Here is a 144,179-nt window from a genome sequence, read left to right as displayed (position 1 = left end):
CTAGTAGTAGCACCAGCAGCCCAGCACCACCCCTAGTAGTACCACCAGCAGCCCCCCACCACACTTAGTAGTACCACCAGCAGCCCCCAACACCCCAAGTAGTACCAACAGCTGGCCCCACCAACCCTAGTTATACACCTCAGCCCCCACCACCCCCTTGTAGTACCACCAGCAGCCTCCCACCAACCCTAGTAGTACAACCAGCAGCCCCCTACCACCCCTAGTAGTAGCACCAGCAGCCCAGCACCACCCCTAGTAGTACCACCAGCAGCCCCCCACCACACTTAGTAGTACCACCAGCAGCCCCCAACACCCCAAGTAGTACCAACAGCTGGCCCCACCAACCCTAGTTATACACCTCAGCCCCCACCACCCCCTTGTAGTACCACCAGCAGCCTCCCACCAACCCTAGTAGTACCACCAGCAGCCCCACACCACCTCTGGTAGTACCACCAGCGACCTCCACCGCCACTAGTAGTACCACCAGCAGCCCCACACCACCCCTAGTAGTACCACCAGCAGTCCCCCACCACCCCTAGTAGTACCACCAGCAGCCCACCACCACCCCTAGTAGTACCACCAGCGGCCCCCACCACCCCTAGTAGTACCACCAGCGGCCACCACCGCCCCTAGTAGTACAACCAGCAGCTCTCCACCACCCCTAGTAGTACCACCAGCAGCCCCCCACCACCCCTTGTAGTACAACCAGCAGCCCCCTACCAACCCTAGTAGTACCACCAGCAGCCCCCCATCACCCCTAGTAGTACCACCAGCAGCCCCCCACCACCCCTTGTAGTACCACCAGCAGCCCCCCACCGCCCCTAGTAGTACCACCAGCACCCTCCTACCACCCCTAGTAGTAGCACCAGCAGCCCAGCACCACCCCTAGTAGTACCACCAGCAGCCCCCCACCACACTTAGTAGTACCACCAGCAGCCCCCAACACCCCAAGTAGTACCAACAGCTGGCCCCACCAACCCTAGTTATACACCTCAGCCCCCACCACCCCCTTGTAGTACCACCAGCAGCCTCCCACCAACCCTAGTAGTACAACCAGCAGCCCCCTACCACCCCTAGTAGTACCACCAGCAGCCCCCCATCACCCCTAGTAGTACCACCAGCAGCCCCCCACCACCCCTTGTAGTACCACCAGCAGCCCCCCACCGCCCCTAGTAGTACCACCAGCACCCTCCTACCACCCCTAGTAGTAGCACCAGCAGCCCAGCACCACCCCTAGTAGTACCACCAGCAGCCCCCACCACCCTGAGTAGTACCACCAGCAGCCCCCCACCACACTTAGTAGTACCACCAGCAGCCCCCAACACCCCAAGTAGTACCAACAGCTGGCCCCACCAACCCTAGTTATACACCTCAGCCCCCACCACCCCCTTGTAGTACCACCAGCAGCCTCCCACCAACCCTAGTAGTACCACCAGCACCCCCCCAACGCCCCTAGTAGTACCACCAGCGACCTCCACCACCCCTAGTAGTACCACCAGCAGCCCCACACCACCCCTAGTAGTACCACCAGCAGCCCCCCACCACCCCTAGTAGTACCACCAGCAGCCCCCACCACCTCTGGTAGTACCACCAGCAGCCCCCCACCACAGCTAGTAGTACCACCGGCAGCTCCCCACCAACCCTAGTAGTACCACCAGCAGTCCCCCACCAACCCTTGTAGTACCACCAGCGACCTCCACCACCACTAGTAGTACCACCAGCAGCCCCATACCACCCCTAGTAGTACCACCAGCGGCCACCACCGCCCCTAGTAGTACAACCAGCAGCTCTCCACCACCCCTAGTAGTACCACCAGCAGCCCTCCACCATCCCTTGTAGTACCACCAGCAGCCCCCCACCACCCCGTGTAGTACAACCAGCAGCCCCCTACCACCCCTAGTAGTACCACCAGCAGCCCCCCATCACCCCTAGTAGTACCAACGGCAGCTCCCCACCACCCCTAGTAGTACCACCAGCAGCCAACCACCACCCCTATTAGTACCACCAGCAGCCCCCCACCACCCCCTAGTAGTACCACCAGCGACCTCCACCACCCCTAGTAGTACCACCAGCAGCCCCACACCACCCCTAATAGTACCAGCAGCAGCCCCCACCACAGCTGGTAGTACCACCGGCAGCTCACCATCAACCCTAGTAGTACCACCAGCAGTCCCCCACCAACTCTTGTAGTACCACCAGCGACCTCCACCACCCCTAGTAGTACCACCAGCAGCCCCATACCACCCCTAGTAGTACCACCAGCAGCCCCCCATCACCCCTAGTAGTACCACCAGCAGCCCCCACCACCTCTGGTAGTACCACCAGCGACCTCCACCGCCACTAGTAGTACCACCAGCAGCCCCACACCACCCCTAGTAGTACCACCAGCAGCCCCCCACCACCCCTAGTAGTACCACCAGCAGCCCCCACCACCTCTGGTAGTACCACCAGCAGCCCACCACCACCCCTAGTAGTACCACCAGCGGCCCCCACCACCCCTAGTAGTACCACCAGCGGCCACCACCGCCCCTAGTAGTACAACCAGCAGCTCTCCACCACCCCTAGTAGTACCACCAGCAGCCCTCCAGCATCCCTTGTAGTACCACCAGCAGCCCCCCACCACCCCTTGTAGTACAACCAGCAGCCCCCTACCACCCCTAGTAGTACCACCAGCAGCCCCCCATCACCCCTAGTAGTACCACCAGCAGCCCCCCACCACCCCTTGTAGTACCACCAGCAGCCCCCCACCGCCCCTAGTAGTACCACCAGCACCCTCCTACCACCCCTAGTAGTAGCACCAGCAGCCCAGCGCCACCCCTAGTAGTACCACCAGCAGCCCCCACCACCCATGAGTAGTACCACCAGCAGCCCCCACCACACCTAGTAGTACCACCAGCAGCCCCCCAACACCCCAAGTAGTACCAACAGCTGGCCCCACCAACCCTAGTTATACACCTCAGCCCCCACCACCCCCTTGTAGTACCACCAGCAGCCTCCCACCAACCCTATTAGTACAACCAGCAGCCCCCCACCATCCCTAGTAGTACCACCAGCGACCTCCACCACCCCTAGTAGTACCACCAGCAGCCCCCCACCAACCCTAGAACTACCACCAGCAGCCCCCCACCACCCCTAATTAGACCACCGGCAGACCCCCACCGCCCCTAGTAGTACTACCAGCAGCCCCCACCACCCCTAGTAGTACCACCATCAGCCCCCCACCAACACTATTAGTACCACCAGCAGCCCCCCACCACCCCCCAGTAGTACCACCAGCGACCTCCACCACCCCTAGTAGTACCACCAGCAGCCCCACACCACCCCTAATAGTACCACCAGCAGCCCCCCACCACCCCTAGTAGTACCTCCACCAGCCCCCACCAACCCGAGTATACCACCAGCAGCCCCCCACCACCCCTAGTAGTACCACCAGCAGCCACCCGCCGCCCCTAATAGTACCACCAGCAGCCCCCCACCACCCCTAGTAGTACCACCAGCAGCCCCCCACCACCTCTGGTAGTACCACCCGCAGCTCCCCACCACCCCTAGTAGTACCACCAGCAGTCCCCCACCACCCCTTGTAGTACCACCAGCGACCTCCACCACCCCTAGTAGTACCACCAACAGCCCCCACCACCTCTGGTAGTGCCACCAGCATTCCCCCACCACCCCTAGTAGTACCACCAGCAGCCCACCACCACCCCTAGTAGTACCACCAGCAGCCACCCACCACCCCTAGTAGTACCACCAGCAGCCCCCCAAGGCCCCTAGTAGTACCACCAGCGACCTCCACCACCCCTAGTAGTACCACTAGCAGCCCCACACCACCCCTAGTAGTACCACCAGCGGCCCCCCACCACCCCTAGTAGTACCACCAGCAGCCCCCACCACCTCTGGTAGTACCACCAGCAGCCCCCCACCACAGCTAGTAGTACCACCGCCAGCTCACCACCACCCCTAGTAGTACCAACAGCAGTCCCCCACCACCCCTAGTAGTACCACCAGCAGCCCACCACCACCCCTAGTAGTACCACCAGCGGCCCCCACCACCCCTAGTAAGACCACCAGCGGCCACCACCGCCCCTAGTAGTACAACCAGCAGCCCTCCACCACCCCTAGTAGAACCACCAGCAGCCCTCCAGCATCCCTTGTAGTACCACCAGCAGCCCCCCGCCACCCCTTGTAGTACAACCAGCAGCCCCCCACCACCCCTAGTAGTACCACCAGCAGCCCCCACCACCCTAGTGGTACCACCAGCAGCCCGCCACCACCGGTAGTAGTACCAACAGCAGCCCCCACCACCCCTAGTAGTACCACCAGCAGACCCCCACCACCCCTAGTAGTACCACCAGCAGCCCCCACCACCCTGAGTAGTACCACCAGCAGCTCCCCACCACCCCTAGTAGTACCACCAGCAGCCCCCACCACCTCTGGTAGTACCACCAGCAGCCCCCCACCACAGCTAGTAGTACCACCGGCAGCTCCCCACCAGCCCTAGTAGTACCACCAGCGACCTCCACCACCCCTAGCAGTTCCACCAGCAGCCCCACAACACCCCTAGTAGTACCACCAACAGCCCCACCACCTCTGGTAGTACCACCAGCAGCCCCCCCCACCACAGCTAGTAGTACCACCTGCAGCTCCCCACCACCCCTAGTAGTACCACCAGTAGTCCCCCACCACCCCTAGTAGTACCACCAGCAGCCCACCACCACCCCTAATAGTACCACCAGCAGCCACCCACCACCCCTAGTAGTACCACCAGCAGCCCCCCAAGGCTCCTAGTAGTACCACCAGCGACCTCCACCACCCCTAGTAGTACCACCAGCAGCCCCACACCACCCCTAGTAGTACCACCAGCAGCCCCCCACCACCCCTAGTAGTACCACCAGCAGCCCCCACCACCTCTGGTAGTACCACCAGCAGCCCCCCACCACAGCTAGTAGTACCACCGGCAGCTCCCCACCACCCCTAGTAGTACCAACAGCAGTCCCCCACAACCCCTAGTAGTACCACCAGCAGCCCACCACCACCCCTAGTAGTACCACCAGCGGCCCCCACCACCCCTAGTAAGACCACCAGCGGCCACCAAAGCCCCTAGTAGTACAACCAGCAGCCCTCCACCACCCCTAGTAGTACCACCAGCAGCCCTCCACCGTCCCTTGTAGTACCACCAGCAGCCCCCCACCACCCCTTGTAGAACAACCAGCAGCTCCCCACTACCCCTAGTAGTACCACCAGCAGCCCCCCACCACCCCTAGTAGTACCACCAGCAGCCCCCCACCACCCCTTGTAGTACCACCAGCAGCCCCCCACCGCCCCTAGTAGTACCACCAGCACCCTCCTACCACCCTAGTAGTAGCACCAGCAGCCCAGCACCACCCCTAGTAGTACCACCAGCAGCCCCCACCACCCTGAGTAGTACCACCAGCAGCCCCCCACCACACCTAGTAGTACCACCAGCAGTCCCCCAACACCCCTAGTAGTACCAACAGCTGGCCCCCACCAACCCTAGTTATACACCAGCAGCCCCCACCACCCCCTTGTAGTACCACCAGCAGCCTCCCACCACCCCTAGTAATACAACCAGCAGCCCCCCACCACCCCTAGTAGTACCACCAGCGACCTCCACCACCCCTAGTAGTACCACCAGCAGCCCACCACCACCCCTAGTAGTACCACCAGCAGTTCCCACCACCCCTAGTACTACCACCAGCAGCCCCCCACCCTCTCTGTTAGTAGCAGCAGCCCCCCACCACACCTAGTAGTACCACCAGCAGTCCCCCAACACCCCTAGTAGTACCAACAGCTGGCCCCCACCAACCCTAATTATACACCAGCAGCCCCCCACCACCCCCTTGTAGTACCACCAGCAGCCTCCCACCACCCCTTATAATACAACCAGCAGCTCCCCACCACCCCTAGTAGTACCACCAGCGACCTCCACCACCCCTAGTAGTACCACCAGCAGCCCACCACCACCCCTAGTAGTAACACCAGCAGTCCCCCACCACCCCTAGTAGTACCACCAGCAGCCCCCCACCACCCCTAGTAGTTCCACCAGCGGCCCCCACCACCACTAGTAGTACCACCAGCAGCCCCCCACCACCCCTTGTAGAACAACCAGCAGCTCCCCACTACCCCTAGTAGTACCACCAGCAGCCCCCCACCACCCCTAGTAGTACCACCAGCGACCTCCACCACCCCTAGTAGTACCACCAGCAGCCCACCACCACCCCTAGTAGTAACACCAGCAGTCCCCCACCACCCCTAGTAGTACCACCAGCAGCCCCCCACCACCCCTAGTAGTTCCACCAGCGGCCCCCACCACCACTAGTAGTACCACCAGCAGCCCCCCACCACCCCTTGTAGAACAACCAGCAGCTCCCCACTACCCCTAGTAGTACCACCAGCAGCCCCCCACCACCCCTAGTAGTACCACCAGCAGCCCCCCACCACCCCTTGTAGTACCACCAGCAGCCCCCCACCGCCCCTAGTAGTACCACCAGCACCCTCCTACCACCCTAGTAGTAGCACCAGCAGCCCAGCACCACCCCTAGTAGTACCACCAGCAGCCCCCACCACCCTGAGTAGTACCACCAGCAGCCCCCCACCACACCTAGTAGTACCACCAGCAGTCCCCCAACACCCCTAGTAGTACCAACAGCTGGCCCCCACCAACCCTAGTTATACACCAGCAGCCCCCACCACCCCCTTGTAGTACCACCAGCAGCCTCCCACCACCCCTAGTAATACAACCAGCAGCCCCCCACCACCCCTAGTACTACCACCAGCGACCTCCACCACCCCTAGTAGTACCACCAGCAGCCCACCACCACCCCTAGTAGTACCACCAGCAGTTCCCACCACCCCTAGTTCTACCACCAGCAGCCCCCCACCCTCTCTGTTAGTAGCAGCAGCCCCCCACCACACCTAGTAGTACCACCAGCAGTCCCCCAACACCCCTAGTAGTACCAACAGCTGGCCCCCACCAACCCTAGTTATACACCAGCAGCCCCCCACCACCCCCTTGTAGTACCACCAGCAGCCTCCCACCACCCCTTATAATACAACCAGCAGCTCCCCACCACCCCTAGTAGTACCACCAGCGACCTCCACCACCCCTAGTAGTACAACCAGCAGCCCACCACCACCCCTAGTAGTAACACCAGCAGTCCCCCACCACCCCTAGTAGTACCACCAGCAGCCCCCCACCACCCCTAGTAGTTCCACCAGCGGCCCCCACCACCACTAGTAGTACCACCAGCAGCCCCCCACCACCCCTTGTAGAACAACCAGCAGCTCCCCACTACCCCTAGTAGTACCACCAGCAGCCCCCCACCACCCCTAGTAGTACCACCAGCGACCTCCACCACCCCTAGTAGTACCACCAGCAGCCCACCACCACCCCTAGTAGTAACACCAGCAGTCCCCCACCACCCCTAGTAGTACCACCAGCAGCCCCCCACCACCCCTAGTAGTTCCACCAGCGGCCCCCACCACCACTAGTAGTACCACCAGCAGCCCCCCACCAGCCCTTGTAGAACAACCAGCAGCTCCCCACTACCCCTAGTAGTACCACCAGCAGCCCCCCACCACCCCTAGTAGTACCACCAGCAGCCCCCCACCACCCCTTGTAGTACCACCAGCAGCCCCCCACCGCCCCTAGTAGTACCACCAGCAGCCCCCCACCACCCCTTGTAGTACCACCAGCAGCCCCCCACCACCCCTTGTAGAACAACCAGCAGCTCCCCACTACCCCTAGTAGTACCACCAGCAGCCCCCCACCACCCCTAGTAGTACCACCAGCAGCCCCCCACCACCCCTTGTAGTACCACCAGCAGCCCCCCACCGCCCCTAGTAGTACCACCAGCACCCTCCTACCACCCTAGTAGTAGCACCAGCAGCCCAGCACCACCCCTAGTAGTACCACCAGCAGCCCCCACCACCCTGAGTAGTACCACCAGCAGCCCCCCACCACACCTAGTAGTACCACCAGCAGTCCCCCAACACCCCTAGTAGTACCAACAGCTGGCCCCCACCAACCCTAGTTATACACCAGCAGCCCCCACCACCCCCTTGTAGTACCACCAGCAGCCTCCCACCACCCCTAGTAATACAACCAGCAGCCCCCCACCACCCCTAGTAGTACCACCAGCGACCTCCACCACCCCTAGTAGTACCACCAGCAGCCCACCACCACCCCTAGTAGTACCACCAGCAGTTCCAACCACCCCTAGTACTACCACCAGCAGCCCCCCACCCTCTCTGTTAGTAGCAGCAGCCCCCCACCACACCTAGTAGTACCACCAGCAGTCCCCCAACACCCCTAGTAGTACCAACAGCTGGCCCCCACCAACCCTAGTTATACACCAGCAGCCCCCCACCACCCCCTTGTAGTACCACCAGCAGCCTCCCACCACCCCTTAAAATACAACCAGCAGCTCCCCACCACCCCTAGTAGTACCACCAGCGACCTCCACCACCCCTAGTAGTACCACCAGCAGCCCACCACCACCCCTAGTAGTAACACCAGCAGTCCCCCACCACCCCTAGTAGTACCACCAGCAGCCCCCCACCACCCCTAGTAGTTCCACCAGCGGCCCCCACCACCACTAGTAGTACCACCAGCAGCCCCCCACCACCCCTTGTAGAACAACCAGCAGCTCCCCACTACCCCTAGTAGTACCACCAGCAGCCCCCCACCACCCCTAGTAGTACCACCAGCGACCTCCACCACCCCTAGTAGTACCACCAGCAGCCCACCACCACCCCTAGTAGTACCACCAGCAGTTCCCACCACCCCTAGTACTACCACCAGCAGCCCCCCACCCTCTCTGTTAGTAGCAGCAGCCCCCCACCACACCTAGTAGTACCACCAGCAGTCCCCCAACACCCCTAGTAGTACCAACAGCTGGCCCCCACCAACCCTAGTTATACACCAGCAGCCCCCCACCACCCCCTTGTAGTACCACCAGCAGCCTCCCACCACCCCTTATAATACAACCAGCAGCTCCCCACCACCCCTAGTAGTACCACCAGCGACCTCCACCACCCCTAGTAGTACCACCAGCAGCCCACCACCACCCCTAGTAGTAACACCAGCAGTCCCCCACCACCCCTAGTAGTACCACCAGCAGCCCCCCACCACCCCTAGTAGTTCCACCAGCGGCCCCCACCACCACTAGTAGTACCACCAGCAGCCCCCCACCACCCCTTGTAGAACAACCAGCAGCTCCCCACTACCCCTAGTAGTACCACCAGCAGCCCCCCACCACCCCTAGTAGTACCACCAGCGACCTCCACCACCCCTAGTAGTACCACCAGCAGCCCACCACCACCCCTAGTAGTACCACCAGCAGTTCCCACCACCCCTAGTACTACCACCAGCAGCCCCCCACCCTCTCTGTTAGTAGCAGCAGCCCCCCACCACACCTAGTAGTACCACCAGCAGTCCCCCAACACCCCTAGTAGTACCAACAGCTGGCCCCCACCAACCCTAGTTATACACCAGCAGCCCCCCACCACCCCCTTGTAGTACCACCAGCAGCCTCCCACCACCCCTTATAATACAACCAGCAGCTCCCCACCACCCCTAGTAGTACCACCAGCGACCTCCACCACCCCTAGTAGTACCACCAGCAGCCCACCACCACCCCTAGTAGTAACACCAGCAATCCCCCACCACCCCTAGTAGTACCACTAGCAGCCCCCCACCACCCCTAGTAGTTCCACCAGCGGCCCCCACCACCACTAGTAGTACCACCAGCAGCCCCCACCACACCGAGTAGTACCACCAGCAGCCCCCCACCACCCCTTGTAGTACCACCAGCAGCCCCCCACCACCACTTGTAGTACCACCAGCAGCCCTCCATCACCCCTAGTAGTACCACCAGCAGCCCCCCACCACACCTAGTAGTACCACCAGCAGCCCCCCACCACCGGTAGTAGTACCACCAGCAGCCCCCCACCACTCCTAGTAGTACCACCAGCAGACCCCCACCACCCCGAGTAGTACCACCAGCAGCCCCCCACCACCCCTAGTAGTACCACCAGCAGCCTCCCACCACCCCTAGTTGTACCACCAGCAGCCCCCCACCACCCCTAGCAGTACTACCAGCAGCCCCCTACCACCCCTAGTAGTACCACCAGCAACATCCCACCACCCCTAATAGTATCACCAGCAGACCCCACCACCCCTAGTAATACCACCAGCAGCCTCCCACCAACCCTAATAGTACCACAAGCAGCCCCCCACCACCCCTAGTAGTACCACCAGCAGCCCCCCACCACCCCTAGTAGTACCACCAGCGGCCCCCACCACCCCTAGTAGTACCACCAGCGGCCCCCACCACCACCAGTAGTACAACCAGCAGCCCCCACCACCGCTTGTAGTACCATCAGCAGCCCCCCACCACCCCTTGTAGTAACAACAGCAGCCCCCCACCACCCCTATTAGTACCACCAGCAGCGCCCCACCACCCCTAGTAGTACCGCCAGCAGCCCCCCACCACCCCTAGTAGTACCACCAGCGGCCCCCACCACCCCTATTAGTACAACCAGCGGCCCCCGCCAACCCTAGTAGTACCACCAGCAGCCCCCACCACCCCTCGTACTAGCACCAGCAGCCCCCCACCCTCTCTGTTAGTAGCAGCAGCCCCCCACCACACCTAGTAGTACCACCAGCAGTCCCCCAACACCCCTAGTAGTACCAACAGCTGGCCCCCACCAACCCTAGTTATACACCAGCAGCCCCCCACCACCCCCTTGTAGTACCACCAGCAGCCTCCCACCACCCCTAATAATACAACCAGCAGCCCCCCCCCCCACCCCTAGTAGTACCACCAGCGACCTCCACCACCCCTAGTAGTACCACCAGCAGCCCACCACCACCCTTAGTAGTAACACCAGCAGTCCCCCACCACCCCTAGTAGTACCACCAGCAGCCCCCCACCACCCCTAGTAGTTCCAACAGCGGCCCCCACCACCCCTAGTAGTACCACCAGCAGCCCCCACCACACCGAGTAGTACCACCAGCAGCCCCCCACCACCCCTTGTAGTACCACCAGCAGCCCCCCACCACCGGTAGTAGTACCACCAGCAGCCCCCCACCACTCCTAGTAGTACCACCAGCAGACCCCCACCACCCCGAGTAGTACCACCAGCAGCCCCCCACCACCCCTAGTAGTACCACCAGCAGCCTCCCACCACCCCTAGTTGTACCACCAGCAGCCCCCCACCACCCCTAGCAGTACTACCAGCAGCCCCCTACCACCCCTAGTAGTACCACCAGCAACATCCCACCACCCCTAATAGTATCACCAGCAGACCCCACCACCCCTAGTAATACCACCAGCAGCCCCCCACCACCCCTAGTAGTACCACCAGCAGCCCCCCACCACACCTAGTAGTACCACCAGCGGCCCCCACCACACCTAGTAGTACCACCAGCGGCCCCCACCACCACCAGTAGTACAACCAGCAGCCCCCACCACCGCTTGTAGTACCACCAGCAGCCCCCCACCACCCCTTGTAGTAACAACAGCAGCCCCCCACCACACCTATTAGTACCACCAGCAGCGCCCCACCACCCCTAGTAGTACCGCCAGCAGCCCCCCACCACCCCTAGTAGTACCACCAGCGGCCACCACCACCCCTATTAGTACAACCAGCGGCCCCCGCCAACCCTAGTAGTACCACCAGCAGCCCCCACCACCCCTAGTAGTACAACCAGCAGCCCCCCACCACCCCTTGTAGTACCACCAGCAGCCACCCTCACCCCTTGTAGCACCACCAGCAGCCCCCACCACCCCTAGAAGTACCACCAGCAGCCCCCCACCACCGCTAGTAGTATTATCAGCAGCCTTCACCACCCCTTGTAGTACCACCAGCAGCCCCCCACCGCCCCTAGCAGTACCACCAGCAGCCTCCTACCACACCTAGTGGTACCACCAGCAGCCCAGCACCACCCCTAGTAGTACCACCAGCAGCCCCCACCACCCTTAGTAGTACCACCAGCAGCCCCTCACCGCCCCTAGCAGTACCACCAGCGGCCTCCTACCACACCTAGTGGTACCACCAGCAGCCCAGCACCACCCCTAGTAGTACCGCCAGCAGCCCCCACCAACCCTAGTAGTACCACCAGCGGTCCCCACCACCCCTAGTAGCACAACCATCGGCCCCCACCAACCCTTGTAGTACCACAAGCAGCCCCCCTCACCCCTTGTAGCACCACCAGCAGCCCCCCACCACCCCTAGTAATACCGCCAGCAGCCCACCACTACCCCTAGTAGTACCACCAGCAGCCTCCCACCACCCCTAGTTGTACCACCAGCAGCCCCCCACCACCCCTAGTAGTACTACCAGCAGCCCCCTACCACCCCTAGTAGTACCACCAGCAACATCCCACCACCCCTAATAGTATCACCAGCAGACCCCACCACCCCTAGTATTACCACCAGCAGCCTCCCACCAATCCTAATAGTACCACCAGCAGCCCCCCCCACCACCCCTAGTAGTACCACCAGCGGCCCCCACCACCCCTAGTAGTACCACCAGCGGCCCCCACCACCACCAGTAGTACAACCAGCAGCCCTCACCACCGCTTGTAGTACCACCAGCAGCCCCCCACCACCCCTTGTAGTAACAACAGCAGCCCCCCACCACCCCTAGTAGTACCACCAGCGGCCCCCACCACCACCAGTAGTACAACCAGCAGCCCCCACCACCGCTTGTAGTACCACCAGCAGCCCCCCACCACCCCTTGTAGTAACAACAGCAGCCCCCCACCACCCCTTTTAGTACCACCAGCAGCGCCCCAACACCCCTAGTAGTACCGCCAGCAGCCCCCCACCACCCCTAGTAGTACCACCAGCGGCCCCCGCCAACCCTAGTAGTACCACCAGCAGCCCCCCACCACCCCTAGTAGTACAACCAGCAGCCCCCCACCACCCCTTGTAGTACCACCAGCAGCCCCCCTCACCCCTTGTAGCACCACCAGCAGCCCCCCACCACCCCTAGAAGTACCACCAGCAGCCCCCCACCACCGCTAGTAGTACTATCAGCAGCCTTCACCACCCCTTGTAGTACCACCAGCAGCCCCCCACCGCCCCTAGCAGTACCACCAGCAGCCTCCTACCACACCTAGTGGTACCACCAGCAGCCCAGCACCACCCCTAGTAGTACCACCAGCAGCCCCCACCACCCTTAGTAGTACCACCAGCAGCCCCCACCGCCCCTAGCAGTACCACCAGCAGCCTCCTACCACACCTAGTGGTACCACCAGCAGCCCAGCACCACCCCTAGTAGTACCGCCAGCAGCCCCCACCACCCCTAGTAGTACCACCAGCGGCCCCCACCACCCCTAGTAGTACAACCATCGGCCCCCACCAACCCTTGTAGTACCACAAGCAGCCCCCCTCACCCCTTGTAGCACCACCAGCAGCCCCCCACCACCCCTAGTGGTACCGCCAGCAGCCCCCACTACCCCTAGTAGTACCACCAGCAGCCTCCCACCACCCCTAGTTGTACCACCAGCAGCCCCCCACCACCCCTAGTAGTACTACCAGCAGCCCCCTACCACCCCTAGTAGTACCACCAGCAACATCCCACCACCCCTAATAGTATCACCAGCAGACCCCACCACCCCTAGTATTACCACCAGCAGCCTCCCACCAACCCTAATAGTACCACCAGCAGCCCCCCCCCACCACCCCTAGTAGTACCACCAGCGGCCCCCACCACCCCTAGTAGTACCACCAGCGGCCCCCACCACCACCAGTAGTACAACCAGCAGCCCTCACCACCGCTTGTAGTACCACCAGCAGCCCCCCACCACCCCTTGTAGTAACAACAGCAGCCCCCCACCACCCCTATTAGTACCACCAGCAGCGCCCCACCATCCCTAGTAGTACCGCCAGCAGCCCCCCACCACCCCTAATAGTACCACCAGCGGCCCCCACCACCCCTAGTAGTACAACCAGCGGCCCCCACCAACCCTAGTAGTACGACCAGCAGCCCCCCACCACCCCTAGTAGTACCACCAGCAGCCCCCCACCACCCCTTGTAGTACCACCAGCAGCCCCCCTCACCCCTTGTAGCACCACCAGCAGCGCCCCACCACCCCTAGTAGTACCACCAGCAGCCCCCCACCACCCCTAGTAGTACCATCAGCAGCCCTCACCACCCCTTGTAGTACCACCAGCAGCCCCCCACCGCCCCTAGCAGTACCACCAGCAGCCTCCTACCACACCTGGTGGTACCACCAGCAGCCCAGCACCACCTCTAGTAGTACCACCAGCAGCCCCCACCACCCTTAGTAGTACCACCAGCAGCCCCCCACCACACCTAGTAGTACCACCAGCAGCCCCCCACCACCGGTAGTAGTACCACCAGCAGCCCCCCACCACTCCAAGTAGTACCACCAGCAGACCCCCACCACCCCGAGTAGTACCACCAGCAGCCCCCCACCACCCCTAGTAGTACCACCAGCAGCCTCCCACCACCCCTTGTTGTACCACCAGCAGCCCCCCACCACCCCTAGTAGTACCACCAGCAGCCCCCCACCACCCCTAGTAGTACTACCAGCAGCATCCAACCACACCTAATAGTATCACCAGCAGACCCCACCACCCCTAGTAGTACCACCAGCAGCCTCCCCCAACCCTAATAGTACCACAAGCAGCGCCCCACCACCCCTAGTAGTACCACCAGCGGCCACAACCACCCCTAGTAGTACCACCAGCGGCCCCCACCACCACTAGTAGTACAACCAGCAGCCCCCACCACCGCTTGTAGTACCACCAGCAGCGCCCCACCACCCCTAGTAGTACCACCAGCAGCTCTCACCACACCTTGTCGTACCACCAGCAGCCCCCCACCGCCCCTAGCAGTACCACCAGTAGCCTCCTACCACCACTAGTAGTACCACCAGCAGCCCAGCACCACCCCTATTAGTACCACCCCAGCCCCCACCACCCTTAGTAGTACCACCAGCAGCCCCCACCACACTTAGTAGTACCACCAGTAGCCCCCCACTACCACTAGTTGTACACCAGCAGCCCCCCACCACCCCTAGTAGTACCACCAGCAGCCCCACGCCACCCCTAGTAGTACCACCAGCAGCCCCCCACCACCCCTAGTAGTGCCACCAGCAGCCTACCACCACCCCTAGTAGTACCACCAGCAGCCCGCCACCACCGGTAGTAGTACCAACAGCAGCCCCCACCACCCCTAGTAGTACCACCAGCAGACCCCCATCACCCCGAGTAGTACCACCAGCAGCCCGCACCACCCCTAGTAGTACCACCAGCAGCCCCACGCCACCCCTAGTAGTACCACCAGCAGCCCCCCACCAGCCCTAGTAGTACCACCAGCAGCCTACCACCACCCCTAGTAGTACCACCACCAGCCCCCCACCACCGGTAGTAGTACCACCAGCAGCCCCCACCACCCCTATTAGTACCACCCCAGCCCCCACCACCCTTAGTAGTACCACCAGCAGCCCCCCACCACACTTAGTAGTACCACTAGCAGCCCCCCACACCCCTAGTAGTACCACCAGCAGCCCCACACCACCCCTAGTAGTACCACCAGCAGCCCCCCACCACCCCTAGTAGTACCACCAGCAGCCTACCACCACCCCTAGTAGTACCACCAGCAGCCCCCCACCACCGGTAGTAGTACCACCAGTAGCCCCCCAACACCCCTAGTAGTACCACCAGCAGCCTCCCACCACACCTAATAGTACCACCAGTAGCCCCCAACACCCGTAGTAGTACCACCAGCAGCCCCCACCACCCTTAGTAGTACCAACAGCAGCCCCCCACCACCCCTAGTAGTACCAACAGCTGATCGCCAACACCCCTAGTTGTACACAAGCAGCCCCCCACCACCCCTAGTAGTACCACCAGCAGCCCCCCACCACCCCTAGTAGTACCACCAGCAGCCCCCCACCACCCTTAGTAGTACTACCAGCAGCATCCAACCACACCTAATAGTATCACCAGCAGACCCCACCACCCGTAGTAGTACCACCAGCAGCCTCCCCCAACCCTAATAGTACCACAAGCAGCCCCCCACCACCCCTAGTAGTACCACCAGCGGCCACAACCACCCATAGTAGTACCACCAGCGGCCCCCACCACCACTAGTAGTACAACCAGCAGCCCCCACCACCGCTTGTAGTACCACCAGCAGCGCCCCACCACCCCTAGTAGTACCACCAGCAGCTCTCACCACCCCTTGTCGTACCACCAGCAGCCCCCCACCGCCCCTAGCAGTACCACCAGTAGCCTCCTACCACCACTAGCAGTACCACCAGCAGCCCAGCACCACCCCTATTAGTACCACCCCAGCCCCCACCACCCTTAGTAGTACCACCAGCAGCCCCCACCACACTTAATAGTACCACCAGTAGCCCCCCAACACCACTAGTTGTACACCAGCAGCCCCCCACCACCCCTAGTAGTACTACCAGCAGCATCCAACCACACCTAATAGTATCACCAGCAGACCCCACCACCCCTAGTAGTACCACCAGCAGCCTCCCCCAACCCTAATAGTACCACAAGCAGCCCCCCACCACCCCTAGTAGTACCACCAGGGGCCACAACCACCCCTAGTAGTACCACCAGCGGCCCCCACCACCACTAGTAGTACAACCAGCAGCCCCCACCACCGCTTGTAGTACCACCAGCAGCGCCCCACCACCCCTAGTAGTACCACCAGCAGCTCTCACCACACCTTGTCGTACCACCAGCAGCCCCCCACCGCCCCTAGCAGTACCACCAGTAGCCTGCTACCACCACTAGTAGTACCACCAGCAGCCCAGCACCACCCCTATTAGTACCACCCCAGCCCCCACCACCCTTAGTAGTACCACCAGCAGCCCCCACCACACTTAGTAGTACCACCAGTAGCCCCCCACCACCACTAGTTGTACACCAGCAGCCCCCCACCACCCCTAGTAGTACCACCAGCAGCCCCACGCCACCCCTAGTAGTACCACCAGCAGCCCCCCACCACCCCTAGTAGTGCCACCAGCAGCCTACCACCACCCCTAGTAGTACCACCAGCAGCCCGCCACCACCGGTAGTAGTACCAACAGCAGCCCCCACCACCCCTAGTAGTACCACCAGCAGACCCCCACCACCCCGAGTAGTACCACCAGCAGCCCCCACCACCCCTAGTAGTACCACCAGCAGCCCCACGCCACCCCTAGTAGTACCACCAGCAGCCCCCGACCAGCCCTAGTAGTACCACCAGCAGCCTACCACCACCCCTAGTAGTACCACCACCAGCCCCCCACCACCGGTAGTAGTACCAACAGCAGCCCCCACCACCCCTATTAGTACCACCCCAGCCCCCACCACCCTTAGTAGTACCACCAGCAGCCCCCCACCACACTTAGTAGTACAACTAGCAGCCCCCCACACCCCTAGTAGTACCACCAGCAGCCCCACACCACCCCTAGCAGTACCACCAGCAGCCCCCCACCACCCCTAGTAGTACCACCAGCAGCCTACCACCACCCCTAGTAGTACCACCAGCAGTCCCCCACCACCGGTAGTAGTACCACCAGTAGCCCCCCAACACCCCTAGTAGTACCACCAGCAGCCTCCCACCACACCTAATAGTACCACCAGTAGCCCCAAACACCCGTAGTAGTACCACCAGCAGCCCCCACCACCCTTAGTAGTACCAACAGCAGCCCCCCACCACCCCTAGTAGTACCAACAGCTGATCCCCAACACCCCTAGTTGTACACAAGCAGCCCCCCACCACCCCTAGTAGTACCACCAGCAGCCCCCCACCACCCCTAGTAGTACCACCAGCAGCCCCCCACCACCCTTAGTAGTACTACCAGCAGCATCCAACCACACCTAATAGTATCACCAGCAGACCCCACCACCCGTAGTAGTACCACCAGCACCCTCCCCCAACCCTAATAGTACCACAAGCAGCCCCCCACCACCCCTAGTAGTACCACCAGCGGCCACAACCACCCATAGTAGTACCACCAGCGGCCCCCACCACCACTAGTAGTACAACCAGCAGCCCCCACCACCGCTTGTAGTACCACCAGCAGCGCCCCACCACCCCTAGTAGTACCACCAGCAGCTCTCACCACCCCTTGTCGTACCACCAGCAGCCCCCCACCGCCCCTAGCAGTACCACCAGTAGCCTCCTACCACCACTAGCAGTACCACCAGCAGCCCAGCACCACCCCTATTAGTACCACCCCAGCCCCCACCACCCTTAGTAGTACCACCAGCAGCCCCCACCACACTTAGTAGTACCACCAGTAGCCCCCCACCACCACTAGTTGTACACCAGCAGCCCCCCACCACCCCTAGTAGTACCACCAGCAGCCCCACGCCACCCCTAGTAGTACCACCAGCAGCCCCCCACCAACCCTAGTAGTGCCACCAGCAGCCTACCACCACCCCTAGTAGTACCACCAGCAGCCCGCCACCACCGGTAGTAGTACCAACAGCAGCCCCCACCACCCCTAGTAGTACCACCAGCAGACCCCCACCTCTCCGAGTAGTACCACCAGCAGCCCCCACCACCCCTAGTAGTACCACCAGCAGCCCCACGCCACCCCTAGTAGTACCACCAGCAGCCCCCCACCACCCCTAGTAGTACCACCAGCAGCCTACCACCACCCCTAGTAGTACCCCCACCAGCCCCCCACCACCGGTAGTAGTACCAACAGCAGCCCCCACCACCCCTATTAGTACCACCCTAGCCCCCACCACCCTTAGTAGTACCACCAGCAGCCCCCCACCACACTTAGTAGTACCACCAGCAGCCCCCCACACCCCTAGTAGTACCACCAGCAGCCCCACGCCACCCCTAGTAGTACCACCAGCAGCCCCCCACCACCCCTAGTAGTACCACCAGCAGCCTACCACCACCCCTAGTAGTACCACCAGCAGCCCCCCACCACCGGTAGTAGTACCACCAGTAGCCCCCCAACACCCCTAGTAGTACCACCAGCAGCCTCCCACCACACCTAATAGTACCACCAGTAGCCCCCAACACCCGTAGTAGTACCACCAGCAGCCCCCACCACCCTTAGTAGTACCAAAAACAGCCCCCCACCACCCCTAGTAGTACCAACAGCTGATCCCCAACACCCCTAGTTGTACACAAGCAGCCCCCCACCACCCCTAGTAGTACCACCAGCAGCCCCCCACCACCCCTTGTAGTACCACCAGCAGCCCCCCACCACCCCTAGTTGTACCACCAAAAGCCCCCCACCACCCCTAGTAGTACCACCAGCAGACCCCCACCACCCCTAGTACTACCAACAGCAGACCTCCACCACCCCCTAGTAGTGCCACCAGCAGCCCCCCACCCCTAGTAGTACCACCAGCAGCCCCCAGCACCCCTAGTAGTACCACCAGCAGCCCCCAGCACCCCCCTAGTAGTACCAGCAGCAGCCCCACACCACCCCTAGTAGTACCACCAGCTGCCCCCCACCAACCCTATTAGTACCATCAGCAGCCTACCACCACCCCTAGTAGTACCACCAGCAGCCCGCCACCACCGGTAGTAGTACCAACAGCAGCCCCCACCACCCCTAGTAGTACCACCAGCAGAACCCCACCACCCCGAGTAGTACCACCAGCAGCCCCCACCACCCCTAGTAGTACCACCAGCAGCCCCACGCCACCCCTAGTAGTACCAACAGCAGCCCCCCCCCACCACCCCTAGTAGTGCAACCAGCAGCCTACCACCACCCCTAGTAGTACCACCAGTAGCCCCCCACCATCCCTAGTAGTACCACCAGCAGCCCCACGCCACCCCTAGTAGTACCACCAGCAGCCCCCCACCACCCCTAGTAGTGCCACCAGCAGCCTACCACCACCCCTATTAGTACCACCAGCAGCCCGCCACCACCGGTAGTAGTACCAACAGCAGCCCCCACCACCCCTAGTAGTACGACCAGCAGACCCCCACCACCCCGAGTAGTACCACCAGCAGCCCCCACCACCCCTAGTAGTACCACCACCAGCCCCACGCCACCCCTAGTAGTACCACCAGCAGCCCCCCACCACCCCTAGTAGTACCACCAGCAGCCTACCACCACCCCTAGTAGTACCACCAGCAGCACCCCACCACCGGTAGTAGTACCAACAGCAGCCCCCACCACCCCTATTACTACCACCCCAGCCCCCACCACCCTTAGTAGTACCACCAGCAGCCCCCCACCACACTTAGTAGTACCACCAGCAGCCCCCCACACCCCTAGTAGTACCACCAGCAGCCCCACGCCACCCCTAGTAGTACCACCAGCAGCCCCCCACCACCCCTAGTAGTACCACCAGCAGCCCCCCACCGCCCCTAGCAGTACCACCAGTAGCCTCCTACCACCACTAGGAGTACCACCAGCAGCCCAGCACCACCCCTATTAGTACCACCCCAGCCCCCACCACCCTTAGTAGTACCACCAGCAGCCCCCACCACACTTAGTAGTACCACCAGTAGCCCCCCACCACCACTAGTTGTACACCAGCAGCCCCCCACCACCCCCTAGTAGTACCACCAGCAGCCCCACGCCACCCCTAGTAGTACCACCAGCAGCCCCCAACCACCCCTAGTAGTGCCACCAGCAGCCTACCACCACCCCTAGTCGTACCACCAGCAGCCCGCCACCACCGGTAGTAGTACCAACAGCAGCCCCCACCACCCCTAGTAGTACCACCAGCAGACCCCCACCACTCCGAGTAGTACCACCAGCAGCCCCCACCACCCCTAGTAGTACCACCAGCAGCCCCACACCACCCCTAGTAGTACCACCAGCAGCCCCCCACCACCCCTAGTAGTACCACCAGCAGCCTACCACCACCCCTAGTAGTACCACCAGCAGCCCCCCACCACCGGTAGTAGTACCACCAGTAGCCCCCCAACACCCCTAGTAGTATCACCAGCAGCCTCCCACCACACCTAATAGTACCACCAGTAGCCCCCAACACCCGTAGTAGTACCACCAGCAGCCCTCCACCACCCCTAGTAGTACCACCAGCAGCCCCCCACCACCCCTTGTAGTACCACCAGCAGCCCCCACCACCCCTAGTTGTACCACCAAAAGCCCCCCACCACCCCTAGTAGTACCACCAGCAGACCCCCACCACCCCTAGTACTACCAACAGCAGACCTCCACCACCCCCTAGTAGTGCCACCAGCAGCCCCCCACCCCTAGTAGTACCACCAGCAGCCCCCCACCACCGGTAGTAGTACCACCAGCAGCCCCCAGCACCCCTAGTAGTACCACCAGCAGCCCCCAGCACCCCCTAGTAGTACCAGCAGCAGCCTACCACCACCCCTAGTAGTACCACCAGCAGCCTACCACCACCCCTATTAGTACCACCAGCAGCCCGCCACCACCGGTAGTAGTACCAACAGCAGCCCCCACCACCCCTAGTAGTACGACCAGCAGACCCCCACCACCCCGAGTAGTACCACCAGCAGCCCCCACCACCCCTAGTAGTACCACCACCAGCCCCACGCCACCCCTAGTAGTACCACCAGCAGCCCCCCACCACCCCTAGTAGTACCAGCAGCAGCCTACCACCACCCCTAGTAGTACCACCAGCAGCCTACCACCACCCCTATTAGTACCACCAGCAGCCCGCCACCACCGGTAGTAGTACCAACAGCAGCCCCCACCACCCCTAGTAGTACGACCAGCAGACCCCCACCACCCCGAGTAGTACCACCAGCAGCCCCCACCACCCCTAGTAGTACCACCACCAGCCCCACGCCACCCCTAGTAGTACCACCAGCAGCCCCCCACCACCCCTAGTAGTACCACCAGCAGCCTACCACCACCCCTAGTAGTACCACCAGCAGCCCCCCACCACCGGTAGTAGTACCAACAGCAGCCCCCACCACCCCTATTACTACCACCCCAGCCCCCCACCGCCCCTAGCAGTACCACCAGTAGCCTCCTACCACCACTAGGAGTACCACCAGCAGCCCAGCACCACCCCTATTAGTACCACCCCAGCCCCCACCACCCTTAGTAGTACCACCAGCAGCCCCCACCACACTTAGTAGTACCACCAGTAGCCCCCCACCACCACTAGTTGTACACCAGCAGCCCCCCACCACCCCCTAGTAGTACCACCAGCAGCCCCACGCCACCCCTAGTAGTACCACCAGCAGCCCCCAACCACCCCTAGTAGTGCCACCAGCAGCCTACCACCACCCCTAGTCGTACCACCAGCAGCCCGCCACCACCGGTAGTAGTACCAACAGCAGCCCCCACCACCCCTAGTAGTACCACCAGCAGACCCCCACCACTCCGAGTAGTACCACCAGCAGCCCCCACCACCCCTAGTAGTACCACCAGCAGCCCCACACCACCCCTAGTAGTACCACCAGCAGCCCCCCACCACCCCTAGTAGTACCACCAGCAGCCTACCACCACCCCTAGTAGTACCACCAGCAGCCCCCCACCACCGGTAGTAGTACCACCAGTAGCCCCCCAACACCCCTAGTAGTATCACCAGCAGCCTCCCACCACACCTAATAGTACCACCAGTAGCCCCCAACACCCGTAGTAGTACCACCAGCAGCCCTCCACCACCCCTAGTAGTACCACCAGCAGCCCCCCACCACCCCTTGTAGTACCACCAGCAGCCCCCACCACCCCTAGTTGTACCACCAAAAGCCCCCCACCACCCCTAGTAGTACCACCAGCAGACCCCCACCACCCCTAGTACTACCAACAGCAGACCTCCACCACCCCCTAGTAGTGCCACCAGCAGCCCCCCACCCCTAGTAGTACCACCAGCAGCCCCCCACCACCGGTAGTAGTACCACCAGCAGCCCCCAGCACCCCCTAGTAGTACCAGCAGCAGCCTACCACCACCCCTAGTAGTACCACCAGCAGCCTACCACCACCCCTATTAGTACCACCAGCAGCCCGCCACCACCGGTAGTAGTACCAACAGCAGCCCCCACCACCCCTAGTAGTACGACCAGCAGACCCCCACCACCCCGAGTAGTACCACCAGCAGCCCCCACCACCCCTAGTAGTACCACCACCAGCCCCACGCCACCCCTAGTAGTACCACCAGCAGCCCCCCACCACCCCTAGTAGTACCACCAGCAGCCTACCACCACCCCTAGTAGTACCACCAGCAGCCCCCCACCACCGGTAGTAGTACCAACAGCAGCCCCCACCACCCCTATTACTACCACCCCAGCCCCCACCACCCTTAGTAGTACCACCAGCAGCACCCCACCACACTTAGTAGTACCACCAGCAGCCCCCCACACCCCTAGTAGTACCACCAGCAGCCCCACGCCACCCCTAGTAGTACCACCAGCAGCCCCCCACCACCCCTAGTAGTACCACCAGCAGCCCCCCACCGCCCCTAGCAGTACCACCAGTAGCCTCCTACCACCACTAGGAGTACCACCAGCAGCCCAGCACCACCCCTATTAGTACCACCCCAGCCCCCACCACCCTTAGTAGTACCACCAGCAGCCCCCACCACACTTAGTAGTACCACCAGTAGCCCCCCACCACCACTAGTTGTACACCAGCAGCCCCCCACCACCCCCTAGTAGTACCACCAGCAGCCCCACGCCACCCCTAGTAGTACCACCAGCAGCCCCCAACCACCCCTAGTAGTGCCACCAGCAGCCTACCACCACCCCTAGTAGTACCACCAGCAGCCCGCCACCACCGGTAGTAGTACCAACAGCAGCCCCCACCACCCCGAGTAGTACCACCAGCAGACCCCCACCACTCCGAGTAGTACCACCAGCAGCCCCCACCACCCCTAGTAGTACCACCAGCAGCCCCACGCCACCCCTAGTAGTACCACCAGCAGCCCCCCACCACCCCTAGTAGTACCACCAGCAGCCTACCACCACCCCTAGTAGTACCACCAGCAGCCCCCCACCACCGGTAGTAGTACCACCAGTAGCCCCCCAACACCCCTAGTAGTATCACCATCAGCCTCCCACCACACCTAATAGTACCACCAGTAGCCCCCAACACCCGTAGTAGTACCACCAGCAGCCCTCCACCACCCCTAGTAGTACCACCAGCAGCCCCCCACCACCCCTTGTAGAACCACCAGCAGCCCCCACCACCCCTAGTTGTACCACCAAAAGCCCCCCACCACCCCTAGTAGTACCACCAGCAGACCCCCACCACCCCTAGTACTACCAACAGCAGACCTCCACCACCCCCTAGTAGTGCCACCAGCAGCCCCCCACCCCTAGTAGTACCACCAGCAGCCCCCCAACACCGGTAGTAGTACCACCAGCAGCCCCCAGCACCCCTAGTAGTACCACCAGCAGCCCCCAGCACCCCCTAGTAGTACCAGCAGCAGCCTACCACCACCCCTAGTAGTACCACCAGCAGCCCGCCACCACCGGTAGTAGTACCAACAGCAGCCCCCACCACCCCTAGTAGTACCACCAGCAGACCCCCACCACCCCGAGTAGTACCACCAGCAGCCCCCACCACCCCTAGTAGTACCACCAGCAGCCCCACGCCACCCCTAGTAGTACCAACAGCAGCCCCCCCACCACCCCTAGAAGTGCCACCAGCAGCCTACCACCACCCCTAGTAGTACCACCAGCAGCCCCACGCCACCCCTAGTAGTACCACCAGCAGCCCCCCACCACCGCTAGTAGTGCCACCAGCAGCCTACCACCACCCCTATTAGTACCACCAGCAGCCCGCCACCACCGGTAGTAGTACCAACAGCAGCCCCCACCACCCCTAGTAGTACCACCAGCAGACCCCCACCACCCCGAGTAGTACCACCAGCAGCCCCCACCACCCCTAGTAGTACCACCACCAGCCCCACGCCACCCCTAGTAGTACCACCAGCAGCCCCCCACCACCCCTAGTAGTACCACCAGCAGACTACCACCACCCCTAGTAGTACCACCAGCAGCCCCCCACCACCGGTAGTAGTACCAACAGCAGCCCCCACCACCCCTATTACTACCACCCCAGCCCCCACCACCCTTAGTAGTACCACCAGCAGCCCCCCACCACACTTAGTAGTACCACCAGCAGCCCCCCACACCCCTAGTAGTACCACCAGCAGCCCCACGCCACCCCTAGTAGTACCACCAGCAGCCCCCACCACCCCTAGTAGTACCACCAGAAGCCTACCACCACCCCTAGTAGTACCACCAGCAGCCCCCCACCACCGGTAGTAGTACCACCAGTAGCCCCCCAACACCCCTAGTAGTACCACCAGCAGCCTCCCACCACAACTAATAGTACCACCAGTAGCCCCCCAACACCCGTAGTAGTACCACCAGCAGCCCCACCACCCTTAGTAGTACCACCAGCAGACCCCCACCACCCCTAGTAGTACCAACAGCTGATCCCCAACACCCCTAGTTGTACACAAGCAGCCCCCCACCACCCCTAGTAGTACCACCAGCAGCCCCCCACCACCCCTAGTAGTACCACCAGCAGCCCCCCACCACCCCTTGTAGTACCACCAGCAGTCCCCCACCACCCCTAGTTGTACCACCAAAAGCCCCCCACCACCCCTAGTAGTACCACCATTAGACCCCCAGCACCCCTAGTACTACCAACAGCAGACCCCCACCACCCCCTAGTAGTGCCACCAGCAGCCCCCCACCCCTAGTAGTACCACCAGCAGCCCCCAGCACCCCTAGTAGTACCACCAGCTGATCCCCAACACCCCTAGTTGTACACAAGCAGCCCCCACCACCCCTAGTAGTACCACCAGCAGCCCCTCACCCCTATTAGGTACCACCAGCAGCCCCCACCACCCCATGTTGTACCACCAGCAGCCCCCACCACCCCTAGTAGTACCACCAGCATACCCCCACCACCCCTAGTAGTACCACCAGATGCCCCCCACCACCCCTAGTTGTACCACCAAAAGCCCCCCACCACCCCTAGTAGTACCACCAGCAGCCCCCAGCACCCCTAGTAGTACCACCAGCAGCCCCCAGCACCCCCTAGTAGTACCAGCAGCAGCCCCACACCACCCCTAGTAGTACCACCAGCTGCCCCCCACCAACCCTATTAGTACCACCAGCAGCCCCCCACCACCCCTAGTAATACCACCAGCAGCCCCCCACCACCCCTAGTAGTACCACTAGCAGCCCCCACCACCCCTAGTAAAACAACTAGCAGCCCCCCACCGCCCCTAGTAGTACTACCAACAGCAGACCCCACCACCCCCTAGTAGTGCCACCAGCAGCCCCCCACCCCTAGTAGTACCACCAGCAGCCCCCAGCACCCCTAGTAGTACCACCAGCTGATCCCCAACACCCCTAGTTGTACACAAGCAGCCCCCCACCACCCCTAGTAGTACCACCAGCAGCCCCTCACCCCTATTAGCAGCCCTCACCACCAGCAGCCCCCACCACTAGTAGTACCAACAGCAGCCCCCCACCACCCCTTGTAGTACCACCAGCAGCCCCCACCACCCCTAGTAGTACCACCAGCAGCCCCCACCGCCCCTTGTAGTACCACCAGCATCCCCCCACAAACCCTAGTAGTACCTCCAGCAGTCCCCACTACCCCTAGTAGTACCACCAGCAGCCCCCACCACCCCTAGTAGTACCACCAGCAGCCCCCCACCCCTTGTTGTACCACCAGCAGCCCCCCACCACCCCTAGTAGTGCCACCAGCAGCCCCCACCACCCCTAGTAGTACCACCAGCAGCCCCCACCACCCCTGCCATTCCCAACTGCTGAACAAAACAGCTGTCATATAATAATTTTATATAATATCACCTGAACCTATTCTATCAATATTCTATACAATCGTGTCCACCGACATGATCAACAAGCGCAAAAAATTTGTTGCGCATAGCCATGTCCACCAACATGATCGTCCCAGAAATAAAGATTTCACTAGCTCGCCATAATTAGCACGATCAAGAAACTTTTTACGTCCAATTATCTGGCTGCATCCTTTTACTTGTGGCATTTAAAGAAAAATCATGCTCAACAATTTACTTTGAAAAGTATTATCAACAAAATTGGAGCAAGGAAAGAAAGCACGTAGAACTGCTGGCCAGGAAAAAGCTCTAAAACATTATTGTCAACATTTGACTATTAAAACTAAAAGAAAAGGTTTTCAAGCTTTGGCAACAACGTTTTAGAGCAATTTCAGCCTACCAATATTTTGCAAACTCCTTTAGAACAGATAGAACAAGCATAGACATGTGGCGGTATCCTTCGCCTTGCCGATTAAAATGATAACGAACACAATTGTGAAAGTCCATGTTTTTTACCAGTCGAGGACTTTTGTATTTTCTTCCAAGTTTCTTATAGTAGAACAAGTTATTGCTTTCAACTGTACGTCAGAGAAGGTCCTTTCTTTTAAAGTGTCCGCAGAAACAAACTGCCTCCTTAAACTGTCTATAGTTTTCACATATGTTTTGTGCTGATTGCTCTCTAACGTCATTGTCTCCCACCATCACAAACACATGGGAGAACGTGGCCGCTTTCCTTACTAAGCTCTTTAAGTCACAACTCCATCTGCCGCCGACTGCAACGTATTGCGGCCTAATACAAAACCAACTTAACGCAAAACTAAGTGACAATCAAACCTAAAAGGTTGCCAGTTGATTTTTACCTGTAACTTTGCACTAGGATATCAGATTCCAGCTCACTCAATGAGTCACGTAGGTTTGAATCGCCAATAACCAGGAACCTCATCTTAAACACAAGTAATTATTTCTCCAATTAGCTATCAAACTTTTCTATTGCTGCTTCTCTGAAGCAGATAGCTCATGCCCACCGACATGAAACAGAAGTTAAGGAATCTGAAATTAAACAGAAAAAATGTTACGTCTGCTAATATGGAGATTTTACGCAATGAAACCACGACGGAAACAGTAAAGCTGAACTAAAACGGATGAGTTTTATTGAAAACCCATAATTACTGACATTTTAAAATAATAACTATAGTGCGCACATTGATTACGCAAAGCAATCACTATAATAATTATTATTACAATTCTTTACTATTATTAATTTTTACTATTTTGTTTTCAGGTAGCTATTTTTATAATAAATATTTTTATTTTGATTGTTATTGCTTTTACTATTCGCTATTACCATTTCTATTATTAACATTATTTGTTATTATTATTATTTTTATTATTATATTATTTTTCTTATTAATACTATTAACATTTATATTATTTTTGTTGTTTTTATGTTTAAGTATTATTGGCATAAGTACAAATAATGAAAACATGAAATTTTTGTTAACACGAAAACTAAAGTAATTGTTGTTCCAACTAAACAGTGATTTTGGCTAACGGGTTTCTAGTAAGTAGTTATTTTAATTGCTTTTTTTCACTCGAATAAATTCAAAGTGAAAATAGAGTAAAGGAAACAGTATAATGTTATCTGGTTTTAAAAATATCACATTTCATTACGATTGAAGTCGTTAAGAATGCTCAAAGTTAGAGCAGAGTTTAACCATGATCAGTACGTTCCCTGAGGAAGTTTTCTTGATTTCGCCTTCACTATAGCAAAATACCTTCTTCAATTGGCTAACTGGAATTAAATCTTCATTAGAAATTCTACAGACTTTAAAAAAAAGCCTTTTGCCAAGCCTATGTCTTCTACTTTTGAGTGAATCCGAATATTTGCATGAATTCCGCAGTCAGATTTGGAACCACAGAAGACGATGAAGTCTTGTATTTCCCCAAAAGCTTCCAGACCATCGTAAGAAAAATTTACGAAACAATTGCCCAATTTAGAGCTGCCGTAGGCTGTAGAATCAAAATAAACGCTGTCTTTAGAACAACGATTGTATATTGTAGCGTTTGGATAATCAATCCGAGCTGCTCTAATTGCCTCTGTTTCCAAACGATTATCACCAAAAACCACTTTCATGGAAGCTTCGTTTCTCTGCATGTGATTGAAAAATGTTTTTAACTTTTCGTTGTGTATTTGCAAGTTGGCAAGTTGCTGACGTTTCAATAATCTGCGACAAATAACTTCGCATTCAGAGTTGGCACCACTGAAAAGATTGCCAAGTGACCTGTTGACTGCCTCAAAACTCATGTCCGAGTAACAAAAAAGAGGCCAAAATCTTCTCGTCTGATCAGCAAAATGCCGTAGAGAATGTACATTGATTGTCTCAATTTTTTCAGCGCCGTGAATTCTAACTATCTCCGCGAAGAAGGCATTGAAAAATCTTTCAGCCGCACAAATATATGTTTCAAAACTGGATTCGAAAAGAAGCCTAACACCAAAAACAAGCTTTAATAGATGGTCGTAAAGTTGTTCCGGTAAACGATTAAGAAAAATTAGGGGGCTTATGTAAAAGAGATAAGTGAAAAATTCCTTCGCTTTAAATTGACTTATAGCATCGATTGGCCTTATTTTTCGTGAATAGGAAATCACTTCACGAGGACAGGCTAACTGTGAGATAACTGTTTTGATTACAGTTTTATCGACACTGGAAACATTTTTGTAACACAGTTTTAGGACCTCCGGAAAAACCCCAATGAGAACACAATGCATATAATCAATGGGTGCTGCTAATGGTAGACCATCAATCAATGAGGCCAAAGCACCCTTTCCCTTAACTCCGACAACGTTTGGCACTTTCTGAGAAACTTCGTTTTCAGCTCCATTGATACAAAAGTTGTTAAGAACAGGTTCGCGTATTCTTCCTTTCTGTGCAAATGGGTAGTACGAATGACTTTTTCCAATAGTTTTGCTTTCTGCTGTACAATAGTGGCACCCAAGGGAACCGTTGAACTTATACATGTTCAGGATATTTGACTTTGCACCTAGGTCTGCTAACAAAATGTGTACTTTAAAGGTTAAGCTCAACGCAAGGTTTTCATCAACATGGAGTTCTATAGGTGACAGAAGTTCTGCCAGCAATTGAGGTACTATTATGGACCAGTCAAGCACACCCGATCCAACGAATAGAGCGGCAAGAACAATGTTCTTTCGAGACATTCTTAGAATGAGGGGTAGATCAGTTACCTGCACCCAAACAGGCCAAATGGCCTTCTTGAAAGTTGACTTTTTGATGTGAACTCCATCCGTAAAAATGCTAAGGTTGAAAACTAATGACTGATTTTCCTTAACTACAACAGGGGGTGCAACAAAGAAATTAAGATCAAAATTTGGATTCTGGTTTCTAAACTTGGCATAATTAAAAATTTGGTTTAATTGACGTTTTATAACGTCAAGAAGCTGCCAGCGATATTTCAAAATACACAAAGAATGGGTAGGAGTTTTTGTCAAAGAGCGAACATTTCCTGCAAAATCTCGCTTAATGTGTTGAACATAGGCAACACCTGATGGAAAGGCATTATCAGAAGGTAGTATTGCTTTTATGAGAGAATGCAGAGAAGTGGAGCCCTCTTCTGACAAAGTAACACGTGAGCAGAATAACTCTGTAAGTGCCACCGCATCATGCATGCTGAGATCGCTTCCCTCATATAATTTTACGTTGTCAGTGGTGCTGATTTTTTCCTGACAAATCGCAACGTTGTCCTGAAGGTCAGCAAAAGATGACAATGAAAAAGCAGGATCAATGTTGCCAGGCTTTGGCGAAGAAACACGCATCATAGCTGGTGGAAGTTTCATTCATCACAAGTATTTAATTTGCAAACTCTTCAATTTCAAAGTTTTCACCTGCATGAAACTCTTCGCTTTCGTTAGAGCTGTGATCGCAATCACCAGAGTCGAGGTCAGAATCAAAAATTGTCGTTTGGAAAAAATTAGTATTTTTGCTTTTGACAGCCGCTGGTGTAGACTGCTCAAAAAACAAATCAATTGGATTTTGGCTGAGAATTTCGACTTCCTCCAACAACTCTCTTTTTTAGCCTTTGGTCTGTTAGCTGAAGCTGTTGGAGACGATACTTCTCCCTTAACGTCGTCAATTGCTTCTAACACAATATCGTTGATTTCTTCTCCTAGATCTTCAATTAAAATCCAAGTCATATCCAGTTATTCTGCACCCCCCCCCCCCAAGTAATATCCCAGATCTCGGATCTTACTGCAATAGTAAATTATATCATTGAACAGTGGTTCAACCAATTTTAGCTGGTTCGCCAAAGTCACTTTAGTTGTTAACATTGAAGGTCTCGTCAACTCCGACATTACTACATTACTACATTACTACATATCCAGGATCTTACTGCCATAGTAAAAGAGTGCTGAAAGATTGGATTCCAGTTGTATATTGTCGGCTCAGATTTGTTGTTTTCGTCGAAGCTAAAACTAAGACATTGCTACAAAAATCCATTACAATCTGAAATAAAAACCATAAAAATCTGCAATATCTGTCCAAATTTGTCAGGTTCCAGGCCAGGCACTCGGCGTGTATTTACGGGTTTTTGCGTGTATTTTTTGGTTTTGGCGGGGTTTTTTTTACTAATCTCAATACATTTCTTGCAACGTTTTAAGATTATAAGGCATCATCATGCTCAAAACGAGCATCGCCCAAAATTTCAAAATTTTTTTCGAAATTTACACAATTTATCATGATTTTGCTATGAACATCATGGGAATCAAAACCAAGCATACTCAGTCTATTTTCAGAAAAAAAAGTATTTATGGGAGTTACACTGCACATCATGAGTAGCAAGATACTCTTAGGATGCACTGATACAGTACTGGGCCGACGATATACAATTGGAATACAATGTTTCAGCACTGTTTTACTATGGCACTAGGGTCCGGGTATGTAGATATGCAACACCTACCGGAAACACCAAACTACCGTTGCAATAGGCACTCCACCTTCGAAAAACATGTGCAATTTCGCCAAAAAATTTTAAGGAATATTGAATTCTTAAGATGTATAAGTTTGAAAAACAAAGATGATCTGAAAAAGTCGATAAATATGTTAATAAAGATAGGCACTCAACTCCCTCCCCAGGCCTCATTAATATGAATGTTCCATCCTACCAAACAATTTTTACAATTAACATACCCAATTTAAAGTCATTATTACCCAATTCAGACATACCATGGCAAATAAACATTAAACGCATCAAAAAACATCCATCCAACATTTAACACCATCCACTATAAATTTGCATATACTTAAAACAGAGTCATATAAGCACCTAAATCACAATAACAAGTAATGCCAATTAGGCTAAGCCAACAGCACAGAGCCGTAAAAAATAGTAAGCAGCAGCTTGCTTAAACAACACTCCCGAAAACAGTCCTAGAAAATGAAAGAATTTTCATAACGGAGAAAGATAAATGGGGCATTTCTAGTCGCATTTCCTCTTGAATTTCCTCTTTGAACACAGAAATGTTTTCTGAAAAATTTCCCGAAAATTATGAACAAAAAAATTGATAAATTTATTGTCGATTGGATTAACGCCGAAATACTCAACAATACAATTGAAGCAGAAAAAGAAGTTGCTAAACTTCTTAACGATATTTCAAAAGTTTCTGACAGGACTTGATGAAGATGACAATAACCATAAAACGAAAGGAACCCCACTTGCAGTTGCCGCAGTCGCAGCCAGAATTGGACTTTTCCAACCCGAGTTAGCGATGGCCATTGCTGATTGCGGCGAACTTCATGAAATTTTAGATGTGGTCAATGAACCTCAGAAAGCATCAAACGTCTTGGTACTAGTCTTAAATAATCTCAGATAAAGTAGTCGAAGTAAAAACCCAAATAGAAGAAAAGTTTTTTCTTGCAGCCCATGAACTTGTAAGATATTACAAAAGCACGGAAAAAAACCAATGAGAACTGGCAATAAGTCGAAGAGTAGTTTTCGATCGTTGAAAAGAGCCTGTTGGAACTGTAAACGGATGTTTATTTTAATATTTTTCAACAGCAACTAAAGTTCAACTGTGACACAGCAGCCGCATTTTTGTTAAAACCCTATTCTGATATTAAAAATTATCGCGGTGTGTTAATGCCCAGAATTAACTTCTCCATTAATTTGTGTAAAGTGCCCTGTTATTGTTGATTCTGAATCACTTTGTAATGTTATAAGGTTTTGAAAGTCACGTAAAAAGGGAAATGAGTTGTAACTTTTGATGTCATGTAAGGAAACCATACAGTAAACCAAATAATTGAAACTTGAAATAATGGGAACAAAAGAGACATGATACGACAAAGAAGGAATGGTAGGCAACATCGTGATCATATTGGCGCTTCGATGATTTCACCAACAAACGAAGCAAGGTTACCTCCAGGAGACGACACAACAAGGAAGTGGTCCTTCAGCAATGTGTAGAAGGAGATTATGTCACTGAATGCTACACCTGACGGCAACACGTCAATTTGTTTGGTCAACGTCAATTATGTGACTAAAAAACATTGAAAATAACAGTCGGGAAGTAGTCAAATGGTTTGCTAATATTCAAGGTCGGGAGGAAGCATCATTTTGAGTGTTGAAAGTGTTTAAGCCGTTCACGCTGAACTATAAAATAAGCTTCGGGGCCAATTTTAAGTTGATATTGGGTTAAAAAACGCATTGACAGATAGCCAATTCGAATATTGGGTTGAGGAACTATATACCCAAATTGAAGAACTATATGCCAAATTGAAGGCCATATGCCAAATTGAAGACAAATTGCCAAAACAAAATTTTCGAGAAAAAGCAAGAATACAAAAACAAAGTCTTATTGGTGACATTATTTTGTAGTTGTTGTCTTTAAAAAAAATAGTAATTTTTGAATTAGCCGGGTCCTTTGAAGTTTCTCAGTGACTACAATACCAGGACAAGCATGATGTATGTTTTGGAACCAGCCATGCACCGCAAACCCCAGCTCCAGTAGGCGCCTCATACTGACTTCATTGACACTTGGACTTTTCAGTGCTCCAACTAAAGAGCGCCAAAGCACTCCATCACCCCAGCTGCCATCGCCAGCTCCAGTAGGCGCCTCCTACTGACTTCATTGACATTTGGACATGTCAGTACCTCAACAGCCGTGCGCCAACGCACTCCACCTCCCCAGCTGCCATCGCCAGCTCCAGTAGGTACCACCTACCATACTCTTTGACACTTAGACGAGTCAAAGCTCCACCAGCCGTGCGCCACTGCACTCCCACAACATAGCTGCCCTCACCAGCTCCAGTTGCTACCACCAACGATACTCCTTGACGCTTAGGCATGTGATAGCTCCACCAGCCGTGCGCCAAAGCGCTCCCACAACACAGCAGCCCTCGCCAGCTCCATAAGGTACACTTATGATACTCCCTGACACTTAGACGTGTCATAGCCCAACAGCCGATAGCAAACCCACTCCCACACACCACAGCTGTCCTCGCCAGCTCCCACAGGTATCACCTACGATACTCCTTGACACTTAGACCTGTCATAGCCCTGCCAGTCGTGCGCCAACGCACTCCCACACCACAGCTGCCCTCGCCAGCTGCAGTAGGTACTTCCTACCATACGCCTCGACACTTAGACGCGTTATAGCTCCACCAGCCTTGCGCCAACGCACACCCGCACCACAGCTGCCCTCGCCAACTCCAGTAGGTACCACTTACGATACTCCTTGACGCTTAGGCGTGAGATAGCTGCACCAGCCGTGCGCCAACACACTCCCTCACCACAGCTGCCCTCGCCCTCTCCATTAGTTACCACCTACGATACTCCTTGACACTTAGACGTGTCATAGCCCCACCAGTCGTGCGTCAACGCACTCCCACACCACAGCTGTCCTCATAAGCTTCAGTAGGTACTTCCTACCATACGTCTTGACACTTAGTCGTGTCATAGCTCCACCAGCCGTGCGCCAACGCACTCCCACAACACAGCTGTCCTCATTAGCTTCAGTAGGTACTTCATACCATACGTCTTGACACTTAGTCGTGTCATAGCTCCACCAGGCGTGCACCAACGCAATCCCACAACACAGCTGTCCTCATTAGCTTCAGTAGGTACTTCCTACCATACGTCTTGACACTTAGTCGTGTCATAGCTCCACCAGCTGTGCGCCAACGCACTCCCACAACACAGCTGTCCTCATTAGCTTCAGTAGGTACTTCCTACCATACGTCTTGACACTTAGGCATGTCATAGCTCCACCAGCCATGCGCAAACGCACTCTCAAACCACAGCTGTCATCGCCAGTTCCAACAGGTACCACCTACGATACTCCTTGACACTTAGACGTGTCATAGCCCCACAAGTCGTGCGCCAACGCACTGCCACACCACAGCTGCCCCACCAGCTTCAGTAGGTACTTCCTACCATAATCCTCGACACTTAAACGTGTCATAGCTCCACCAGCCGTGCGCAAAAGCACTCCCACACCACAGCGGTCCTCATTAGCTTCAGTAGGTACTTCCTACCAAACGTCTTGACACTTAGTCGTGTCATAGCTCCACCAGCCGTGCGCCAACGCACTCCCACAACACAGCTGTCATCGCAAGTTCCAACAGGTACCACATACGATACTCCTTGACACTTAGACGTGTCATAGCCACACAAGTCGTGCGCCAACGCACTCCCACACCACAGCTGCCTCCACCAGCTTCAGTAGGTACTTCCTAACACACACTCCTCGACACTTAAACGTGTCAGAGCTCCGCCAGCCGTGCGCAAAAGCACTCCCACACCACAGCTGTCCTCATTAGCTTCAGTAGGTACTTCCTACCATACGTCTTGACACTTAGTCGTGTCATAGCTCCACCAGCCGTGCGCCAAAGCACCCCCACACCACAGATAACCTCGCCAGCTCCAGTAGGCTTTTCTTACCATACGCCTCAACACTTAGACGTGTCATAGCTCCATCAGCCATGCGCCAACGCACTCCCACACCACAGCTGCCCTCGTCAGCTCCAGTATGTACTTCCTATCATACTCCCTGACACCTAGACGTGCCATAGCCCAATAGCCGTGCGCAAACCCACTCGCACACACGACAGCTGTCCTCGCCAGCTCCAATAGGTAACACCTACGATACTCCGTAAAACTTAGACCTGGCATGGCCCTACCAGTCGTGCGCCAACGCACTCCCACACCACAGCTGTCCTCATTAGCTTCAGTAGGTACTTCCTACCATACGTCTTGACACTTAGTCGTGTCATAGCTCCACCAGCCGTGCGCCAAAGCACCCCCACACCACAGATAACCTCGCCAGCTCCAGTAGGCTTTTCTTACCATACGCCTCGACACTTAGACGTGTCATAGCTCCATCAGCCATGCGCCAACGCACTCCCACACCACAGCTGCCCTCGTCAGCTCCAGTATGTACTTCCTATCATACTCCCTGACACCTAGACAAGCCATAGCCCAATAGCCGTGCGCAAACCCACTCGCACACACGACAGCTGTCCTCGCCAGCTCCAATAGGTAACACCTACGATACTCCGTAAAACTTAGACCTGTCATGGCCCTACCAGTCGTGCGCCAACGCACTCCCACACCACAGCTGTCCTCATTAGCTTCAGTAGGTACTTCCTACCATACGTCTTGACACTTAGTCGTGTCATAGCTCCACCAGCCGTGCGCCAACGCACTCCCACAACAGAGCTGTCCTCATTAGCTTCAGTAGGTATTTCCTACCATACGTCTTGACACTTAGTCGTGTCATAGCTCCACCAGCCGTGCGCCAACGCACTCCCACAACACAGCTGTCATCGCAAGTTCCAACAGGTACCACATACGATACTCCTTGACACTTAGACGTGTCATAGCCACACAAGTCGTGCGCCAACGCAACCCACACCACAGCTGCCCCCACCAGCTTCAGTAGGTACTTCCTACCACACTCCTCGACACTTAAACGTGTCATAGCTCCGCCAGCCGTGCGCGAAAGCACTCCCACACCACAGCTGTCCTCATTAGCTTCAGTAGGTACTTCCTACCATACGTCTTGACACTTAGTCGTGTCATAGCTCCACCAGCCGTGCACCAAAGCACCCCCACACCACAGCTAACCTCGCCAGCTCCAGTAGGTTTTTCTTACCATAAGCCTCGACACTTAGACGTGTCATAGCTCCATCAGCCATGCGCCAACGCACTCCCACACCACAGCTGCCCTCGCCAGCTCCAGTATGTACTTCCTATCATACTCCCTGACACCTAGACTTGCCATAGCCCAATAGCCGTGCGCAAACCCACTCGCACACACGACAGCTGTCCTCGCCAGCTCCAATAGGTAACACCTACGATACTCCGTAAACCTTAGACCTGTCATGGTCCTACCAGTCGTGCGCCAACGCACTCCCACACCACAGCTGTCCTCATTAGCTTCAGTAGGTACTTCCTACCATACGTCTTGACACTTAGTCGTGTCATAGCTCCACCAGCGGTGCGCCAACGCACTCCCACAACAGAGCTGTCCTCATTAGCTTCAGTAGGTACTTCCTACCATACGTCTTGACACTTAGTCGTGTCATAGCTCCACCAGCCGTGCGCCAACGCATTCCCACAACACAGCTGTCATCGCAAGTTCCAACAGGTACCACATACGATACTCCTTGACACTTAGACGTGTCATAGCCACACAAGTCGTGCGCCAACGCACTCCCACACCACAGCTGCCTCCACCAGCTTCAGTAGGTACTTCCTAACACACACTCCTCGACACTTAAACGTGTCATAGCTCCGCTAGCCGTGCGCGAAAGCACTCCCACACCACAGCTGTCCTCATTAGCTTCAGTAGGTACTTCCTACCATACGTCTTGACACTTAGTCGTGTCATAGCTCCACCAGCCGTGCACCAAAGCACCCCCACACCACAGCTAACCTCGCCAGCTCCAGTAGGTTTTTCTTACCATACGCCTCGACACTTAGACGTGTCATAGCTCGATCAGCCATGCGCCAACGCACTCCCACACCACAGCTGCCCTCGCCAGCTCCAGTATGTACTTCCTATCATACTCCTTGACACCTAGACGTGCCATAGCCCAATAGCCGTGCGCAAACCAACTCGCACACACGACAGCTGTCCTCGCCAGCTCCAATAGGTAACACCTACGATACTCCGTAACACTTAGACCTGTCACGGCCCTACCAGTCGTGCGCCAACGCACTCCTACGCCACAGCTGCCTTGGCCGGCTCCAGTAGGTACTTCCGACCATACACCTCGACACTTAGAAGTGTCATAGCTCCATAAGCCGTGCGCGAACGCATTCCCACACAACAATTTCCCTCGCCAGCTCCGGTAGGTACTTCCTACATTACGCCTCGACACTTAGACGTGTCATAGCTCCACCAACCTTGCGCCAACACACTCCCGCACCACAGCTGTCCTCGCCAACACCAGTAGTACCACTTACGAAACTCCTTGACAGTTAGGCGTGAGATTGCTCCACCAGCCGTGCGCCAACGCTTTCCCACACCACAGCTGCCCTCGCCAGCTCCGGTAGGTACTTCCTACATTACGCTTCGGCAATTACACGTGTCATAGCTCCACCAGCCGTGCGCAAACGCACTCCCACACCACAGTTGTCCTCGCCAGGAGTACCACCTACGATACTCCTTGACACTTAGACGTGTCATAGCCCCACCAGTCGTGCGTCAACGCACTCCCACACCACAGCTGCCCTGGCCAGCTCCAGTAGGTACTACCTATCATAACACTCGACACTTAGACCTGTCATAGCTCCACCAGCCGTGCGCCAACGCACCCCCATACCACAGCTGCCCTCGCCAGCGTCAGTAGATTTTTTCTAGCATACGCCTCGACACTTAGACGTCTTATAGCTCCACCAGCCGTGCGCCAACGCACTCTCACACCACAGCTGCCCTCGCCAGCTCCAGTAGGCACTACTTACCATAATACTCGACACTTAGTCATGTCATAGCTCCATCAGCCATGCGCCAACGCACTCCCACACCACAGCTGCCCTCGCCAGCTCCAGTATGTACTTCCTATCATACTCCTTGACACCTAGACGTGCCATAGCCCAATAGCCGTGCGCAAACCCACTCGCACACACGACAGCTGTCCTCGCCAGCTCCAATAGGTAACACCTACGATACTCCGTAACACTTAGACCTGTCATGGCCCTACCAGTCGTGCGCCAATGCACTCCTACGCCACAGCTGCCTTGGCCAGCTCCAGTAGGTACTTCCTACCATACACCTCGACACTTAGAAGTGTCATAGCTCCATAAGCCGTGCGCGAACGCATTCCCACACATCAGTTGCCCTCGCCAGCTCCGGTAGGTACTTTCTACATTACGCCTCGACACTTAGACGTTTCATAGCTCCACCAGCCTTGCGCCAACACACTGCCGCACCACAGTTGTCCTCGCCAACACTAGTAGTACCACTTACGAAACTCCTTGACAGTTAGGCGTGAGATAGCTCCACCAGCCGTGCGCCAACGCTTTCCCACACCACAGGTGCACTCGCCAGCTCCATTAGATACCACCTACGATACTCCTTGACACTTACACGTGTCATAGCTCCACCAGCCGTGCGCAAACGCATTCCCACACCACAGCTGCCCTCGCCAGCTCCGGTAGGTACTTCCTACATTACGCCTCGGCAATTACACGTGCAATAGCTCCATCAGCCGTGCGCAAACGCACTCCCACACCACACTTGTCCTCGCCAGGAGTACCACCTACGTTACTCCTTGACACTTAGACGTGTCATAGCCCCACCAGTCGTGCGTCAACGCACTCCCACACCACAGCTGCCCTGGCCAGCTCCAGTAGGTACTACCTATCATAACACTCGACACTTAGACCTGTCATAGCTCCACCAGCCGTGCGCCAACGCACTCTCACACCACAGCTGCCCTCGCCAGCTCCAGTAGGCACTACTTACCATAATACTTGACACTTAGTCATGTCATAGCTCCACCAGCCGTGTGCCGACGCCCTCCCACACCACAGCTGCCCTCGCCAGCGTCAGTAGGTTTTTCCTACCATACGCCTCGACACTTAGACGTCTTATAGCTCCACCAGCCGTGCGCCAACGCACTCTCACACCACAGCTGCCCTCGCCAGCTCCAGTAGGCACTACTTACCATAATACTCGACACTTAGTCATGTCATAGCTCCATCAGCCATGCGCCAACGCACTCCCACACCACAGCTGCCCTCGCCAGCTCCAGTATGTACTTCCTATCATACTCCTTGACACCTAGACGTGCCATAGCCCAATAGCCGTGCGCAAACCCACTCGCACACACGACAGCTGTCCTCGCCAGCTCCAATAGGTAACACCTACGATACTCCGTAACACTTAGACCTGTCATGGCCCTACCAGTCGTGCGCCAATGCACTCCTACGCCACAGCTGCCTTGGCCAGCTCCAGTAGGTACTTCCTACCATACACCTCGACACTTAGAAGTGTCATAGCTCCATAAGCCGTGCGCGAACGCATTCCCACACATCAGTTGCCCTCGCCAGCTCCGGTAGGTACTTTCTACATTACGCCTCGACACTTAGACGTTTCATAGCTCCACCAGCCTTGCGCCAACACACTGCCGCACCACAGTTGTCCTCGCCAACACTAGTAGTACCACTTACGAAACTCCTTGACAGTTAGGCGTGAGATAGCTCCACCAGCCGTGCGCCAACGCTTTCCCACACCACAGGTGCACTCGCCAGCTCCATTAGATACCACCTACGATACTCCTTGACACTTACACGTGTCATAGCTCCACCAGCCGTGCGCAAACGCATTCCCACACCACAGCTGCCCTCGCCAGCTCCGGTAGGTACTTCCTACATTACGCCTCGGCAATTACACGTGCAATAGCTCCATCAGCCGTGCGCAAACGCACTCCCACACCACACTTGTCCTCGCCAGGAGTACCACCTACGTTACTCCTTGACACTTAGACGTGTCATAGCCCCACCAGTCGTGCGTCAACGCACTCCCACACCACAGCTGCCCTGGCCAGCTCCAGTAGGTACTACCTATCATAACACTCGACACTTAGACCTGTCATAGCTCCACCAGCCGTGCGCCAACGCACTCTCACACCACAGCTGCCCTCGCCAGCTCCAGTAGGCACTACTTACCATAATACTTGACACTTAGTCATGTCATAGCTCCACCAGCCGTGTGCCGACGCCCTCCCACACCACAGCTGCCCTCGCCAGCGTCAGTAGGTTTTTCCTACCATACGCCTCGACACTTAGACGTGTCATAGCTCCACCAGCCGTGCGCCAACGCACTCCCACGCCACAGCTGCCCTCGCCAGCTCCATTAGGTACCACCTACGATACTCCTTGACACTTAGACGTGTCATAGCTCCACCAGCCGTGCGCAAACGCACTTCCACACCGCTGTTGTCCTCGCCAGCTCCAACAGGTACCGCCTACGATACTCCTTGACACTTAGACGTGTCATAGCCCCACCAGTCGTGCGTCAACGCACTCCCACACCACAGCTGCCCTCGCCAGGAGTACCACCTACGATACTCCTTGACACTTAGACGTGTCATAGCCCCACCAGTCGTGCGTCAACGCACTCCCACACCACAGCTGCCCTGACCAGCTCCAGTAGGTACTACCTATCATAACACTCGACACTTAGACCTGTCACAGCTCCACCAGCCGTGCGCCAACGCACCCCCATACCACAGTTGTCCTCGCCAGGAGTACCACCTACGATACTCCTTGACACTTAGACGTGTCATAGCCCCACCAGTCGTGCGTCAACGCATTCCCACACATCAGTAGCCCTCGCCAGCTCCGGTAGGTACTTTCTACATTACGCCTCGACACTTAGACGTTTCATAGCTCCACCAGCCTTGCGCCAACACACTGCCGCACCACAGTTGTCCTCGCCAACACTAGTAGTACCACTTACGAAACTCCTTGACAGTTAGGCGTGAGATAGCTCCACCAGCCGTGCGCCAACGCTTTCCCACACCACAGGTGCACTCGCCAGCTCCATTAGATACCACCTACGATACTCCTTGACACTTACACGTGTCATAGCTCCACCAGCCGTGCGCAAACGCACTCCCACACCACACTTGTCCTCGCCAGGAGTACCACCTACGTTACTCCTTGACACTTAGACGTGTCATAGCCCCACCAGTCGTGCGTCAACGCACTCCCACACCACAGCTGCCCTGGCCAGCTCCAGTAGGTACTACCTATCATAACACTCGACACTTAGACCTGTCATAGCTCCACCAGCCGTGCGCCAACGCACTCTCACACCACAGCTGCCCTCGCCAGCTCCAGTAGGCACTACTTACCATAATACTTGACACTTAGTCATGTCATAGCTCCACCAGCCGTGTGCCGACGCCCTCCCACACCACAGCTGCCCTCGCCAGCGTCAGTAGGTTTTTCCTACCATACGCCTCGACACTTAGACGTGTCATAGCTCCACCAGCCGTGCGCCAACGCACTCCCACGCCACAGCTGCCCTCGCCAGCTCCATTAGGTACCACCTACGATACTCCTTGACACTTAGACGTGTCATAGCTCCACCAGCCGTGCGCAAACGCACTTCCACACCGCTGTTGTCCTCGCCAGCTCCAACAGGTACCGCCTACGATACTCCTTGACACTTAGACGTGTCATAGCCCCACCAGTCGTGCGTCAACGCACTCCCACACCACAGCTGCCCTCGCCAGGAGTACCACCTACGATACTCCTTGACACTTAGACGTGTCATAGCCCCACCAGTCGTGCGTCAACGCACTCCCACACCACAGCTGCCCTGACCAGCTCCAGTAGGTACTACCTATCATAACACTCGACACTTAGACCTGTCACAGCTCCACCAGCCGTGCGCCAACGCACCCCCATACCACAGCTGCCCTCGCTACCTCCAGTAGGTTTTTCCTACCATACGCCTCGACACTTAGATGTGTCATAGCTCCACCAGCCGTGCGCCAACGCACTCCCACACCACAGCTGCCCTCGCCAGCTCCATTAGGTACCACCTACGATACTCCTTGACACTTAGACGTGTCATAGCTCCACCAGCCGTGCGCAAACGCACTTCCACACCGCAGTTGTCCTCGCCAGCTCCAACAGGTACCGCCTACGATACTCCTTGACACTTAGACGTTTTATAGCCCCACCAGTCGTCCGTCAACGCACTCCCACACCACAGCTGCCCTCGCCAGCTCCGGTAGGTACTTCCTACATTACGCCTCGGCAATTACACGTGTAATAGCTCCACCAGCCGTGCGCAAACGCTCTCCCACACCACAGTTGTCCTCGCCAGGAGTACCACCTACGATACTCCTTGACACTTAGACGTGTCATAGTCCCACCAGTCGTCCGTCAACGCACTCCCACACCACAGCTGCCCTCGCTACCTCCAGTAGGTTTTTCCTACCATACGCCTCGACACTTAGATGTGTCATAGCTCCACCAGCCGTGCGCCAACGCACTCCCACACCACAGCTGCCCTCGCCAGCTCCATTAGGTACCACCTACGATACTCCTTGACACTTAGACGTGTCATAGCCCCACCAGTCGTGCGTCAACGCACTCCCACACCACAGCTGCCCTCGCCAGGAGTACCACCTACGATACTCCTTGACACTTAGACGTGTCATAGCCCCACCAGTCGTGCGTCAACGCACTCCCACACCACAGCTGCCCTGACCAGCTCCAGTAGGTACTACCTATCATAACACTCGACACTTAGACCTGTCACAGCTCCACCAGCCGTGCGCCAACGCACCCCCATACCACAGTTGTCCTCGCCAGGAGTACCACCTACGATACTCCTTGACACTTAGACGTGTCATAGCCCCACCAGTCGTGCGTCAACGCACTCCCACACCCCAGCTGCCCTGGCCAGCTCCAGTAGGTACTACCTATCATAACACTCGACACTTAGACCTGTCGTAGCTCCACCAGCCGTGCGCCAACGCACCCCCATACCACAGCTGCCCTCGCTACCTCCAGTAGGTTTTTCCTACCATACGCCTCGACACTTAGATGTGTCATAGCTCCACCAGCCGTGCGCCAACGCACTCCCACACCACAGCTGCCCTCGCCAGCTCCATTAGGTACCACCTACGATACTCCTTGACACTTAGACGTGTCATAGCTCCACCAGCCGTGCGCCAACGCACTCCCACACCGCAGTTGTCCTCGCCAGCTCCAACAGGTACCGCCTACGATACTCCTTGACACTTAGACGTTTTATAGCCCCACCAGTCGTCCGTCAACGCACTCCCACACCACAGCTGCCCTCGCCAGCTCCGGTAGGTACTTCCTACATTACGCCTCGGCAATTACACGTGTAATAGCTCCACCAGCCGTGCGCAAACGCACTCCCACACCACAGTTGTCCTCGCCAGGAGTACCACCTACGATACTCCTTGACACTTAGACGTGTCATAGTCCCACCAGTCGTGCGTCAACGCACTCCCACACCACAGCTGCCCTGGCCAGCTCCAGTAGGTACTACCTATCATAACACTCGAAACTTAGACCTGTCATAGCTCCACCAGCCGTGCGCCAACGCACCCCCATACCACAGCTGCCCTCGCCAGCGTCAGTAGATTTTTTCTAGCATACGCCTCGACACTTAGACGTCTTATAGCTCCACCAGCCGTGCGCCAACGCACTCTCACACCACAGCTGCCCTCGCCAGCTCCAGTAGGCACTACTCACCATAATACTCGACACTTAGTCATGTCATAGCTCCACCAGCCGTGTGCCGACGCCCTCCCACACCCCAGCTGCCCTCGCCAGCTCCAGTAGGTTTTTCCTACCATACGCCTCGACACTTAGATGTGTCATAGCTCCACCAGCCGTGCGCCAACGCACTCCCACACCACAGCTGCCCTCGCCAGCTCCATTAGGTACCACCTAACATACTCCTTGACACTTAGACGTGTCATAGCTCCACCAGCCGTGCGCAAACGCACTTCCACACCGCAGTTGTCCTCGCCAGCTCCAACAGGCACCGCCTATGATACTCCTTGACACTTAGACGTGTCATAGCCCCACCAGTCGTGCGTCAACGCACTCCCACACCACAGCTGCCCTCGCCAGCTCCGGTAGGTACTTCCTACATTACGCCTCGGCAATTACACGTGTAATAGCTCCACCAGCCGTGCGCAAACGCACTCCCACACCACAGTTGTCCTCGCCAGGAGTACCACCTACGATACTCCTTGACACTTAGACGTGTCATAGCCCCACCAGTCGTGCGTCAACGCACTCCCACACCACAGCTGCCCTGGCCAGCTCCAGTAGGTACTACCTATCACAACACTCGACACTTAGACCTGTCATAGCTCCACCAGCCGTGCGCCAACGCACTCCCATACCACAGCTGCCCTCGCCAGCGTCAGTAGATTTTTTCTAGCATACGCCTCGACACTTAGACGTCTTATAGCTCCACCAGCAGTGCGCCAACGCACTCTCACACCACAGCTGCCCTCGCCAGCTCCAGTAGGCACTACTTACCATAGTACTCGACACTTAGTCATGTCATAGCTCCACCAGCCGTGTGCAGACGCCCTCCCACACTACAGCTGCCCTCGCCAGCTCCAGTAGGTTTTTCCTACCATACGCCTCGACATTTAGACGTGTCATAGCTCCACAAGCCGTGCGCCATCGCACTCCCACGCCACAGCTGCCCTCGCCAGCTCCATTAGGTACCACCTACAATACTCCTTGACACTTAGACGTGTCATAGCTCCACCAGCCGTGCGCAAACGCACTTCCAAACCGCAGCTGCCCTGGCCAGCTCCAGTAGGTACTGCCTACCATAATACTCGACATTTAGACTTGTCATAGCTCCACCAGCCGTGCGCCAATGCACTCCCACAGCACAGCTGTCATCGCAAGTTCCAACAGGTACCACCTACGATAATCCTTGACACTCAGACATGTCATAGCTCCACCAGTCATGCGCAAACGCTCTCCCACAGCACAGCTGTTATCGCCAGTTCCAGCAGGTAAGACCTACGATACTCCTTGACACTTAGGCGTGTCATAGTTCCACAAGTCGTGAGCCAACGCACTCCCACGCCACAGCTGCCCCCACCAGCTTCATTAGGTACTTCCTACCATACTCCTCGACACATAAACGTGTCATAGCTCCGCCAGCCGTGCGCGAAAGCACTCCCACACCACAGCTGTCCTCACTAGCTTCAGTAGGTACTTCCTACCATACGTCTCGACACTTCGTCTCGTGTCATAGCTCCAACAGCCGTGCGCCAACGCATTCCCACACCACAGCTGCCCTCGCCAGCTCCAGTAGGTTTTTCTTACCATACGCCTCGACACTTAGACGTCTCATAGCTCCACCAAACATGCGGAAACGCACTCCCACACCACAGCTGCCCTCGCCAGCTCCAATAGGTAACACCTACGATACTCCTTGACACTTAGACCTGTCATAGCCCTATCAGTCGTGCGCCAACGCACTGCTACTTCACAGCTGCCCTGGCCAGCTCCAGTAGGTGTTTCCTACCATACGCCTCGACACTTAGACGTGTCATAGCTCCACCAGCCTTGCGCCAACGCACTCCCGCACCACAGCTGCCCTCGCCAACTCCAGTAGGTACCACTTACGATACTCTTTGACGCTTAGGCGTCAGATAGCTTCACCAGTCGTGCGCCAACGCACTCCCACACCACAGCTGCCCCGGCCAGCTCCAATAGGTACTACCTACCATAATACTCGACACTTAGTCGTGTCATAGCCCCGCCAGCCGCGTGCCAACGCCCTCCCACGCCACAGCTGCCCTCGCCAGCTCCAGTAGGTACTACTCACCATAATACTCGACACTTAGTCGTGTCACAGCCCCACCAGCCGTGTGCCAACTCCCTCCCACGCCACAATTGCCCTCGCCAGCTCCAGTAGGTTTTTCCTACCATACGCCTAGACACATAGACGTGTCATAGCTCCACCAGCCGTGCGCAAACGCACTCTCACACCACAGCTGCCCTCGCCAGCTGCAGTAGGTACTACCTACCATAACACTCGACACTTAGACCTGCCTTAGCTACACCAGCCGTGCGCCAACGCACTCTCACACCATAGCTGCCCTCGCCAGCTCCAGTAGGTACTACTCACCATAATACTCGACACTTAGTCGTGTCACAGCCCCACCAGCCGTGTGCCAACGCCCTCCCACGCCACAATTGCCCTCGCCAGCTCCCCTAGGTTTTTCCTACCATACGCCTAGACACTTAGACGTTTTATAGCCCCACCAGTCGTCCGTCAACGCACTCCCACACCACAGCTGCCCTCGCCAGCTCCGGTAGGTACTTCCTACATTACGCCTCGGCAATTACACGTGTAATAGCTCCACCAGCCGTGCGCAAACGCACTCCCACACCACAGTTGTCCTCGCCAGGAGTACCACCTACGATACTCCTTGACACTTAGACGTGTCATAGTCCCACCAGTCGTGCGTCAACGCACTCCCACACCACAGCTGCCCTGGCCAGCTCCAGTAGGTACTACCTATCATAACACTCGACACTTAGACCTGTCATAGCTCCACCAGCCGTGCGCCAACGCACCCCAATACCACAGCTGCCCTCGCCAGCGTCAGTAGATTTTTTCTAGCATACGCCTCGACACTTAGACGTCTTATAGCTCCACCAGCCGTGCGCCAACGCACTCTCACACCACAGCTGCCCTCGCCAGCTCCAGTAGGCACTACTCACCATAATACTCGACACTTAGTCATGTCATAGCTCCACCAGCCGTGTGCCGACGCCCTCCCACACCCCAGCTGCCCTCGCCAGCTCCAGTAGGTTTTTCCTACCATACGCCTCGACACTTAGATGTGTCATAGCTCCACCAGCCGTGCGCCAACGCACTCCCACACCACAGCTGCCCTCGCCAGCTCCATTAGGTACCACCTACGATACTCCTTGACACTTAGACGTGTCATAGCTCCACCAGCCGTGCGCAAACGCACTTCCACACCGCAGTTGTCCTCGCCAGCTCCAACAGGCACCGCCTATGATACTCCTTGACACTTAGACGTGTCATAGCCCCACCAGTCGTGCGTCAACGCACTCCCACACCACAGCTGCCCTCGCCAGCTCCGGTAGGTACTTCCTACATTACGCCTCGGCAATTACACGTGTAATAGCTCCACCAGCCGTGCGCAAACGCACTCCCACACCACAGTTGTCCTCGCCAGGAGTACCACCTACGATACTCCTTGACACTTAGACGTGTCAAAGCCCCACCAGTCGTGCGTCAACGCACTCCCACACCACAGCTGCCCTGGCCAGCTCCAGTAGGTACTACCTATCATAACACTCGACACTTAGACCTGTCATAGCTCCACCAGCCGTGCGCCAACGCACTCCCATACCACAGCTGCCCTCGCCAGCGTCAGTAGATTTTTTCTAGCATACGCCTCGACACTTAGACGTCTTATAGCTCCACCAGCCGTGCGCCAACGCACTCTCACACCACAGCTGCCCTCGCCAGCTCCAGTAGGCACTACTTACCATAGTACTCGACAATTAGTCATGTCATAGCTCCACCAGCCGTGTGCAGACGCCCTCCCACACTACAGCTGCCCTCGCCAGCTCCAGTAGGTTTTTCCTACCATACGCCTCGACACTTAGACGTGTCATAGCTCCACAAGCCGTGCGCCATCGCACTCCCACGCCACAGCTGCCCTCGCCAGCTCCATTAGGTACCACCTACAATACTCCTTGACACTTAGACGTGTCATAGCTCCACCAGCCGTGCGCAAACGCACTTCCAAACCGCAGCTGCCCTGGCCAGCTCCAGTAGGTACTGCCTACCATAATACTCGACATTTAGACTTGTCATAGCTCCACCAGCCGTGCGCCAATGCACTCCCACAGCACAGCTGTCATCGCAAGTTCCAACAGGTACCACCTACGATACTCCTTGACACTCAGACATGTCATAGCTCCACCAGTCATGCGCAAACGCTCTCCCACAGCACAGCTGTTATCGCCAGTTCCAGCAGGTAAGACCTACGATACTCCTTGACACTTAGGCGTGTCATAGTTCCACAAGTCGTGAGCCAACGCACTCCCACGCCACAGCTGCCCCCACCAGCTTCATTAGGTACTTCCTACCATACTCCTCGACACTTAAACGTGTCATAGCTCCGCCAGCCGTGCGCGAAAGCACTCCCACACCACAGCTGTCCTCACTAGCTTCAGTAGGTACTTCCTACCATACGTCTCGACACTTCGTCTCGTGTCATAGCTCCAACAGCCGTGCGCCAACGCATTCCCACACCACAGCTGCCCTCGCCAGCTCCAGTAGGTTTTTCTTACCATACGCCTCGACACTTAGACGTCTCATAGCTCCACCAAACATGCGGAAACGCACTCCCACACCACAGCTGCCCTCGCCAGCTCCAGCATGTACTTCCTATCATACTTCTTGACAATTAGACGTGCCATAGCCCACTAGCCGTGCGCAAAAGCACTCGCACACACCACAGCTGTCCTCGTCAGCTCCAATAGGTAACACCTACGATACTCCTTGACACTTAGACCTGTCATAGCCCTATCAGTCGTGCGCCAACGCACTGCTACTTCACAGCTGCCCTGGCCAGCTCCAGTAGGTGTTTCCTACCATACGCCTCGACACTTAGACGTGTCATAGCTCCACCAGCCTTGCGCCAACGCACTCCCGCACCACAGCTGCCCTCGCCAACTCCAGTAGGTACCACTTACGATACTCTTTGACGCTTAGGCGTCAGATAGCTTCACCAGTCGTGCGCCAACGCACTCCCACACCACAGCTGCCCCGGCCAGCTCCAATAGGTACTACCTACCATAATACTCGACACTTAGTCGTGTCATAGCCCCGCCAGCCGCGTGCCAACGCCCTCCCACGCCACAGCTGCCCTCGCCAGCTCCAGTAGGTACTACTCACCATAATACTCGACACTTAGTCGTGTCACAGCCCCACCAGCCGTGTGCCAACGCCCTCCCACGCCACAATTGCCCTCGCCAGCTCCAGTAGGTTTTTCCTACCATACGCCTAGACACATAGACGTGTCATAGCTCCACCAGCCGTGCGCAAACGCACTCTCACACCACAGCTGCCCTCGCCAGCTGCAGTAGGTACTACCTACCATAACACTCGACACTTAGACCTGCCATAGCTACACCAGCCGTGCGCCAACGCACTCTCACACCATAGCTGCCCTCGCCAGCTCCAGTAGGTACTACTCACCATAATACTCGACACTTAGTCGTGTCACAGCCCCACCAGCCGTGTGCCAACGCCCTCCCACGCCACAATTGCCCTCGCCAGCTCCCCTAGTTTTTTCCTACCATACGCCTAGACACTTAGACGTGTCATAGCTCCACCAGCCGTGCGCAAACGCACTCTCACACCACAGCTGCCCTCGCCAGCTGCAGTAGGTACTACCTACCATAACACTCGACACTTAGACCTGCCATAGCTACACCAGCCGTGCGCCAACGCACTCTCACACCATAGCTGCCCTCGCCAGCTCCAGTAGGTACTACTCACCATAATACTCGACACTTAGTCGTGTCACAGCCCCACCAGCCGTGTGCCAACGCCCTCCCACGCCACAATTGCCCTCGCCAGCTCCAGTAGGTTTTTCCTACCATACGCCTAGACACATAGACGTGTCATAGCTCCACCAGCCGTGCGCAAACGCACTCCCACACCACAGCTGCCCTCGCCAGCTCCATTAGGTACCACCTCCGATACTCCTTGACAATTAGACGTGTCATAGCTCCACCAGTCGTGCGCCAACGCACTCCCACACCACAGCTGCCCTCGCCAGCTCCAGTAGGTACTACCTACCATATTACTCGACACTTAGAATTGTCATAGCTCCATCAGCCGTGCTTCAACGCACTCCCACGCCACAGCTGTCCTCACCAGCTCCAGTATGTACCTCCTATCATACTCCATGACACTTAGACGTGTCATAGCCCGCCAGCTGTGCGCAAACCCTCTCGCACACCACAGCTGCCCTCGCCAGCTTCAGTAGGTACCTCCTACCATACTCCTCGAAAGTTAAACGTGTCATAGCTCCACAAGACGTGCGCGAAAGCACTCTCACACCACAGCTGTCTCGCCAACTCCAGTAGGTCCACTTACGATACTGCTTGTTAGCCATCGCTACAACACCAGAGCTACACTCGCCAGCTCCATTAGGTACCACCTACGACATTCTTTGACACTTAGACGTGTCATAGCTCCACCAGCCGTGCGCAAACGCACTCCCACACAACAGCTGTCCTTGCCAGCTCCAACAGGTACCACCTACGATACTCCTTGACACTTAGACGTCTCATAGCTCCAGCAGCCGCGCGCCAATGCACTCCCACACCACAGCTGCTCTCGCCAGCTCCAGTAGGTACTACTTACAATAATACTCGACACTTAGTCGTGTCGTAGCTCCACCAGCCGTGCGCCAACGCACTCCCACACCACAGATGCCCTCGCTATTTCCAGTAGGTTTTTCCTACCATACGCCTCGAAACTTAGACGTGTCATAGCTTCACCAGCCTTGCGCCAACGCACTCCCGAACCACAGCTGCCCTCGCCAACTCCAGTAGGTACTTCCTACCTTACGCCTCGACACTTAGACGTGTCATAGGTTCACCAGCCTTGCGCCAACGCACTCCCGAACCACAGCTGCCCTCGCCAACTCCAGTAGGTACCACTTACGATACTCCTTGACGCTTAGGCGTGAGATATCTCCACCAGCCGTGCGCAAACGCACTCCCACTCCACAGCTGCCCTCGCCAGCTCCATCAGGTACCACCTACGATACTCCTTGACACTTAGACGTGTCATAGCTCCACCAGTCGAGCGCCAACGCACGCCCACACCACAGCTGCCCTGGCCAGCTCCAGTAGGTACTACCTACCATATTACTCGACACTTAGAATTGTCATAGCTCCACTAGCCGTGCACCAACGCACTCCCAAACCACAGCTGCCCTCGCCAAATTCAGTAGGTACCACTTACGATACTCCTTGACACTTAGACGTGTCATAGCTCCACCAGTCGAGCGCCAACGCACGCCCACACCACAGCTGCCCTGGCCAGCTCCAGTAGGTACTACCTACCATATTACTCGACACTTAGAATTGTCATAGCTCCACTAGCCGTGCGCAAACGCACTCCCACTCCACAGCTGCCCTCGCCAGCTCCATCAGGTACCACCTACGATACTCCTTGACACTTAGACGTGTCATAGCTCCACCAGTCGAGCGCCAAAGCACGCCCACACCACAGCTGCCCTGGCCAGCTCCAGTAGGTACTACCTACCATATTACTCGACACTTAGAATTGTCATAGCTCCATCAGCCGTGCTTCAACGCACTCCCACGCCACAGCTGTCCTCACCAGCTCCAGTATGTACCTCCTATCATACTCCATGACACTTAGACGTGTCATAGCCCGCCAGCTGTGCGCAAACCCTCTCGCACACCACAGCTGCCCTCGCCAGCTTCAGTAGGTACCTCCTACCATACTCCTCGAAAGTTAAACGTGTCATAGCTCCACAAGACGTGCGCGAAAGCACTCTCACACCACAGCTGTCTCGCCAACTCCAGTAGGTCCACTTACGATACTGCTTGTTAGCCATCGCTACAACACCAGAGCTACACTCGCCAGCTCCATTAGGTACCACCTACGACATTCTTTGACACTTAGACGTGTCATAGCTCCACCAGCCGTGCGCAAACGCACTCCCACACAACAGCTGTCCTTGCCAGCTCCAACAGGTACCACCTACGATACTCCTTGACACTTAGACGTCTCATAGCTCCAGCAGCCGCGCGCCAATGCACTCCCACACCACAGCTGCTCTCGCCAGCTCCAGTAGGTACTACTTACAATAATACTCGACACTTAGTCGTGTCGTAGCTCCACCAGCCGTGCGCCAACGCACTCCCACACCACAGATGCCCTCGCTATTTCCAGTAGGTTTTTCCTACCATACGCCTCGAAACTTAGACGTGTCATAGCTTCACCAGCCTTGCGCCAACGCACTCCCGAACCACAGCTGCCCTCGCCAACTCCAGTAGGTACTTCCTACCTTACGCCTCGACACTTAGACGTGTCATAGGTTCACCAGCCTTGCGCCAACGCACTCCCGAACCACAGCTGCCCTCGCCAACTCCAGTAGGTACCACTTACGATACTCCTTGACGCTTAGGCGTGAGATATCTCCACCAGCCGTGCGCAAACGCACTCCCACTCCACAGCTGCCCTCGCCAGCTCCATCAGGTACCACCTACGATACTCCTTGACACTTAGACGTGTCATAGCTCCACCAGTCGAGCGCCAACGCACGCCCACACCACAGCTGCCCTGGCCAGCTCCAGTAGGTACTACCTACCATATTACTCGACACTTAGAATTGTCATAGCTCCACTAGCCGTGCACCAACGCACTCCCAAACCACAGCTGCCCTCGCCAAATTCAGTAGGTACCACTTACGATACTCCTTGACGCTTAAGCGTGAGATATCTCCACCAGCCGTGCGCAAACGCACTCCCACTCCACAGCTGCCCTCGCCAGCTCCATTAGGTACCACCTACGATACCCTTCGACACTTAAACGTGTCATAGCTCCGCCAGCCGTGCGCGAAAGCACTCCCACACCACAGCTGTCCTCGTCAGCTCCAGTAGGTACTTTCTGCTATACGCGTCGACACTTAGAAGTGTCATAGCTCCATAAGCCGTGCTCGAATGCATTCCCACACAACAGTTGCCTTCGCCAGCTCCAGTAGGTACTTCCTACCTTACGCCTCGACACTTAGACGTGTCATAGCTCAACCAAACTTGCGCCAACGCACTCCCGCGCCACAGCTGCCCCCGCCAACTCCAGTAGGTACCAGGTACGATACTTCTTGACGCTTAGGCGTGAGATATCTCCACCAGCCGTGCGGCAACGCACTCCCGCACCGCAGCTGCCCTCGCCAGCTCAATTAGGTACGACCTACGATACTCCTTGACACTTAGACGTGTCATAGCTCCACCAGCGGTGCGCAAACGCACTTCCACGCCACAGCTGTCATCGCCAGATCCAACAAGTACCACCTACGATACTCCTTGACACTTAGACGTGTCATAGCCCACCAGTCGTGCGCCAAAGCACTCCCACACCACAGCTGCCATGGCCAGTTCCAGTAGGTACTGCCCACCATAATACTCGACACTTAGACGTGTCATAGCTCCATAAGCCGTGCTCGAATGCATTCCCACACAACAGTTGCCTTCGCCAGCTCCAGTAGGTACTTCCTACCTTACGCCTCGACACTTAGACGTGTCATAGCTCCACCAGCCTTGCGCCAACGCACACTCGAGCCACAGCTGCCCTCGCCAACTCCAGTAGGTACCACTTACGATACTCCTTGACGCTTAGGCGTGAGATAGATCCACCAGCCGTGCGGCAACGCACTCCCACACCGCAGCTGCCCTCGCCAGCTCAATTAGGTACGACCTACGATACTCCTTGACACTTAGACGTGTCATAGCTCCACCAGCTGTGCGCAAACGCACTTCCACGCCACAGCTGTCATCGCCAGATCCAACAGGTACCACCTACGATACTCCCTGACACTTAGACGTGTCATAGTCCCACCAGTCGTGCGTCAACGCACTCCCACACCACAGCTGCCCTGGCCAGCTCCAGTAGGTACTACCTATCATAACACTCGACACTTAGACCTGTCATAGCTCCACCAGCCGTGCGCCAACGCACCCCCATACCACAGCTGCCCTCGCCAGCGTCAGTAGATTTTTTCTAGCATACGCCTCGACACTTAGACGTGTCATAGCTCCACCAGCCTTGCGCCAACGCACACTCGAGCCACAGCTGCCCTCGCCAACTCCAGTAGGTACCACTTACGATACTCCTTGACGCTTAGGCGTGAGATAGATCCACCAGCCGTGCGCCAACGCACTCCCACACCACAGCTGCCCTCGCCAGCTCCATTAGGTACCACCTACGATAATCCTTGACACTTAGACGTGTCATAGCTCCACCAGCCGAACGCAAACGCACTTCCACACCACAGCTGTCATCGCCAGATCCAACAGGTACCACCTACGATACTCCTTGACACTTAGACGTTGCATAGCCCCACCAGTCGTGCGCCAACGCACTCCCACACCACAGCTGCCCTGGCCAGCTCCAGTAGGTACTGCCCACCATAATACTCGACACTTAGACGTGTCAGAGCTCCATAAGCCGTGCTCGAATGCATTCCCACACAACAGTTGCCTTCGCCAGCTCCAGTAGGTACTTCCTACCTTACGCCTCGACACTTAGTCGTGTCAAAGCTCCACCAGCCTTGCGCCAACGCACACTCGAGCCACAGCTGCCCTCGCCAACTCCAGTAGGTACCACTTACGATACTCCTTGACGCTTAGGCGTGAGAGAGCTCCACCAGCCGTGCGCCAACGCACTCCCACACCACAGCTGCCCTCGCCAGCTCCATTAGGTACCACCTACGATACTCCTTGACACTTAGACGTGTCTTAGCTCCACCAGCTGTGCGCAAACGCACTTCCACGCCACAGCTGTCATCGCCAGATCCAACAGGTACCACGTACGATAATCCTTGACACTTAGACGTGTCATAGCCCACCAGTCGAGCGCCAAAGCACTCCCACACCACAGCTGCCATGGCCAGTTCCAGTAGGTGCTGCCCACCATAATACTCGACACTTAGAGGTGTCATAGCTCCATAAGCCGTGCTCGAATGCATTCCCACACAACAGTTGCCTTCGCCAGCTCCAGTAGGTACTTCCTACCATACGCCTCAACACTTAGACGTGTCATAGCTCCACCAGCCTTGCGCCAACGCACAATCGAGCCACAGCTGCCCTCGCCAACTCCAGTAGGTACCACTTACGATACTCCTTGACGCTTAGGCGTGAGATAGATCCACCAGCCGTGCGCCAACGCACTCCCACACCACAACCGCCCTCGCCAGCTCCATTAGGTACCACCTACGATAATCCTTGACACTTAGACATGTCGTAGCTCCACCAGCCGAACGCAAACGCACTTCCACACCACAGCTGTCATCGCCAGATCCAACAGGTACCACCTACGATACTCCTTGACACTTAGACGTTGCATAGCTCCACAAGCCGTGCGCCAACGCACTCCCACAACACAGCTGTCATCGCCAGCTCCAGGAGGTGCTTATTTTCATGCACTTCGACACTTAAACGTGTCATAGCTCCATCAGACGTACGCCAACGCACTCCCACACCACAGCTGTCCTCGCCAGCTCCAGGAGGTGCTTCCTTCCATACTCTTGGACACTACTTAAACGTGTCATAGCTCCATCAGAAGTACGCCAACGCACTCCCACACTACAAATGTCCTCATCAGCACCAGGAGGTGCTTCCTTCTATACTGTTCGACACTTAAACGTGTCATAGCTACGCCAGCCGGGCGTGAAAGCACTCCCACATCACAGCTGTCCTTTTCAGCTCCAATAGGTACTTCCTAGCATACGCCTCGACACTTAGTCGTGTCATAGCTCCACCAGCCGTGAGTCAACGCACTCCCACACCACAGCTGCCATCGCCAGCTCGAGAAGGTCTTTCCTACCATAACCCTCGACAGTTAGACGAGTCATTGCTCCAACAGCCGTGCCTCAACACACTCCCACACCACAGCTGCCCTCGCCAGCTCCAGTAGGTACTTCCTACCATACGCCTCGACACTTAGTCGTGTCATAGCTCCACCAGCCGTGAGTCAACGCACTCCCACACCACAGCTGTCATCGCCAGATCCAACAGGTACCACCTACGATACTCCTTAACACTTAGACGTTGCATAGCCCCACCAGTCGTGCGCCAACGCACTCCCACACCACAGCTGCCCTGGCCAGCTCCAGTAGGTACTGCCCACCATAATACTCGACACTTAGACGTGTCATAGCTACGCCAGCCGGGCGTGAAAGCACTCCCACATCACAGCTGTCCTCGTCAGCTCCAATAGGTACTTCCTAGCATACGCCTCGACACTTAGTCGTGTCATAGCTCCACCAGCCGTGAGTCAACGCACTTCCACGCCACAGCTGTCATCGCCAGATCCAACAGGTACCACCTACGATACTCCTTAACACTTAGACGTTGCATAGCCCCACCAGTCGTGCGCCAACGCACTCCCACACCACAGCTGCCCTGGCCAGCTCCAGTAGGTACTGCCCACCATAATACTCGACACTTAGACGTGTCATAGCTCCATAAGCCGTGCTCGAATGCATTCCCACACAACAGTTGCCTTCGCCAGCTCCAGTAGGTACCACCTACGATAATCCTTGACACTTAGACGTGTCGTAGCTCCACCAGCCGAACGCAAACGCACTTCCACACCACAGCTGTCATCGCCAGATCCAACAGGTACCACCTACGATACTCCTTGACACTTAGACGTTGCATAGCTCCACAAGCCGTGCGCCAACGCACTCCCACAACACAGCTGTCATCGCCAGCTCCAGGAGGTGCTTATTTTCATGCACTTCGACACTTAAACGTGTCATAGCTCCATCAGACGTACGCCAACGCACTCCCACACCACAGCTGTCCTCGCCAGCTCCAGGAGGTGCTTCCTTCCATACTCTTGGACACTACTTAAACGTGTCATAGCTACATCAGAAGTACGCCAACGCACTCCCACACTACAAATGTCCTCATCAGCACCAGGAGGTGCTTCCTTCTATACTGTTCGACACTTAAACGTGTCATAGCTACGCCAGCCGGGCGTGAAAGCACTCCCACATCACAGCTGTCCTCGTCAGCTCCAATAGGTACTTCCTAGCATACGCCTCGACACTTAGTCGTGTCATAGCTCCACCAGCCGTGAGTCAACGCACTCCCAAACCACAGCTGCCATCGCCAGCTCGAGAAGGTCTTTCCTACCATAACCCTCGACAGTTAGACGAGTCATTGCTCCAACAGCCGTGCCTCAACACACTCCCACACCACAGCTGCCCTCGCCAGCTCCAGTAGGTACTTCCTACCATACGCCTCGACACTTAGTCGTGTCATAGCTCCACCAGCCGTGAGTCAACGCACTCCCACACCACACCTGCCATCGCCAGCTCGAGAAGGTCTTTCCTACCATAACCCTCGACAGTTAGACGAGTCATTGCTCCAACAGCCGTGCGCCAACGCACTCCCACACCACAGCTGCCCTCGCCAGCTCCAGTAGGTACTTCCTACCATACTTCTCGACACATAGTCGTGTCATAGCTCCACCAGCCGTGAGCCAACGCACTCCCACACCACAGCTGCCCTCGCCAGCTCGAGTAGGTATTTCCTACCATACGCCTCGACACTTAGACGTGTCATAGCTCCAACAGCCTTGCGCCAACGCACTCCCCCACCACAGCTTCCCTCGCCAGCAAAAGTAGGTACTTCCTACCACACCCTTCGACACGTAGACGTGTCACAGCTCCAACAGCCGTGAGCCAACGCACTCCCATACCACAGCCGACCTCGCAAGCTCCAGTAGGTACTTCCTACTATACGCCTTGACACTTAGACATGTCAGAGCGCCACCAGCCTTGCACCAACGCACTCCCTCACCACAACTGCCCTCGTCAGCTCCTGTAGGTACTCCCTACCATACACCTCGACACTTAGACTTGTCATAGCTCCAACAGCCGTGCGTCAACGCACTCCCACACCAGAGCTGCCCTCGCCAGCTTCATTAGGTACTTCCTATCATACTCCTCGACACTTAGACGTATCAAAGTTCCATCAGCCGTGCGCGAAAGCACTCCCACACCACAGCTGTCCCCATTAGCTCCAGTACGTACTTCCTACCATACGTCTCGACACATAGTCGTGTCACAGCTCCACCAGCCGTGAGCCATCGCACTCCCACACCACAGCTGCTCTCGCCAGCTCGAGTAGGTATTTCCTACCATACGCCTCGACACTTAGACGTGTCATAGCTCCAACAGCCTTGCGCCAACGCACTCCCCCACCACAGCTGCCCTCGCCAGCAAAAGTAGGTACTTCCTACCACACCCTTCGACACGTAGACGTGTCACAGCTCCAAGAGCCGTGCGTCAGCGCACTCCCACACAACAGCTGCCATCGCCAGCTCCATTAGATACTTTTTATCATACTCCTCTACACTTAAACGTGTCTTAGCTCCACCAGCCGTGCGCCAACGCACTCCCATACCACAGCTGCCCTCGCAAGCTTCAGTAGGTACTTCCTACTATACGCCTTGACACTTAGACATGTCAGAGCGCCACCAGCCTTGCGCCAACGCACTCCCTCACCACAACTGCCCTCGTCAGCTCCAGTAGGTACTCCCTACCATACACCTCGACACTTACACTTGTCACAGCTCCAACAGCCGTGCGTCAGCGCACTCCCACACAACAGCTGCCCTCGCCAGCTCCATTAGATACTTCTTATCATACTCCTCTACACTTAAACGTGTCTTAGCTCCACCAGCCGTGCGCCAACGCACTCCCATACCACAGCTGCCCTCGCAAGCTCCAGTAGGTACTTCCTACTATACGCCTTGACACTTAGACATGTCAGAGCGCCACCAGCCTTGCGCCAACGCACTCCCTCACCACAGCTGCCCTCGCCAGCTTCATTAGGTACTTCCTATCATACTCCTCGACACTTAGACGTGTCATAGCTCCATCAGTTGTGCACTAAAACACAACCACACCACAGTGGCACTCGGCAGTTCCAGTAGTTACTTCCTAACATACTCCTCGACACTTAGACGTGTCATAGCTTCACCAGTCGTGCGCAAACGCACTCTCACTTCACATCTGCCCTGGCCAGCACCAGTAGGTACTTCCAACCAAACGCCTCGACACTTAAACGTGTCATAGCTCCACCAGCCATGCGCCAACGCAATCCCATACCACAGCTGCCCTCGCAAGCTCCAGTAGGTACTTCCTACCATACGCCTCGACAATTAGTCGTGTCATAGCTCCACCAGCCGTGAGTCAACGCACTCCCACACCACACCTGCCATCGCCAGCTCGAGAAGGTCTTTCCTACCATAACCCTCGACAGTTAGACGAGTCATTGCTCCAACAGCCGTGCGCCAACGCACTCCCACACCACAGCTGCCCTCGCCAGCTCCAGTAGGTACTTCCTACCATACTTCTCGACACATAGTCGTGTCATAGCTCCACCAGCCGTGAGCCAACGCACTCCCACACCACAGCTGCCCTCGCCAGCTCGAGTAGGTATTTCCTACCATACGCCTCGACACTTAGACGTGTCATAGCTCCAACAGCCTTGCGCCAACGCACTCCCCCACCACAGCTTCCCTCGCCAGCAAAAGTAGGTACTTCCTACCACACCCTTCGACACGTAGACGTGTCACAGCTCCAACAGCCGTGAGCCAACGCACTCCCATACCACAGCCGACCTCGCAAGCTCCAGTAGGTACTTCCTACTATACGCCTTGACACTTAGACATGTCAGAGCGCCACCAGCCTTGCACCAACGCACTCCCTCACCACAACTGCCCTCGTCAGCTCCTGTAGGTACTCCCTACCATACACCTCGACACTTAGACTTGTCATAGCTCCAACAGCCGTGCGTCAACGCACTCCCACACCAGAGCTGCCCTCGCCAGCTTCATTAGGTACTTCCTATCATACTCCTCGACACTTAGACGTATCAAAGTTCCATCAGCCGTGCGCGAAAGCACTCCCACACCACAGCTGTCCCCATTAGCTCCAGTACGTACTTCCTACCATACGTCTCGACACATAGTCGTGTCACAGCTCCACCAGCCGTGAGCCATCGCACTCCCACACCACAGCTGCTCTCGCCAGCTCGAGTAGGTATTTCCTACCATACGCCTCGACACTTAGACGTGTCATAGCTCCAACAGCCTTGCGCCAACGCACTCCCCCACCACAGCTGCCCTCGCCAGCAAAAGTAGGTACTTCCTACCACACCCTTCGACACGTAGACGTGTCACAGCTCCAAGAGCCGTGCGTCAGCGCACTCCCACACAACAGCTGCCATCGCCAGCTCCATTAGATACTTTTTATCATACTCCTCTACACTTAAACGTGTCTTAGCTCCACCAGCCGTGCGCCAACGCACTCCCATACCACAGCTGCCCTCGCAAGCTCCAGTAGGTACTTCCTACTATACGCCTTGACACTTAGACATGTCAGAGCGCCACCAGCCTTGCGCCAACGCACTCCCTCACCACAACTGCCCTCGTCAGCTCCAGTAGGTACTCCCTACCATACACCTCGACACTTAGACTTGTCACAGCTCCAACAGCCGTGCGTCAGCGCACTCCCACACAACAGCTGCCCTCGCCAGCTCCATTAGATACTTCTTATCATACTCCTCTACACTTAAACGTGTCTTAGCTCCACCAGCCGTGCGCCAACGCACTCCCATACCACAGCTGCCCTCGCAAGCTCCAGTAGGTACTTCCTACTATACGCCTTGACACTTAGACATGTCAGAGCGCCACCAGCCTTGCGCCAACGCACTCCCTCACCACAGCTGCCCTCGCCAGCTTCATTAGGTACTTCCTATCATACTCCTCGACACTTAGACGTGTCATAGCTCCATCAGTTGTGCACTAAAACACAACCACACCACAGTGGCACTCGGCAGTTCCAGTAGTTACTTCCTAACATACTCCTCGACACTTAGACGTGTCATAGCTTCACCAGTCGTGCGCAAACGCACTCTCACTTCACATCTGCCCTGGCCAGCACCAGTAGGTACTTCCAACCAAACGCCTCGACACTTAAACGTGTCATAGCTCCACCAGCCATGCGCCAACGCAATCCCATACCACAGCTGCCCTCGCAAGCTCCAGTAGGTACTTCCTACTATACGCCTTGACACTTAGACATGTCAGAGCGCCACCAGCCTTGCACCAACGCATTCCCTCACCACAACTGCCCTCGCCAGCTCCAGTAGGTACTCCCTACCATACACCTCGACACTTAGACTTGTCACAGCTCCAACAGCCGTGCGTCAGCGCACTCCCACACAACAGCTGCCCTCGCTAGCTCAATTAGATACTTCTTATCATACTCCTCTACACTTAAACGTGTCTTAGCTCCACCAGCCTTGCGCCAACGCACTCCCTCGCCACAGCTGCCCTCGCCAGCTTCATTAGGTACTTCCTATCATACTCCTCGACACTTAGACGTGTCATAGCTCCATCAGTTGTGCACTAAAACACAACCACACCACAGTGGCACTCGCCAGCTCCAGTAGTTACTTCCTAACAAATTCCTCGACACTTAAACGTGTCATAGCTCCACCAGCCATGCGCCAACGCAATCCCATACCACAGCTGCCCTCGCAAGCTCCAGTAGGTACTTCCTACTATACGCCTCGACACTTAGACATGTCAGAGCAGCACCAGCCTTGCACCAACGCATTCCTTCACCACAACTGCCCTCGCCAGCTCCAGTAGGTACTTCCTATCATACTCCTCGACACGTAGACGTGTCATAGCTTCACCAGTCGTGCGCCAACGCACTCTCACTTCACATCTGCCCTGGCCAGCACCAGTAGGTACTTTCTACAAAACGCCTCGACACTTAGACATGTCAGAGCTCCACCAGCCGTGCGCCAACATTTCCCACACCACAGCTGCTCTCGCCAGCACCAGCAGGTTTTTCCTACCATACGCCTCGACACTTAGATGTGTCATAGCTCCACCAGCCGTGCGCCAACGCACTCCCACACCACAGCTGCACTCGCCAGCTCCATCATTAGGTACTTCCTACTATACGCCTTGACACTTAGACATGTCAGAGCACCACCAGCCTTGCACCAACGCATTCCCTCACCACAACTGCCCTCGCCAGCTCCAGTAGGTACTCCCTACCATACACCTCGACACTTAGACTTGTCACAGCTCCAACAGCCGTGCGTCAGCGCACTCCCACACAACAGCTGCCCTCGCCAGCTCAATTAGATACTTCTTATCATACTCCTCTACACTTAAACGTGTCTTAGCTCCACCAGCCGTGCGCCAACGCACTCTCATACCACAGCTGCCCTCGCAAGCTCCAGTAGGTACTTCCTACTATACGCCTTGACACTTAGACATGTCAGAGCGCCACCAGCCTTGCGCCAACGCACTCCCTCGCCACAGCTGCCCTCGCCAGCTTCATTAGGTACTTCCTATCATACTCCTCGACACTTAGACGTGTCATAGCTCCATCAGTTGTGCACTAAAACACAACCACACCACAGTGGCACTCGCCAGCTCCAGTAGTTACTTCCTAACATACTCCTCGACACTTAGACGTGTCATAGCTTCACCAGTCGTGCGCCAACGCACTCTCACTTCACATCTGCCCTGGCCAGCACCAGTAGGTACTTCCAACCAAACGCCTCGACACTTAAACGTGTCATAGCTCCACCAGCCATGCGCCAACGCAATCCCATACCACAGCTGCCCTCGCAAGCTCCAGTAGGTACTTCCTACTATACGCCTCGACACTTAGACATGTCAGAGCACCACCAGCCTTGCACCAACGCATTCCCTCACCACAACTGCCCTCGCCAGCTCCAGTAGGTACTTCCTATCATACTCCTCGACACGTAGACGTGTCATAGCTTCACCAGTCGTGCGCCAACGCACTCTCACTTCACATCTGCCCTGGCCAGCACCAGTAGGTACTTTCTACAAAACGCCTCGACACTTAGACATGTCAGAGCTCCACCAGCCGTGCGCCAACATTTCCCACACCACAGCTGCTCTCGCCAGCACCAGCAGGTTTTTCCTACCATACGCCTCGACACTTAGATGTGTCATAGCTCCACCAGCCGTGCGCCAACGCACTCCCACACCACAGCTGCCCTCGCCAGCTCCATCATTAGGTACTTCCTACTATACGCCTTGACACTTAGACATGTCAGAGCGCCACCAGCCTTGCACCAACGCACTCCCTCACCTTAACTGCCCTCGTCAGCTCCAGTAGGTACTCCCTACCATACAACTCGACACTTAGACTTGTCATAGCTCCAACAGCCGTGCGTCAACGCACTCCCACACCACAGCTGCCCTCGCCAGCTTCATTAGGTACTTCCTATCATACTCCTCGACACTTAGACGTATCAAAGTTCCATCAGCCGTGCGCGAAAGCACTCCCACACCACAGCTGTCCCCATTAGCTCCAGTACGTACTTCCTACCATACGTCTCGACACATAGTCGTGTCATAGCTCCACCAGCCGTGAGCCATCGCACTCCCACACCACAGCTGCTCTCGCCAGCTCGAGTAGGTATTTCCTACCATACGCCTCGACACTTAGACGTGTCATAGCTCCAACAGCCTTGCGCCAACGCACTCCCCCACCACAGCTGCCCTCGCCAGCAAAAGTAGGTACTTCCTACCACACCCTTCGACACGTAGACGTGTCACAGCTCCAACAGCCGTGCGTCAGCGCACTCCCACACAACAGCTGCCCTCGCCAGCTCCATTAGATACTTCTTATCATACTCCTCTACACTTAAACGTGTCTTAGCTCCACCAGCCGTGCGCCAACGCACTCCCATACCACAGCTGCCCTCGCAAGCTCCAGTAGGTACTTCCTACTATACGCCTTGACAGTTAGACATGTCAGAGCGCCACCAGCCTTGCGCCAACGCACTCCCTCACCACAACTGCCCTCGTCAGCTCCAGTAGGTACTCCCTACCATACACCTCGACACTTATACTTGTCACAGCTCCAACAGCCGTGCGTCAGCGCTCTCCCACACAACAGCTGCCCTCGCCAACTCCATTAGATACTTCTTATCATACTCCTCTACACCTAAACGTGTCTTAGCTCCACCAGCCGTGCGCCAACGCACTCCCATACCACAGCTGCCCTCGCAAGCTCCAGTAGGTACTTCCTACTATACGCCTTGACACTTAGACATGTCAGAGCGCCACCAGCCTTGCGCCAACGCACTCCCTCACCACAACTGCCCTCGCCAGCTTCATTAGGTACTTCCTATCATACTGCTCGACACTTAGACGTGTCATAGCTCCATCAGTTGTGCACTAAAACACAACCACACCACAGTGGCACTCGCCAGCTCCAGTAGTTACTTCCTAACATACTCCTCGACACTTAGACGTGTCATAGCTTCACCAGTCGTGCGCCAACGCACTCTCACTTCACATCTGCCCTGGCCAGCACCAGTAGGTACTTCCAACCAAATGCCTCGACACTTAATCGTGTCATAGCTCCACCAGCCATGCGCCAACGCAATCCCATACCACAGCTGCCCTCGCAAGCTCCAGTAGGTACTTCCTACTATACGCCTCGACACTTAGACATGTCAGAGCACCACCAGCCTTGCACCAACGCATTCCCTCACCACAACTGCCCTCGCCAGCTCCAGTAGGTACTCACTACCATACGCCTCGACACTTAGACGTGTCATAGCTCCAACCGCCGTGCGTCAACACACTCCCACACCACAGCTGCCCTCGCCAGCTCCTTTAGGTACTTCCTATCCTCGACACGTAGACGTGTCAGAGCTCCACCAGCCGTGCCCTCGCCAGCTCCATTAGGTACCTTCTGTCATACTCCTCGACTTTTAGACTTGTCATAACTCCATCAGACGTACGTCAACGCATTCCCACACCACAGCTGCTCTCGGTAGCACCAGCAGGTACTTCCTTCCATACTCCTTGACACTTAGACGTGCCATAGCTCCACCAGCCGCGCGCCAACGCACTCCCACACCACAGCTGCCCTCGCCAGCTACATTAGGTACCTTCTATCATACTATTCGACACTTAGACGTGTCATAGCTCCATCAGACGTACGCCAACGCACTCCCACATCAGAGCTGCCCTCGCCAGCTCCAGCAGGTGCTTCCTTCCATACTTTTCGACACTTAGACGTGTCATAGCTCCACCAGCAGTGCGCCGACGCACTCCCGCGCCACAGCTGCCTCGGCAGCTCCAGTAGATACTTCCTACCATACTCATCAACAATGAGACGTGTCATAGCTCCAACCGCCGTGCGTCAACGCACTCCCACACCACAGCTGCCCTCGCCAGCTCCTTTAGGTACTTCCTATCATACTCCTCGACACGTAGACGTGTCATAGCTTCACCAGTCGTGCGCCAACGCACTCTCACTTCACATCTGCCCTGGCCAGCACCAGTAGGTACTTCCTACAAAACGCCTCGACACTTAGACATGTCAGAGCTCCACCAGCCGTGCGCCAACGTTTCCCACACCACAGCTGCTCCCGCCAGCACCAGCAGGTACTTCCTTCCATACTCCTCGACACTTAAACTTGTCAAAGCTCCGCGAGCCATGCGCCAACGCACTCCCACGACACAGCTGCCCTCGCCAGCTCCATTAGGTACCTTCTGTCATACTCCTCGACTTTTAGACTTGTCATAACTCCATCAGACGTACGTCAACGCATTCCCACAGAACAGCTGCTCTCGGCATCACCAGCAGGTATTCCTTCCATACTCCTTGACACTTAGACGTGCCATAGCTCCACCAGCCGCGCGCCAACGCACTCCCACACCACAGCTGCCCTCGCCAGCTACATTAGGTGCCTTCTATCATACTATTCGACACTTAGACGTGTCATAGCTCCATCAGAGGTACGCCAACGCACTCCCACACCAGAGCTGCCCTCGCCAGCTCCAGCAGGTGCTTCCTTCCATACTCTTCGACACTTAGACGTGTCATAGCTCCACCAGCAGTGCGCCGACGCCTTCCCGCGCCACAGCTGCCTCGGCAGCTCCAGTAGATACTTCCTACCATACTCATCAACAATTAGACGTGTCATAGCTTCACCAGTCGTGCGCCAACTCACTCCCACTTCACAGCTGTCCTCGCCATTTCCAGTAGGTACCTTCTCCCACACTCTTCGACTTTAGAGGTGTCATAGCTCCACAAGCCGTGCGCCAACGCACTCCCATACCACAACCGTCCTTGTCAGCTTCAGTAAGTACCCCCTACTATGATTGTTCAAACTTAGACGTGCCATTGTCTCACTGGCCGTGCACTCACACATCATATGTAATTGCTTGTTACTATAGCTGCTTGCCAGCAATTAGCTCGATACTCAAAAAGCTACTACAGCTCAACAGGAAAATGAAAGGACAAAAACAGTCAGCCGCCGGCACTATACGGCTCTTCTATAGAAGGCTTAATACGATCGAGGAATTGAAAAATGAGATAGATGCTCAAATAGAGAGTAACACTGAAACAGAAATCGTTTCTAACGCATGAAGAGTTTAAATATCTAATGGGAGAAAATAAAAACATAGTTGATGAGCTAACCGAATCAGACAATCAGGACGCTGAAGGTCTTTTGGCTAAAGCTGCTCAACTCATTCGATTAAAGATGAAAGTAGCCCAAAAAATGAAGAGACAACAAATGTTCCGTCGAACTCATACTTCGCGTCCAAACATGGCAGCTTCTACTCGAAGCAATCGAACATCAGCCTCGACAGTGGTTGAGACAAATGCATGAATTTCAAGGGAGCTCAGCAACGGCGAGACAACTAGAATTCATATCAGTGAGCCAATCGATGACGAACCTTCAAACAATGAATCATATTGAGCAGAAAATTCCGAAACTTCTACAGATCAAATTTCAATCACAGCTCCAAATCAGCAGGAAAATTCAGAACCAGTCTTCAGTAGTAGACTACACGAACAAAATTTAACTCCAAACATAATCCTACAGAGCCCCGCTTCAAGACAAACTGTAATAACCAGTACAATTGTCAATCAGGACGCGACATTACAATGATCTCCTGAGGGCGGAATTCACTTTATTTCTGAAAATACGACAAACATCCACAGTTTGCCAATATGCATTACAAGTTTTGTTCGTGGACCTGAAACAGCTCAAACTACTATGTTACGCCCCCAACAAGGTTCAGTTGTTTGTTCGTCGGGACCTAACTAGAACCCTACAACATGGTCAATGTCATCAACATGTAATCAATGGTCTAAAGCATTCGCTTCCTCGGCAGCCAGCAATCAATGGCAAAACCAGCAATCAACAGTGTCTCAGCAAAACCATCCAGTATTGCAAGTCAATTCCCAACTACAATAAATTGGAATTCTAACACAGATCGAGGTCAGTTTAGTTACCGTTTTCGAAATACGCATCGGTCTGTAAAAATGCCTGACATTCGAATACAAAAATATGATGGCGGTCGTTTGAATTGGAACGAATGGAGCATCATGTTCACATCAACAATGCATAATAACCCTGATAAAACAAATACTGAACGAATGAGCTACCTGCAATCCTTTGTCATCGGGCCTGCCAAGGAAAGTATATCAGGTTTTCTATGCAATCTAAATTTTTACAATGATGCACTAAACGAATTAAATAGATGCTTTGGAAATCGCCAAAATGTGATTTCTGGACTTACTCAAGAACTAGAAGCCTGGCAGCGTCCCCAAGCCAATAATCAAGGAAAATTATTCAAACATTTTTAGCCCACGGCTTCAAAGCTGACTTGATTGCTACATATCTACTGAAATTAGCACGTGATAAACTCCCAAATTCGCTCAAAGTGATATGGAGTGAGCACATTATTGACAACAATATCCAGGAAATTTGGAGTTCTCGGAATGGAGGGACAGACAATCTCGCGCATGTGAACAATTGCAGGAAACCAGTCCACAACACAATACCAATGGATTTCAAGCAAACATTCAAAGAACCAATACTGCTGGTTCTAACAGCCCACAAAGAAATCAGTTCTCAACAAACGGGTACAGCAATTGCACCAATCAACATAGACCCAATGATCGAAGAAATGACCAAAAGTCATTTCAGACAAGCGATATCTTAGCAGAGAACAAAACAATAACAATCAACAACCTGGTTTTTCAGGGAATAACAACCTGAGTTCAGAGACAAACGCGTCCAACGCCACAAAAAAAGTCAAAACGAAATGCCCCCTTAATCAACAAGAGCATTATATAGGCCGATGCCAACAGCTCAACGAATTTGATGTAGCCAGACGTAATTTGCAAGTCAAAAAAGACTCACTCTGCTCTAACTGCTTGAGCCCAGGCCACTCTGCTAAAGAATGCGCCAAAACAACTACCATAACAGTAGTCGAACTCCCGCTGTGCAAACCGTTGAACAGAAAAATGAATAGTACAGTTGATGCACCAACCTACAACCCTGTCCTTCCAACAAATACTCGCAATCAGCTGCAAGTCATTCCGGTTAACCTTTTTGGCGAAAACAATGAAAAAGTGGAATGTTACGCCATACTAGACAATGGTAGTCCAACTTCTTATGTAATTGGTACAACTGCCAGCTGTATCAATGCTCCAAAAGCAATTCAGTTTGGCCTGAATGTCATGCACGACTTTAACCAATCAACTATCAATGCGAACTTGGTCCGGCCTGATTTTGGTAGATACAATGATAGTGAACCACTCTTCGGATTAAGTTATGTGCATTCCATTAATTACTGGAAACTTAGCGACGCACCAGTGCAAGAGTTAAATGAGAATTTGCTCAACCTACTCTCATTTGCAGCATAGCAAATTCCCAAATCTGGGCAACAACAAAATTCGGCTTTTGTTAGGAGTTGATGCGACACAGTTCACTCTTGAAAGAGAATTTATTCAAGGACCGACCGGAACTCATTTCGCTATCAGAAACCTTTTAGGCTGGACAATAACGGGACCAATGAAACGCAAAGCAGAGAAAACATATCATGCAGAAACAACCCTTCTGTCACATAGCTACAGGCCATTTGATCAGGCTCCGACATGCTCAACATTTCATAAGGAGAAACCGCTCTGCTACTATTTAAAGCGTTTTTGGAAAATAGACAACACCGGTACTGAACCAGAAGAACCAAACAAATTTTCAAGAGAGCGATTTAATTCTGGACATTCTCGAGAAGACAATTCGTCACAAAGGTACCAGATATGAAATTGGTCTTTCGTGGAGCAATAACGTCCAATTACAAAACACTTATACAAAAGCGAAAGCCCAAAGAAGCAGCCTGCAAGGTCGGCTCTCAAAAAATCATCAGTTGAGTGTTCTATACGATGCAACACTGCAAACTGACATCGAGAAAGATTACGTAAAGTCAGTGGTGTTTGAGAATCCGCAGCCAGAACAAATATGGTACCCTCCTCACCATCGGGTTTGTAACCCCAACAAACCAGGAAAAGCCAATCGTTATACACAAATTTATTGTCTGGACCCGATCTGATAAATAATTTGATTGGTATCCTACTTCGCTTCCCCGAAAAAGCAATAGCCGTAATGGCTGATATAGAGGCTATGTTTATCCAAATAGTCATTTTTCCGGAAGATCAATCTTGTCACCAGTTTCTTGTGGCCAACAAATCAAACTATCAGGCAATATTAGTACTCAATGCTAACATTCGGTGCACATTGTTCACCACAAACTGCAATATTTGTCTTACAACGCACTGTTCAAGATTTTGCCCCAAAACAGGATATTACTGATTTCGTCAGTAAAAGTTTTTATATGGATGATTTTGTTCATTCCTTCCAGAGCACTGAAGATAATCAGTTGTCAAAGATCTAAAATTGACCCTCCAGAAGGGTGGCCTCAATTTGACAATGTTTGTAACCGACGAGACAAATGCTTTGGAAATTGCTTGAATCCGAACACATCGAAAGTGAAACTGAAGACCATCGAGTTCTTGGACTGCTGTGGAATCCTCGGAGTGATACAGTTTTTCATAAGAAATTGTCGAAGATAGATCGAGATGCTTCCCAGAACATTCTGCGCAAACTGTTGTCCTTGATCGCTTGCCTGTTTAACCCACTGGCGATAATAGATCAGATTGTAATCACACTTAAAGTAATCTTGCAAAATACCTGGGAGGAAGGCCTATCATGGGACGACTTGCTTTCTGCGTCAAAACGGCAACAAATCCAGGACTGAATTGACAAATATCTCGACTCACAGCAATCTCAAATGCCTCACAGCTTATGTCAGTAGTGGCACCAATCAGCTACATGTGTTTTGTGATGCATCACAGTTAGCATATGGTGCCTTTATTTAGATTAAAACGTCAAATGACAAGGAAACTTCCTCCCAATTTGTGCACCCCTAAATCAATTAAGCATTCCAAAGTTAGAATTACAAGCAGCTGTTATAGGTTGTCGCCTTTTGAATTCGTCACTCAGCACTTATCTTTTCCAATCAAAGGGAGAGTCTTCTGGAGTGATAGTACTGCCGTACTGGGCCGGATAAAGTCAAAAGAAAATCTTAAGATTTTCATCGCCAACCGCGTTCAGGAGATTAGAAACCTTACGCACACAAACTGTTGGCGACATTTAATTGTAAAATAAATCCTGCTGATCACATATCTAGAGCAACTCCACCAGAAGACGTTAACTCTTTGTGGTTGTCATCACCTGAGTCGCTGAACAAACTTGAAACTCCTTCTGTCTGTGCCCCTCAAGAAGCAACGCACGCGATAAAACAGACGTCACCACTGACACCTGTCTTCAACATTGAAAATTTTTTAAAAGGGACCAGTTTTTTAAGAGCAACAGCCCGAGTTTTCTTGTTCGTGGATAACCTAAAGCAGAAAGAACGCAGAGCACTAGCAGAACATTGATAAAGCCAGAAATCATCTTATTCAAGTTTCACAGGTCAACTCATTTTCTGGAACTGCTAATGATCTGATGAACGGAAAAGTTCTGCATAAGAAAGACCGCATGTTGTGCTGATGACATTTTGTGAAGGATGGCATATTACGCGTCGGTGGAAGGTTAAAAAGAAGCTCATTGCCTTTCGAGACAAAGCACCCGATAATACTAGACGCAAAAGAGGCGATTGTAAAACTCGTTATTCAGAAGTGTCCCAAAATTTGCATGCATCTCGGCGTAGATTATACCAGGAACTACGTCCAACAAAGATGTCACATCATTGGATTTCGTGAAAGCCTTAGAAGCTTTGCTTTCAGATGCGTCGGGTATCGAAAGTTTCGGGCAGTAGGCCTGCAGTGGCCAATGGCTGACCTCCCAGACGTTAGGTTTCAAGACAGTTCATTGCCTGCGGTCATCACCAACGTTTGATTGGATTATGTTAGACTAATTGCAGTAACGCGAGTCATTCATCTGGAAATAGCAGAACACCTGTCAACCAACAAGTGCATCACAGCAATCAGACTATTTATCTCAAGACGTGGCCAGCCACGAGTTTTGATTTCTGACTATGCGACAAACTTCGTGGGATCCCGTAAACAATTACGACGGAAGCCGCTTCAACTAGACCACGATTTCATCATAAACAAACTTCTCAACCAATCCATAGAATGGAGACTTAACCCACCTTCTGCACCTCATTTCGGTTGCGTGTGGAAGAGACTCGTCCAAATAGTTAAAAAAGTTCTCCTCAGCAACCTTGGCTCCGCAAAATTGACAACTGATGTCTTTTCAACCATTGTCATGGAAGCGTAATGTCTTGTGAGTTCCAGGCCATTGACTCACGTGAGGAGCGACAACAAGGACGACGATCCTCTAAAGCCCAATCATTTCCTCTTGGGACGACTTTTTGCGAATATGCCAACACTTCGCTTTCAACAGTCAGCCAGTCTGATGTCGACATCATGGACCCAAGTCAAAAAGCGCCTGCAACAGATTTGGAAACGACTGCTTCAAGAATATGTCCCCACGCTGAATCAGAGACGAAAGGAGACTTCAAAAGACGCTGCTCTGGAAGTGGGCGGCGTGGCTTGACTGCAGGAGGAGTGGACTCCCAAGGGAATCTGGCTACTAGGACGTGTCACCAGGATTGTTACCGGACCCGACACAACCGCTAGGTCTTGCGAATTACAAACAGCTTAAGGTTCGTTAACCAGGCCAGCCTTTAAGCAGCAACATGTGTACCCCAAACCCCCGTAAGGTTAGGGTTAGGTTTTTGGGCCCCGAGGATGTTAATGCCCGGTATTAACTTCTCCATTAATTTGTGTAAAGTGCCCTGTTTTTGATGATTCTGAATCAATTTGTATTGTTATAAGTCTTTGAAAATCATGAAAAAAAGGAAGTGAGTTGTAACTTTTGATATCATGTATGGAAACCAAACAGTAAACAAAATAATTGAAATTTGAAATAATGGGAACAAAAGAGATATGATACGACAAAGAAGTAATGGTAGGCAACGTCGTGATCACGTTGCCCTAAATTGAATCCGAAATTTTGTTAATAATGCAATTCCTACTTTTTCCTGAAAAACGTTTACAAATGTCATTATTTCCTCTATATTTTTGCTTAATATACTTGATTCACTAAGTTGTAGCCAGACAATGCTCAAGATAGTCCACCTCTATCGTCGGCAAAAACGTTGACTGAAATACTTTTTTGCTGTGAAGTCAAATTGGTTTGCGAAATTTGGACAGTAAAAGATTGGCTTCATCTAATCTGAGCCATATTATTAGCGTCTAATACAGGACTGACAGTATTTTAAGTATATCGAACAAACGTTATCCAACCTTATGCCTCGACTGACCCCTAAGAATCTTTACGAAGCGTACAAAAGGAGAGTTTCTCCCAATTTCGGAAAAACAAATGGAGATGAGATTATTCAATCAAGTGCAGTGCAACGATTGTCCTGATTCATGTCGATAAAAACAATGGAGACCAAAAATGGATTGTCCCCGTGTCAAGCAATCCTCAAAATTCGTCCTCCGGCAACTGCGTAGAAGGTATGTGACACCGAGGATGTACTGGCGACCCCAGAACAAGATCAGAACATCGGTTTTGGGATTTAGTTCACTACATCAGTTTCGAAAAGAGTACTCTCTGTGAGGTTTGATGTCTGACAATGCGACAAACTTCTTGGGTGCCGTAAACAAATACGACAAAAGCCCCTTCAACTGGACCAAGATTTCATCAGAAACAAACTTCGCAACCATTCCATAGATTGGAGAATTAACCCCACCTTCTGCACCTCATGTCGGTGGCGTGTGGTAGAAACTCGTCCAAATAGTTAAACGAGTTCTCCTCATCAATCTTGGCTCCGCAAAATTTACACCTGATGTCTTGTCAACCATTTTCACGGAAGCGTAATGTCTTGTGAGTTCCAGGCCATTGACTCACGTGAGGAGCGACAACAAGGACGAAGATCCTCTAAAGCCCAATCATTTCCTCTTGGGACGAGTTTTTGCGAATATGCCAACACTTCGCTTTCAACAGTCAGCCAGTCTGATGTCGACATCATGGACCCAAGTCAAACAGCGCCTGCAACAGATTTGGAAACGACTGCTTCAAGAATATGTCCCCACACTGAATGAGAGACGAAAGGAGACTTCAAAAGAAGCTGCTCTGGAAGTGGGCGATGTGGTTTGGCTGCTGTAGGGGTGGACTCGCAGGGGAATCTGGCCACCAGGACGTGTCACCAGGCTTTTCACCAGACCCGAAACAATGAATAGGTCTTGCGAATTAAAAACAGCTTAAGGTTCTTTAACCGGACCAGCTTTTAAGCTGCAACATGTGTACCCCAAACACCCTTAAGATTAGGGTTAGGTTTTTGGGCCACGAGGATAATAATGCCCGGTATTAACTTTTCCATAAATTTGCGTAAAGTACCCTGTTTTTGATGATTCTGAATCACTTTGTAATGTTATAAGGTTTTGAAAGTCATGCAAAAATGGAAATGAGTTGTAACTTTTGATATCATGTAACGAAAGCCAACAGTAAACCCAATAATTGAATTTTGAAATAATGGGATCAAAAGAGACATGATACGAGAAAGAAGGAATGGTAGGCAACGTTGTGACCACGCTGCTCTAAATTGTATGCGAAGTTTTGTTAATAATGCATTTCCTACTCTTCTTGAAAAACGTTCATAAATGTCATTATTTCCTTTATATTTTTGCTTCATATACTTGATTCACTAAGTTAGAGCCAGAAAATGCTCTAGATAGTCGATCTCTATCGTCGGCAATAACGTTGACTAAAACACTTTTTTACTGTGAAGTCAAAACTTTTTGCGAAATCTGGACAGTAAAAGATTGGCTTCATCTAATCTGAGCGATATTATTAGCGCCTAATACCGGACTGACAGTATTTGAAGTATATCGAACAAACTTTATCCAACCTTATGCCACGACTGACCCCCAAGAATCTTTACGAAGGGTACTAAAGGAGAGTTTCTCCCAATTTCTGAAGGACAAATGGATATGCGAGTAAACAACCAACTGCAGTGCAACAATTGTCTCGATTCATATCGATTACAAAAATGTAGTGAGACAATGGAAACCAAAAGTGGATTGTCCCCGTCTCTAGCAATCCTCAAAACTCGCCATCCGTCAACTGCATTGAAGGTATGTGACACAGAGGATGTACTGGCGAACCTAGAACAAGATCAGAACCTCGGTTATGGGACGTAGTTCATTACATCAGTTTCGAAAAGAGTACTCTCTGTGAGTTTTGATGTCTGACAATGCGACAAACTCATTGGGATCCCTTAAACAAATACGACGAAAGCCGCTTCAACTGGACCACGATTTCATCATAAACAAACTTCTCAACCAGTCCATTGAATGGAGACTTAACCCAACTTCTGCACCTGATTTCGGTGGCGTGTGGAAGAGACTCGTCCAAATAGTTAAAATAGTTCTCCTCAGCAAACTTGGCTCCGCAAAATTGACAACTAATGTCTTTTCAACCATTGTCACGGAAGCGTAATGTCTTGTGAGTTCCAGGCCATTGACTCACGTGAGGAGCGGCAACAAGGACGACGATCCTCTAAAGCCCAATCATTTCCTCTTGGGACAACTTTTTGCGAATATGCCAACACTTCTCTTTCAACAGTCAGCCAGTCTGATGTCGACATCATGGATCCAAGTCAAACAGCGCCTGCAACAGATTTGGAAACGACTGCTTCAAGAATATGTCCCCACGCTGAATCAGAGACGAAAGGAGACTTCGAAAGACACTGCTCTGGAAGTGGGCGACGTGGCTTGACTGCTGGAGGAGTTAACTCCCAGGGGAATCTGGCCACTAGGACGTGTCACCGGGATTTTCACTCGACCCGACAAAACCGCTAGATCTTGCGAATTAAAAACAGCTTAAGGTTCTTTAACCAGACCAGCCGTTACGCTGCAACATGTGTACCCCAAACCCCCGTAAGGTTAGGGCTAGGTTTTTGGGCCCCGAGGATGTTAATGCCCGGTATTAACTTCTCCATTAATTTGTGTAAAGTGCCCTGTTTTTGATGATTCTGAATCACTTTGTAACGTTATAAGGTTTTGAAATCCATGAACAAATGGAAATGAGTTGTAACTTTAGATGCTATTTAAGGAAACCAAACAATAAACAAAATAATTGAAATTTGAAATAGTGGGAACAAAAGAGATATGATACGACAAAGAAGTAATGGTAGGCAACGTCGTGATCACGTTGCCCTGAATTGAATCCGAAATTTTGTTAATAATGCACTTCCTACTCTTCTTGAAAAACGTTCACCAATGTCATTTTTTCCTCTATATATTTGCTTAATATACTTCATTCGCTAATTATAGCCAGAAAATGCTCTAGATATTCCATCTCTATCGCCGGCAATAACGTTGACTGAAACACTTTTTTACTGTGAAGTCAAATTGGTTTGCGAAATCTGGACAGTAAAAGATTCGCTTCATCTAACCTGAACCATATTATTAGCGTCTAATACCGGATTGACAGTATTTGAAACATATCGAACAAACGTTATCCAACCTTATGACACGACTGACCCCTAAGAATCTTTACGAAGCGTACTAAAGGAGAGTTTCTCCCAATTTCTGAAGTACAAATGGAGATGAGAGTATTCAACCAAATGCAGTGAAACAATTGTCTTGATTCATATCGATAACAAAAAAGTAGTGAGACAACGGAATCCGAAAAGGGATTGTCACAGTGTCTAGCAATCCTCAACATTCGCCCTCATTGAACTGCATTGAAGTTATGTGACAGAGGTTGTACTGGCTAACCTAGAACAAGATCAGAACCTCGGTTATGGGATTTAGTTCATTACATCAGCTTCAAAAAGAGTACTCTCTGTGAAATTAGAATAGAGCCTACTAGACATCTGAGCAATAATATTTGCAAAGTTCGGTATACCTGTCTAACCACCCTTCAAATAGTTTCAGTTACATATAGTGACCACAAAGCAATCAGAACGTTTAATTGATTTCATTCCAAACCAAAATCAACTTGCGATATATGAAACTAGTACTAAAGCACGTCTTAACTAACTGTACAAATTAAAAACTGAATTCATTTACTCTACGATAAACTTATCAACAGCCGATCTTGATGAAATCGGCCTGTTTTTGCCGAAATGAAAAATTTTAAACCAGTGTTACTTGACTAACTTGAAAACTATGACCAAGCTCTCTTTTTCCAAAAATGGCCCTGCACTTTCTCTCCATGTACACCTACTATAGAGAAGCATTGGTACAAAGAATGGTACCAAATTTCATGAAGTTGAACGGTAATGGAATCCCGCTATATCCGGAAGTCTTGATGACACTAGAAGTGAAAACCAGAGAATTTTTACACAAAACTTGAGGAAACCGCGCACATATTACCCGCCAGCAGGCATCGCCACATTCAGTAGACCAGGACATTCCCTACTGAAAGCATCAATTCTCTGTTAATTAAATGGCCTCCAGGATTTGGTTTTTGTGAGAGAATTGCCTGCAAATTTTAGGAAAAAGACCTTTCAGTTTTATTTAAATACTATTAGGCCTAAAACGACCTGCATTCTAAGTGTTTAAATATATAATTGTTCAGGTCGCTTTTAAGCCTTTCAAGCCTTCTCTCTTCGATAATCATGTTCTTAATGTTCAAAAAATCTTCAATTCTTCTGACTTCAAAACCTTTAATTGTTCCGACCCTCTTGAGGGGGGAGGAACTATATACTCAACTGGGTTTTTTTTTGTTCCGTGAATTTTCGCCGCTCGATATATTCATCGTAGAGAGTTGAGACTGGTATCATTAGAAAGCTCGTCCAGCGTAGAATATGGAATTAAAAAGTTTTTTTTAATTTTCGTTTTTTACAGGGAGTTATCGAGGTTTAAACTTCTGAGAAAAGAAGAGTGAATTCACGTTGTTTTTATTCACATTTTCCGGAATTTTTGCCTAAATTTTCGTCAATTTTGCTAAAATTTGTTATAATTTTTATAAACAGTTTCGATGATTTTATTTTTGAAGACGAAAAAGCATTGTTGATTGTTTTGATTTCATTTTTTTGGTCAAAAAATCTGGATAAACATTTCAAAATTTAGCCTTTTTCATCAAAAACAGCACGAAATAAGCTACTTTTGTCCACTTTGATTAAAGTTGCCGACAGTAAACCCCCAAACAACACTCATACAATCTTTGTAGACTCAGAGGGGGGCTATTTCTACTTCAGAGTCCGCTGAGAGTGCACTGTAGTTAAAACTTTGCCGTTTTTTGCTAACTTTACTCGTTGATTATCAGAAATGCAGATTTTATTTTGAGTTTTCAACTAAATTATCTATATCTACAACATTCGAAAAATCAATTGCTCCTAACTGACAATAAGTATTTACAGGGCTAGTTTTGGGCCATTCCTGGACTGTTACAATCCGAAAAAAATCGGGTTGTAATCAGTCGGTCTTTTTTTTTAAAAACTTTTTTTTAATAATAAAGAACAGAACATATCAAATCAAAGCTCAGGAGTGATAGGTCCGACCAATTCGCTTGCTAAGCAGCTCCAAGCTAATGCATTTAGTTTTTTAATTGAAAGTTTATGGTCGTTTCTTTTTTTAAAAATAATTGACTTTTCAATAAATAATAGCTTAAATATTTTTTCCGCTATTTTTTTCTTAATTTATACAACTTCCAGCTTAGTGTCAGCAAAGAAAGACTGCTTCTTTTTCCTACTGATTTAACATTTAATCTCGGTTGCAGTTTTAAGCCTGAAGTTATTGTTTTCTGGCTTTGATACGACAAGATTTCAGATTTTTGTTTGTTTTGATATTTGCCAGTTTTTCACGTATTCTAATTTTGTCACATTATCAGATTATTGACAGTTCTCATGTCACCTTATTTGCATTCAAAATAGGGCACAATTGAACATATTAAAATCCTGAAAGATATATATCATCGTTTTAACGGCCTCGACTTTTTAAACTTTTTTTGTCTCTAACTGTCATTTATGATTTGTCAGTTCGGTCGTATGAAATTTCCTGTATAGTGATAGCTTTCATTGGCTTTTCATGGAAGAATAGAAGAACCGATACTCTGATATTAATAGATAGCTGATGGCTTTCATGACTTTGAAAACAATCGTTTTCCAAAATTTAAAAAAACTTTTTAATTTCGCAATTTTGTTTTTTTTATGTTTCTTTTTGTTACCTAATCTCGTTAGTTAATGACAGGTCAAATATGACATTTTGGGTGTCAAGGGAATAAAAGGGATCGGTGTTCCAAAATCTTTTTTCTAAAGAATTTGTTATGACCTTACTGGCTTCGACATCGGTTTTTCACAAAAAAAGAAAATTAATTTGATTTTTGTCATATTTGACGTTCGTTTTGTTGATGCAAGAAATATTCTGGATAATTACAGGTCTCGAGGGCTTCCTTTTCACGAATAAACGACCCTATTTAAATAGCTCTTTTGTAATTAATGCCTTTTATGATATTGAATGTAATTTTGTTTCGAAAAAAAAATCAAAAGTATTACATACTTTAGCACTTCGCTTTTTTTGTCTACTTGTTACCTAGTGTTACTAATGAATGGCCAGGTACTACCTTATAGCTGTTTGAAGAAGGCGCAATCAAGTATATTTTGTGTGCCAAAATTTGGCTTGACTGTTTTGACAGCGTTTTCCGGCAAGTTTCAATTGAAATTTTGTTTGTTCTTTGTTGTTCTTTTTAGCCGCTTTAAAAAATGAATAAGGACAGGTCCTAATGCCCTTCTATAGAAGCAGTGGTAATCATAAATTTGTGGTAATTTTAATTGATTCCTAATGGAATTTATTACTTTGAAGTTAACTGTTTCGAAAAAATAAGTTAATTTTTTTACCTACTGTTTTTGTTCTTTTTTGTATAATTGTTACCAAACCATTTCATGGACTGGTTGCATATGTTTTCTGGTGATCTATAAGTTATTTTTGTTTAGTTTTAGGTTTATCCGACGGTATGTTGACTTTGCTATTAAATTTAGTTTTTAAGAGGGACATAAGTTTTTTGATGTAATTAATGTTTGTTGTTCTTGTTGTTTGATTTTGCTGTTCGTCTTGACTCGCTTCCTTAATATTGAGATATTACAGCCATCTAATGCATTAATATTTACTCCACTGAATTATTTGCTTGGAAGGCTATCTTATCGTTCATACAGAATTTTTTGGAAAAGACTTGGGCTTTTTTGGTATTCGCAAGAAATAATTTTTGGGTTTTTCGATGTTCCTCATTTGGTAGACAATTATGCCAAAATTGTGGATGGGCGGGGTCGGAACCTTATGTGCTATCGCACATTACCGAGCCGCCTTGTTCCTCTTCATATTTAAATGTTCGACATTGTCTCAGATTTAAACTTTTTAAACTTTTATTTAAAAAAAATTATTGCTTGATATCTTCAGATCTTTCAGAATAAAATGAACAATAGGGTCCCAAAAATTTTATAGAATTTTGAAAACTTTCCAATAATTCCATTCTATCATCTTTGTTGCTAATAACATAAGTGTAGTTTAGTTCATAGCTTTATAGAGATCGTATATTTCTTAAGTTTGGATTGACTTCTTTAGGTTAAAGCGCGTTTATAATTTATTAAAGATGGTAGCTATCATTTGGATAACGCTTTTTCGAAAACTCCCGGATATTGTCAAAAATTCTCTTCGAAATAGAGCTGACAATTCGCCGGAAGATACAAACAAGGTGTAAAATTTGACAACAGTTGTTTCTAAGTTTCAAAAAAGTTCTCACATTTTGTGCAAAGTTTTCGTTACATTCATAAGTTATAATTAATTCAGCTTCCAAGCCTGAAAGATAATGAACATAATAGCTATGACAGCTAGCAACCACTCCTGTGGACTTTGATAACCTAAGGCATTATGACTGAATGACAGCTTTAATGGTTTCTCTGAAACACGAAAAGGTAAAGCGAAACAAAAAATATATCAGGGCTAGTCTCGCTTTTATTTAAAATAACTTTCTCTGACTAGAATTAGATTGAGTTATGAATGAAATGGGAAATTCAGTGACCAAAAATCAAGAAACAAAAAAGTCTAAATCAATAAAAAAGATGCCGCATCTGAAAAAGCAGCAACCAGCGAGAAAGTGAAATTTCGTTCAAACACCCGTTTCTCTTAAAACTTTCAAATTAAAATGAAGAAATTTCAGTGCGCAAAACAACTCGCTTTACGGCTCTTCTTCCTTTTCCAGTGAGACCAAATCCAACACTTCAATTTTACTTTAAAAATCACTAGAAAATAAGACAAGGACCCAATACTATTCAAATTCTTCAGTTGCAAGAAAGCAGATCGCCTAAATAATAGCCTTTGCAGGATGACGGCGGCTATTTACTACAATGCCATCTTCAAAATTGCGATGTGAAACAACTAAACAGCTATCAGTGAAGAAGTACCCTACCTCTCTTGAATCTCTAACTTTCAATGTAAACTGAAGTTCTAAAATCAGTGCGTAACACCATTGTTAAGTTTTAACATAACTTAGAATAATTGAAGAAAACTAGAGCTATAATTATAGAACATGAGAACAAAAATAATCAAAATCAGTCGAATGTTCACAAAACCCTCAAATCCCTGATAACGCCTCGGAAAAATGAAAAATTAAAGCAAATCTTTTATTTATATATTCTACGCTAAACTGGCTTTCTGTTAATACCACTGACAACTCTCTACGATGATTATATCGATCGGCCAGAAAGACTGAACAAAAACTCCAGTTGAGCATATAGGTCGTCTCGTTCCCACCCTTACCGTGGAGTCGGAACAGTACGTATGTATGAAGGAAAACATTCTTTCATGGTGTTCATATGCTGATAATTCAATTTCCGATTTAACTGTACACAATAGATTTTAAAATGTTTAACTGGATAATCGGATAGGAGACATAGGAATTACTAATATGTCACAACATTTATTATGAAACAGTTCCCTCCTGTTCTCGTGTAAATGTACGGCAGTCGAAATCCAACGTGAACGACTCTTCAAATTTAGAGATCTTGAAAGCACAACACTTACCTTCAGCACATAGCCTTAGCGTCCCCTCTCTTTCCTGGAAAGAGAAACTTCCGTTCTACAAACGAAGAGCTTAACTTTCAAAAACTGAATTTACAAAATCTCTATATTGAACCATTGAATGCTATCATAGAGACTAAAGAGGTATTTCTCAAAGCTGAAGTCTTTGACACCATATGAACTCTTATTTATTAAACATACTACAATTTTCACAATTTATATCAGTAATTGTTGATTTCAGCTTTGTTTACAATAGAGAAAGTTTATCGAGTCAAACAGAACATTTGTAACTGTTAAGAAACAAACAAACAACAACAACAGGAGGCTAACTACGAATAACAGAGCAGGAATTATTTATATAGTGAACTGAATCTTAAAACATTGATCAAATTAGGTCAAGCTGAGCGCGAAACGCTGAACAAATGCCATTAGGAAACTAATTCACGCTTCAAAAATGAACTTAATTAACAATTTTCACGGAGTTGTTGAAAATGCATGGTTGAGGCGATGAAGGAAGCTGTTTAATATGCATTTTAAGATAGCAAGTAATTGAGAATTGAAGGGCTTTTCCTTTATCGTCTAAATATCCTTTGAATTTTCCCTCTTTCCAGTTCAGCTTTGATTCAGCGTGACGCTTCAAAATAATGAGCAAGGCGCGACTTGATAAATGTAAAAGAAATCATTGGAACATTTTCAAAATGAAATCTTTCAAACATACAACACGTATTTATTTTCAAATCAAAATTTATCTAAATACTGTAATTGCCCACAATTTAGCTATGCTACAATTATACTAAATGAAATTGGCGTCGTACCAGCTTTTATCTAACTAGAATAGACCACATCGAAAACCATACATAACCAATTATCGTGTGTAAATTGCTCCAAGTTACATAAAAAAGATTTACACAAACAATAAAAAATTGCCGACGAATTTTTTGTCATCAGGTAACTGGAACTTAAAAATGATAGTAAGTTGATTGTTTACCAACAGTGCAATCAATTTTTGGAGAAATTTAAGATGAAATTGGTTAGAATGTTTTCAGAAGTGGTAAAGAGTTTTGTTTGTATTGACAAATGTTGTGAAATTTGCACGTTAAAGGATAACTCTGATCAAAAATTAGACATCTAATAACTGAAATTAAACTATAGTAGCATCTATTATATGTAAGTTTCTAAAGTAATCTAATTAAGTTTAGCACCGCGGCGAGTAGCACACTCGTGAACAAGTTTATACGACTAACGACCAACAAAAACACATGAAACACGACAACACACAACACCACTGTTCTAGAAATTCCCCAAAGCCCCAATATGACGTCAGAGGGTTCTCACAAGGCTATTCTCTTCAAGAAGGTGAGGTAAGGGTCATTTTCCTCCAAGGTTAAGGTTCAAGGCTGTGTTAAACTCGTTTCTGCTCGTAAAAGTTGGCGACGAACTCGAGAAATGCTCACAGTTAATGAGCAAATTGTAAACAACATCAGAAAGGTCCACGTTCAGGTCAAAACCCAGGTACGTCAGGTATAAATTTTAGTTGGACAATAGTTGGATAGGCTGAACGAGTCAACATTTATTCTGACCATATACAGTAAAAGTTTCAATAAACTTAAAGTCCCGAGAGGTGAGATCATACTCTTCTAAGAACTAGAATTATTATCTTCTCATAGGCAATCAATATCAAAAGCAGCAACGCAACCCGATTGGTCCATTAAATCAAGCCAAACATAAACCGACTAATGTCGGGAGAATTGCTCTCGAACGACTATTGGGAGCTTGAATCTATTTCAGTCGGCTCCAGTGGGGGGGGGGGGGGGATACCAATATAACCACTAAAAAATTAAAGAGAAAAAAAATTACTCCAATCTCTGTGCAATTTTTATTGACTTTTAATAGTAAACTACCACCACTTGAGTTCAGCACATAGATCACACAAACGGTCAAGCAAAAACTTTGCATTAAAAGACCAACACGTATACAATAATTGCAACAAACTTCGTCCGAGAGCAATTAATTACTATTACTCGTGTAAAAGTGACGCAATTGTTTGATCGTCTACAATGAACCTCGCATCGTTAAAATAACCAAAGATCAGCTGACGTAATCACTATTCTCAAAAATTAGCTCCATATTTTGACAACGAAACCAAAAGAGTTCATATGAAAGGCGGTCTCCAGGCAATTTTGATAGCAGTAGATGATACCATACAAACGGTTCCGATGATATCATTGGATGTTTGAAATTGGATCTTCGGATATTGGACCATTCCGCATACAGCATTTGTCGACAACATTGACGAGTAGTCTTCTGGCTGGATAAAGTTGGATAGGAGAGATTCGAATAATGGAGATAGAATACAACTAGATGAAAGAGAGAAAGAGGTAGGCTGTTAGCAACATGAAAAAGAGGAACAAAGGGAAAAAAAGATTCTGCTCGGCAGGGATAGCGGAAAGTTTTGCAATTTAGATTCCCCCCAATTTTAAGAAAACACAGCTTGCGAAATGCATCATAGACACAACCGAAAATGAATAACTAAGTTGTAAGGAAGTTGAAGTTGACAAAGACCAATAGAATCGCGTGTGAAGTCGCGTGATAGAGTGAAGGTTGTAAACTGATGGAGGTTTTTAAGTTCTCTTCGGACAGAAGGATAATAACTGTGTAAGAGTACAAATGACGCTCCAGTGCCGTCTGATTTGGTCTGTGAGTGTGTTTGTTTGTGTATTTCTATTCGTCGTTTTCATTTGCATCCTAAAGCGGGAACTTGTCATGTCCATCCGTTCTCTTTGACCATGTGAACTAGTTCAATTATGAATTTGCCCTCTTTGTATTTCTGGCTGCTCTCAAACGCCTGCTCCTTAACACACATACATCTATACTCTTTCGTTAACATTCACAATTAACACCACTTTAAATCGCTGTCCACATTCCCTATCCATGTGGTTTTTCGAACAATAAAGTAGATTTTATTTTTGTTTCATCACGACTACGTGAGTCGGCTTCACTTGGTTTCAAATAACAATTTTTTAAATTTTTTTTTAATGATAATGATAATTTATATTAATTAGTTTATTGCTGACATGGTTCTAATCCAAATCAACAGTCTACTATTTGAGTTTAGCGTCCCCATCCTGTTCCTCAATTTCATCAATTGCTTCCGTCTTTTTCGTTTACTCGGGCAATTTGATCAGCTCTCCTCTCATTGGGTGAGTCGAGAAGAATCAATAGATAAATTAAGTTCCCTCCCATTGGGTGACATAGTAGTTCAGTTTCGTCCACGTGGTTGTCAATTTTTTCCTTCTCCACACAGTTCGTATTAAAAATAATGTAAACCTGAGTGATGGATAGTTTATCGCTGATTATTCCAACACTACAAATTTATCCCAGAATAGAATTACAAGTTGTATAAAAACGCCTAAAAACCTAAATCAAATGTCTCTTATTTTTTCGTTTAGTCAATTTTTGTTGCGTTAAACTTTTCTCGCCTTAGAACGCCTCAAATACAATTAATATTACCAACTCGAGTCAGCCAAACAGTTTCGAAATGACAGGGGGGTCAAATGTGCCTTAACTCCGTTGGGGAAGGGCTACAATTTCATAATGTGACCAAGGACCTTAAGACGATGGAATTAGAACAAACTACAGGCCATTGAATTTAAAATAAAAGTGAAACCAACTATTCTGCACTTTTAACTTTTTTGTAATAAACTGACGCAAATCAAGTTAGGCTTAAATTCCTTATGAGAGCAATTCACAAGTCATTCAAAAACTGAAAGTCACTCGAAAAATCAAATGTTCCGATGAAAAATCAATAACTCGAAAATTGCATTAAAAAGACTAATAGGACTTATAATAACTACATACTTGATTGCAGAGCAATTAAAAATAAAATTTGCATTAGATGCCATATCATTAACTCTAAAATCAACATTAAAAATACTTTAATGGTTTTTATAACATACTCAACTGTGTACTTCGAAGTCAAGCTAAAACACAGAAAAAAACATCGAGCAAAAATTGCAAATCCTCTTAAACATTTTGAAGTTATTCTTCCGAACGATGATATATCATACAAGGTTAAGTTCAACATAAATTCGATCTCGTCTTGCTTTTGCTTCGTGCTGTCAACTTAAGAATCATTGAATTTTTGAGTGAATATTATCATTTTATAAAGTAGTTTCAACTTTAACTTTGCTACAAATTTGTTTTTACCTTAAAGACAAAACAAAAAACTAAAAAAGTCGTTTTTGATGATAAACGAGGCTCAATTTAATTTCAAATTATCAGTCACATCGCATTTTCAAAACTTCAGAAAGTTTCCGAGTTGATTAAACGCAACCTAGTTTAGACAAATTATTTCAGGCAAAATAAAAACTGTTTTCTTTCAAAGTAAAACCTCAAACAGCTGTCGTTTTCTATTAGGGTCAGAAGTAAAATATTTTGACCAAGGAAAAACTTTCAAGTGCTTAGTCATTTTCTGTACGCTTTTTCTACTTTTCAGCTAAAATTACAAGCTGACTCGTCTAAAGTCGCAGGAAGTTCATGGAAATATTTAAATGCTATTTAAACGTTTTGCCACATTCGACTGATTCACACTTGTGACGAAATTTAAAAATTGCAAACGTGTAACTTGAAAGATAGAATAAATGTACTGGTAGACTTGTAGCCTAAATGTCTACTGGCATGGATTTAAAAATCTTTTTTATATGTCACCCAATCAGTAGGGACAACAAAGTTTAACGACAATTATTAGCGCTCTGATGTTTTTGTCACCCAATGAGTGGGGGCATCAAACTAAAATCAAATTGACGATGGTGCTTGCGCGAGCAACTTAATATGGGCTCAATTTGAAAAGGTCATCAACCGAACAACAACAGTATGTATCCAGAAGAAAGCCCTCTAGCTATGTTAATGCCTCCAATCACAAGTTTTGGTTCTTACCTGACCTAAGTGGGGAGAACAAAAACATATTCTATTAGAGGCATATTGTAATAGAGAAAAGAAATGGACTGCTGATATTAGATTAATAAAACTCCTAATCTGCTGTGTTGATGACTAAAATCATGATAACCTAGTTAATTAGCAACTGATTTTATTTTCAAAAAAAAAAGATATAGATATGATATCAATTTATTGTTACCCAAAATGTAAATCGTATGATATGTTTTTCTAAATTTGAAATCTTTCCAGTTTGAATAGTTTTAAAAAAAGAATTGAATGCTTTGAGCCACGAATACAGTTGGAGTTTTCCGTTCGGTTCAATCTACAAATTCAAATCACTCTTAAGTTAGAGCAGCTCATTTCACAGAGTCACTTCAGAAACCTTTTCAATATTCAGGAAAACAAACAGCATATTTAATTTATGCATCTATATCCCAGATTTGCAACACGCATATTATGACTATGTCTGGAAATTACAACTGTCGAAATTTCAATTTTGAATCTATAGAGAACATTGCTCAGACAAATGCATATTTAATTGCGTTAAAGCCACGTCAAATCCTTTTAAGTATAAAATTTAAAGCATATCTTTAAGGCAAATTTTTAGCATATCCTTTGAAATAAATCCATTGGAAAAAAAACAATTGAGTTCATTTAAATAAATAATCAAGATATTGAAAAACCATTCTTGCCATTTCAGACAAACTTCAGAATACTATTTCGGCACTCAAAATCGCATGAAATTTTTACACTACAAAACCACAACGAGAGAAGAGAGAAGGCTAACCACCAATTATATAACCAATTTGTGAATAATTCTCTTTCGCATTCAAAAAACGAGACAAGCTTCTGGTTATACTCACTCATACCATTGTCGTTGAATTATTAAATATTCAAAATTGACAAAAAAGAGAAAAAACACGCGCGTATTCAAGTAGCTTGTATCTATACCACGCAAATGTAAGCAACCGACTATACTGAACAGCAGTACATGTATTCTTATTTCTTCATTTATTACAATCCCTCCAGTAAAAACCACAGCCGCATTTTCAATCTTTTTCCACTGTATCGTCTCTTATATTATCACCAACACAAAATTTAGAATTCAGTTCCAACAAAACACACCGCGAAACTACGCATAACCTCAAACCAATAAACCGCAAACAGATTACGAATACTAAATCTAAGTAATTTGGGTAATATTTTTATTGACCTTCAAATGTAACTGAAATCGCCCTAAACTTTAACCACATTTTACAATTTTGTTCAAGAGTTGTCGGCGTTTCAGATTAATTTGGGTCAAAATGTCAAGTTCTAAGTCTTATGGCTGGTCAAGATAAACAGTTAAACTGTTTGTTTGATCAAAACTGAACTAAAATCGTACAAAGCCCGCTCAATCTATACGAAAATAATATTGGTTTCAAAATTCACATAGCGTGCAAATATTATGTTTCGAAATATGGTATTTAATGGTTCAGCGCTTTTTCTCTCTGACGATTTAAGTTTACATAAAACTTGAACTGGAGTTTAAATTTCAGCCTGTTTTGAAGCAAAACAGTAAAACGTGATCAAATGTTGGTACTGTCACGTGTTATGCAATGCGTGGTTTGTTTGTTCAATGGTATGCGGTGCGCATTTTCATACTCCCGCTTTGAAGGCGCGCTCTGCAAATTGTGGTTACAAACGGGCAAACAAAACTAGCCGCAAGTAGTAGTCAAAATGTTATCTAACAACACGTATACTCACACCCTCAAACGAAATCGCCAAAATAGAGGACTGAAGGGAATTGTCAACATCTTTAGTTAAGAACGTTTCAATTCCAAGTTTCTCATTTTAGATAGCATACCTAGATATGAAAAAGAAAACACTCAAATTGATATTTCTAAGCATTCAAAGAGAGGTAGTGCAAAAATATAATTGGTTTAATTTTTGATAAAATGACAGAAAAATTCTTAAGTTTTCTTCTCAGATTTCTACGCTGATAGTCAATGCAAAAACACCAGATACGTAAGTTTATGAGTTTTACAGCCGACCCCAACGTAAAAACAACAGTTGGCTCGTTTTTCATTTTCCAATCTGTAAAACGGACGAAAAAAAATAGCAAAAATTAACAGTTCAGCAAAATAGCACAATTATAAGTTAGTTATTCTGTCTTCCTCACTACTTAAAATATTGGGCAGAAAAGACCCCGAAACACATTAAAATTGCACCCATATTCTACAGGCCTATATAGACAAATATTTCACTATCGCTCAGCTTGAAGCAATTTATTACCATTACTGTTTAATGATTTTCATTAGTTTCTGTCATAAAACTCACTGAAATCCTTGTGTATTAAAGCAGTTAAACCAACAAACTAATTCTTTCAATAAAATTGTAAAATTTTACGGTGCAATAAATTTAACTTAATTTAGTTCACAGTATATAATCCTCGTTCCTACAACCCTAGCATGCATAATTTACACAATCTTTTGCATTGAAAAACGCCAAAGCTACAAATCAGTTCACAATGACCTAATTTGGTCCAATTGTTTGGGGGAGGGGGGGGGGGAGGATTCATTCAGGAAAATATTAGCTCCACAATTCATGAGTGATGAGTTAGTAAGCAGTTCAAAACAAGCGTTAGCGAGTGCGGCATAAAAACCGCGCATGTGAACGCATAATTCCATCACGCGTTTTAACACGTGACTTTAGTGAAGGAGAGAGAAATAGGGTATGAAAGATGGAGGAAAAACGACAAAAGGAAGGAAAAGTGAGGGGGGGGGAGGAGGCGCGAGGGTGGGTAGCTTCTTCAGGAAGCGAGGCATTAATGGAAAGAAAAAGATGGGGAAAGGGGTGAATTATTTCCTTCTTTACCCCTTAGCTGCTTGAGCTTCTCTACCGAGAAACCTACAATGCCGTTTGCCCCGCCGCGCAACTTCCCTTCGCCTCATTAACCAGAACAATACACACGACGTTCTTTTCACAACCTTCTCTAGTTTTTCTGAGCAACAATAAATTCATTTCTTTTGGCCTGCTTTAATTGAATTTAGCATCAATTCCAACTTTACAATTTTTTCCAAGGAAAAAAATGGCGAATAGACTTAAGAGAGAGCTAAAGAAATTAACTAATAATTGAAATGGACTCACAACATTGGAACTATATTAGAGTTATTATAGCTTCAAAAATAATGAAAAATTGATCATCACTAGCGTCTTCATAGTGACTGATCCGGGTTCTTCTTGAAATTTCATTCATGCTTCATATTTCATACATGCATCAACATTCTGCGTACAACGGATCTTTTCAACAATCCTCTGCCCCCCTTTCGCAAGGGGGGTTATTCTTGACTAGAACTTAAGCAAACGATTCATTAACCAATCAGAGACGACTAATAACTTTCTAGCTATGCGAACACTATGTTACATTGGGAGGACGCCGAATGGGCTAAGAGCAGAATGCCATAAAATGAGACTTAAAGCCAAATATTTCCCGTGCTCGAAAATTTATTAGATTAAACGCATTTTTTTTGAGAAAAATACTAACAAAATAGCGTAACGAAGCTCTATCCGTGGTCGCAACCTCCCCCCTCCCACGTCAGGGGGTTGCGGCCAGGGAGGTTGTTCGAAGAGAGGAGCGTAACCCGACCGCACGCTATAGGGAAACAAGAAACGACAACTAATTAGCTCGCGATTCTTTACGTTGGCTGTATTTTAATTTAAACCAATCACATAATTCGGCCAATCAAATTTAAGCATTCAGCTCCGATTCTGATTTTTTTTTCTCATTCGGCTCTGCGTCCGTTGGGCTCTAATTCCTAGCTCCGTTAAACTGTATAGAATAAAATACACAATGCTATGACAATTAGCCGAATTTGAATGCAAAGCAAAAAGAATTTCTGTCTCGCCGCGATAACCGACCCGCGATTTCCGGATTACATCCCACAGCGGATGAGATTCATGGTCGTAAATAGCGGTCAGCAATTGCGCTTAAACATATTCGGCTATCTAAACTGTTAGCCAACTAATACTGTGGTAAGGTATAGCACAGAAGGGGGGATTCTATACTAGGTACCAGGGGGGGGGGGGGGGGGGGCAATTGTGGAAAAGATCCCGTACAACTAATCAGCAAACTTACAGCACAAAAACGTACAAGGGGAAAAACTAGATCACTGTTTTCTGAACCAGGAATTGTTGGAGCAGGTTGCCAAAACTGAGACTAGCGAGAGGAGAGAAATCTCAGACAAGGAAACCCGCATTGATGGTCGGCTTTTCAGACAGATATCATTTTTTGTTAAAGACATTCGGGAGCTATTTAAAAAACCATTTTGCAACGAATCAATTTGATGGCATGTCTGCCCCAGAAAACAAAACTTTCCTGAAACGAATAAATGATAGCTTCTTATCAAAATGAGCTAAAACAAAAGGCACAATAACGACCTGGGTGAAAAGGGAAGCTATGTTTAGCAATCTTTTGGTCATCTAATCCTTATAGGAATGAGGCGCAAATAGCAATCTTTCAAATTTGAAGATAGCACATTAAGTCCCGGAACACAATATTGATTTTCGAGCTATCCAATGAAAACGAAGAATATTCCAAATTGACATAATAAAAGGCTTTTGATTCTTTAATTGACCCAGATTCCCCGACCCATGAACAAATTTTGCCACAGCTGTTGGCGACAAAAAGCTCAAATTGAACGTTTCAACAACGATTCCCATGAACTTATGAATAGGAATTACTAACAATTATTATTTTTAAACATGAAGGTGACTATAGAGGTGTTTTCAATTTAAAACTTCAGTTACACCAGATGAAGTGGGGCGTTTTACTACCGAGAACTTGCAGAAATTCTCCAAATGACCGTTATCTGCGAAGAGTTCAGACTACCACGGTTATCTGCCAGTCTTATTGCGATAATCTAACCAGAAAACTTTTGATTTTAATACTATCATTTTCTGGCCAACTAAGCGTCCTAGACTCTCATGCAGATGATAGAGTTGCTTGAAAGAGCTTATTTGGATTCTAGTACAGATTATAAAACTTGGGCTAGAACAATGAGCTAGATGCAATAGCTAGCACCGAAAGTGTCTCCCTCGAAGTCAATTAATCTTTTTTCGCAATTATTTTTCAAAATCTTTGTAAGCTTTGAAAAAAGAAGTAGGAGTTCCAAAATTTAGGTTACCAAAGTTTGTTAGCTTTGAAATTCACCCTGAATCACTTCCAATTTTTGAACTGTGGAGCAAACGGTTTCCAGCAACGTCAGAAGATGTAGGTAGAAAGAGTTTTCAACATCTTGTTTCAAGAGCATGGGATTTTCTGCGGAATTAAACATTTCTCGTTACTGTTCCAACATTTTTTTTCAAAAATGGGGAAATATATTGATGGGCGGGTTTGATTGTCACGAGTAATTTCTACAGTTTCTAGCCTAAAAAATGATTTTAACTATTTGACCAAAAATTTTGAAAAAGTCAATTATATGGTTTGTTTTCTCAAAATTGTTTTCTCAACTAAGGGATTCTCTACTTCAAACAGAATTTTGGTAACGAAGAAGACTTCAGGCAACTTAGAAAACTCAAAATAGCCAAAATAAACCAACTTCGAAAATGTAAAACTAAAAGCAACGAAACACACAAATTGAAATCTTTTCTAAATTTTTGAGTTCTTTTTGCAAATTTTTCTAATTTCATCAGAACTAACCAATTCTGTATTTTCAAAACCGAGGAGACGTTAAAAAACGATATCTCGGAATGAACATCAAATAAACCAAATTCATTATTGAAAAGTAAAGATTGATCTCTTTTCTGCTTTTTTATTTATATTCCTTATGTTAACAAAGTAGATCGTTTGAAATAGCCTCCTCTAGTATAATGCCATACACAAGAATTTGAGAGAATTTAAAATCTTTATAGTTTTTTATTTTTTAAATCCTCATATAAAAAACGAAGTGCTTTAGAAAAATCTCTTCAGTTCAAAGAAATTAAAAGGCTATATTCCTTCCAAAATACTCCGAAGAATGACAAAGCCAAAAGATAAATATAACCGACTAAACGTCGGAAGAATTGCTCTCGAACGACTAGTTGTAGCTCTAATCAATTGAAGCCTGCTTCAGTCGGGGGAGGGGGGCTAAATGAGACTAAGAAGTTCAATAGTGGGCTTCAAATAACAACATTAGAGGTTAACATATACCACTATTAAGATTTAAAGTAAAAATCACACCAATTTCGGCGCACTTTTCATTTGACTTTTAGTATTAAATTGCCGCCAATATAGTTCAGCTGCTTGAAATTGTGATTGAGAGAGAATCACGCGAAACGCAAAAACTCAAGGGCGTAAAAGTCACTCGAAAAGTCAAAATTGTCAAGCTAAAATTTTGCATAAAAAGACACACGTTTACAAAATTGCTATGAACTACGTTCAAGAGCAATTAAAAACCACTGAAAACATATGTTCTTCAATGAAATAATCTAAACAAGAGCTTTTAAGGACATCCTTTAACGTTCCCTTACGAGTTAGATACGGAAAGAGGCAGAATGCAAAAACTGCCAAAAATCTTAAAAATTGGAAAATTTGGGGGAAAACAATATCCCTACCCTCATACCTTTAATGCGTCAAAGGAAACGACGAACTTTCGCTTTCAATCAAACATCAAAATGAAGCAGTATGAAGCAATGTGCGGGAAAAATATCAATTTATCAACAAAAATATCAAAATATCAATTTATCAACAAAAAATTAACAAATTTTCCTTCTGCGATAAGACGTTGTTCAAAATCTTTTTGCGGTAAGACCAAAGAATTCTCAAAAAAGCATCTTTCTAGGCTTGTCAGATAACCGCAAAAAAACTTTCAGTCAGATTCCTGGGACATTCTTTTGGTGATTTCACACTTGTCAACTATTAAGTTCCTAAAACCTAGCAGTTGGCAGACTTCAGAAAAATTGAGAACAGCAGATTTAGAAAATGTGACAACTTGAATTTTTAAGGCTTTTCAGACGCTGACTGTGGTGGTAATATTAATGATAGAACGAGCAATAGTGGATATTGCCTTGAATTAGACAATTATTCAGGGGCAGTAAGCTGGTCTTGCAAATTACAAAAATTTGACTCTTACCTCAACTGCTTCAGCCAAATTCAAGGCGGTTGTGGATTCAAACAAGGAAGCGTTTCATTTAGCAAATCTACGGAAAGTGTTGCAAATCTCCTCAAAGTTGTAAACCAATCAAACGTTTCTGGATAATCAGGCATGTACTTGCCCGGAAATGATTTTGTGGAGTTTTTGTGAATAAAACAAAGATCTTCCACTTAATCTTAAGTAGTTGATCACTTTCGTATCTTTCAGATAAATTGATATTAATTTATAGCCCTCGAATAATATTAAGTGTTTGACCTCAGAACAACACAACGGTAAAATTATATTTTAGTTCTTCCCAACGCTTTTGTTAACGTGTCTAGACATACGATTGGTGGGCAAGTACACCAATCGTATGTCTAGACACGTTAACAAAAGTGTTGGGAAGAACTAAAATATAATTTTACCGTTGTGTTGTTCTGAGGTCAAACACTTAATATTATTCGAGGGCTATAAATTAATATCAATTTATCTGAAAGATACGAAAGTGATCCACATGCTTTTTAACTACTTAAGATTAAATGGAAGATCTTTGTTTTATTCACAAAAACTCCACAAAATCATTTCCGGTGTGTGAATAAATAATCTCTGATTTTAAGTTTTTTGATAAATGTCAGAAATAATTGATTCTGCTCACTTTATAAATCAATGTTCACATTAGGGTTTGTAAGAGCGCGGCAGCTGCGTAGTATTAATGTGGAACAAAAACAGTTTTTGCCAATTGAGACAAAATTCAGCGGTGCTAATAAAATAGATGAGTGTTATCTGAGAGCCTAGGACTGACATTGAAATCCAAAATAATACCCGTGGACATTTTAAGAACTCAAATAAGTATATCAGAAAATTTTATTTCAATTAGAGAGCTTAGAAACAAATAATGGGGTTCAGTAGGGTCCCAGACTCTACTGCACGTGCGTTGTTAGGTTGTTCAGCAAACTCAGCAGCTAAAAGGAGAAAATTATCGAAACTTGAGCTCGATATAAATACTTTTTGCCCCCCCCCCCTGTTTTTGCGTCCTGATTATTTATTTGTGGAGTGCACGTGGAATCTATTTGTGGCTATTGGGGCTAGACGAAGATCTTTATATCAGTTCCCCGGTGAGATCGTTCCTTTTCTAATACTTTTTACGTATTTGTTGCCGCGGTTGCCATAGGCTTCATTCGTCAGGAGTCACGACATTTGTCCCACCCCCACCCCCCAAGTAAGCTTCCTGTGGTGGCTGTCCCCCCCCCAAGTTTTCTGGGGCGGTTTGCCTGTGAAAACAATTGTTTCAAATTATTCCCCAATTCGCGTTCTTCATTCACAAGTCAGAAAATGGAAAACAAAAAGATACCAAAAAGTGAGTTCTGCTTGCGGTTCTTGCAATTTAAATTGCAGAGATTAAACCGGAAACCGCTTATATATTCACTGTTTTGCGTCCAATTATTGTTTACCATGCACAACACACTTGAATCCGCCGAGTTCAGTGATAGCGAAAACCAAGAAATCCACGACGAGTATTTTGTCCATAAGAACACTGAAATCTGGATTCCTGGTCACGATAAAAACATACAAAGCAAAAGTTATTGGTCACGAAATTAACAGACCAAGAGTCCATTATGTGAATTGGAATAGAAAGTATGACACCACTTTTGACTCGTATTCAGTTTGGATTTCTCTGCAATTGGTAGAAAAACTCAAGCAGCATACAGTTATGACCGATGAGGTACACAACTTGATACAAAACGCTTTTGAAAATCCAGCGCAATTTAGTTTTGAGTCTTCTTCTAGTGGTTTAACACAAGATTTAGCGAGGCTTAATCTAGGGGACAATAATCGTTCAGATAAAATTTTATCAAATGCAGAAAAAGAATCTTTGATGAAAGAAATTTTTCCACTCAAAAACACAAATTACAGTGTGCCTCATGAGAACGAAGTGCTTTGGGAAGATATATGGAATACTGTTTGCACACGCAGATGCAAATTTTACAGATTGCCGACGGGAAAAATTGGTAAACAGTATGTCGAGATGCTAAATTGCGAACTTGAATTGTTCCTGAAATCAAATATTCCATCAGAGCGACTTATGGTTTTTTCGGCTCTCATACTCCACAGAGACAACAAAGTGAGACACTCCAAAGATGTAAAAATAACAATTGAAAGTAGAATGAAGGAGTGGTCGATGGAAAAATTTCAACCTCTTGTTCAATCTTTTAAGAGATGTACTCATTTCTCGAGCAAAGCTGTGAGAACTCAAAAGAGCGACCCCGAGGAGAAACTACGAGCGTTTGCGAAAATGGTTCAAGAAGGGAACATCAAAAATGCAACTAGGTTCCTTGCAGACGAAAACGGAACGAGTGTTCATAAGCCTTCTGATTAAATAGACGGAAGAACTGTAACCGAAATTCTGCAAGAAAAGCACCCGAAAGCCTCACCATTATTTGAGGGGACATTCAACATATCAGAACTTCCTCCTCCGGAAAAACTCAATATAACAGGAAGTACCGTTGAAAAACAAGCCCGGAAACTTTTCTGTAGTTCAGGACCCTCTGGATCAGACGCCAACCACTGGTTTGATGCGTTAATTAGGTTTGGCCTCGAAAGCTCCAGGTTGAGAGACTTAGTTTCTCAGCTAGGTAATTTGATCGCAAACGAAATCATTTTGTGGCGTAAAATCAAAGCCTTGTTCTCATGTCGACTTATTGCATTAGATAAACAGCCAGGAGTCAGACCAATCGGTATTGGTGAAACTTTGCGAAGATTACTCGGTAAAGTAGTAGCTGACTTAACTGGTGATGACTTGGCTTATGCGTTTGGATCAGAACAACTTGCGGGTGGAGTGTCATGTGGAATTGAGGGGTCGATTCATGGACTTCAAGAGTTGTTTGAGAAAAAGTCCTCCAATGGTTTTGGTCTGTTGCTGCTTGATGCAAAAAATGCATTCAATTCTATAAACAGAAGTTCCGCACTTCTAAACGCTAGAACCCTTTGGTCCAGAGCTTCCACTTTTCTGTACAATAGTTACCAGGAAAGCTCTAAACTTGTGCTGAGCAATACTGACGTTGTTATCAGCAGCGAAGAAGGGACAACTCAAGGCGATCCTCTTTCAATGCTGTTTTATGGTGTTGCTCTATTGCCTTTAATACAAAAATTGCACAACCCGACGAAACATAAACAAAGTTTTTATGCAGACGATGCCGCTGCTTGCGCAAAGTTTGATGACTTAAAACAGTGGCTGCAACAAGTAGTTGATGAGGGGCCAAAGTATGGATACTACCCTGAGCCAAAAAAAAGCTTCCTTATTGTTCATCCAGACCAAGTTGATGAAACCAAGAGTGGCTTTGAGCAAACCGGTTTGAAAATTGTTACTGGAAAACGTTATCTTGGAGGCTTCATTGGCGATAAAACTACCATGAAAGAATTTGTTCATGAAAAAATCAAAAATTGGCAGGCTAAGATTCAACTTTTGAGCGCTGCAGCCAATTCATGCCCTCATGAGAGTTTCTCGGTGTTCACTAAATCAGTCCAGGCCGAATGGAGTTTTCTCATGAGAGTTGTTCCAGGTTGCGATGAATTTTTGAAACCACTAGGAGATTCAATAAAAAACCAGTTCATATCAACCGTAACTAACATTTATAATGTGAGCAATCCCCAACGTAACCTGTTCAGTTTGTCTGCTAAGAATGGAGGATTAGGTATTCCTGACCCAGTGGTAAAGGCGAGTGAACAGTTTAAAATGTCCAAGAAAACATCTTCACTGATTTCGGATTCTATTGTGAATGGAACGGCATTGGACGTCGACGCACACAAAACTCACGTTTGCAGCAGCAAACAAACTTCTGAGTCCCAGCAGAGTAATACATATAAGGCTTTGTTAGAACAAGCATGCTCATCAGAGAGAAAAAGAATGGAGCGGAATTTCCAAACGGGAAACTCTTGTTGGTTAACCGCAAAAGTGTCAGAGAGAGAGAGACAATTTTGTTTTGTCGAAGAACGAATTCCAGGATTCCATGGCGCTAAGATACGGTTTACCCCTAACAAACCTCCCTGTGAAATGTGACGGTTGTGGTGAAGATTTCCATGTTCAGCATGCCCTAATCTGCAAAAAAGGAGGCCTGATTACACAAAGGCATAATGAAATTAGAGATTTATTGGGAGACTTATCCTGCCTTGCATGGACTTACACTCAAAAAGAACCAGTAATTCGTGAACATTCAGAGAATCAGAAAGCTTTAAGAGCCGATCTTCTCATAAGAGGTGTCTGGAGCCCGCAAGAAACTGCCTCGTTTGATATTCGTGTCACAGACACTGAGGCTAAATCTTACAGCAACAGAAATCCAGAGGATGTGTTGGAAAGCTGCGCTGACGAAAAGAGGAGAAAATACTCCGAGGCTTGCCATGAAAAACATATCGCTTTTACTCCGTTAATTTTCAGTGTTGACGGCATGATGGCCAGAGAGAGCAAAATTTTTCTCAGAAGACTTGCGGACAGACTCGCTTCTAAGTGGGACAAACCCTACAGCATTATCATGAACTGGGTCAAACTGAGATTAAATTTTGCAATCTTAAGGGCTTCAAATCTGCGCATAAGAGGAACTAGATCTAAATGGAGATCGTTTCGCTATGAAGATGGAGCTTTTATTCCTTAAAGAAATATGTTGACGTTCCTGTTGTAATCGGATAAAAGTTGTCAAATATTTATCACGATACTTGAGAGGACAACGTACTTGTAGAATAAATGTCTGCTGGCATGGATTCAAAAATCTGTTTTATAAGTCACCCAATCAGCAGGGGCAACAAATTTTAACGCCAAATATTAGCGCTCTGATGTTTTTGTCACCCAATGAGTGGGGGCATCAAACTGAAATCAAATTGAATATGGTGCGAGCAACTTCAAATCGGCTCAATTTGAAAATGTTATCAACCTGAAAAACTAAATTATTTATCCAGAAGAAAGACCTCTAGCTAAGTTAATGCCTAAGATCACCTAAGATGCCCAAGTTTTTGTTCTTACCTGATCTAAGTGGGGAGAACAAAAGCATATTGCAAGAGGCCTATTTCTTGTTGTGAAGAAAAGAAACGGACTGCTGATATTTGATTAAATGAACTGCTAATCTGCTGTGTTGATGAGAATATCATGTTAACCAAGTTAATTGTCAGTTGATTCTTTTACTATTTTTAGCAGTTCAAAGAAATTATGAGTGGTACTTGCGTCTGTAGTTCGTATGTTTTGAGTCATTGGTCTTTCGTACCTCGAGCTACTATTTCAATATGATCTTCTGTTTCATTTCCGAAAATGTTCACCATCCATATAAATTTTTGTGCACCGAATAACTTCGCTTCTTTTCCGTCCTCAAGCACCAAATTTCAATTGTCGGCAATACAACAAGAAACTAGAAAACTAAAATTGTTAGGTTATACATTTAAAGCAGATAATTTCGCATAATCCGCATCAAACCGCCAGTACTTAAAACTCTGCATGCTTTACTGCTGGTCGAAGTGATAAAAAAATAAGTCATATAACGAAATTTGTAGTCAGTACACCATTCACCATCGGAATTAAAATCTCCTACAGTGAGCAAAAATAGCAATAAGGAGCTTTGGTAATGTGCATTTGCGCATAAAGTTCCGACCCCGCTCATCCACATTTTTGACTTAATTGTCTACCCAATGAGGAAGAGTTAGAAAACATTCAAAAATTCACATATCGTTCAGCAGACCACTAAATGAACACATTAAATCCGCATTAGATGGCCGATGAAAACTGTCATTAACGATAAATAGGAGACAAGACATACTAAAATTCCATACAATAACAAACATTAATTACACCCAAAAGTCGATGTCTATATTAAAAAAAAAACAATAAAAACCAAAAAAGCATCAGATAAAAATTTAATCAATACAAAATAAGCTGTGCTGCGCACAAATGTCATGGGACCCGGCCTTAAAGAGTTTCTGTAACAATTGACAATGAGACAAAACAGCAGAAAGGGCTAAGTTCAAAAATAAGTTCCCATTTTGGAAAACTTATTTTCTAGGTGATTAAAACTATTACGTATCAACTGAAATCATTAAAAAAGTTCAATAATATCTCCTGGGGTATAATTGAGGAAGCAATTGAGACCTCTTCATTTATACTTTTTGAGGAGGCAATTCAGTCACTATCCAGAAAATGTTTTACGACAATAAAAAGAACGAAAAAGTCAAGTCATGTAAAAGAAATCAATTAATTTAACAAAACGGTTGCCTGTGCCCTTAATATCGAAGCCAACAACCCATTAGTGCAAAACAAAATAATTATAAAGATGGAAGTTCGAAAGAGGTCTGATACTAGCTACAGATTGACAGAAGTAAGATAAAAAGTGACGAAGTTCAATAAATCATTAATTTTTTAAGACACTTTGTCGCAAATCAGAAACACATTAAACTTTCAATTCAAAACAAAAACAGATCATCTTGCAATTGGGCTTGTTATTAGCGGTACGAGGTCATGAGTCTCTAACATTGCACATTCGTTCAATGCTAATTGGACCTGTCAATAAGGTGATAACTTTTCAAGTAAACAGAGAAGAATATCAAAACTTCGCGAACATGTAAAAATTACGTTTTTTTAAAACTGGAAGTACCAGAAGCTCGGAAAACAACAGTTAAAAATAAACTCAACATAGAAAATAGATTTCATTTCACAAAAAAGATTGAGCTGCCTTTACAGAGACATAGCTACAAGTTCACCGAAATAAGATAGAACAGATGCAAAGTTCAAGGTTATTTTCTATAAGCAAATACGTACAACGTCAAAAGAGCCATTAGATATCAAATGAAAATGGGGTTTAGTTTTAATTGTACCAATTAATGAATTTGATTTGATTGATTATTTAGACTAAGTGTGGAGAGAACAGAAAACAAATTCAGGCAAAACACAGGAAAAAAAAGTAACACTTTATTTATCCAAAAGACAATGTCAAGAGGTAACATTATCAATGGCAGTGTAGGGTAATATAATATTAGCTTTATAGATAAAAATACAGGTGGGTCACCAAAAGAAAGTATTAATTAATCTTGTAATGCACTACAGAAGGATCAAAGAAAACGCACATCACACCAAGAAACAACTGCTTTTGCCACTTGGTACGTTTCGCAAAAATCTTTAAACAAATTCTTTTTGATATGTTTTTTTTTTCATCAATTAGGGATATTTTTTTGTATTAACAGTTGTATTAAAAAAACATTTCTGCATGTATTTAGTTCTTGGTATCATTTCAATTAAACTTACAAAAGGAATTCAATTAAACAATTTGCAAAGCAATAAAAACAATGACACTAAATTGGTTTAATCATTGCCCATAACCAGGTTCAGAAAAATTAAGTTAACCTTATAATAACTTATATTTACAAAAAGTCATTTTAGTCTGTAATGAAAAATTATATTTCCATGCTATCTAATTTTTGGAGTAAATTTACATGTTGAACAAAATCCATCCAAACTCGTTCATTTTTTAGTATCGATAAGGAGCCATGGGAATTTAGCGCGCGCCGTTTTTGCGTCAAAAACAACGGCGAGGAGACCTGGATTTCCAAAAATAATTCAGCATATGCTAATTTATTGCACTATTTGTTGCTCTAAGAAACCGAAAGAGGAACAAAAATGAGATGCGGCGTAATTTGCAATTTGCACCATAAAGACAACAACAAACAACTATAAACGGTATCAAAATTTTGTGACTTTGATGCTGCGCGCTTACTTCCTCTCAACTTCAATAGATTGGGGAAGCTATAATTGAGAACATCGGCGCTGTATAGCATCAAAACTATGCCATAATAGTATTACACGCCTACGCCCACACACACACCAACGCCCCCCCCCCCCGCAAACACACACTTGCAAACACGTACATACATGTAAATTCCACCTTTATGGCCGTAAAGCGAGTCGAGGAAGAGAGACGTGGGCGCTAAGAGTGGTGTTTACGGTCTGCCAATGTTGTAAAGTAATATATCTCTTATCATTTGACGCCTCAAAATGCCGTGGGCAGTTGCAATTTTTAGTTGACCACTCAGGATGTTAAGTGCGGAAATGCTTCGTTTGGCAAAGAAAAGACCGGATAGTTGGGAGATAACACTACAACATAATAAATCAGAACATAGAGCACACAAGGTCAGTCATGATCAAAGTTCACATCAGAGCATTTGCTTTTAGGTTACTAGAAAGCTTGATCAAAGCTTGGTGACCACCCCCTTCGAATTTATACATCCCTGTAAAGGCATAGTTTAGGCTGCAACAACAGAACTGCTCAACAAGAATCGGATGACGAAACATTTAACCCACAATACGAAAACTTGCGCCTGATATAAAACGACGACTGGTTTAAAATAACAACACCGGTAATTTAAGAAATTGGGATTTCTTTCTGTCCGGGATAAAAAAGGTTTCTTCGCTGCCAATTGAGTGGGATAGTAGAAGACGATAGAAAATTGGCTGGCAATACCAGTTGTGACCACTTATGGTTGTTATTGATCTGATCAAAATTTCAGGGGTAGAACTTCATTACATAGGAACTTATTTTGTGAATACACTTACAGCTAAATTTCATCATTTTTAAGAACATAACCGACTAAACGTCGGAAGAATTGCTCTCGAACGACTAGTGAGAGCTCTAATCAATTGCAACCTGCTTCAGTCGGGGGGGTCGGGGGGGGGGGAGGGGGCTAAACGGGACTAAGAAGTTCAATAGCGGGCTTCAAATAACCACATTAGAGGTTAAGATATACCACTATTAAGATTTAAAGTGAAAATGGCAGCAGTTTCGGCGCACAGTTCATTTGACTTTTAGTATTAAATTGCCACCAATTGAGTTTAGCTGCTTGAAATTGTGATTGAGAGAGAAATTTAGATCACGCGAAACGCAAAAAGTCAAGGGCGTAAAAGTCACTCGTAAAGTCAAAACCGTCAAGCAAAAAATTTGCATAAAAACAGCCGCTAGAATACCGGAAACTACTCGAATCGTCGTGCATTATAATCTCTAACCTAACATTACCGAAATCAGAACATCAAAATAGACAAGAGAAAAAAACAAAAGTAGCCCAAAAAGTGTTTTAAAAATGCCGAAAATTTTTTAGGTGCGGGGGGAGCTAGGTGGGGTGGGTGGGTAGATAGGTTGGGGAGGTGGGTAGTGCTGGGTTATTTGGAGGGGGGGTAGGGTAGGTGGGGTAGAAGGGGTGTGCAAGTTAGGAGGGGGGTGCGGGGGCGGTGGGGGGGTAGGTAGGTGTTTTGGGAGGGGGGGGGGGGGGGGTGGTAGATAGGTGGTGGTGGTTGGGGGGGGGGGTTGTGCGGTGTAGTTTAACTAATTAGGAGTGACTTATATAGGAACAAAAAATCTCAAAATGACCTCTTCAACTTGAACATTACCAGCAGTTCCTAATTACTATACATTACAAACGAAGCTACTGTTAAAGTTCAATGTTCGAAAACAGAAGTCAACAATCAAAATTGGAGGTAAAGGCTCGAACAGAAACAATTCAAAATTCAAGTCATGAACAAACTTGCTTTCTGCTAAAAAAACCTGTAGAATCTCAATACTCCTCTTCGAGTCGTAAAAAGACACGTTTACAATAATTGCTATGAAATTCGTTCAAGAGCAAGTAAAAAAGAACCGCCTTTCACACTATGTACTAATGTCTCCTCCAATCAAAGTCGGTGGATCGCCTACTAAGAGACTAGGCATGCTCTAAGATAGCTGCTCAGCCACTCAATTACCTCCAGGCTTTTCCTGTTTTCCCCGTTTTTTGGCAACAATGAAGAGCGTCAGAACTAATATAAAAGGACTGATATAATTGCTTCAAACCTGGTGGAAGCAATTAAAACGTTAACAGATCAGTAATTAATAGGTGTGTATGCATCTGCATGTGTGGTGCCTATTATGTTTCTGCGTGGCGAGTGTCTCTGCGAGGGTGTGTGTGCGTGAGCATCATTTTTTAAAACTCGAGGTTGAAATTCTGAAAAGGAAACAGTTGCTCTCCTTGTGATATTTAAATTTCTATGCATTAACCTCTTACCAAACACCAGTGGTGGAGGTTCCCTGTCCCCTGAGGCTGGAAAAACACAAAAAATGACACAAAAATTTTCAAAGAACTTGAAAAAAATTACAAAAAATAATATCATTTTTCTTGTTTCTTTGCAGTATCAAAAATATTGTTAATGTTGTTGGGGATTTTCAGGTTGTCCTGAGGGGATTCCTTCCTGTGGTTGGATTATAATCTTGACCACTGATCTCGGCCCAGAAGGCAATCACATGCCAGTTGCCAAGAACACAAGTTTCGCTCTGAGAAGTTGTTTTGATGATTTTTCATAAGCTTTACAATTCGGATTTTAGACCAATCGGATTTAAGAAAACCACTTCATTTCCGATAACATTGACAATCACGCTCATTCGGTAGAACATCTCGTGTCGGGCTCTTCCGGTTCTGACCTTTTCGAGGTTAAAGAATAAATTTTCTCTTTTCTGCGTCACGCGGAATTGGAATGGGGTACAAATAGAACTTCTGTTCCAGTAAACTTGAAAAGAAAAGTAGGCTGTTTAATTGCAGATACATAGAGAGAGGCAGTAGGTCCCCTCGAAATAGAAGCTCTTTGTAGATAAGTTTGAAGTTGTTCGTTATCTACTTCAGTACTCTCTTTTGAAACCTCTCTTGTTTCTGCAAGTCCAATCGAGACACGTGAATGAACTGTGCTCCATACGTCAAAATCGGCAGTAGCAGGGATTTGTACAGACACATCATGACCTTCTCGTTCTTTTTTGGCAGATTTTGTCTCAAAAACAGAAGTAACTTGTTGGTCTTTTTTAATCGATTTTCCAAATGCTCAGACCATGTTAGCAAAGTATTGACAACTACATCAAGTTCTGTTACCAAGTTCGATGGCTCTAGAGGGCCTCCGGCAAGTCAAAAACTGGGTATACCTTTAATGACTAATTGAGAACACTTATTCGGGTTGGAGAACACTCATCTTTGAGAAGACTCATCTTGTTTTAGAACACTCATCTTGTTTTCTTTCACCCATCGAGCAATTTGTTCGAGGTCAGATTTAATCTCTGTCTCAAGATTTCCGTCTGCCAAGAGTTTGAAATCATCAGCTAACAGAAAAGGATTGCCAAACTTGACGACAGCTGGAAGATCCTTCACGAAAAAGCAGAACAGTAGCGAACCCAAGAGAGAGCCTTGGGGAACACCACTGGCTATGTTCAACGTCTTGTAGGAGACATTGTCTACTCTCACAAACTGCTTGCGTCCATCAAGGTAGTTCGCCAGCACTTCTAACAGACAACCTCCGACTACAATATCAGCTAACTTCATCAGCTCAAAAAGAGATACCTTATCGAAGGCTTTTGAGAAATCGGTATAGAGAGCCAAAATTTCCTCATTTGAGTTATCATATAATGCTTTATAGATTTTCTGTAGAAAACCAACCATGTTGGTTGCGACAGATCTCTCTTCACAAAACAATGTTGACAAATTGACAAGTGCTTACGAAAATGATTCATTATTACTTCTCACAAGCACTTCTCAAACACCTTATTAATTGTATTCAGTACCGACACAGGTCTGTAATTGCTGACTTGGTAATGTCGTTTCTTGAAGATCGGTGAAACTGAAGCCATTTTCCACTGGTTTCATATCTTTCATAACCTCTTGATATTCTAAAAGCTTGATCAAAGCTTGGTGACCACCCCCTTCAAACTTATACATCCCTGTAAAGGCATAGTTTAGGCTGCAACAACAGAACTGCTCAACAAGAATGGGATGACGAAACATTTAACCCACAATACGAAAACTTGCGCCTGATATAAAACGACGATTGGTTTAAAATAACAACACCGGTAATTTAAGAAAATGGGATTTCTTTCTGTCCGGGATAAAAAAAGTTTCTTCGCTGCCAATTGAGTGGGATAGTAGAAGCCGATAGAAAATTGGCTGGCAATACCAGTTGTGACCACTTATGGTTGTTATTGACCTGATCAAAATTTCAGGGGTAGAACTTCATTACATAGGAACTTATTTTGTGTATACACTTACAGCTAAATTTCATCATTTTTAAGAACATAACCAACTAAACGTCGGAAGAATTGCTCTCGAACGACTAGTGAGAGCTCTAATCAATTGCAACCTGCTTCAGTCGGGGGGAGGGGGCTAAACGGGACTAAGAAGTTCAATAGCGGGCTTCAAATAACCACATTAGAGGTTAAGATATACCACTATTAAGATTTAAAGTGAAAATGGCAGCAGTTTCGGCGCACAGTTCATTTGACTTTTAGTATTAAATTGCCACCAATTGAGTTTAGCTGCTTGAAATTGTGATTGAGAGAGAAATTTAGATCACGCGAAACGCAAAAAGTCAAGGGCGTAAAAGTCACTCGTAAAGTCAAAACCGTCAAGCAAAAAATTTGCATAAAAACAGCCGCTAGAATACCGGAAACTACTCGAATCGTCGTGCATTATAATCTCTAACCTAACATTACCGAAATCAGAACATCAAAATAGACAAGAGAAAAAAAACAAAAGTAGCCCAAAAAGTGTTTTAAAAATGCCGAAAATTTTTTAGGTGCGGGGGGAGCTAGGTGGGGTGGGTGGGTAGATAGGTTTGGGAGGTGGGTAGTGCTGGAATAGTTGGAGGGGGGTTAGGGTAGGTGTTGGGGGGGGGGGGGGTGGTAGATAGGTGGTGGTTGGGGGGGGGGGTTGTGCGGTGTAGTTTAACTAATTAGGGGTGACTTATATAGGAACAAAAAATCTCAAAATGACCTCTTCAACTTGAACATTACCAGCAGTTCCTAATTACTATACATTACAAACGAAGCTACTGTTAAAGTTCAATGTTCGAAAACAGAAGTCAACAATCAAAATTGGAGGTAAAGGCTCGAACAGAAACAATTGAAAATTCAAGTCATGAACAAACTTGCTTTCTGCTAAAAAAAACCTGTAGAATCTCAATACTCCTCTTCGAGTGGTAAAAAGATACACACGTTTACAATAATTGCTATGAACTTCGTTCCAGAGCAAGTAAAAAAGAACCGCCTTTCACACTATGTACTAATGTCTCCTCCAATCAAAGTCGGTGGATCGCCTACTAAGAGACTAGGCATGCTCTAAGATAGCTGCTCAGCCATTCAATTACCACCAGGCTTTTCCTGTTTTTCCCGTTTTTTGGGGAAAATGAAGGGCGTCAGAGCTAATATAAAAGGACTAATATAGTTGCTTCAAACCTGGTGGAAGCAATTAAACCGTTAACAAATCAGTAATTAATAAGTGTGTATGTATGTGCATGTGTGGTGCCTATTATGTTTCTGCGTGAATGAGTGTCTCTGCGAGGGAGTGTGTGCGTGAGCATCATTTTTTAAAACTCGAGGTTGAAATTCTGAAAAGGAAACAGTTGCTCTCCTTGTGATATTTAAATTTCTATGCATTAACCTCTTACCAAACACCAGTGGTGGAGGTTCCCTGTCCCCTGAGGCTGGAAAAACACAAAAAATGACCCAAAAATTTTCAAAGAACTCGAAAAAAAATACAAAAAATATTATCATTTTTCGTGTTTCTATCTCGGCCCAGAAGGCAATCACATGCCAGCTGCCAAGACCACAAGTTTCGCTCTGAGAAGTTGTTTTGATGATTTTTCATAAGCTTTACAATTCGGATTTTAGACCAATCGGATTTAAGAAATCCACTTCATTTCCGATAACATTGACAATCACGCTCATTCGGTAGAACATCTCGTGTCGGGCTCTTTCGGTTCTGACCTTTTCGAGGTTACAGAATAAATTTTCTCTTTTCTGCGTCACGCGGAATTCGAATGGGGTACAAATAGAACTTCTGTTCCAGTAAACTCGAAAAAAAGTAGGCTGTTTAATTGCAGATACATAGAGAGAGGCAGTAGGTCCCCTCGAAATAGAAGCTCTTTGTAGATAAGTTTGAAGTTGTTCGTTATCTACTTCAGTACTCTCTTTTGAAACCTCTCTTGTTTCTGCAAGTCCAATCGAGACACGTGAACGAACTGTGCTCCATACGTCAAAATCGACAGTAGCAGGGATTTGTACAGACACATCTTGACTTTCTCGTTCTTTTTTGGCACATTTTGTCTCAAAAACAGAAGTAACTTGTTGGTCTTTTTTAATCGATTTTCCAAATGCTAAGACCATGTTAGCAAAGTATTGACAACTACATCAAATTCTGTTACCAAGTTCGATGACTCTAGAGGGCCTCCGGCAAGTCAAAAACTGGGTATACCTTTAATGACTAATTGAGAACACTTATTCGGGTTGGAGAACACTCATCTTTGAGAAGACTCATCTTGTTTTAGAACACTCATCTTGTTTTCTTTCACCCATCGTGCAATTTGTTCGAGGTCAGATTTAATCTCTGTCTCAAGATATCCGTCTGCCAAGAGTTTGAAATCATCAGCTAACAGAAAAGGATTGCCAAACTTGACGACAGCTGGAAGATCCTTCACGAAAAAGCAGAACAGTAGCGACCCCAAGAGAGAGCCTTGGGGAACACCACTGGTTATGTTCAACGTCTTGTAGGAGACATTGTCTACTCTCACAAACTGCTTGCGTCCATCAAGGTAGTTCGCCAGCACTTCTAACAGACAACCTCCGACTACAATATCAGCTAACTTCATCAGCTCAAAAAGAGATACCTTATCGAAGGCTTTTGAGAAATCGGTATAGAGAGCCAAAATTTCCTCATTTGAGTTATCATATAATGCTTTATAGATTTTCTGTAGAAAACCAACCATGTTGGTTGCGACAGATCTCTCTTCCACAAAACAATGTTGACAAATTGACAAGTGCTTACGAAAATGATTCATTATTACTTCTCACAAGCACTTCTCAAACACCTTATTAATTATGTTCAGTACCGACACAGGTCTGTAATTGCTGACTTGGTAATGTCGTTTCTCGAAGATCGGTGAAACTGAAGCCATATTCCACTGGTTTCATATCTTTCATAACCTCTTGAGATTCTAGAAAGCTTGATCAAAGCTTGGTGACCACCCCCTTCAAACTTATACATCCCTGTAAAGGCATAGTTTAGGCTGCAACAACAGAACTGCTCAACAAGAATCGGATGACGAAACATTTAAACCACAATACGAAAACTTGCGCCTGATATAAAACGACGATTGGTTTAAAATAACAACACCGGTAATTTAAGAAACTGGGATTTCTTTCTGTCCGGGATAAAAAAGGTTTCTTCGCTGCCAACTGAGTGGGATAGTAGAAGCCGATAGAAAATTGGCTGGCAATACCAGTTGTGACCACTTATGGTTGTTATTGATCTGATCAAAATTTCAGGGGTAGAACTCCATTACATAGGAACTTATTTTGTGAATACACTTACAGCTAAATTTTATCATTTTCAAGAACATAACCAACTAAACGTCGGAAGAATTGCTCTCGAACGATTAGTGAGAGCTCTAATCAATTGCAACCTGCTTCAGTCGGGGGGAGGGGGCTAAACGGGACTAAGAAGTTCAATAGCGGGCTTTACGACACTTTAATCTAACTGTGACAACTTCAGCTTCCAAAAACTAGTCGGTTTCTGTGCCAGGCTGTCCTTTTGCGTCTTCAACCGTTTCAAGACGTTCGATGTTGATGATGTTATCCAGGGACACAACATTTGCCGTTGTCTGGATCCGAGCGGGACATGCTCAACAATTAATTGGTCCACATAGTCTTAGAACTCATGGCACATGTTGTTTATGTTTGTGAAACAGACGGGGTTAAAGTTCCTTTGACTCAGTGTTTTGCACCCCTGCGTAGTCCACAGACCCGAAACTCTGAAATTTCGTAGGAGGTTTGGATACCTCAATAGAACAATCGACAATTTGATTGCTACATGATCAGAACAGTCACTGTTCTGACAGTTGAAATTTTTATCCACTTCAGCAGAGAGCGCGATACTTTGGCAAAAAGCTACATCCAATGTGTTGCGGGAGCAGGTCGGAAACTTAATTTCTTGCTGAAATATATGGGAATCAAGTAAATCAATGATTCGGCTTTCTTCCTCAGAGTTGCTCAACCGAGTATGCCAGATTGTGGACGGAAAGTTGAGGACTCCGCAAAAGATTCAATCGTCCCTTTTATTCGGTAGAGCACTCAATATCCTTTCAAAGTCATTGAAGTCGTACCGATACCGACTGCCATTGGGTGAATTGTAGAAAATACAAATGAATTTATTCTAGAAATGAAGATGAATTTATTGTTCATCTTGATTTGACAGAGAACACGGCTTTCTGGAAGATCATCATTTATTCGGGTGGACGAAATTGACTTTTTCACGGCTAAGAGAGAGCCACCGTGAGCCGAACCTTCGCTAGTTGGCCGGTCAGATCTGTAGACGTCATATTCTGCCAGTAGAAGTTCCGAGTCTGCGATGTTATCGCTGAGCCAGGTTTCACAAACATAACCGACTAACGTTGGGCCAATTGCTCTCAAACGACCGGTTGGCTTCGTCAACAGCTAGCCACGGTTTAGTGACCTCAGAGCATTAAGTCTTTAGCCCGTTTCTGAAGACGAAAGTGAAATGGGTCAGACAAAAAATCAGCCACGCGAAAAATTGCATAAAAGACAAACAGTGTTAATAAATTTGCTACAAATTGCCTTTGAGAGCAATTAATAATGGTTTCCTAAAAAGTACCTGTTAGATCAGTTATGATAAAAAACATTTCATCTATAACTCATTGATAAGGAGGATTAGAGATGATGAAATTACGCAAAGAAGATGATGACATTACGCGAGGCATTAATATCTTAAGAACCAATTCATTGTCTCAAGAGACTATCCGGTATCCCTGTTTCAAGCCAGAACCTGTTTCACGGGCTCAAAGATCCGTACACTTGGAACATACAAATTTTCCAAAAAATTGAACAGTTTAAAATTTATCCAAAAATTACTAAACTGGAGTCATAAAAATGTTGATCACCATCCCACTAATTCTAGAAACTATGCAGCAGCTTATTATCAAACCTTGGAGGAGGTTCGAGGGCCTCTGTTGCCGGAAAAATCAAAGACATGAAAAATTGCAAATACTTTAATAAATTGCTTAAATTCGTGATATTAAAATCTTGAAGAACAATCCATTAAATCTCTAAACTATGCAGTAATATATTATCAAAGCCTAGAGGAAGTTCCGTGGCCCTTGATACTAGAGACAACTAAGAAATGACAAAAATTTTTTAAAAACTTGCTAACTTGCGATATTGAAAAGATGAAAATTAATCCATGACCAACAAAAATTTTCCAGTAACTTATTATCAAACCCTAACGGAGGCTTTCTGACCTTGGAGGTTCAAAAAATCTGAATAAGAGTATAAGTGTCAAAAATTGGAAAAAAATGGCAAAAAATATCTAAAATACGCTAAAATTCGTGATGTTAAAATCTTGCAAGAAATTCCGTTTAATCTAAAATTTATTCAGTAACCTATTTTCAAACCCCTGGTGGAGGTTACTTGGCTCTTGAGTCTGAAATAATCTAAAAAACTAAAAAAATTCAAAAAAACTTGAAAAAAAAACAAGTTTTATCAAAAAATTTATCAAAATTTGTGACATTTAAAAGTTGAAATACATGAAATTCCATGGCCATTTAAACATTGTCAGTAACTTATTATCAACCCCCTTAAGATATTTTCTGGCTCCTGGGTCTGCAAAGACCTGATTAAGGTAAAATCAAAAAAATTGAAAAAATTGCACGTTTTTTCAAAAAATTGCTAAAATTCGTGATGTTAAATGTTGAAACCATTCCATTACCACTAGAAACAAGGCAGTAACCTATTAACAAACCCTAGTGGAAGTTCTTTGACACAAAAATTTTCAAAAAAACTTGAACAAAATTGCAAAAAAAGTATAAATTTGCGTTTTTAGCAAGCGGGTGTTCGTCAGTAACTAGCCACGGAGGGGAGGGCGGGTGCACTGGAGGCAGACTGGGGGCAACACTGGGGTGTGGGGGCAACAGCGCGGTGGGGGGGGCAATAGGGGGTCAACAGTGGGGGTGTCTTCAACTTCCAATAACCGCCCTTCATACCATAAGTATAAGTTAAGTCTCCAAAAACAGTTTGAGCTGAAACAGAGCTGAAAGGCTCTAAGAGCACTTAATGCCCGCTGGGCGCTACCTGTTTATCCCATTTTTGATGACGAAAAGTCAAAAGCGTCAGACAAAAAATTGGTCAAGCGAAAAATCGCATAAAAAGACCAACAGGACTAATAAAATTGCTACAAACTTGGTTTGAGAGCAATTAAACACATGCAATGGCATAGTCACCAGCTGTTAACGCATTGACAAATTTGAACCTTCTTTCATAATTTATTAGGCTTCTCGCGTTTATTTGCAAAATGTTTAGGGATAATAGTCATGCTGAAAGCTAAGCAATCTTGTATGGCAACTCAACTTTAACACCGTCGTTGAAAAGCTCGAGATTTCGGATTTTCAGCTTATCTTTTGGTACTCCCGCGTCCAACAGTTGGCGGCATTTCTTCGGACACATGTTCTCCGTATATGAGTCGTCATTTGACAGAGCGGGCATCAAGAAGACATTCTGCTGTATCAGCATTTCTCGCTTTTCCGCGCCTCTGGCTAGCACGAGGCTAACGTCATATTCATAAGCAATTGTAGCCAACATCGTTCTTGGTTTACAACGATCTTTATCAAATTTTCCCAGTCGTTGCAATTGCTCAACTTTCGGACTTCTACCAACTTCGTTGGCACAAAATTCTCATCCCGCGATTTCTCTGGATCCTCGGGAATCTCTTGCACTCTAAAGCTTGATTGAAAGCTGTGATGAATGGTCATGCTTGACTTTCCCTTGCCTCCGCCTGACATCTCATTTGATAATGACGTGGCAGACTTCGAAGCATTATCTGCATAGCTTCTTTCCATTTTTGCAATGCCTTGTTTACAGAGACATGAATTCGGTCTTCAACTACTCGAGTCAGTTTTTGCTCAATCTTCTCTAACTTCGTGTCAAGGTCGAGGCTCTGAACTGATTCCTCTATTTTCTTTGCCATTTCAGACCATAGAATCTTTCCTGTTTGCCGGTCTCTACACACTCATTGCAAAGGAGTAACACTTTTGCCCCAAGCTCCTTTATGCGATTTATTGTTGCACTACACAAACCAGTAAATATTGGTTGCAAACCCAAATGCAAATCACAATTGTAACTCACACAGTGATGCGTTGAATCATTGTCGTTGATTTTCCTACACGTACGACACGAGCGCAACATTCTCTCAATAAGTGAGCTTTCGAATGAAGACAAACACATTTACAATAATTGCTTCTCATTTGAGAGCAATTAAACATAGCTCACAAAAAGGTGATAAACAGTAATTATATCCTACAAAACCTCAATTCAAGGCTGATAAAAAAAATTCGAAAAATGACGTGAAAAAATGCACTATTTTGGGCTCAAAAATGCCAAAAAACGACCTTTTAGCCTTGATTTAGGGCATTCCCAGCAACTGCATCACTCTTGAAGGACTACTAAATCCGGCTTTTGGCCTCTAATGAAACTAAATGCCCACTGTGCCTTAACTGTTTATCCCGTTTACCTGTTGATTACTTTAATTGAACTTTAGGGACAATACTGCTTTTTTAATTAATATTTTTATCAATAGACAACGTCATCTACCCAAGTAGGTATTATTTATGTGTTCTGATTATTTTTGCATTAACGTTTTTGCTTCACTCCAGCCAAAATTTAACGTTTGATTTTGACCTATTCCATTACGTATCTGACTTCTATTCCCAGTTTTGTTTTTCTCTTGAATCTGTGCGCAAAATGCAATACTATATAGCAAATTTGAAGCTGTTTAAATTAAATTACTCATACGACATCTGATGAGTTTTAAGACATAGACGCTATTTGTTTTCATCGAATATTAGTGCTCTCTGTCCGTTCTTGAACTTTTTTGTTGTTCTGTCACCTGGTGACATTAACAACAGATTTCATTCTCTCTAATAAATCATATTCGGGTTGATTTTATGATTTCAATTCAAATCCAACACTTTCAATGATTCTTACACTATTTATTTTTAAAACTTTTTTTCTCTATTACATCAGTTTCGTTCTTTTGCGTAGCTAAAATAAATTTCGCTCTTGTGCGTAGCTCCATAATCTGCCTCCGTGGCGCACGCTCAATGCGCCGGCGCCGTGCAGTAGAAGCGTCAATAGGAACCATTGTAGAGGAGGGGAGGCTGTTGTGCTAAATGCTTTATATTTTTTCTAACCTTGATTCAAAATCACTACACATTATTCTTTGATTGCTGTTTACCATATCTGTTTTGGATTATAATTCAGATGCTTTAATTTCTCTATCTTGTGCATCTGATGCTTCAATTTTTTACTACTGTCAGGATTTATAAATACACAGAGGAGTTGACTTGCTGCCCACGAGTTGACCGACTACCCTTTTAGGGGAAGGGCTTTCTCATACTTGACCGACATAAAAATCCATCAGTTTCGTAGTTGTTTCCATTGTTTTTTTTCTCTTAGTCTCCCAACGCCATTTCTCGTTGGCTCTAGTGTGTAATTTGTTAGTTTATTAAATCGTTTCTATTCATAAAGAACGGTTTCAACCACTTTGACCTTAATGTATTATATAGAATGAGTGCAATCTATTTGGCCAGTCTTTATTAATGTTTTTGTTAACCTTTCACTTAGTCACTAACATCAGGTTTCAGTGATTTTCCCTTCATATATAAGTTTTAACTACTTTGATACAACTTGGTTGCAAAAATAATTCGTATTTTTTTCAGTTTTACCCGTTATTGTGTCATCCTGTGGATTAATTTTCATTATTCACAGGTCCCATTGTCAATCAAATTAGGCATAAACAAGGCCTTTCATAGTTTTCAGAACATATCAGACGGCTGTAATGCCTTTGACAATACACGTTTTCAATACAACCGGTGACTGCAACTTGCAACACCACAAACAGAAGAAATTTCTTCTAAGATTATGTTTCAAGCTTAAAAGACGGATTGACCTAAGAAGACATCGAGACAAAGATCTTGTAAATTTCTTTAAAAAAACCTGAATGCAACATGATATGGCTTTGTCTTTTATATAAAAATTCCCACAGTAATCGAACACCAAAGAGCACTACATACAGAATAAAGGAAGAAAAGATAGGATAACTTTTCAAGTGATGATTTTCAACCACGGTTTAGTACTTATCTTGTGATTTGAGACAATAGCCGCCTCTCTTCTACTATAGCTCCAACAGAGGCTTCGGCAACGGGCGCCGGGGCACTGATCGCGCGCCACGGAGCTAAGCAAGAGCTCGAACCTAACTTTTGTCCTGATAATGGTAGTTTCTGGCTGATTTTTGAAAAATGTGAATTGATAATTTAAAATTATGCATTGTAAATGGATGGACACGCCAGACTCAAAAATTGTACATGGACCACATCCTCCTACTTTTTGCTCTAAGAGGATTTTCGCAATAACCACAACATAAGAGTTTTGAACACTGGCCTGTTAGCGGTTTGGCGGGCAAAGAGTAAAATTTTGCTATTTTGTGGCGTTTAATATTGAGGAGGCAAAACAGATATCCCACGAAAAGGATCTTTCCGCTAGCTCCCCTCCGCTAGCTCCCCTTACACCAAAATGCTAAGCTCTAGAAACCCCGTCTCAAGGTTGAATTTTTTTTTCTTTTTCTTTATCCGTACCGCTTGGTCATGAAAAGGGGGGAGGTTGCTGTTAAGCCGCGTAGGACAATCCAATGGATGAGTAGTGATCCCCCACTATGAGACATCACTACATCGTATATAATTTTAAAGACAAGGCACTATAGCTCTTTTAGAGCTGTGTCATGAGAAATATAAACATAAACATCACTGCATCGCAAATAATTTTAAAGACAAGGCACTATAACTCTTTTAGAGCTCCGTAGAGGTTCGTTGGCCGTGCGCTATGCTCTCTTGGGTGCGATGAGCATTTGCTCGACCCTCATATTCAAGAGGAGCGCATGCGGTCAGCGAAGCAGCGTACTCCGTTTCGTAATCTATAGGGTCCTTGATGTTAAGTCCGCCCTCCCGGATTGGTAGCGAATACAATCGCTGTGCGGATTGAGACAACGGATTAAGAGTCAAAGAAATGAGAGTGCGGATTGAGAGTCAAATAACGACGGTAGGACGTGCGTTTGAATGTTGGCTTCTGCGTCTGTATGAGTTTGGCGTTGTCCGGGACACGAAACTTAATTTTTGTTTCACGCCTCTTGTGACGCATGCGTAAGCGTTCTGAGGGGATGTTTTCGCTACCTGTCCCATTTTTTTCCAGCTATGGTTACATTTAAGTTCTCATGGGCTTTCTCATTGCCAATTGCAGATCCTAGTGCGCGGCAGCCATTATTAATTTCAACTGCCGTCCCCTCAAACTACCTGAGAGCTTCGAATTTTGACGCCTCTTTTACTATTAATTGACACTTCGGGTTGTTCACGCTGTAGGCAAAATAGCTATGTTCAGTGAGTTGTTTGAAGAACAAGGGTAAGTCCTCCAAACGTCCTACTGCGCTGCCGTTGTCTGGGTACCATTTTTGCATCACGTGCGTATTCTGGACAAGCCTGAGCAAGGGTAGGGTGGCTACTCCAAACATAGCCATAGCAATGGGGTCTCCTTGAGTTGTGCCTTCTAGAGACCGCAGTGTTTTCGCTCCGACATATAAATCCTACGGGGCTGAATATGAGTTTTGAACAACAAAACTCAAGACAGGGCAAATTCTCTTGATATTTTCAACTGCCAAGTTACGGTTCAGGCAGTTGAAGGCGTTTTTTACGTCTATAAGGAGAACAGCTTCATTCTCAGTTGTTTCATATTGCGAGCGCAGAGAGTGAATTGCGTGTTCAATCCCGAACTTTTGGCCTAGCCAAAGTTGTGTGTTGCCGCCCAAGAAGCGTAGCTCGTTTTCGATACGCTTGATGATGCAGTTGCCTATGATGCGACGAAGAACTTCTCCTACGCCAATAAGTCGAACACCGGGGTTTTTGTTTAAGGAGATTAGTCTGCATACGTTGTACGCTTCGAGAGACTTTTCAGATAGTTTTTCAGTTGCCAGAAGAATAGCAATTTTGGCTACCGTTTTCGCTATGTTTGCTGAAACTTCTTTGAAACAAGTGAAAATTCGTCTCCAGTCGTTTGCGTCTAAACCGGACGGTCCGTGGCTGCCATGTGTTTTCAAGGCTGCCTTTTTAACAGCCGATGCGCCTGTGTTTTCGAAGATTGCAGGGTGGTACGGGATCGACTCAAACGTGTTCTCTTCGACCATGTAATTGAGGTTGACTTGGGAAGGAGTCGGTTGTTTCTCTTTGAGCAACTCATATACAGTTTTTCCGTTAATTGTATCGTTTGGTGATAATATTCCGGATGATAGTTCACCAGTGAGACACTTGCTGGCGTTCGAAATTTCCCCCGACTCTCGTTCCATATTTTTACACATTGATTTTCTATGTAATGGCACGATATCTTTAACTGGGGGTGTATCATATACGGGGGGTGGGGTCACGATCGAAAAAGATCCAGTTTTGCAACCCCCAGATGCTGAACACGCTCCATTACATTGTAAATCATTGGGTAATAAAATGACGCGCATTGCTGGGGGTACAAAAATATGTACCTGCTACGCTGGGGGTAGGGCACAAACGGAAAAGATCTCAAAAGTGTACGAGAAGGTCAAAATCGACAAAACCAAGTTTTCTGGAGATTCTATCATTATAGGCAGCACGCAGGTGCTATATATGTATTACTTTCAAATCAAATGCTGCCATATTGTTTACGCTCATGTACATGGAAGTCTCTATATTATTGGGGGGAAAGAGGAAAAGATTCGATGAGTGTTCCCAAGCTTAGAGGGTGCCTATTATCTACAACCCGTAAGCAAATCCCAAGCAATAACACTCAAGCACTAAAAATATATCTATCGAAAACTTACATATTTCCAACCGAGTGTGGTTCTGCAGCAATCACAGAATATGTCACAGACTGAATGCAGCCCCGTCAGCAAAATTCTGTCTTCGCACGGACCACATGATATATTTACCCTATAAATGAGAAGTCATAATTAAAAATAACAACAGATACATGGATAGCATCATAGAAAACAGAAACTTACACTTGATTGAACAGATAAGCACGTCCCTGACTACCTTGGAAACTCTGAAACAATTTCCAGCTTCGTAATTTTTGGCACTTAACAATTTGAGCCCGTACTAAAATCTAGTAGTTGTGCTTCAATGACAACCTAAAACTTTGATTTGGCTGGAAAAAATCATACGAACAAATCATAGCATATTTAAGAGTAAACTTACCTTAGAAATTAGATCCTCGTGAGCTGCCAAGTTAGCCCGACAATGCACACAGCTGTATGTGATTTCTGTTTCTGGAAGGTATTCTTGAAATGTCTTCATCCTTGAATCAACTTATCACCGCCAAATTTATATTACTAAAATTGTAAGAATTACTATCTGTAGTCATATTTGTTAACTGTTACCAAAGCAAAATGGTGCCTGGAAAGAAAACTACGTATAACCTCATTGATCGTAAGATGGAGAAATTTTATTTCTGTCACATGTCCATTTCGAAATTATCAAAAAGCTAAAGAGAAACACACCTTGCAATGCCAATAAGCACTACCACACCTTGCAATGCCTGCTTCATTGACTACGAAAAAGCCTTCGATTTCGTAAACAGGAACCTGATGCTTACAAAACTGATAAAAATGGGGCTCCACGGGAATGTGTTACACACAATACAATCAGTGCTAAAATGCAACGTCCAGCAGATCCTTGATGTAGAATTCCTTTCAAATGAGATTGAACAGAAATCAGGAGTAGCAAAAGGAGACAAACACCACTCTTATTTAGTTTATTCATAGCTGACTTATATTTTGAAATGAAATGCAAGGCTCTAGATGTTATATTTTACGCTGATGACCTAGTGCTTGGGAGCCAGAGCCAATGCCAACTACAAGGAAGTTAATAATCTGAACACCTATTGTAGCAGGAACTATTTGAAAATTAATATAAACAAGACAAAATGCATCACACTAAAAAAGTTCAGGTAAATTTACCTTAATTCAGTTATGTAAAAGAAATATAAATTTAAGAAATGTAAATATAAATTTACAGTTATGTAAAAGAAACCGATTTGTCAAAATAAAATTACTTAAAACAAGCGTTTTCGAACTTTACGTTCACCGTCAGGTTAAAACTTTTACAAATTGTTAAAAGATAAAATAAATATGTATTTACATTTGTCTGAGACCCCACTTAAAACAATTCTAGGAACTTCTAAAAAATTCAATCGATTCCGGTAAGCCTTTGTTAAGGTAAAATTAAGCTAACAATTACCTAATTTTTGCTTAACTTGAATTAAGGTAAAAAATTACCTGAACTGTGTTAAGGTAAAATTACCTTAACTTAACTTAACTTTTTTATAACATTTGTAGTACATAATTGTATATTTTTAAGAAAATTTTCGAACGAAATGTTGAAGTTTATTACAAGATCTTTACAATGATCCTTATATGAAGCAGTTTGAGCTAATATTTGTTGACCTACACTACAACAAACACCAAAAATACTTTCAGTGAGTGCTCTCCAGTATCCCAGTTTCAAGCCTGAAATAGTTTTACTGGCTCATTAAGGTCCATACACTTCAAACAGGATAAAAACTTCTCAAAAATTAAAGAAAAAAATTTAAATTTTATTCAGAAATTACTAAAACTGGAGTCATAAAAAACATTGATCAACATTCCATTGACTTTGAAAAAAAACAACAGATTACTATCAAACTTTGGAGCCGGTCGCAGGGCCTCTGGTGCCGGAAAACATGAAAAAATTTACAAGAATTTTTTTAAAAAAATGCTTAAAATCGTATTAAAACCTTGAAAAACATTCGAGAAATTCGGAAGAGGTGGCCGTTTAGCTGTTGATGAAAAATTCTTTGTATCGAAAAATGAAATTGAATTTACTAACACCTTGTGTTATCTAGGTTTAGTTTTTCAAGCACGTTATCACCCAGTCATAATCTAAAGCATCTAATGAACAAAGCTTATCAGTCAGTAGATTCAATAAACCAAAAGATGAATCTGCAGAAAGTCAATTTCAACTGAGCACAACAACTCTTCAATTAAATTGTTTTTCCAGCCGGAACTTACAAATTAGAGACGTACGTCAATGAAATTTTTGAAATCGAAATAAAACAACGATACCGAAAAATAGAAGCCATTTTTTGGAAAAGTTGGTGCGGAGTAAGCAAGTACAGCTCAATCAAAACGATTTCAATCAAATTGATGTTTCATGATATAAACGCATTAAAGAGTGCCCGCCAAAACAGAGGAGAATAATTGCCATGTTCTATGCCAATGGACTGCACAATAATTTTTGTTGTATGGAAGGTTGTTACCAATGGGAGAAAAACCTATGTGTGTGCAGATTTTGCGAAAGAAGAAATCTTTTGGTCAACCGATCATATTCTTTTTTGTGGTCACTTTTTAAACTTGACACCTTTACAAAAGTTTTATAAACTCTTAAACAATTAAACTCATTGTCTATTTCTGAATCCATAAATAATTTGGACAATTTGTGAGTGTGTTCTGATGCTTAATTCTATCTTCTTCTTTTTTTTCTAATGCCAATAAGCATTTGATATCAATTAAATGGGCCTTTTTTGAGAAAAGAGAAAGTGGGCTGAGAAACCTGTTGAGGAAAATCTAAAGACCAACTTGAAAACAGATATCAAGAGAAATCGCATGGTGTTCATCAACTGCTTCGCACCACACATGGGGATAACAGCAAAAAATTCCAAGGAATCCGAGAATTTCTACCGAGAACTAGATAAAATATTGAAATTAAATAATTCTGGGCGACTTCAACGCCAAACTAGGATGTGTAAGAGGAGGGCCCGTGGGTTCAGTCGGAAGAAGAATGAGGAACGCTTACCGGGAATTGCTATACGAAATCCTAGACAGCCCAAGTTTCTCGCGGCAAACACCATCTTCAAGCACAAAGACAGACACATTAAGATATTGTAAGGATTAATCAACCGGAAAAGAGTCTACAACCAGATAGTCTCAGCGGTGGCAAGTTCTCAATCTAAAATACGAGGAACTACAAAGTCAATAGTGTTGAAACGGATCGCAGACTTTAGCAGTTAAGATGTACAGCAAACTAGACTGGGGAAGAGGCAAGGCAAAGAAAATCAAAAGAGCAACATCAAGTGTAAGATCAATTGCTTATAGAGGTCAAGACGGAAAGAAAAAATCCTTGATAAGATGGATCTAGTCAATTTAAAAAAAGTTAGTGGGCCTGAAACAACAAAGAAATAGAAGAAAATGCTATCAAAAAACGAACAGCATTCCTCGCAACAAGAGAAGTGATAACAAGCAGTAGAAATTACTAAAGCAAAGAACAACGCACAGCAGCCTTAGCCCTAAAAAAGGTAATCAACGGGAACTAAAGACCAAAGCAAGGAAACAGATTTAGGTAAAATCACTCAACACTTCAAAAACCACTTTACCGATCCGAAAGCAGAAGAGATGGCAAAAGAGCTGACAAGCTTTTTCAGACGTAAGTGAGTTAGAGGTCAGAGACACAATCAAGAAGTTCTCAAACAACAAGACACCTGGACATGACAAATTGACGCCAGAAGACCTGAAAAAGACACCCACAGCTGTCACGTAAAGGAACGAAATAGAGCAAACAACAAAAATTGCAAACAACAAAAAAAGCAAACAACGGAAATAGTTATAAAATGGTTTCAGAGAAAGTAAATGATCATATTGATCTTGCTCCAATTCACTTGAGCCTCTCTGTTGTCAAAATAAATAACGTCGGAACCCTCTGTCGCTGTTTCGTTTATTGCCTCGACAGTTGTGCTGAATATTCCTCTTTCGACTGTGAACCGTTGAGACCATTCCTTTTTATCGTGTGTTGTGTGTTTTTAAGTCTTGTTTTTCACTGTTAAAGTCGGTTCAGTGATAGGGCATGCTCGTTTCTTCCGTTACTACTCCTTTACTTATTAATGATGCCAAAAAGAGACGTTTTGAGCAAGGCCGAAAACTGCTCTAGGCCATCTGGAGCTCTAAACGGGATTCCATGCAATTTTTGAAAAACTTGTTAGCATGGTGTTTGCGTAAATTTAAATCTCTGACAAAGTGAAAAACTAGAAAACAACAAGGGTTTAAAATGTTCCAATGTTTGGTTAACAATAGACCATAAATTCTAATGAGCTCAACCAACAGAATGTGACAAAAGCCTTGCGGAGTGTTGTTGCAAAACCCGCTGGATCCAAAGTATCAGACGAAGAAAAGGAAAAGTTTGAAAAAAAAAACCAAGTTGGATGTGGCACTCGCAAACGGGAAGATATCGCGGCACATGTTTTCCGAAACATACTTGAACAGCCGTCTCCTAAAACGAATACTTTGCTTAAGTTGGATATTAAAATTGCATTTAATTCCCTGAACAACAAGACTTTGTTAAAACATGTGCATGCTGAAGACTCAATTTGTATCTTTTTCCTTTTTTAACCTACAGAAAACCTAGTTTCCTGATTCACGGCGTTGCAATAATCTCATCTGAAAAGGGGACGCAGCAGGGGGATCATGAAGCGCTTCTCTTTTCTACAGAGACAACTCAAGTACTTGTGAATATTGTGCAGTCGGAAATAAATTAATGGTACTTAGATGATGGAACTTTAGCCAATGAATGCAAAATTGTGTTAAAAGATCTTAAGCGGTTTGTGAGCTCTGAAAAATATCTTGGTTTTGTTAATTGTGAACTGTGTTTTTAGAAATCCCACAGCAGTTAAGATTTACAGCAAACTAGACTGGGAAAAAGGCAAGGCAAAGAAATCAACCTGGTTTTTGATGAAACAACGGAAAAATACGTTCGTGGATAGTTTATAATTTATCCTAACCAAATACTCGTATCTTAGGGTCCTCAGTGTTTCTATCCCCAAAACTGAGGAGTGCAGATTTTCGGTCCCAACATACAAAAATTTTCAGCGTTGATCGTTTTTGGCTTTTCTCAATTTTTTCCAGTTTCAGAAGTTATTTGATGCTCTCTCATGTTTTATTTTGCTGTTTAGAAGTTGCGCCAATAAAAAATTCTGGAAGCGCTGGCCCGGAGTGAGTAAATATACATCAAAAAGTTTTTCAACAAACTGATGTTCTTTAAACAGCATGGGCTGAAAGACTACCCCCAAACTCAAAGGGGTGGTAAGAAAGTTCTGTGTGAACTGTTTGCTCAATTAGTTCTGCTGTATGGAGTGCTTAACAGCAAAGGCCTCCAGTGTATGGCATTTGACCATGAATAAACAACTAAAAGATCACATAAATAACAAAAAAGAGTTTTAGCAATTACGTAAAAATACATGAAAAAATGAAGTTATGCACCATAAAAGTGTTAGTAGCCACACTTGTGGTATTGATAAAACAACGTTTGTGGATAGCTTATATTTTATTTTAAAGAAATACTAATACCTTTGGGTTCTCAGTGTTTCTCTTCGCGATATCAGGGGGTACAGATTTTTGATCTCAACATTTCTCAATTTTTGAAGTTTCAGAAGTTATTTCCTGCTCTCTGATGTTGCTTGCTGCTTTTTTGAAGTACCGCCGATTAAAAAACTTCCCGCTGGCGCGGTGTGATTAAATACACGTCAACAAATAACTGTCTACAAAAGTGATGTTTTTTGACCAACATGGGCAGAAAGACAACCCCCGAACTCAAAGAAGCGGCCAGAAAAATCTGTGGAAACTAGCTGCTGAATTAGTTCTGCTGTATGTCCGTCTTTAAATTTTGTGAAAGCATTACTTTACGAAAAGGTCATATACCATACTTCGCTTTAATTATAAAAATGTGACCTATTCAAAAAGTTTGCACACTCTAATATGAATAAAAACAATCACACTTCGTAAATAAACTGACATTTTAAACACAATTTGTATATTAGACGGCCGGACCTGACGTTCAACTGAATCCTCTTCTTCTTTTGAAATCTAAAAAGGTGACTCCTAAAATAACACAAATTCTAAGTGAAGCTTGGGAGGTGTGTTTCAGAGGAATCATTAAAACCACTAATTAAGTGAAACTTCACTGTATTTCTCCGCTACTAATGAAAAGGCTAAAAGTTGCAACCGAATTCTATGATTAACTTGTGTTTACAATCAAAGCTTATACAAAAGAGAGGTCCAAACGTTGGAACCAACAGAGGAATAAGTTTATACTGTTGTTTTATATAAAATTTTCAAATAAATAGTTTATCAGCGTTTGTAAACGTGGTCTGATAACATAATTGTTTTACGCCTCTGTTTTAAAAATGTCACCGCTTCCAAAATTTTACAACCTCATAAATGGTATTAAACAACTAAACTCTGTAAATAATAGACATTATAAAATTTTCTTGTAAATTTGTCATTTGGCTCTTAATAATAATAATAATAATTATTATTATTATTATAAATAATAAAAATTTGTCATTTGGCTCTTATGTTGCCCAATGAACCTTCTTGTCTTTAATACTTTTTAAACATCGTGAAATCTAAATGATAATATCGTAAATTGCAAGAACAAAAGCCATCAAATTTGAAAGATAAGTTATAGAAAGCGACGATGAAATCTTTCAATCAGGCAAAGCAATCGAGTTTACTAACACATTTTGTTTTCTAGGTGTTATTTTTTCAAGTTTTGTTTTTTTAATCACCAGGACAGCACTTAAATGTTCTAGTTACAGAAACTGATCAAGCAGTCGCGAATTTTAATCAAAATATCATCTTGCGGAAAACTGAAATTTAATTCGGCGCATCATCTGTTCAACTCAATTGCTTTTCCGGCGGCAAGCTACGGCATCAACCTTTGCACCGACAAGCTATTTGGAATTGAGATAAATTGTATTGAAGAAAAGAAGCAATTTTCTTTAGAGAACTGTTACAAAACAACAATGTCAAAAGAACATTTTTTGAACCAAGGGGAACCATGACAATTATTTCTCTAATAGGGAATGCGGCGCAAGCTTAAAAAACGAATTTAAAATAACACAAAGGAGCAATGAATTCTGAAATACGAAAACTGATAAAACGGGCGGATCAGATGGTTAACAAACGATTGTATTAACAGAGGTTTTATTGTATTTCACATCTACATTTTCCTGTTTTTCAACCATTGATTTACAAGGAGTGCATTACAGAACATCTTGTCGCTATCGCACCTTCAACCTTTTTGAAAACGAAAGGACATAAAGAAGTAACCAAGTTCTACATTCAAGGGTTGTACATTCAACTTTCGTACAATCGAAAGGGACAGATGTTGGAACCAATAGAAGTTTAAATTTATTGGTTTTGTTTATAAAAAAATTTCTTGTGAATAGTTTATCAGCGTTCGGAAAACTAGCGAATAGTTAGCAAAATACTGCTGCAAAATCAAAACTAATTTCGACGTGGACTGTCGACAATGCACGCGGCCTCACGCGACAGGAGAAAAGCAATAAGAAAATGTGAAGGGGTGTGGTAATTTTGGCGAATGTTTTATTGACTACGAAAAAAAAAGAATTTTCTATCGAAATCTGTTGCTGTCAAATTTAATTAGGATGGGAATACAAAGTTGATATTCTGCCTGCTGAATTTGAGCATCCAGAGCGTTCAAGAAGAGTCGGATGTAAAAACTGACGCTTTACCATTTCCACACAAAATGGCAACAGCTTTCGGAAAAGTTTACGCAGCAAATACTCCATGAAGTTTAGAGTTTTGGTGAGATCGCTTGACCACTAAGTAAAATTATTCATCGTCTCGGGAAATGATAATAAATATTTTCATCAGTCTTTTTCAGTGTTAACACAGAAAGCGGAACTCCTTTCTGCTAGAAACAAAATCTCGACTTTTTGACCAGTGGTACACAAAATGTAAGCTCAACTGATGTTGAAAATTTGGTCAATTCAGTATCCTTTAAATCAGGCGGTGCCTCATTTTCATAATTCAATTCAAAGGCTAGAAAACGTGTATTGGTACTTTTTGATAAAAAACAAAGTGGTTATCTTTATCGAGAAGGTAGAAAGATTCTAGAACATTCAGTTAAACGCGTTGAATACTGTAGACTTGAGTCCTCAAAGAATTGGCAAACCGTTTCTATATATAAAAAACTCATTCACATTGAGTTTATGATAGTAAAAAAGATTCTATGTTCTTTTTTTAAAAAAGGTTCTATGTGGCCCGAGAATGACGGCTGGTTTTTCACCATTGTCACAACCTTTTTTCGAAAAAGCTCTCCAAAAAGAACTTCAAGCCGACTCCAGCTTCTTATTTCAGCTGTAACCAGAAAAATTCGTGATAGAAAGCTGTTTTTCTGTAAAGTGCATATGTTTTAAGAAGAACTTTCTAAATTGCATTTAGCAAACAATCTTCAAGCGTCAAGCTTTTCCTCAAGAGTAATTGCTTCAGCAATTATCACGCTGTAATTCTTGTTTGGTGCCATTTTTATGCTAAATCATTGGACGCTCTTCTGAGAAAATCACAAATAGTAACACCACTGAATAAGTATTTGTCACGTTTAACTATATCATTGGCTCGATTTACCATTTGAATAACTCTGTGTTTTTGCTACAGAGTCTTTTTCTTCAGCAAATACTCAGTTGTCCGTTATGTCAGTTTTTGTCGACTTTTCTTCGCAATGGAATCCTTGACAATTCGACCATTTTTTTCGATGGTTTTTCAAAAAATAGCAGCTTCTAGTAAGCTTCGTGTGAATAGTTACCGTTTTGTGTTTAAGATCATTACAGCATTTGCAGAAACAGTGCATTCAGAAAAAGAATGGAGGGAGTTCTTGCTGAAATATGGCTATTCAATTGTGTACCGTCTTCAGATCAGCATTTTTCTACAATTTATATAAGCATTTGATCTCGAGTAAGAACTTTTGCAGATCAACATAGTTGTTCCTGTCTCCAAGTAATTCAGAATCTATCATTGGTCCACATTCCGAGTAAGAGGGTTCCTTATTTTGGGTGAATGCAATATCAAACGTAACAACCAGAGGTTGTTTTTGAGTGGAAAGTGTTGCTATCTTTTGTGTCAAATTAATATTCTTTTGATTATTAAATAAAAAATGGAGTGACGTTGTGGTACGGGTCGTTTCTTTTGAATGATTTGTCGAGATATTAGAAAACTGTTTTGTTTAATTTTTAAAGAAACCACGTGGAGCGACAACTTTTGCCTTCACGGATCTTGTGGCAGTAGATCTAAGTGCATCTTTTAGAATTTTTGTGACCAATTCAAATAGCCCCGTAGCTGCTTGAACTTCTCTTTTTCCAAATTGCATTGAAGCTCACCAATGAAATTTTTGGGCAACATCTACAACTGCACGTCGAGTTCCGGAAGCTAAAGCTCTATCTCAGCTACCATGGTGACAGTTATGTCACATAAAACAGGATGACAGTGCTCGTTTCTAATAATAGTCCTCCATTTGGTCAATTGTCAAGTTTTTGTTATTAATAGGATTTCAACAGACTAAAAGGTTTTTATTTTTTTTTGTTGCATTCTGATATGTTAAAAAATACTTAATGGTTCGGTTCATTTGCGCACAAACTGTCATTTTTCAATCATTGATTTGAACGGATGACCCGCTTGGTGAGGCTTTTAGCTCGGCGAATTATTGATAATCACTAACACTTGTATGCACAAAAGTCTATTTTTCCCCTGCCCGCACTTCAAACGGATAGTCGGCTATGTAGGTTTCCGCTACATCATCATTATCAAAAATCTGGTTTTTCAACTAATCCAGCTGTTTATAGCCAATTTGAACTTGGGTTCTATCGTGTTTGAAAACCAAAACACATGATATTTCTTTTGTCTAAAAACATAATTCCTTCATTCTCTTAGACAAATTATAGCAAAATGCTGATTTTTTTTCATCGATAATTTTAGCTCAGATGCCCGGTTGCCTCTTGTCAGAATTTGTCTATATGCTCCAAATTTTTCTTTCCCGCTAGTTCCAGGGAGTCCGTCCTATGTTAATTTTGGAAGCGGCTCCCTCCTGTATAATTTTTTGGATAAAAATTGTAATCCTGCGCAGAGAATTTGATAACGTGATTGGTTTTAAGGTGGTTCCTATTATTTGGGAAAAATTTAACTCGCAGCTACTCTCCACTTGCCTTCTAAAATGATTTTTCTCCTTAGAAAAGTTAGTCTTAAAATTTGCCCAGGTGTTTTCTGTGAATATGTAGATAAAAAGATATAAAACTAGATAAAAAGTAGTTCATTCATGCTACATTGATTCACTGCTAGAATCATTATTATTTCAAATAAGTACAGTGTTCTCTGAATATGCTCACGAGGGAATCTGTCATATTGTATGTAGGAGGTTTTCTGGACGGTATGTCATAAAGCTCAAAAACTTCCTTAGTTAGTTTTCGTTCAAGCCGTTATTCTTGCAATGTGAAAACAAAGAAGTTTGAAAAACAAGCTAACTTTGATGATGCTTCAAAAGATAATAAAAACTAAAAAATGGAACTTCTTTATTTGATATCTTGTTGGTTGCTAATTCCGCGACTCGATTAACTCAAGAGTTAATTGTTTGAAACATTTTTTGTCATTAAAACACTAGTATGTTGACTTTTCCTCAAATTAATTAAATACCAAATTCTTTAACAGGCTTCATCGTGCAATTCAACCTGCAGATGTTAATTTTTCAGCACTTCAAGGTACTTGATAGGTGAGGAGATACCAATCAGACCTCCATATTGACGCAAATTGAGGGCAATATCTTGTTCAAAACTTTCCAAGTCATTAGAATATTCACTTTCGGCCATGAAATATTTCAGTCTTACTAATTTTTTGCTGTCTAAGATGCGGACATTCTTCTTCAATGCTTTTCAAATTTTTTTTACAAAAAAGTTGTAGATCAGAACGCATGCCGGATTGTTTTTACTAGCTAACTCATTTTTTACAAAACTAAATAAATAATTCGTTTCAATCCCGGAAAAAGGTACAGATCGAACTCGCTCCGATGAGGTACCTGCAATCGAAAAAAAATTTTTTGTCATTTCAAAAAGAGCAGCTGACTGGCTCATGAAATAGAAAGTTAGTGTCAAAGAATATCAAAGAGGTACCAAAAAAACTGACTTTGTTAATTGGATGTTGTTTTGAATGTCCAAAACTTCTCCGATTAGTTATGACAAGAACACAGAAATTCACGTTCTTATCAACTCTGTAGCCAAACTTTTTTGCAGTTAAGCAGGCATGAGGTTTAATAAGCAAACTTGATGGTTTCTGGTTGGTTGAAATAAGAACAAATTCTAAATTTCATAACTGAAGCCCTTATGGCGGTAATTTTTGGAGCTCTTTTTTGAGTGAATTATCTATAAAAACAATCCAATACACGTATATTTTCCTATTCTAGCTTGAAGTTTGTTAAGTAGCCTATTACACAATTCTGGAACTAAAGTTGGAACACGAATGATCGTATTACAAGATATATACGTGAATTTATATACAATAGAAAAAAAGTGAGGAAATTTTTTTACGACCATTATAATAAACTATGATTCCACTACATAAAAACCAGGAGGGCTATTGGAGGGACTAGAAGTTAACAACTGCTTCTGGTGGATTCCCGGAAATCCTGAAACTCTTGATATCAAAACGTTGCCAAATTTGTTCTTAGCAGATACAACACCAACTCCGTCAACATCTGAACCGCCGGAATTTATTTTATTTGCCAGCAGCATTCCTGAAACACCACTAGTCAGCCTTTGCTTTCCTTAAAAAGCGAAAAATTGATATCAACTGTTATAAAACTTATCAAGCTAGAGACAATCATTTCTTCGTTAATGGACTTTATCCTTCTTAATCAGTTTTTGTCTAATGTACAAACTAGGCGGAAATATAAGTTTTTCCAACAGCATCAAATAGGCAATAATTTTACAGGTTTTTTGCCTGAGCACTAAATTGACGGAAAAAATTTCGTTGCTAAAATGGAATTAAATATACCAGTTTTCTCCCACCGAAAAGTACCGCACGATTCGTAACGGATTGGGTTGTCCCCGCCGGTGACAAAAAATGATTCACATATCCTGATTGGGGCACTTTCCCCGTCACAATGCGTGATTTTTTCCGTACTAATTATATATTATAATTTTTACATTGTACAAAAACGTAATTTGGTGGTCAACAATAACCAAAGTCAAAGGGCCAGAGGGAAATAAACTCTGATCAGACTGAAGTCCATACCAAAAGTCCAGACGGTATGCTCCCAGACCAAAATCATAGTCTGGGAATTGGTTTGAGCGCACAAAAGTCTGAATTGGATAGTGGTCTCATTTTGGTCTGATCAAAGCTCGATTGCGTTTGAGTTGGTCTGATCAGAGGCAGTTTCAAGCGCACAGAGAAGAAATCGAGCGCAATTTGGTCAGATTAGAGGCTATTTCGAGCGCATTTTTCTTAATGCTTCTTTTGTATTTTTAATGAGAGATGATTGCTCTGCCAAGAGACAGCAAAAAGCAGCAGTTGAGGTACCATCCGGAAGTGATCTCTGATCATACTGTGCCAGACAAAAGTAACCTCTGATCAGACCATCTCAGACGAAAGTGACCACTGATCAGACTGAAGTGCGCTCGAAACACGGGTGCGCTCGAGTTTGTGTCTGATCAGACCTGGCCAGACGCAAATGACTTCTGATGAGACAGCAATCAGTCCATTGTCCAGACGATTGTGCGACATTGGTCCAGACCATGTCCGGTCTCCAGACAATTGTGCTCTCAAAATTAGCTCAAATCAGACTACTGTGCGCTCGAGTGTCACGCTTAATCAGAATATCGTGCGCTCGAAATTGCCTCTGATCCGTGAGTGGTTATCAATATGAACGAATCTTTTTAATTTTGCCATAATTTTTTCATTTCATAAAAATTGATGTTTGTAATTTCAAATTCATCTATAGAACGGTCAATTCTAAAAGTATTGCCAATGAAAGAAAATCTAACTGTTGAGAGAAGAGATATTTAGTATAACAATAGTGCGTATTTTTGACTCAATGGATGAACTTATACAATTTTCCATAAGAAACGTTGTGGTCTACAGTTATTCAAAAATTCCTCTTCAGGGGACCGGCTTGTGTTGTCAACAGGACCTCTTTGGTTCTGATCAAAGCCATGCAGCTCCAAATCTTCTTTAAACAGACTAATATGCGCTCGATTAGACCAACCCAGACGGATACGACGTCTCATCACACCCTTACTATCCAGAAGTGACCTCTGTTCAGACCGGACCGAAGTGACTTCTGATCATCCTTTTTCTGCGCTCCCAGACTGTGTAATTTTGGTCTGGAAACACACCGTGTGCGTTGGACTTGGGTCTGATCAGAGGTCACTTCCGTCTGGCACCTCAACCTGGGTTATAGACTTAGAGCGATTCTTGAAAAGTAGGCATCAATGGCCAATCAAATGAGTTATCAACACCCCTATCTTCGCGAGCTATAAATACCCGGGTAGAGGGATAATCGGGAAAATATGTAAGATAAGCGGTGAAAATTTGTTTTCTTCACCACAAATTTTGTACATAATTTTGAGGTGAAATGCAGTGGAATGATTTAACTTCAGGGCGAGAGTAAGCGGTTAACTTACAAAAAATCGCCACAAATTACCGCTTACTACAAATTACCGTCCTTACACGGATTCGAACCTCTCACCTCCTGCATGTCATCCACTTCTTCTTCCACTGCGTCACCTATCACTAAATTCAAGCATATTTGTTTTGAATTTATATCAAATTCACTCTATTTTCTGTAAATCATGCTCGTTGAATTTTTGTAAGATTAGCGGTGAAATTACAAATTTGAGCGGTGAAATTTGGTTTTTTTTGTAAGTTCACCGCTTAATCTAGTAGTGAATTTACATAAATTGACCGCTTAAAAAATTTCAAAAAGATGTATGATTATTCGTGGGCAAATATTCCGTGCGTCTTTTAATAAATGTATCTCTACTTCGTTGGACAAAAACGTTTCGAAGATTTTCTAAGCGTAGAAATCATGTTTTTTCACCAATAATTTATTGATGAATTTTAATAATTTCGCCACATTGAATGCTGAGCTCATTCAATTTTAACACATTTTTCTGAGCAGCAAATTTATGTAATTTCAGCGCAATGTTAAGCGGGGAATATATGTAATTTCACGGCATTCACCGCTTGTTTTACAAAAGTTTCCCTCTTCACCGCTTATCTTACATAATGTTGCGTTGAATGGCGGTGATACCTCAATCCAGGTATAAATGAACACAGTGAAGTGATTTCTGCACTTTCCCTGGTCGAGGTGTCACCGCCAATTCAACGCAAAATTATGTAAGATAAGCAGTGAACACGGAAAATTTTGTAGGATAAGCAGTGAATGCGGAAAATTTTGTAAGATAAGCGGTTAATGCGGTGAAATTACATAAATCAGGGGATGAACGCCGTGAAAAAACCTTTATCACCTGGTAGCGGTGAAATTACATAGTTTCACCGGTGAATTTAGCGGTAAAATTATATAAATTCACTGCTTTGAGACAAAGTATCTAAATTATGAAATATAAGTGGTGAATGCGATGAAATTACATAAATTCACTGCTTAACTTAGTGGTGAGATTAAACAAATTCACGGCCTATAAAAAAGTGTTAAAATTGTGTGAGATCAGCAGTGAATGCGATGAAATTACACAGATTCACCGCTTAACTTAGTGGTGAAATAACATAAATTTACCGCTTAGAAAACGCCTGGAATTGTCTTTTGTTCAACGAAATTAATATACTTTTATTAAAAGACGCACGGAAGGAAAATTTACCAGCGAATAATCTTGAATCTGATTTGATTTGATCGTGAATTTGATTTAAATTCAAAACAAAAATGCTAGTTTTAGTGAGAAGTGGCGCAGTGGAAGAGGAAGTGGCTGACATGCAGGACTTGAGAAAAAACTTGTAGTAAGCGATGAACTGTTGTGAATTTTTGTAAGTTCACCTCTTACTCTAGCGATGAATGATGACCTTACATAAATTCACCGCATTCACCCCATTTCACCGCAAAATTATGTACGAAATTTGCGGTTAAAAAAACAACTATTCACCAATTTTCTTACAAATTTTTCCGATTTTTTTCTCGAGCCAGGTTTCCCCTTTCTTTGAAAAGCAAACAAAACAAAAATAACATGCACAATTAAAAAGAGCTGCGTATTTAATAGTCAAAATTTTTATCCTGTGGTGAGTGCCAATCTAAGCAAGACGCTGCCCAAAAAATGTTGACATGCTTGGGCATACACATTTAGTCAGTCAATGTGGAAGTAATTAGACAAAAACAGGCCGCAAATTTCTTCTTATCAAGATGACGGATGCGAAGGCAAATTGTTCAAAATTTTCAAAGTAGTACTAGTAGGGATAAAATAAGAAAGGTTACAATAAGTAAATTCTAACTGTTCCAATCGGGAACTTTTTATGAGAATCGTTTGAACAATCTTTTCTCTGCAAGGACAGACAAAAGGCCAATTGGTAACAACAAAGTATAGAGGTCATATACAACAAAGCAACAGTAAAAGTCATGCAGCAATACATAAAGGCCGACAGAATAAATCCGATCTAATTACCCGATGGAGTCAGTGTTGACTTCCAACAAAAGGATTTATAAACTTGTTTTATTTAATAAATAAATACTAAAATACTCAACCCTGATTGGTTGAAATTATGGAAATACCTTTCCCTTAAATGTTTATTTGTTATTCCCAGAGACAACAAGACAACTTTACCCTTTAGTCGGTACCAGTCAGACCTGATATAATAATAAAGTATATTTCTCTCTCTCTACTCCATTCTTGTTTTGTATTGAGATATACGTTAGACTTTAGCATTGCGGCCGGTGCACTGTCTACTGAAGCTCAGATAGAAGAGTAACAGACTAGAGGAATAGAACTTTAGTTAGTCAGGTAAGCCTTAAGATATACTATATTCTTGAGACTCCATAAGACAGAGTTAGAGTAACCTCCCTAGGTAACCCTACCTCAGCACACGTCTTATCTGGTGCGACCAGTGCCGGACTAATTTTGAAATAACGAACAATTATTTTTCATTATCCGTAACGGAAAAATTAACAATTAAAACAGAATAACCTCTAAACTAAGAACACTACAGAGATAACAATGGCCAGTAATTACCATCAACAACTAGATGATAACAGTTATAACAATTACTTAATACCATTTACAATCTCTGATGATTGTCCTTTAGAAAATCGCGAAACAATACACAAAATATTAATAAATTTGAAGAATAACTTCTTCAAAGAAACAAAACATATACAACAAATAAGTATCCATAGATATCATTTAGCTCATTATCTTCCAGTAATACTACTAGGAAGAGACCAACTAAATAAAAACTATATATTTTCATTAACAAACGAAAACAAACAAAAACGAATATACTATAATTTCCAAAACGACATAACGTTACCAAACATATTAAAAACATTTTTAAAACGACACGAAGAATCCCAAGATCGAACAAAAATAACAGCGATACCGACTTCAACATACGAATTACTACGAAATACATCTGAGTATCTAAATGAACATCAAAAACCTATACACTCAGTTAACGATAAACTTCGAAACGATATAACAAATTATAACAATTGGTTAACAAGGATTATTGAATTAAAAACAGAATCGAAATCAGCTACCTTAGATGTAGTACAAATAATTTCTGAGTTCACATTCTTATTCTGGTTAGATAATTTTGAACATATTAACGAAAAAAGAAAAGAATTTGGAATAGCATTCAGAACAGAAATTGAAAAACTCAATGAGGAACTAAAACAAATTTGGAACAGTGAATATTATTCACCGTATTTTGAAAGCACATTAAAAGTATGCTCAGATAGCATAAATTACATACAAGGTTTAGAAAATTATATACAAATATTGGATCAGGGACAAATGGGTTCTACCACATTTAACCTATCGAAAACAGTAACAACAACTTCGACACCGAAAGATATTCAAATGAATACAAATCTTCAAACAAAACAAAAATCAACAATTAAACCAGATAAACTGCTAACATCAAATTTATTTGGATATCAACAAACAATTACAGATGAAATATTTATTTCGGATTCCGAAGAAAGAGAAAAAGAAATAAGATTTCACAATTGGATACCAAATACAGTGAACCAAAGAGTACGAAAGAAAACTCAATTGACAGAAAATAACAACTATAGAAATAATAATTATATAAATACTCTAACGGATAATAACGACCTAAATTGGGAACAAGAAGCACAAAACTATAATAACTTAAAAAACGAAATAACAGAACAAGTAACAAACCATACAAATAAATTAATAGATAACATAGAAAATAGATTTCGACAAATAAATGAGAACATAGAAAGAAAACAAGATGAAGCATTACAGTTTATGTTTGACAAACTAGAAAAAACTATAAATGACATGAACACACAAAACAATAGACCCTTAGAAAATAGAAACACAGAGAATAACTATTTAACAAATCATAGACACGAAACTAGAACAAGAGTATCAAATTTACGAACTACTAATTCTAATACAACGGAAGAAAGAGAAACAACAGTTACAGAACCTCCACTCCCATTTTATAAGCAATTGACATCAATGAGCATAAACGAAGAACCACTAATTGAACAAAACATAAGTAGCGGGTCAGTACCAACAACAATAAGACCATTCGATGGCACAGATCCAGCATATACTGTCGAAGAATATTTGAACAGTATAGTCGCAGCGATGATATTTAGCAGTGGCATAGAACCAGTTAACAAACCAGGTCACCATCAATGGAAAGTAAAACGAGCAGCCTTAATATTACATACATTACAAGGCCCAGCCCAAAAATGGTATTCAACTCTACCGAGTGAAACAAAATTAGATTGGGAAATATTCTGTAAAGAATTCTCAGACATGTTCGATTCAGAAAAATCAAAACAACAAGCAAAAATAGTATTACAACAATTACAAAAACATACTAACGAGTCACTACGCTCACTTGCACTAAGAATAGAAACACTTGTCAAAACAGCATATTCATTATATACAGAAGATTATCGAAACAGCGTAATGAACCAAACATTTATTAGGTGTTTGGATAACGAATTAAAAACAGCAGAACTGAAAAAACATGCAAACCATGAACAAACACCAAGAGAACCAGAAATGACATTCAAAAACTTAGTAGACAAAATAGACCAAATGGATTTGACAAGAACAATAACAAACAATCACAAACGATTATATGAAGTTAATCAAACAACAAATAGTATTCATGACGACCTTAAACAAATGAATATAGCATGTAACAATATAAACGATTTAAACCAAAACGATTTAGAACAGTTTGAAGGAACAATTTGTAATGTCCTTAATGGAATTAACAATACTTACGACAGAAAAAACTTTAAAGGACGACCAAAATTTGCATTATTTTGTAGTTACTGTAGCTCTCATGGGCATACAAAAGGCAGATGCTTTAAACGACCAAGAAGAGAAAGCATACCAAGACCAAAAGAAAAATCCTTTTACGGTCATATGAGAAACAACCAAAACTTACCAAATCGGAGAATTGACTCAAATAATGTTAATGGACGTCAATTACCATCGACGTCACCAGTCTATAACAGTTCTAGAAGCAGAACAACATATAGACCACAATCACGAAATAACTATAATACACCGAATGATCAACGAAACAAAAACTCTAACAATTATAACAACCGAAATTTAAGTTACAATAGAAATAACTATAACAGAAGCAGAACAAACAGCTACAACAGAAGCAATGATTATAACAGTCGAAACAACAGTAGGTCGAATTCAAGATATAACAGTCAAACAAGACCACAATCACCATATAATAACAATAATAACAGAAATAACAATTATAATAATAATTATGATAGACAGAGGTACAATAGTAGAGATTCAAGTAGAAGAGATAACTACAGAAATAGATCAATCAGCGATAGTAGGCATAATTCAAACAACTATCGCACAAATACTAATAGTAACAATGCTAGAAAAGACAGACGAAATTCATCAAATAGAGAATAAAATAACAGAAATAGATCACAAGATCGCAGATCGAATGGACATAAATATAACAATAATAACAACAAAAATAGAATAAATAGCATAGAAGCTAAGAGACAAAACGAAGATCCACCAGGCATAGATGAATACGAATACACATCAGATTCATCGAATGAAGACCAGGAAATACTTGATAAATTCTACAATGCAAACGGAGAAACATGTAACAACATAGTGAATGCATTAGAAAACAACCCGACATGGATTCTACCAATGTATCAATGTAATAAATTTGAACAAGATTTCACAAAACAAAAACCAATACTAGAAATCGATTTCCTACTTGATTCTGGAGCAACATTAAATCTCATAAATGAGGACACTTGGAACGAGATACAATATAACAACCCAGAAATACATCTGGAGCAAACAAAACATTAACAGCAGCAAATAATACTACTATAGAAACACTTGGAACTATAACATTAAATCTTACAACAGATAGAGTATCAAACAACAGAAACAAACTACAACACAATTTCAATATTCATTTCTACATAACAAAATGTAACCACAATATTCTAGGAACTCCATTTTTCAAGGAGTACATAGAAACAATAAACGTGAACACAAACAAACTAACAATAAACACTAGCACAATTCTAGATAATGATATAACATTTTTTATGAACAGTACAAAAGGATACCCATATTATTCTAGACTTTACCCAATTTTCAACAAAGAAACAATCTATCTAGATAGAGAACAAAATAAATGCATAACATTTCCAATACCAATATTTAAACAAATGGAAAATTCAAACGGAAAGAAACTTTACAGTTCCAACCACTATTTTGAACCGATAAACAAATATCAAAACATATCATTCACCGATATTAAAGATCTTACATCAGAAACCGAACATTTTATAGACATATTCCTAATAAACAAACAACAACATAAAATAACAATAAATGAAGGCCTAATTGGTTTCATGTATCAAAACATTACATTCATAAAACAAAACGAAGAGATGTACCAAACCAATTCAATAGACTTCTTTACAGCGTTATATTTTCTTACTTACGAAAACGAGAATGATATCAATGAGATATTAAACATACAACAAAACGAAACAATTGAACAAGTAGCAACATTCGAACGAAAACCGAACTTCAAATGTAAATTTAATATCCACAAATATACAGAATCCGAAAAAGAATTCATTCAAATGTTTGATTTTCAACACTCATATCTAACACAAGATGAATTTGAAAAAGTAGTAAAAATTATACTAGACTACAAACAAGTCTACGCAACAACAAAATTTGATGTGGGAAAAACAAAAGTCAAACTGAACCTCCCTATAAAGAAAGATGCAATCTTCAAAAAACAACGAATAAGTAAAGTACCGATACATTTACGAGAAAGAATACAAAAATTACTCGATGTTTTGAAAAAATACGATATAATTGCACCAGTCAACAAAGAACAATTATCAACAGGAAATACATTTACAAATCCAGTAATAATATTACGAAAAGGGGAATCACTGAAGATAGTACTAGACGCGAGATACTTAAACAGTATGATTGACGAATCAAAATGTAATTGGCCGATCGAACCAGTTGACGTGGCACTAACACGCATAAATGGAACAATATTTACAACAGCAGATCTAAATAGCGCCTACAACCAAATACCTCTTGATGAAGAATCTATGAGATACACACACTTCACAATAGGCAATGAACAATATTGCTTCAAACGTTTATTTTACGGAATATCTATTGGACCAGCAGCTTTTGCTTCAATACTAACACATTTTCTCTATCCTTTAATACGAAAAGGAACAGTAATTACATACGTAGACGATATTTTCATTCAAACAAACTCATACGAACTCATGTACGATACACTTATTGAATACCACAAAGTATTGTTAAAAGAAAACTTAAAAGCAGCACCCGATAAAACATACTTCATGTTAAAGAAAGTTAAATTTCATGGACACATAATTGAAAATAAAACAATAAAACCCCTCAGTTCACGAATAGATGGTTTTCAAAAACTTGAACCTCCAAAAAGTATGAAAGCCTTACAGAGATATTTAGGAACAATAAACTTCCTTGCCAAATATGTTTATGGCATGCAGCCAATACTTCAACCATTTTATACTCTTTTACACAAAGAAACAGATTTCAAATGGACAAAAGAACATCAACAGATTTTTGAACAAATGAAAAAGACAATAACACATAACTTAGAATTAACAATGCCAGATACTACACAGCCATTCTACATTATAACAGACGCATCGAATACAGGAATTGGAGCAGCATTACTCCAACAACACCCTACTGAAAAGAAAATGAAACTAATATCAGCAAATTCTCGATTGTTCACACCTATCGAAATGCGACTCTCTACACTAATAAGAGAATGCTCTGCAATAATTTTTGCATTAACAGAATATGAATTCCTACTAACAGGGTCGAAGCATCCTATTGTACTATTTACAGATCATAAACCGATCATCTACCTATTTACACAGAAAAATAAACCAAATCACAGAGTTTACAGATTCCAGTTAATACTGATGAAATTCCCAAACTTACACATAATCTGGACAGAAGGAAAAAACCTAGCACTCCCAGACCTGTTAAGCAGAACAATAGACGAAGAACATTTTACAAAAACAAGAGATATAACAGTAGAATTACCAGAAAACATTAAATTCTTCTTTGCAAAAACACCGTTTACAAATAACCTCGAATGCAAATACAGCGTTTGCAATAATCCGTATGATGAGAATACAGACCGAACACATTACCCAGTATTAGCAAACATACATAACAACTACTTTGAGATTAACATAGATAAAAATACATATAATCCGATCTCATACGAGAAATACAATACAGAAACAAAAACAAACCTAATACCAAAATACAAACCAAAAATAAGAGATTGGCAATCACCAACAATAGAAAAAGACGATCTTATTATTAACAAGAACCAAAAAGGACCGTACACAATTCATCACGACGATGATTACCTCAGACTGATTAATGTTATAAAACAAAATTCAGAATACGAAAATGCAAAAATATCAGATATCTTCTATGACGAAAAAACGAAGGTAACAGAACAACTTATTAAAGAAACACAAATATTAGATCCTGTACTACACAGAGTGAAAATGTGGAAAAAACACAATAACAAACCACACTCAGTAACATTGGAGATCCGTGGCAACAAAGGATTATTTGCTTACTTTCGGAAATATAAATCAAAAATAATTGACGAAACAACAGAATTAATAAAAATTAAAATAAATGTTCACAAAAAGTCATTACAACGAATTTGCTTACCATTAACATTATTGCTATGCGTATTTTACGAAAATCATTGCATAGACCTCGTAGGTCACACAGGACTCGAAAAAACAAAACGAAATATAATGGAAAAATTTTACTTCCCGAACCTTACAACATGGATAAAAATTCTTATTGCAGACTGTATCCCATGCCAAACAAACAAGGTATTCGCCAACACAAAAATAAAAAGTAAACAAGAACAATTAGCACCAACAAAAAAGTATTTTAATGAAATGATAATGTTAGACACAAAAGGACCAATCTATCCTACATCAGAAGGAAACAACTATATATTCGTTATAGTTGACGCATTTTCTCACTATGTAACAATAATGTGTGCACCAAAAAATACAGCACACTATGCATTTACCGCATTATTCGAACATTGGTTCATGAAATTCGGACTACCCGATGAAATACGATCTGATAATGGATCAGAATACATCAATACAGAGCTAACACACTTATGTAATTATTTCGAAATCAAATTTAAACCAAGTACAACATATGCACCTTGGACTAACGGTTTAGTAGAAGGAACAAATAGAATAATTGGACAATTTATAAGAACACTGCTGAACGAAAAATATAACAATTGGTCACGAAAAGCAAAATTTTTCCCTTATGCTTACAACACACAATATCAAACACGACTTGGAATGTCACCATACGAAGTTGTTTTTAATCAAAAACCAAGACAACCAACAAAGATTAAACTCGGAACAACAACAGATGAAATGGGCAACTGTAACCCATCAGATACAAGTGCATGTAACAAACAACCTACACATATACATTTAGAAAAACATTTTAATCACCCGAAAATTGCGAAATTACAGAAAGGAACATTCGCAAAATGGTTTTTAGACAAAGAAAAACACTATAATGATACATATCAAAGAATAACAAAGATTCTACAGAACAGAAAGAAACTAACAGACGAAATGAACATTCGATTTCGCACAGCGAAACCACTTGAAAAGAATACATTCGTATTACTTACAAATCAACAACAAATTGAAGGAGTATCGAAAAAACTACTACCACTGAAAACAGGACCATACATCATTATCGACAAACCAACAGATACAACCTACATCTTAAAAGATAATAATAAAGAACAAATAACAATACATAGAAATCACATTGTACCATACTACCCGAAAGAAAAACATATCAAATTAGAATTACAAAATTACTTATTAACAAACGAAATACCAACATTAAAGCAACCAAATTCACATACAGATGAAAATAAAATAAATAAAAATAATAACCATACAGAATCAAAACATACACACAAATACAACCTTCGCAAAAGAAAGGTCACAATGATAAAATAATAAACAATCAGAAACAACAATAATAATAATAAATAAATAATATGAACATACATAAAAATAAATACATATTATAAATCGTGATATAAATATTAAGTATACAGTTCAACATGTAAGAATAAATATATTAACACATATTAATATGTATATCATCCAATTACACGCTAATAATAATATGCCTATAACTAACTATGACAACTTATAAGTTATTCTATTCAATGGACAGACATTACAAAAGTTGTAACGAATATTAGAAAATATCAAAATGAAACCTGTATTTCTACTACACCTAACCCTATTAATTCACTAATGAAACAAACATTTCAACTATAGATCTAGAATTCTAGTATTCCTAAAAATAATATATCCAGTATTTCTACGTAACACACATCCTAACCCTAACCCGTGTGTATTTTCCCGTATATGTTCCCCCGAATAAACAAAACGAAATGTATTTACGTTAACAAACGAACATTTCTATTAACAAACAAACATTTTTAACTAACAAAAGAACATTTCTATTAAAATTAGAACAAAAAATAATAAAACATCAACTACATATATAAAAACATCGAAAGGAATTAAAAACAAACATCAATATAAAATAAATGACACATGACGACTAAAAACCTTCACTCTTCTTCACATACAAACTTCCACTACATCTCCTTCATCAACAATTTTCTTCACTTCTTCCTTCAAATCTTCATCACAACTCTTCTCAAAATTGTCACAAATCTTCCTCCATCTCTTCAACAGCCATTCCATCACAACCATTTTCTCATCCATCGTGAATACACCAACAATAGTAACACAAAATAAATAAAACAAATAATCCAAATAACAAATCGTATAAAACAAACTATATTGATACTAGCCCCTGAACCTCTCACATTAAGTTTAACAAAAAGGTAAATTCTCATATAAACAATTCAAGCAAATAACAACAAAAACAAAAAACAAAAAGGTATTAATGTTCACAGGTTTAGAACTGGAATAGACGTTATTGTAGTTAAATTGAAGTAAAACAATAAACAAATGATCAAAATATTCAAAATTCAAATAACAAATAAGTTCAAATAACAAAGTATAAAAAATCCACGATTGATAAACTCGCGGAATGGAATAGATACTTTGTAGAAATTGATAAATCAGAATACAAAATAGAAATTACACAAGTGGAACTGTAATACCCAAATGGAAAGGATATACAACACACAAGATAACACTAACAGGATAAAACAAAAAACTAATACTAAAACAGACAAAACAAGAAATAATGAATAGATATACAGAAATAATGAACTCCGCAAATATAAGGAACAATATAGATAACAGTCCTCGCCATCATTGTCAAAGTTACCAAAACTAATAAACTATAACTTCCTCTTTTTCCCGTAACGTGTAAGTTAACGTGAAATAATTGATATGTAAATGAACTCATAAGACAACTAGTTAATAAGGCAGAACACAATTACCCAAAACAAATTTTAACGTTAGATTAATCTCTTTATTGCCGTATAACAATGTAACAAATGCACATGTAAACGTTCCAGACAGTAACAATGAACTAACGCCTCATGAACACACTGGAACCACGGTGAAATAACGTCACATCTGAAACACACATTAAAACAATTAGTTCAACAACACACATTAATACAGCATTTGGTTTATGTGTACACCTGATCAAAACGATGTACTCCAACTTTGGTTTCATTCAACTTTGATTTAGTTCAACTTTAAACACGATTAAAACAATTTAGTTCAACTTTGAATATCATTCGGTCAAACGACCTTCGGCTAAATAGACATGACATTAACAAAACTGTACGTCATAAACTAACCTACGTCATTAACAAAAACGGACGTTAAAAATACGGATGTTAGTAAAACTAACGTAATTAGTAGCATTTGTAAAATGCCAACCTCATTAGGATCATCACTACAGAAATACATCGATTACTACAGATATGTAGAGAGATCATTAACAGAAGAAAAAAGGCACAAAGTGATATGTTCATTACGGACATAAGAGACTTGAAACATAGTGACGGGACAAACGACTCCCATGCAGACACAATCAGTAACAAATTAGAAAATGTCAACCCAATTAACATTTACAACCATTACACAATGGTAATTACGAAATAGATCTGACACAGATCAAAGAAAATACTGAAGTAGACACTTCAGTACTAATCACTACCAAAACCTAACGTCATACCATCCCCAACTTGCACCATCCAATTAGACTGTCTTACGAAATTGA

At 45.6% G+C, this 144,179-nt stretch overlaps 2 protein-coding genes across 4 annotated transcripts in view; one reads left to right on the top strand and one right to left on the bottom strand.

Moving 5' to 3' along the window:
• The window catches only part of LOC142352891 (uncharacterized), a 179,222-nt gene extending 146,582 nt beyond the window's left edge, over window positions 1-32,640 (top strand). Inside the window, exon 7 of the mRNA XM_075405046.1 lies at window positions 32,438-32,640. Within this exon, the coding sequence (XP_075261161.1) occupies window positions 32,438-32,640 (203 nt within the window). The remainder of the gene's footprint in view (window positions 1-32,437) is intronic.
• A 49,506-nt stretch (window positions 32,641-82,146) lies between these two features.
• Window positions 82,147-118,616, bottom strand: LOC142353520 (protein yippee-like). Of its 3 annotated transcripts, XM_075405778.1 has the most exons (6): window positions 118,430-118,616; window positions 118,234-118,277; window positions 118,054-118,162; window positions 86,011-86,034; window positions 84,076-84,905; window positions 82,147-83,787 (listed from the first exon to the last, which is right to left on the bottom strand). In XM_075405778.1, exons 1-4 carry the CDS (start codon window positions 118,526-118,528, stop codon window positions 86,011-86,013), a joined length of 276 nt encoding a protein of 91 aa, XP_075261893.1. In that variant the 5' UTR covers window positions 118,529-118,616; the 3' UTR covers window positions 82,147-83,787; window positions 84,076-84,905. The 3 variants fall into 3 exon arrangements, with proteins under 3 accessions (XP_075261893.1, XP_075261892.1, XP_075261891.1); XM_075405777.1 differs by lacking the exon at window positions 86,011-86,034 and having other exon boundaries at window positions 84,047-84,905; XM_075405776.1 differs by lacking the exon at window positions 86,011-86,034.
• Between the last annotated feature and the right edge of the window lie 25,563 nt (window positions 118,617-144,179).

The sequence above is a fragment of the Convolutriloba macropyga genome, chromosome 14, assembly GCF_964194025.1.
Source record: "Convolutriloba macropyga chromosome 14, txConMacr16.3, whole genome shotgun sequence".
Lineage (NCBI taxonomy): Eukaryota > Metazoa > Xenacoelomorpha > Acoela > Convolutidae > Convolutriloba > Convolutriloba macropyga.
This window is presented reverse-complemented; position numbering and strand designations above follow the sequence as displayed.

Coding starts and splice junctions, on each gene's coding strand:
- LOC142353520 (XM_075405777.1), bottom strand. CDS start 118,528: ATGAAGACATTTCAAGAATACCTTCCAGAAACAGAAATCACATACAGC. Junction 118,163..118,233: donor GCTTATCTGTTCAATCAAGT/GTAAGTTTCTGT, acceptor TCTCATTTATAG/GGTAAATATATCATGTGGTC. Junction 84,906..118,053: donor CCACACTCGGTTGGAAATAT/GTAAGTTTTCGA, acceptor ATGTGTGTTAAG/GAGCAGGCGTTTGAGAGCAG.